We start from the raw sequence: 112,679 nt of genomic DNA on the forward strand, positions 1-112,679 counted from the left end.
CCCAACATTGAGCGGTGAGTTGGTGAACCAGAGACTGGAACCGCTGTTTCTGCGACTCTACGTTCAAAAGTGTGCGATTTCTGGATCTACGTCTTGATTGGGAAGTCCTGCCATCTTGATCAAATCCTGTCGAATGTAATGTTGTAAAGTTCAGGGTAAAAATCTCCAGACTTGATCGAACTTGATTCAGTGTACGCCGTGTAGTCCTCGTGGTGCAGAGCGTTCACCGGCTGACCTTAGACCGTGAACAGTGTAATGACCCTTTCACCTATCCCAGAATGCAATATCACACCGGAATTTGTGCATTACTTTTCATGGGGTATGCATTGTAGCTTCTTTATTTTTATACCATCCTAAAGTTAAAATGGCAATGATAAAAGCCTACACTTACTTTTTTGTTAGGTGTATCTATTTCTGACATAGGTTTCCTAACAAATAAATCTTTTATTTTAGTTCTCGACAAAGCTCATCACCGAAACACCCCTATTAAATAATATCACTTCAGCCGAATCCGGACGTGAGCTCGGCCCGCGAAACCTTCCGAAACACAAATCTGAAAATGGCTGATGACGATGTAGATTTCTCCCATTCGTCCACACTGTTTACAGCCGACGATGGCCAGCCGGTAACATTTTACATGCGACCTTGTGACGCAAGAGCAAGGATCCGCCCGATTGTCGAGGTAAGCTCGAATATTAGTGGTATGCTGCCACGCCATATGCAATGGTACATGTTATTGTTACGTCTAAAAAAAATGAAGTTGCGGTTTCTGCAGTTCCGTAGCCCACCACAGCTCTCCCTCACAAAATCGCCGTTGGAAGCTGTGGACTATGGAACTGCAGCAACAGGCGCCAACACTGTAATTTGTTGAGGGATCGTGATTCACTCTGTAAATAATGAAGGTAGAACCACATGGAACAGAGTAATTTTGATGTGCAATGGTGTTGTTTATGTTGTTGTTGGGTAATAAAAAATTGAAGAACACAAAGTGTGGCCAGGCGGATATATATCCGATATAATATCGTCACTTCGCAAAGCCCCTTTGAGGCGTTGATACAACAATCATGGGGGCTTCGCGAAACCACAATCGAAGCGCCTATGCTTTGAGGTGCCAAGAGGTATCCAGAGGTCTCGGCCAGTAGGGGAGGTCGGAAGGGATATGATTGAATTAGCTTTCCCATGAAATGTAAAATCTTGGCATCATTTTACACGTGGTATAGCCGCAAACTGATGACATACGTACACCGTACCATAATTACTAGGAATCTGTGTTTTGTGTACGGCGATTTGACTCAATCAGTTTGTGGGTATACCACTTGTAAAATGGTGCCAAAATATTTCATCAACATATGCTTTCTACACGTACTAGTTAGAATTTGGTTGCTATTTGGTGGTCAAATAACATTTCGGGAACAGCGCAGGCGTGATGTTTACTGGGTAGTTTCTATAAGTGTAGTTTATGCTACGTTCCGACGTTCTCTTCTGTAGCCTAATCAACAAGGTAAGAAACAGAATTATCCGGCCTGCAAAGAAAACTGCCCGTTCCGGTCAAAAAATAAACACGAATCCTACAGTCAGATACCTCGTTCGACGCGGAAGGCTCTCGACTGTCCAAAAAGCACTCTCATGTCACAGTCAAATGAAAACTTTCGGAAAAATCTGCCGTGTTTTCACCAAATAGGCATTTCTGGCGTCCACCGTTGTAATAACGCAACTCATTATCATTGTTGAGGGATCGTGATTCACTCTAACATTATATCATCATATCACAGTCGAGAGCCTTCCGCGTCGAACGAGGTAACTGACTGTAGGATTCGTGTTTAGTTTTCGACCGGAACGGGCAGTTTTCTTTGCAGGCCGGATAATTCTGTTTCTTACCCTGTTGATTAGGCTACAGAAGAGAGCGTCGGAAAGTAGCATAAACTACACTTATACAAACTATCCAGTAAACATCACGCCTGTGCCTGAACGCATCTAGATCAGCCGTTGTCAATGTCATCATGAAGTTACGTTTACGTGTATGTGTTTAAACTTTGAGGAAGGTGGCAAACATAACGCCAATGCATGACATTGAGATTGCTTCAGCATGAAACCTTTGTGGGAACTAAAATGAAACACATCCAGCGACAGTATACCACGTGATTTTGACCAGTTCACGACATATATGCGCGAGCGATAGCGAATGCACACACGGAATGAACTGGTCGAAACAGAGTGGTATACCAGTGCTGGGTGTGATTTACTGCTATTATATCATAACAGTATATTGAAATTCTGACGTGGAACATCAAAAAAGGATGTTTTATCTAGTCGCAAATTGGTTTCTCTCTCTGCAGTGTTTGTATTATAATGCAAAACTTTAGCCCTTCACCTGCCAGATAGTATGACTTCGCCATTTGCCACGTCAGTAAAAAGTGGTATATGAGTCAAAACTGTATGTATTTTCACCCACTTGGCTTAGTATGTTATAGCAGCTTTAGTCCATAAAAAACATGTTTAAAGTATCACTATCTTCAGGGACCTTCAAATCTTCATGTCTTTATTGAAATGCACCATATGGGACATGTTTTGCTTCACCACTGGTGTCCAGTTTTAACCAACTTGACCTGATGGTGAAATATGAACTTGCCAGGAAAAGGGTTAATTTAGTTTGGAGGCATACCAAAACTGTGGAGAGGTTCTGGACAAAGATTTAGTATATGTTGAGTTCGTATGTACAATTAAACTTCCTACAGTGTCTACTCAGTAACAGTCGCATGTCAATTGATACAAATTACTGGTACAAATGTCATAACTCTTGCCTCAAGCATTTAGTCTGCATGCATAGAGAGAGTAACACCAGAAATTCCATTCTTTCCTAGCATGGCGGTGGGACTATTAGCAGCAAGTATGACAGAAAGTGCATAAAGTGAGTATTGTCTTCCCTATGTAAAAATCTTTTTCTATTTCATCATCATAGAATGTACCTTTACAAATTTATCTGTAACTATTTCCAATTCATTGTGTCATACTGATGGCAGTTAGTACTCACATTTGATCGATTACTTGACGATGTAATGTGGTCAGGGGAAACATATTCTTCAGTAGCTATAGCAAAATACTACATAGTACTCTCAGGCAGGCATCAATATTTCACACTTTTGAACTTTTGTTAAGGGGGAGGGGGAAGGAATTTCAATGTAAACAAAGAAATTTCGATTCATGAACTTATGCGACAATCTGAGACTGAAATAAAATTGGCTTCAACACAACAGTGACAATATTGAAATACCGGTGTAATACTGTTGATTTATTTATTGCCATTATGCATAAAAAATACGATGGAAATTGACTTTTCATGTGCCCTTCTGAATGTGAAAGATTAAACTTATAAAAATTCAATAAATATATGTTCAAAACAATTTCAGAGTAAACAAACTGATATATACATACATGTATTATATTTCCATATAGGAATGTTTATCATATAATGGGAAAGTGCATATATAATCCAGGTCAAGTTCAGGTGAAAGATTACACCATATTGTACATTTTCACCAATTGATAAACTGGCAAAGAATCTCAGGCAACCTGTTGCCCCTGAAATCCTCAACATTAAGGCATATGATATGTGCAACCTATTTATGTAGATGTGATAGCTTCAACTCAAGAAATTACTTCCGTGTTAGACTATCTCACAGCCCCTCATCCGCTATGCAGCTCTATCCTCAACCATATGGTGATGCGCCCTCATCGGTCTTTCTAGCAAGCAAGGCTCACTGAACCAGCTGGGTTTCGCCGGCTTCACCAGCTTGCTGAGCCGAGCTTTGCTCAGCTCAACTGCTGAGGGCGCTATTGTGGTCTGAGGTGAAGCCAGTGAGGGGCTGTGAGAGAGTCTACTTCCAATTCCATGTATGTTTTGCATTGACTTTAGCACCACGAAATACTCTGTGGCAGCTTTGCCACAACCTCTGTGACACTACTTCAACAAATTCATTTAATTAGATTATCCGTTGAAGATGAGATAAGGCATTCAGATGACTATATCTCAATTAAGTACATCGAAGATTGTGCCAAGGAAAACAGGCTGCTGCCGCTGGACTCATACAGGTACAATTTTCATTCATCATGTAGCAAAAATCTGTAAGTAAAGTAAACACACGATAGCATGGCACACTGTGTCAGTCTCTTCAATGATGAAAAGCCAGTGTACATATCAGCAGAGTTTGCACCATCTTCTGTCAAAACAGTAAACAGTAAATGAATTTTGATGTAATTACTGGTACCATCAGAATAGTATTGATGAAGTTGTCCCTTCTCACCAAGGCCGGGATCATCTTGAGTAATAATGGCAATATTGACTGTACTTGACGGTGCATTGATATTAAGATTTGCCTGCTGAAAAGTAGAACAATCCCTAGATAAATTTAAGCATTTTATGAAATACATGAGTTACACCACGCATCAGCCTTTTCAAACGCACGGTAAATTCTAATTATATTTTTATTCTTTCTATACACATACTGAGTCATCTGCATGGTAAAGTTCATTATTTGTATTTTTTCAGATTAAAAAAAAATAAATACCCCTGCATGTATCTACCCTTGCAACATAATATATCCTGCAGCTTCATTCCAGTGATTCATAATCTCCAAATCTGATTTCAAATTCCAGACTGAAAAAGCAAGTAAGGTCACCTTCACCGGTACCATCACTGTCCAGTTCCGTAATCAGCCTATCAGGGTAGGTCAGCCTGAAAATGATATTATTTCATAAGCAAAATTATCAGCTGTAGAACTTTTAAAGCAACGTACATATACCAACAAAGAATGAGATGTAAATTGAGGTGTATGGAGAACGGCATGGTGTAAATTATCGTAAATTATATCATACCAGTATATTGATGGCGCAAATACAGTGATCTGTTGGTTGAGACGCAAAAAGAACCGTAGTATATTGGCAATATACCACGGCTGGCATATGCGCGAGCTCTTAGCTTGAGCAAAGATCTGCTTTTGTCGTTCCTCGCCATAATTTCAATATACTGTTATGATATATATAGCAATAAATCACACCCAGCAACGATATACCTCTCAATTTTGACCAGTTCACTCCGTATATGTACTCGCTATCGCTCCTGCATATATGTCCTGAACTGGTCAAAATCTCGTGGTATATCGTCGCTGTGTGTGCTTTATTACTTGAGTACATTACACCGGCAGCGAGATGAGATCATCAGCAAAATGTTTGATTGTGCCTATTGTACCTTTAAGTTTGTGATGATTTCGGGATGAAATAATATAATAAATAAAATAATACAATAATATAACAGGGTTCGCACTATCAATCGCCACAGTCGCAAACCCTAACCCTAACCGCCCATTTGTTTATTTGTACAGATTTGACTTTAATTTGTCAATATATTATAGCAGAGATGTTGATCTTTACCAAACAGGGTGCACGTATAAAATAGAACCACCTTAAGTACGTAATTAATGGTCGCAAACTTACCTAAAAATCCGGCATTTTTCCCCATAGGTAAACATGGCATAAAAACGAAAGAATCACTTTTACATTGCTTTGCTTGTGCCACTCCTTTTCGCCTATTTGTACAGCGTTGACTTTGGTTCTTTAATATGTTATAGCAGAGATGTTGTTCTTTCTAAAACAGCTTGCACTTTTAAGATCGTAGCACAGCAAGTATATTTAATTCTGCACGGTAATCATGTGATAAAAACCAACACTTTACCATGTAAGTCTATGGGTAACGTAGAGAACAAGTTGAGGTAGCATAGAGGACCTCAAGTGGTCCGCTACATTACCTCTAGTGGTCCTGGACATTACCTCAAGATGTCCTCTACGTTAGTTACCTCAGGAGGTCCACTATGTTACCTTTAGACTTTGCCTGCTAAAAACTTAAGCAAAACAATGCCTTGATCATGCCTCTCTTGTTTGCTTATTTATACAGTTGATTCTCCAATATGTTATAATAGAGATGTTGCTTTATTTAAAACAGGAATCACTTTTAAAATTACACAATGTTAAGTGTGTCAAATAGTCAAGACTTTCTTTGTCAATTCGTATACACTCAGCATAGTTTGTGTTGTTTATGGCAGTGTTGTTTGTTTATTTGTAGAGTTTTGTTATTGATGTTTTAGTATGTTATGAACTTGATACTTGTCTTTCTAAAATTGGTTACAATTTTTAAATCAATGCACTGGAAGTGGGTGCATTTAGCTCCTAAATATAGCATACCCAAACCCAACTTTTTTATTCACTGCGTCTAAGTCACAATTGGTTTAATTACATATTTTGTTACACCACTGTTTCCTTTGTTGCACAGTTTTTAAATTATATTTTCTGCTATTGGCCTATTCAAAACAGGAAGAACTTTTGAAATCGGACCATTGTAAATACGTAAGAACATTGCAAAAAAATGCAAGATTTTTGCAAGAGAAGTCGAAAACACCCTGTTTTCTGGGCTAAGTTTGTGACACCACTGTTTGTTTATTTGTTTATTTCTGAGTTTGAATATTCTGTATGTTATTGTATTGTTTTGATCTTTAGAAAACAGTGAAAATTTTAAAGATTAAGTCATGTTAAGTCTTTCAAACAGTGTGACAAACTTTACATGAAAAACATCATATTATGGAATGTGATGACACTTTAAGTTATACCATGTTGACTGTACTTTGTTTGGGCCACACCAATTTGTTCTGCTGCTATGTGACATGTGCGAGGCAAGAGACCTGGCTAAATCTGACCTGGCTAAATCAGACCTGTTGGTCAGCACCTGAGTAACTGTTGACTTGCGCACGATAGTGGTTGTCAACTTCTTGGGACTCACACCAGCACACTGCAGGGCAGCGGCCAACACTTTTGCAAACGAACTTGAGTTATGTTGCGTACCATCGTATGAACAAAAGAGAGGGGTGTTTTGGTCATTACCCCCTGGCGTCCGGGGCAGCACCTTCTCAACAAAGATCTTCATCTGTTTATGAAGAGTCACCGTAAACACAACTCTGGCAGGGCCAGATGTACTTGCAGTTTTATGTTTGGAGATGGTTACGACAAAATTCTCTTCGATTCTGCAGGCCCTTACAAAGTCCTGGACATGCATGTTAACAAATACTCCAGACCTCTGAGCATTGTCCAGCACCATTTGAACCATAAAATGGCCCGACATGATGCCAAATGGTTCTTTTGGTATGATTGCATCGCCTTCTTTGGTACTGTACTATACCAAGAGCTTTTTTGCATGAATTGCCACCTTACATGTTTCATATTCATAGCGTAGAAACTCGTCAGGAGTCAGCTGCATGTATTGTCATTTCTCCTGGAATATGGCTATTCTTTGCCCTATGGCCTTTTCTCAGGCTTTGGGCCCATGTCTTGCACTGGTCCATCATCAATGAGCAGTTCTTGAGAAGGTTCTTGTGCTCAGTTTCGAGAAACTGATAAAACATCCTTAACGAATAAAGATAAGACCGTAGGGTTCATGCTTCTGGTGGAGGTGGTCCAGATCGTGTTGAACGGCCAGCTAAGAAATGGACCTAAGCCAGTCATCACCCTGCTCTGGGTGAAAGTTCACAAGCATGCTCTACCGCAGCTCTACACCAAGTGCTGCCGCTGCTCACCCCAGCAGCACTTGGGAGAGCAGTGACTCAGTTTCCACTCAACCTGGCTGTAATAGAAGCTACGAAGAGGGTGATGATCTCTAACTAGGTGAGAGGTCACATCCAGGGCAAACAATAACTGTTGCCCTTTCTGGCTCTGGAGCCACTTCTGACGGAGGTGGTCCAGATCGCGTTGAACGGCCAGCTAAGAAATGGACCTCAGCCAGTCATCACCCTGCTCTGGGTGAAAGTTCACAAGCATGCTCTACACCAAGTGCTGCTGCTTCTCACCCCAGCAGCACTTGGGAGAGCAGTGACTCAGTTTCCACTCAGCCTGGCTGTAATAGACGCTATGTAGTGGGTGATGACCAATCCCCAGGGCAAACAATAACGGCCTCCCTTTCTGGCTCTGGTGCCACTTCCGGTGGAAATGGTCCAGAGCGCGTTGAATGGCCAGCTAAGAGACAGAAAGTTAAAGCAACCAAAACAAGGACAAAGATGACATGCCCTGACTGCAAATTTCAGATCTTTAACCTAAAAAGGCATTATGTACAGTGGCATAACCTTTCACTGGGTCAAGCGAAATCAAAACTAAAAGAATACCATAAAAAGAAGACTATCGCCCATGATAGGTCTCTTGACCTGGCATCTCGTTCTTGCCGCTTGTACAAGGAGTGTCCCATGGACTTTTGCATGGCCAAAGTCAAGCAGCTAGACCACCACATGAAAAATGTCCATGGGCTCAACTCATCAAGCCCAAGATACAGTTTAATTCTTGCTAAGGCTCACCGCAAGGCCAGATGGCAGTCCGTGCTCATACGCCAGGCCAGAGAGAGGGGTGATAATTTAGAGATGGACAGGGGAGAGGAAGTGAGTGGTGGAGGAGAAAGAGAGAATAGAGAGAGACATGAAGAGCAGACAGATAGGGAAGAGGAAGTCAGCGGTGGACAGAGAGATGAAGGAAACAGGAGATACATGAAGGGAATAGAGGGGTGACAGACGGAGTAGGGGGCAGTCAGCCGTCTGAGTTATCTGCAAGAAAGAGAAAAACAAGTGGCTGATGGGCATGGACAGGGGCAGAAAATCGCAAAAGAATGCAAGACAACACATGCGGCAAGCTGCTGCTATCGTTAAACATGTACGAGGAATAAAGAATTTAGATGACAGGACAAAAATAAGGCAGTATTGCGAAGAGGGTGCAAAAGACCTTGAGGCAAGTGGCTCCAGAGCCAGAAAGGGCTGCAGTTGTTGTTTGCCCTGGGTGTGACCTCTCCCCTAGTGAGAGGTCATCACCCTCTACATAGCGTCTGTTACGGCCAGGCTGAGTGGAAACTGAGTCACTGCTCTCCCAAGTGCTGCCGAGGCACTTGGTGTAGAGCATGCTTGTGAACTTTCACTCAGTTGAACAAATCCAGGCTCCCACTCACTGTCTGAATAATCAGAGGAACTCTCTATCTCTGAAGGTAGGAAGTCCGAATTGTCCACAGAATCATTACAGTTGTCACTAAAAGACTCACTTTCCTGCGTTTGAAACAGGTCCGTCCAGCTCTCTTCATTAGAAGACATTGTAACTGTACTTTTTTTAAACAGAAGTGAAAAGATTTAATGTCAGAAGTTACTAAACATGCAGTCAATTAATAACAGTGTTCAGTAATTGCATAGATTGCAATGGATGATCACCATTTTGCAAGTCAGGCAAATTTCAATAATAGCCTATATATAAAAGGCAATATTAGAACTCTTCCTACAGTTTTTTCTCTTACCCAGGATGCATTTTGATTTGAATGAGCCGTTTTTGATATGATATGATATGATATATGATATTTTGCAGGTCACTGTAAAAATCAAGAATGACAACTATTTCATTTACATCTTTGCAAACTCTCTCGAAGGTTCTAACTTGAAAACTGCACTTAGAATTAGTATATCTATGGCTTTAGGCGTTTTTGCATATCATTATCTTGAAAAAAGAGCATCAAAACATACAAATGTACTAAGGACTGTTTAACACTACTTTGTTTGTGCCACTCTCGTTTATTTATTTGTACAGTTTCGAGTTCCTGGTTCTTCAGTATGTTGTTGCAGAGGTACTGTTCTTGCCACGCGTGGCAAATGCTCGTGACCGGGTGCCGTATTTGGGATCATTCGATTGACCCAAGACATCATGTTCGAAATTCACGTCAGTCCTGCAGTCCGAGACTGACTGTTTTCCCCGAAGAACCAAGAGTTTTGACATGCGGGTGGTCCTTGTGACCGACCCAAAATATGTACTGGATTATTTCTGTAGCCTACTATTCTCACAAATAGTCTGTTTTATAAATAAATGTACATTATTTTCCGCAATGCAAATTTTCCAGCATAAATGCTGCAAGCATCATGCGAAACATTTAACTGGATTAAGTCAGGGTGCAAGGGTAATTGAGTTCACGCCAGCACAACATATTCCAAATAGCATGATCATCGTTAATAACGCTGGTTCCGTCACTTTTAATGTATCAAAATCATCCTTACATCGGTCAGATTATTGAAATATTCAATCTTGCCTTTGAACAAAATAATTCATTGCTCTGTCGTACATTGGCTGATGATCAATGGAAGAGTTCCTGAGCATGCAACTGACAGAATGGAGTGATGATGTTGGACTTTGACCGGAGGTTAAATGGGTATGCACGAAAAAGTTTCAAGATCCCCAGTGTGAATACTCCCGTCCTTGTATGCTTCGTGCAGTTTCGAGACACCCAAACAATGCAAATGCATTACAAATGCACGGTATGATGCAGCAAGCTACAATTACCAACTACAAATAGTTTATTGATTGTTCTTAGCTGGGAAAGAAACTAGGTTTAAGCTAATTTACAAAAAAAAGAAATAGGAAAACCACTGAGAAGAAACCAAAGACAGGCAAACCACGGTCTAGACCAACATCAAACAAAGTATACAGCAAGATTTTGTCTGTGCATGGAGGTAAATGTGAGACTCCAGAAGATGAGGCTTCATAAAATATGCAAATGAAAAAAAAATGCACATGATATTTTGTGCAGTATTTCTTGATATATGTCATTATCGTCTCCATAGGGAAACCATTGTACGGAAAAAAATGATATTGCATAACTTCATTAATATGCAAGCCACACTAACCAAAATCTAATCAGTTCTTGCAAGTAGCATATTGTACCTGTGTATCAAATCTGACTTGAATCTGTTCAGACGTTTTTGAGTTATCGTGTAAACAAACAGACAGACAGACACAGACAGACAGACATCGCTATGACATTAGCCCACGTGTGTGAACATGTGAGCTAATAATATAATATTGTGCCTTTAAGTTTGTGATGATTTCGGGATGAAATAACAGAGTACTTGAAGATGGATGATAGTTTAGCTTATCTATCCCATGATCACACTTAATCTGATTTATATTCAGTTCATTTTCAAATCTTTCAAAAACGCAGACATCATTGATAGCATACTTAGTTTACACTGGATTTTAAACCCTAAAAAATATCACCAGATTTCGCCAACTTAACTGTCACTCATACGATCAGAACGAGGAGATTTTTGAATCTCACATTGGCTTTGTTTATGAATGGAACGTTTGCTGATACTAGTGATAGCAACGTGTGTAGTAACCAGAATGAAGCTGGTTCTGAAATGCATGTGCTTGCCTATGTTTGGTCAAAGTGTGCCTGGACATGACACTTAGATATTATTCCCTAATATTTTTCTTCATTCAGTGAAGGAAAATACGAGTGCGTAAATGACCGTGTCACCATGAGTCGAAGACTAGTGGTGACACACGGCCATTACGTAACGAGTATTTTCCAAGCTGAATGAAGAAAAATAATAGGGGATAATATACTTATCACATGCACAAGCCAAGAATTTGTTATTTGTTATTAAAACACAAGGACTAGTGGATGTATTTTGTCAAACTCTAATAATCATGATTAATTGTTACAATATTTTCACGTCAGACACATTGTGATCGTGGGAGAAATACCGGCTGCCTGTTTGTTTATATTGACAAGCATACCAAAGATCGACGCAAAAAAAGGTCCAACGCACCAAAATTGATGACATAGACGTGGGTTGTCGTGACGTAGAACGACCAGAGAATAAATCTAGTATTTTGTGTTCGGAGATGACAAACTTGGCTTTTGAATGTGATAAAGTAAATTATTAAACAAAAGTGAGTGTGTTTTTCCCATAGCTTTACACAGGAACGTGGCTTGAGGTATATGATAATGTGTGTAGTGCTGTTGTACACTGACCCTTTTCTGATTCCAGCAGGCGAACTGCTTACACAGAGTCAGAGGACCATGCCATTCTTTCATACTTAGCCAAACATCATTATGAACAGTTGGGTGGAAACAAAATTTGGAAAAAGATGGAGCTGTTGAAAGCAAGTATTGTTTCATTGCACTTTTTTGTGGCTTTCTTGCAATACATTGAATGTGCAAAAGTTACTGTAACCTAATTCATACGTCAGATAGACATGAGCATTACAGCACGGGCATTTAAAGCTCCACAAGCTGCAGCTTTTGATGACTTTCGCATAACTAGTATTTCAGCTTTTTCATGAAATACCTTTTTCTTGATCTACTCCCAAAATTAGTTGACTTTAACTGGTCAATATGACCCATATTAGTACATGTTTCCAGAATAGGTGATCCCCCCCTATTTATACAATGCAGGATTCAGGACAGATGAATATTCCACATTGATAAAGAATCATTAGCATAAAATTTCAATACCGAAACAATGCTCATTAACATAATTTGCATAAATGAATACTAATATGCCCCGTATCTTGCACTAATAGCTGCTATTAGGAAAATGACACTGCAGATTTGCAGATATACGTTGTACCATATGCCCATCATATATCAACATGTTGCTATTGACAAAGTTTATAATGTATTTGATCTCATTAATGCAAGAAAGTTAATTAAACATTAGAAATGGTAAACACTTAAAGACAAACTCCACCAATCGCCTATGAAATCATTTGTTTAAAAATATTGTCCATCATGCCATCTGCAAACTAGATTATTTATTAGTTATATCAGATCAGTAGTTGTAAACAGACCCCATGTACTGTTTATACAAATAAGGAGAGAAACACCATTACCATTACCCAACACCATTAGATGGCACTGCACAGGTGTAAAAAATTCTGGCTCTAAAAAGTGAAATCTTTTCATCAAAAGTGAGTGACATGCAATAAAGCTTTGGCTGTGGTAATATTTGCACCTTGCATTCATTTTCCAGTAAACTTATTTCTCTTGTAGCTGCCATGAACTTCACTAGGTATGACTCTCAGAACTTTCGACAACAGAGGAATCAAATTGTAACCCTTTGAGCGCTGTAATTTTTCCCACCAAAATTTTAGTGCAACATTTTACTAAATTTTATGGATGTTTCAGAATTTGTTTTTATAATTTTTGGACAAATGTATATTACATTTCATTGGCTACACTTTTTTTATCAAAATTTTAGCAAAAGGATATACTTAGTATTCACAACATATGAATATGCAAATAATGCAGTGTTATGCTGAAAATACCAACGTCTTTGATTTTCTAAGCTGTAGGGAACACTCTGGTTAACTAATGTTGCATTATTTGCCTTTGATTTTGCTTTTCTGCAGCTGACGGATCATTCATGGCAGTCAATGCGGGATCGTTTTCGGAAAAAACTCAAACCACAGCTTGATGTTTACATTAAACGGCAGCAAAAGGACAAGAAAGAAATTCCAAAATCACCAGATGAGAAACCTAAACGGAATGATAAAGATGGTAAGTACAGAGTCAGTTTCTCTATATTGGTTCTCTAAATATATTGGTGCAAGTAAAGCGATTGTTTGTGCTCATACCGTGAACAAATATAAAAGTTTGTGTGATTTTGTGAGATTCTGTCATCGGTTGACCAATACAAAATTGAACAAATTAGTTTTATTTCAGCAGACTTGTTTCAGTGGCCTTCTTCAGAATACTGCAGTAAATACAAATGAAAAGACATCTTTTGAAACATCAAAAATGTTGTGAATAGAGGAGTTGTCCTTATTGCAGTGGTAAAGCTTTACTAGCTATTTGTTGATCCAGTGCACAAAGGTTGCATACTTTAGCAAACTTCTGTGTTTAAGGTAGCATGGGCTTCGAAATTGAAAGACGGTTTTCTCTTTTCTGCTCAAACTTTCCTGAAGGAAACTTTCAGCCATTCTCTTTTAAAAGGAAGAAAAAATATCAGGGTCACCCAGTGAATTTTGGGACTATGGAAACAAATGTCCTAAATTTACCGATATTTGAAATTCGAATTGGCGAACAATCCTTGTGTTAAGGTAGCCTTAAAAGTGAAAGACCTAAACTTTTGCTCAAACTTTCCTGAATGAAACTTTCAACCATATACCAAATCAACACCGTGCAAACTTTGAAACTGCGGAAACAAATTACAAAACATTTGCAGTATTTGAAATTCAAAATGGCCGCCATTCATGTGTTAACTCCATGGGGGAAAATAAAAGTTTGGATTTTCGAAAAACTAAGCTGTTGAAAGTTTTTCTTTATCTAAGAGCTTTAAACTGAGCCCCCACAAGTGGTAGATCAGAAAAGAAGTGTAAAAATTTGAGAGTCCAACTATCTGTCCCCGAGGCGCGTTCTACCTTAACTCTATGATAAAAACTTAAAGTTTCTACGTTGGCATAAATAACATGGTCAAACTTTACTTTTTCCAAGAGCTTCAAAATCAGGCCCACATGCAGTAGATCAGAAAAACATTGTTAAAATTTTAGTTTTACTATCTGTCTTCGAGGTGCATTCTGCCTTAAGGTAGAACACTGACACCTCGGAGACAGATATTCAACCTTTCAAATTCTATCAATTCTGTTCTGATCTACCACTTATGGGAGCTAATTTTAATGGTCTTAATGTTAGAAAACTTTTCACCATCTTAGTTTTTCAAAATTCAAATTTTTTTTCCTTACAGAGTTAACTTAGGTATGGTGGCCATTTTGAATTTCAAATATCTCTCTAGAAATAAATTTTGTATGGAGACCCCTGATTTTTATTTTTGATTTGGTAAGAGAATGGTCGAAAGCTTCATTGAGGAAAGTTTGAGCAAAAGTTTAAGTGCTTCACTTTCAAGGCACATACTACCTTAACAGATGTGCCAGGAAAAAATTAATTTTGTTGTAGTTGCAATCAAAATGTAAATGTAACATAAAATTGTTTACTACAGACGACAACATCTTTGACACCTCTGTTGAGATTGAAGAATTTGACAGCTCCTGTGAAAACAGCAATGACACCGAGGAGGATGTCATGAGCAATTCATCCTCCTTTGACGAGCAGCTATACAAAGCAGCTGAATCCAGTGAGGCACAGCAAACGGAGGAGGATGGGAAAGCCAAGATGAGCGATAAAGATGTGTTCAAGAGTCCCATGGATGTGATGCCACAACGTCTGAAGGCCAGGAAAGGCCAGGCCTCCAAAAAGCCTCTAAAGACAAGTACTCCAGTAAAAGCACAAAAGGGATCCACCAGAGAAAGTGAAGAATGTGATTCTTCTGAAGAGGATAATCAGGGGGTTACTCTACGACCGTCAGACTCACCTCACAAGGTCATTGAGGACAGTCATTCTTCAGGTGAGACGATGGGAACTTCTTTGCAAGACAAGTCTGGCAAAGAATTCTGCAGAGTTACCAGACAAACGGCCAGTAAAAGTTCATGCGGTGAACTACCCAGCAAAAGTGACAAGGAGAGGTGGACTGACTGTTCAGATGGGTCAATAGGAGGGAGCAAAAGTTCAAAGATCAGAAAAATCCGCGAGAGTACCCAGGACAAACGAAAAGGGCAAGTTAGAACAAGAAACGAGATGAACACTGAAGGCGATGAGGTGAAGAGTAAGAGGAAAAAGCTGATGCTTCGCCTGCGACCTTTGACTCCAAGGAAATCAAATGCAGTTGATCGGGAATCATGGGAAATAGTAGGAAGGGAGAGTGCTGATGAGGTGGATGGAAGCAAGCAAAGTAGCAGCAGCCAGACCGGACAAGATAACGAGAGTGCTTCCGAAAGTGAGGGGGTTACAGTTGCTAGTAGACAATCACGGAGTCAAAAGAATGAGCAGAATGTGAGAGGCACAGTTTCTAGGAAACAGACAAGTGAAAGAGATGAAGATGCTGGAACGGTTGCTAGGAGACAAACGAGAAGTCAGAAATGCCAAGATGATGAGACAGAAGTAGTTTCTAGGAGACAGACAAGAAGTCGGAAAGATGGAGGCGATGTAAGAGAAACAGTTTCTAGGCGACAGACAGGTAAAAAAGACAAGGATGATGAAAAAGTCACTAAGATACAGACAAGAAGTCAAAGAGGGGAGCCACAAGAGGAGAATAATACAATTCCTCCAGGAGAGGAACAATTGAATGAAAGACGGTCTAAGAGAAGGAAAATAACTTATCAAGATGAAGAACAAAGTATTGATAAAGACAGTGAAGATGACCAAGAACCAGATGCAAAGAAATTAAAAGGTATGACATAATTTTAAAGTGCGGCTGTCGTTGTGCTGTGCATGTGTAACTTTTTCGTTGATAAACATAAATTTTTATAACCATAAGTCTTCTCAACTTCAATCCAAGTGAGATGGAAGCAGTCCCTCACTTTGTAAATGCCTCTGTAAGACTCAAGATCATGCAACAGTAAAATATTAAGAATCGGAAACGAACTTCAGTGTGGTGTTTCTTTTTATGAACTTGTGTAAGGCTATGAACATTGAGACAATGCACTCAGCTCATTATGTTGCTGAGTATACTGCACGTAGTCAAAGTGAACAAATGAGTTTTGATCACGCACGGTCATGTACACAATGCCATGTACAATACAGTAATAAAACATCACTAAAATGATCAACATTGTATATATATTTAGACCAGCAACAAGCACAATGCCTCACACAAAAAGTACACACAAGACCATGATTGGCAAGCCAGAGAAGGACACAGGAGATGCTGAGAACGGTCACTGCGTTGATGTACACAGATGTGGAGAGGCCCCATGACGCAGTCGGCCCCCATGTTGATCACAATTGCCTTTTAGTGCGTGTCTATGACCTTTTATTGCAGTCTAGTAATATGTAGCAAGAAATAGTCAAATGACAGGGTAAAATAGACAAAACGAGCAAGTTTTTGCAGCATTTGACACGAAAATCACACGGCTGCGCATAGGGATGTGTTGATAGATCCTGTGACTACAACGGTCATGCCAGTGATCGAAAGGCCTAGTGTAGGTTTACCGGTGCTACGCAAACTTTGTTGTTGTACCTCCTGATCGCCGGGCAGGTCTGAATTCTGGTTCAAATGAGATAACCCCACAAAAAAATCTATGAAGGAAAGGTCTTTCGCTTGACTTGAGTATTGTGCAATAAAAATGTGCACATACAGTGCCACATGTATTACAATAAAGATACAAATACATGTACATGTGCAAGTCAAGGTTACTACGTACATGTATGTATCACCAAATGGTTGCTGTGTGACTGTACTAATAAATGTAGGCTTACAATTCACAGGGGACGAAGACAGGGCAATTAAAACCACAAACGGTTCTGCTTCACTGAAATCCAGCCATAGACTCCGAGATTTTGTCATGGAAGATGTCGATAAAGAATTTATGGGTGAGAAAGTAATTTCCGTTCATCTTAATAAAAGTGTCATGAAAGTTTGTCTTTTTTTGAACGTATCTGACTGAGACCATGCACGAATTGATTATCCAGTGTAGCTGCTATACATCGTGCAGTGAAGTTCTCTGTGTTTGCAAGACATGTTGACAAGGCAGTAGGGTTTTGGTGAGAATCAAGTATATAATGCATCAGCCAAGGTACATGAATATGATTATGCTCCATTGATGATAAGTCATTGTCATCAGAGTCACATACTTCAACAATGCTCATCAATGTACATGACTGAACAGCAGTATGCCGCGCTTCAAGAATAAATTGAATGAAGTAGCAGAGGAAGATAAAGAAAACCTAGACACTCGTAGTGACTCAACAAAAAGAAATAGTCCCATTGAGAGTACTGAAGACTGAAGTAACGTATGAGTTACCGTAGTTCTATTACTTTTTAGTCCCCACGGACACCGTCCGGGGGGACTTATAGGTTTGGTCATGTCCGTGCGTGTGTGCGTGCGTGTGTGCGTGCGTGCGTGCGTCCGTCTGTGCGTCCGTCCGTCCGTTCACGCAGATATCTCAGAGATGCCTGAAGCGATTTCATTCAAACTTGGTACAAGGATTACTTCATATGTCATACAGATGCACGTCGATTTGTTTTGTGATACGATCCAATATGGCTGCCAGGCGGCCATTTTATTACGATTTTTTCATGTACAGAGCCATAATTCAGGCATGTTTCAACTGATTTTATTCAAAGTTGGTACAAGGACATTGACCAATGTCATAGATATGCATGTCAATTCTTTTTGTGATACGATCCAATATGGCCGCCGTGCGGCCATTTTGTTACGATTTTTTCATGTACAGAGCCATAACTCAGGCATATCTCAACCGATTTTATTCAAAATTGGTACAAGGACGTTGACCTATGTCATACATATGCACGTCAATTTGTTTTGTGATACGATCCAATATGGCCGCCAGGCGGCCATTTTATTACGATTTTTTCATGTACAGAGCCATTACTCAGGCTTGTTTCTACAGATTTTATTCAAAGTTGGTACAAGGACATTGACCAATGTCATAGCTATGCACATCAATTTGTTTTGTGATACGATCCAATATGGCTGCCGTGCGGCCATTTTGTTACGATTTTTTTCATGTACAGAGCCATAACTCAGGCATATCTAAACCAATTTTATTCAAACATGGTACAAGGACATCGACCTATGTCGTACATATGCACATTGACTTGTTTTGTGATACGATCCAATATGGCCGCCGTGTGGCCATTTTATTACGTTTTTTCATGTCCAGAACCATAACTCAGACATGTATCAAGCAAATTTATTCAAAGTTGGTACAAGGAGATTGACAATGTCATACATATGCATGTTAATTTGTTTTGTGATACGATCCAATATGGCTGCTGTGCGGCCATTTTGTTATGATTTTTTCATGTACAAAGCCATAACTCAGGCATATTTCAACCGATTTTAATCAAAGTTGGTACAAGGACATTGACCTATGTCATACATATGCACATTGATTTGTTTTGTGATTCGATCCAATATCGCCACCATGTGGCCATTTTATTACGATTTTTTCATGTCCCGAACTACAACTCAGACATGTATCAAGCGAATTTATTCAAAAGTATTTTTATCACAGACCTAATGAAGAGGACTCTATCCTCTCTGAGGACCTGTAATCAAAGCACCCATTAACAAGTGGGGACTGTGTCATCAACGATGACTTGTTACTTTATAGCATATAGAAGCCTTTGTCTAGTAGAATTTTGCATGACAAGCTAACAACATGTGTCATCTTGGTTTGTCACGCCAGGGTTTAACCTTTTGAACTCTGACCCCCCTGGTAACCTATGACATTCAGAGATTTACATTGTCTCAGGGTTCAAAGCTTATTAAGGAGTATGGGCAGAACATGATGTAAGTGTGTTCCCCTTGCTTGTTACATTGACATGTAAAAGTTAGCAACAGCAACTGTGGTAAAAGAGTTGTGTCGGCTGTGTTTACCTCAGAGGAAAGGCACGTGAAGATTTATTCTCACATCACGTTGACATGCATTCAATGTCTGCTTGTGTTGCAGAAAGCCAGCCACAGTCTAGTCATAATGGTGATCTGCTTGCGTCAATTGACAAAGATGACAAATTGAACTCTGACTTGCATGAGAAGTGTGACGCCATACAGGTAAAGTTTTCAAATATTATTCACGAATGAGTAATCTTAGTGTCCTAATTACCATTTAGACTCATACCATTTTGATGTTGTTTTTGATTTAGTGCCGTTCTCAGACTGCAGATGACAGAAAGACCTAATCGTTGGGCTTTCTGTTTTCTATGATTTCAGGAATACAGTGGTGCACAAATTATGCGTTGAAAATTCAAATTTTTCCAAAAAAATGCAATACAAGGCCTTTTCTTCTAGTCATAATAGCCATATTGCTACCCAAAGTATTCCTGTGTTCCCTATAATATGGTGATGCAATGATTTGCTTTCCATTCTAACTGTCATCAATCTATTCCAATCTTCAATATTTTAATCTTTAAGCTGTAAGTTGTAACTTGTCACAAGAGTCACCCTCAAGTTCAAATGAAGACATTGGGATGACAAGGCATATGATTAACTCATTGTACATACTTTTGTATTCCATACATTTATGCTGGTTACATACCATTACTCAACATAATTGTGCCCAGTTTGAATAAAGATGTCGGCTGTGTGTGGACAGTGCCTGCAGGTACATGAGCAGCATTGTGAAATTTGACATTTTAAAAATTGGCAGCACTGTGGTTGATCTTCTAGCCAAAGTCCATTTTAGTTGCATATTGGGATAGCAAGTAGGGGTATACAATCATTGTATACATGAAAAAGACATTTCTTATATCTCCAACGAGAGATCGGATAGATTAGAGAGCAGACTGATATATTGTGTAAAACATACAGAATCAAATAACCACCCCTCCATGTATTCCACTACCTTGTTCCGTTGATTTCTCTATTTCCCATTTCTTCAACCCAGGCGATAATGACAGACTTTGGTCTGTCCCTGAAAGCCGCGGTTATGGCCATTTTCATGTGCAGTGGTAGTGTGCGTGCGGCCAGGTACTACTTGGTTCATGGGAAAATGCCATCAGGTGAGTTTTTGCAGTGTTGTGTTGACAAAGAGATTTGTCCAATATTTGCTGAAATAACCGTTATACTCTGTCCAAATCATTAAATTCATGGCAAATGAAAAGTTGCAATTATTTCGACGACAACATTGGTGAACAGAGTAGGAGCATTGCTAATCTAGGACCATTCCTCAGTTAATGTATACGCTTCCACTGAAATCTTGGTGAGAGCGTAGTGTGTGCCATGACCAAGGAGAGGTCATAGACTAGAGCATTGCTGAATCAATGAGAGAGATTCAGACTTCCTGCCACAAGTATCTCAACCTATGAAGTCAAATTCTTAAAATTTCACTACATTAAGTTGCCATTTAAAGGCAAACAGTCAGGCAGTTGCACGAACTGAGACATGAGATCTGCACGATTTGCAAATTCTTGTGACCAGCTGATCTACCCCTGTCATGGACATAATATGTGACAGTATGTGGCACTCGCACAGAGGCAAGGCTATAATTAGGCATCAGCTGTTGCACTTTGAGTGCTGTGAAACCACTAAACTCACCGATTATATAGAACTATTTTCGAATTTTTCTGAACACAAAAAATCCTGTGACACTTTTCGTTCCATCTGTCACCATCAACAATATTAAAAGGTTAAGATATTTCATCCAACTTCAATATCCTTCTATTTTGCCGCATTGGAAGGATGTCCAGCGTGGTGCGCAAAAGATGAACAAAAACTGCAGAGCTCCGATCCAGCTGACATCCGGGAACTGCAGTTGAAATACGGAGTCACAGAAGTGTTACGGCACATGACCTTCCTTGATGACGTCACTTCAGAAGAAGAACGCTCTGAGAGTGATAGTTAACGTTGTATAAAGAAGAGCTTCTTGTGAACTGATTCCAGTATCAAGAAGATAAACAGAATTTTGTTAAATGAGGCTACGTGTTCTGTATTTTTTTCATAATCCACTCGTTGTTTATTTCACATTGCTGTCACCTGGAGTGATTAGAGGCTGTGAAAAATTAAAACATGCTTGACAAACATAACTCTTTGCACTTAGTGGCTAGGGGGCTGACCGTTCTAACACTAAGTCACTAACACTATTTCGTTATCATGGGCAAATGTGCACTAGCTATACGCCACATCTATGCCATACATGTATGAGAGACTTAATCAACATTGAAATCTTTTCATTCAGTGTTTTTTGTTCAAAACCCTGTCAACACTTCAAACTTCCAAAATTTAATGTCAGCAATTCGTTGCATTGAGAAAACTTTCTCAACACCATCATATTCAGACTTGTTAGATTTTTGCACTTCAAAAAATTTTTGTTAAGGGCTTTCATGTCAAATTCAATGAGTGTTGTTTGCCCAGCATTGATTTCAAATTTTCAGCGGTCCTCAATGTTTTACTGTATACAGCAATTTACGTACCTTGTTACTTGTACATGTTGGAGGTGTGTGAAAAATACTTTACTATGATAGATTTTTATTCATAGAAGTTCAAAGTTCATCGACAACTTTTCCAATGAGATAGGATATCAGGTTATACAATTGGTCATTGAGTCCAGTGTGCAGTCATTTAAATGGATAAGGTTGCTCATTTTGTGAAAACAATGAACTGAAAACGAACCCTGAAAGCAGTTATTTGTAAATATTACCATTGATTATGAATATTGTCCCTGTGAGACGTCGGTTTCTCTAACTTGCTGGATGTTTTCATAAGTGATATAGGAAGAGAATTTTGACTTATTGTCTCAGACTGTAATTGCTAGCACTCAAAAATTACAAATCATGCAAGAGCGCAGCTACCAGTAGTTTCAGTGTTTCATGATATGATACGTTATGAATAAGCTGGTTGATATTTTTATGAAGTATCAACTGATATATTTTACATAAATTTGTCACTGCCATTGAGTCATTAGTTTGAACTGCAGTGTGAAATGTTGGAATCCAGTCAGGCTGGTTTAAAGTCCTGAAAAGGGACCAAATGTACGTTCAATTTTTTTTAGGGAAAAGGTACCAAATCATCGTTGATATTGTTGGCCAGGGGACTGGTTATGTCAATGGTGTATCATCCTTCATGGGTAAGAACATTTGTGAGGATGAAATGCGTAATAGCAGGTCTCCTAAAACTTCCACATAAGGTGAACCTTTCGTTGACTTGGAAGCAACATCAAACCTATCCATTAGGGACACTGTAGGAAAACAAAGTATGGAATTTCCTTTCCTCTTTTACTGCCGTGGTTTGGCCCAACCCACTCATTATTTATGGTGACCACAAACCTCTTTATTAGGGAATGGGATTGAACTGGGTAAAGGAATTTAGTAATCCCATCATTGCTTTTCACCGGAGATGGCTGAACAAAAAAAGCACCATCAATGCTATTTACTGCCAGCACAGGTATGCTGCTTGCAAAGCTATTTCAGAAGAGAATAGTCTATATAGAGTTGTTTCACTGTATTTATTACTGTAGTCTGTAATATTGCAATGCATTACTACTTGATGATTGTCAGTTTTTGAAATGGAAAAGGAATTTTTTCAGTGATGAATTGAATGAATAAAGAATAGTTGTTGTTACTGTTCATTTGCAACAATAAAGTTTGTCAGTCTGTATATATTGGGATAGTGATTTCTGACGTTTACTTAACTTACCCCAATGCCTTCCATGTCATCTCTAAACCCCATTGAAATTCATGTGGAAATCCTGATCTTTGAAATAATGAGAAAGTGAGCATCAACCATGTTTGTAGATTTCTGCTGTTCCAGGGTATGGCTTTCCTTTCTTCTGACGGGGTCTCCAGGACATGACTGTCAAACCCTTGCGATGTTTACTGGCATATCCACTGCTGTGTTGCATGTCTCCGTGTATCACACTAGCCTACTGATTGTGACAATTCTCACTTGCACCAAAACAAGCTGTTCAAAATTTGAATATGATCCCTGTTACTGAAACTGGAAGATGAATCGGCATTTCTCAAGACCATACATCTGTTCTATGCGCAGTGTATGAGACTTTCCAATGAGAGCGTTTAATACCAATGCTTCTCTTCAAAATAATTTGTGCATCAGTTGTTGTGTGTTTTGTTTGTTTGTTGTTATGATCCACAAGTGTTGGTCAGAGATACTGTTAATTTCCCACCAAATCAATTCTCAATACTGAAAATATTTGATCCTTTGCAGTCAGTCACTACAAACCTCTGTCAATTGACTGCTGTCGATGTGAACATGGGAAAGCTGACAAACTGGAGATAAATACCCCTGATATATGTTTCTGTTTATAAATCCATATTTATTTGGATTGCTATTGTTGAAATGCAAAACAAAATTCTTGGATGCTGTATAACTTCAAAATATAGGGCAAATATTTTCAGAGCGGTTAACTGCCAGGACAGATCTGCCCCTTCAAATGTCTCACCACAGCTACATGTACTTGACTGAAAAGTAGTTCTGAACCAACTTAATATTCAGTATCCATGGATACTTGTTCATTTATTGCGGTTTTCTCGAATAAGGGTCATATTTTGTTGACTTGCCTGAATAAACTACTATGTGGAGTGGGGATGGAAATTACCTGATCCAGACACATCAGTAAACGTAAAATGGTTGTCAAAAGTACCCTAGACAACCCTTTACACAATGGAGTTGCACTTTCAGTTAATTTGAATGACAAACTTGTAGAGTGGTTTGTGTAAACGGTAAGACAGTAGAGTTCCTGTGTTGGTTATGCAAATAATTTGACTGTCACTGACAGCTGCAAGCTGGAGCGAACAACTCTGTGCACGATTTGATTAGACATACAGGAATATACACTGTAGATAGGTACCATCATAGCCAGTCGCCACTGTCTATGGTACCTATGTACAGGTAAGTTAGTCCATGATGTCACTCATTTGGGACCGCTGGTGCTCTAGGTACCAAACCACAGATAGATCTTAAACTGTATGAAATGAAAATAAATGACAAAATTTCAAGTTCTATAGTGTTTATTGGAATCTGTTAATGCAAAATATCAAACACATATATATGTCTGAACCATGCTACAGATTTCTTCTCTAGGCCAAAAACACAGCAATGGTAGTCTATTTAACCTGGCTTCTGTGGAGACAGTACTGTTTACAAACATCCAACAACTTCCAAGTTTCAGTTGGGGCAGAACACTGACCACGGTGATGGACAGATTATACAACAGTACATTGCAAGTGATCACATCTGCCACAAGGTTTTCAGTCAACATCAAATTAACTGGTTTAAACCCTTTCACCACCATGGTTTGTCCCAAATCCATTGTTTTCTATGGTAAAGTTGGACCTGTATACAGGGAACTGGGGGTGAAAGGGTTAAATCATGCACATCACTGAGATTAATGAGTCAAATGAAACTTGTCTTCTGCAGATTCTGTTATAACGCAGCCAGACTGGATTAAATTGCTGGATTATTTCTTTGCTGATGCCACGGTAGTCTCTGTCACAAGTACATGGGATTAACATTCTGGCCGTTTTCAAAGTCTCCATGAAATTAGGATTTTTACAATCACAGATGTCAACATGATTTATGAGTCACACAAAACTATCATCTTCAGCTTGAAAAGCAACAGTTGCTATGCCAACAGTTTCTGTTGCAAGTACAGTAACACAGGTTCATTTCTGGTCATTTTCCAGCTTATCCAAATGTTTAAGAAAGAACTTGATGTCCTGACTGGTCTGAGAGTGTTTGAGCCCCCACTGGGCCGCTTCCATGCCACACTGGCTGATTTGCTTGTGTTGGTTGCTGTCCTTGGTTCCGTGTTTGTAGGTGCAGTAATGTACTAGGACCATTGCAGATTCCACAGGATTTGGAAAATTTAATTCCTGGAAAACATTGGATGGATAATAGCAAATAGACATTCAGTAAGAGATGAATGTAACAAAGTCCAACTAGTGGCAGATCGTTCTTAAAATTCATTGTTCAGAAATGGACTTGCATGGGGTAACATGAAACCACTTTGAACTTTTTCACAAACCCAACTGTCAATCATTTGGCTTTGTTCATTCCATAAAAATTGAACTGGTACATACAGAGATGTGCTTCTATGTGACACAACACACGTAAGTAAACAAATTTCAGAGAAAGATTGTGGATACAAAATACTGGGCAGCAAAAAGATTCCTCTGCGCTACTATGCTATCACCTGTCAGTGTGGAGCTTGTGTTCTGAATGCACTGGTAATAGTGTTGTAAACTAGAACTACACAAATAGGTTTGTTTATAAGGGCTAGAGACACTAGCTAGCATGTTTGCTTTTGATACAAATGCCTAAGGGAGAAGGAAGATTGATGAACAAGACCATGATCCAAATTTACTAGAAAGCAAGGGTTGCATGTGAAATTTGTTGAAAGTGTTTATCTTTAAGCTCAAGATTCTGAAAAGTGCAAACTTGTTTTGATGACTTTGTGCAATTATATCTGAAGGTCAATGTGTTGAAACAGAGGCCCTAATTATGTCTAAAGGTCAATGTGTTGAAACAGGCTCTGAGGAAAAAGTTATCAAAGCCTGTATCAATGTCAAGGGTGTAAATTGACGTGGATTATTGATACGTGAAGCACTCTTGGTTATGAATACTTGTAAGTGATCAAAAAATCATGTATGAATGAAAATTTGAGGTGTGTATCTCAATGCAAAAGCAATATCCAGGGAAGAAAACGAAATGTAAAAATTTACCTTCATAGCTTTTGGCAGTTGTTGCAGTTGACTGATGACTTGAGTTTGTTCATCTGACAACAATGTCATAGACACTGCTGGATGTGAGTATCTTACATCCAGTGGTAGCTCATTCCAGTCAGCTGGCAAGACTAGTTCCTCATCATCTCTGCTGTCATCGTGGCCACCTTCAAATTCTTGCTCTGTTTCAAGGTCAGCCTCAGCTCCTGTGACTGTGGCTTTTCCATCCGCGGGGTCATTCTCTGCCTTTGCAGCGTCTGAATTTCCATCCTCTGGCTGAGTTTCTGGAGTCTGACGATCACATTTGTCCATGCTGTGCATTTCAGATGAGTTGATATTATCACCAACAGTATTCAATGCGCCAGTTTCATCAGATTGGGTATTAGAATTGTCCAAGGTGGCTTCAGACTGCTCATCATTCCCTGTCACCTGTGGATCTTTCTCACATAAATCCGACTCAAGCCTGTCCGCTTGGCTGAGGACAGATTCAGACACTTTCACATCATGCAAAGTTTCATCTCTACTACCAGTACTGTCTGTTTGAAAACTCTTTGGCTCCTTCTCATGCTCTTTCTCCAGTTTCTGGGATTGCTCTTTTTTTCTCAGCGCCCGTTTCTGTCTCAGTTCCTTCCTGGACTGTTTTTTCTGCTGGGCTATGAGACCCTTCACCGCCTTCTGGATGTACTGTAACTTCGTCTGTGATGCAAACTTTGCAGCATGCAAGTCTGACAGAAGGGCTTTGGAGATTGCCTCAAGTTTCGAAATAATATGCTCTAAATTCATTGGTGACATCTCTTGCTGTCAGTGTCTCTGTATTGACAATGGCCTGCCTTGGTACCTGGTACATCGGAGGGAGTTGCGACATCGATAGCATCTCTGTGGCCAAAATCTTGCACTTCATCAATTTTATTGGTACTATTTGTATGATATCCATCCACTAAACTATCAGTATCTAATGTATCTGATGGTGATTTTAGTTCCACACTTTCAGATTTTCCATTTTGATCTGATGTTCTGATGGTACCATCAGTTGATATGCTTGCCTGCTCAAGCATACACGCTGCATCACCAGCAGCTTGCACAATTGACATCGGATCTTCTGTACTGTTGGCACTGTGATCAGATTCAGAGGGTTGAACACGAACTTCATGCTCTCCTCCTCCCTTGGCATCCCCTGATCCTTGATCAAAGTCTGAATCTGTTGTGGTCTTTGCCTCTGACCACCACATTTCGTAGAGTGAGAGCAAGCAGTAGTGCGCCCTCAGACAGTCTAACATGTGCACTCCATCACGACTATCGTCACTGGTTACGTGTTCTTCCAAGTTTTCACTGACTGTTGTAAGAATTTGAAAGTTGCAAACCTGGGGAAAATGAAAACTTTTACCATTATAATAGGTAACACTGATTCGTTGTGAGTCTTGAAATGTGATATCACTGTCTATTACATGGTGGTTTTTAATTGGCCAGTTCAAAAGAGCAGTTACGGCAAAATTGTGTACGGTTGAACTGCCATTTCAGGATTTCAGGATATGAAAATAACCATGGAAGGTTTTACTCTCATAGGCACCCTTCTCTAATTTTAGATTTTACACAAGGAAAGTATTTCAAGCTGTGGCAACCGAAAACTCCCACAAGTCAACAGATTTTCTATTTTTCCGCAATTCAAAGTTGTTGATTTATACACAGATAAAAACTAGCTTATTGCAAATAACATGCAATAGTACTTCGATAAATGAAGTCTACTCTGTAATGTGAAATGACACACAAAAACAAATGGTGTCGACAAGTTGAGTACCCGCCATTCCAGAATTATTTAGTGGTAGAAAAAAAAAACACTCTACTGTAATAATACATGACAAAAATACTTGAAAGTTACAACTCTAGGAGCTTCAAAGAGATTTATTTTCAAATTGTCTGTATCTTCATACAGAGAAATAGGGTGACATGGCTTACATTGAACCAACAAAGTCATAAGTTAGTTCTGCTCAGATCCAGTGTTTCACTCCTTTGGCATTCTTGAATTTTACCTGCTTATTAGTGTTAATATTGTACTGCAGGGTACAGCTCTGGACTCTTGCAGTTTTACATTTCTGGTATACAGCTTATGTGCACCATCTTTGAAAACTAAATTTCATCCAATGGATATTTATTTATCTGAGAGAATGCCTGTCATTTAGAATTTCAAATGCAGGAAACTTTGAGTTGTTTTAGTTCACCGATCACGAATTTGCAGGGTTGCCTCTGATTAATTCTTGCGTGCCAAAAAAATGGATAGCTAAAAGAAAGATTAACGCTTTCATATTCAAGATCCTTGCTTTCTTATTGGGCATACATATTTAGTATGAAAAAGCAAACCTAAAGACTGCTGACTGTATTTCAAATTATGGAGATGTAAGAAGGATATGCGAGTTCTTACCATGAGTGGCTACAATCCTAAACAAGACCTGTTCAATATCATAGAACCCTCTCTCATGACACACTGTTATTGCTTGATGCCAGTGACCCAATGCTGTAGAAATCTGTGATGTCATGATTGACAGCAAAGCTAGTGTCATGTCATAGGATACATGTGACAGTACCTAGAAAAAGTTGGAGATGAGATGATGTGCTGAGAAAGTAATATTAGCATGTCATGCAAAATACAGGGTTCATACACGCTACATTGATTAAAATTCCTGGATTTTCACAAGGCTTTTGAGGTTAAAATTACCAAGTATCATTTCTACTATGTATCATTTCTATATATTGTTTCACATATTGCTTTTTACAATATCATGACAAATCATTGCCATATTTCCAAAAATTGTGGGTGGTTCATCAATTTTCCAGGACTTTCTGGGCCAAATCTCATTTTCAAGGAATTTTAAAGGACTTTCCAGGGAACTTTATTATTAAAGGACTTTCCATGTGCATACGAACCCTGAAAATAGTTCATTGCTTGCACACACTGCAGTGTTTCAGCCTGGACGCATCCTTGCGACAATGTCCCCAAATTGAACCCATTGTCCTGCACTCTTGCATACTGCGGGTCATCTCAGGCGCACTCATGACTAGACTGTGTCGGGCGTAGTCTGCAAGTAATATCTGATACTGACAATGACCTTTGTTTTGCAAGATTATTTTTAGACTTATTTTTGTACTTTAGGGCTGTGATTAGAAGTGGCAGATCAGAAAAGAATTGTAAAAGTTTGGGAGTCCGAATATCTATCCCCGAGGCACATTCTATATACGCTAAACACAGATCGTTTTTGAGTACCACCTGTGTCTCATTCCTGGTATCCGAGATTCTTACCTCTCTCTGATTGAGCTGGCCTCCTTTCATCTGTTTAGTAACTGATAGTGTTCGGTAAAAATCACTGAAGTCTTCCTTTGTAATCTGATGATGATATACATGGCTCCAGATTTTCATAACATGGCTATAGAATGGTTCTTTGACTGTGTGCGCGGCCCACCAACAGTGCCCTTCTTCAGCCGCCATCGGTTGAAGATACTCTGATTAGCAAACGACAGATACAGACATGCTTTGTAATTCAGGCACAGAAAAAGCACAATTTAACGAGCAGTGAATAGGGCTTCTAACTACTGATAACTTTTATATGTCTACATGGGTGAAGATTAGGCGGCACAAATCTTTCGATACGATATACAAGACTTTTCCTGAGGGGTACTTAGCTGTGTACTTCACCCCTAACCCAAATAACTCCCTAGAATAATATTGATGAATACAAAACTCTGTCTGTTTCTGTTTATCATTACCCCTTATCCTGCCAAGTTCGTATGTCACCATCAGGTCAAGTTTGTTAAAATTAGTGAAACACAGTATGTACAATTTGGTGCATTTTAGCAAAAACTTGAAGGCCCCTGAAATCATAGATACATGTACTGTAAACATGATTTTTACAGACAAAGCTGCTAGATATATCAAGCCAATTGAGCGAAAATGAATATGGTTTTGGCTCAATACTGCTTTCTATTGACTTAGCAGATAGAGAAGTGATACTGTCTGGCAGGAAAAGGGGTTACATATGACCTACATACTCTATATGTATAGCTGCAACACTCTCTTATTCTTTTGAAAGTGCTACTGAACTAACTATTTTTTGTTTCAAATTTTCGAAAAAATTCAATCTTATAGTTCCTGTAGTAAATTATCAAATATGAGTGAATGATGGATATTGGAAGAAATTAAATTTTGCCTGAAATGTACAGAACACGTTTCTATGCAAAACATGTATACAACATGTTACAAGCAACAGGTAGCAACCCTTGTCACTGTTACCTCTGACAGACTGGCTTAGTGAAGCCATCCATTCCGGAACAGCGGCATCATCAATCTGCCACTCTGCAAAGTGTGCATCCTGATAGTGACTGGAAGATACAGATTTTGTCTCCAGCAGTGTCTTCACCAACTCTTGGTGTACGATCAGCTGCAGCTGGTAAACCTGGAAAGTTGGAACCATACATCTTGAAGATTTTCTCCGCGTAAATGAGGCACAGACAAGTACGGTACATGGGCATGGGTAGTCATAGATATAGACATACAGTGAGACACTGACACAGACACATGCAAACACAAATGTATACAACTAAGGTAGTGTGCGCCTCGAAAGTGAGGGACTTCAACTTTACTAAACCTTTCTTCCATGAAACTTTCAACCATTTCTTACCAAAAGAATAATAAAAATTGAGGGTTACAGTGGAAATTTTGGTACTGTCTACAGGAACAAATTGGCGATATTTGAAAATTCAAAATGGCCACCACCACTGTGTTAACTCTCTGGAGAAAAATGAAAAACTAAGACTGTGAAAATTTTTCCAACTATGACAGCTTTAAAATTAACTCAAATAAGCAGTAGACCAGAAAACAATTTTAAAAATTTGAGAGTCCAAATATGTCCTTGAGGCACATTCAAAACTTACAATGACAACACAACACAGGTCATTCCTGTACCAGTTTCCATGTCTCATTTGTTGGTAAAATGATAGATTGTAGTGTCTACTGTCTATGGTAAAACTCATGTTCTCTATCTGCATATCTTGACAGTAATGAGGCCACATTTTCAAAACGACAGCTTTGTAATTAAAAGCAAATTTCATATGTTTAATGCAATTGCATGGGCCAAGTCAAGGAAACTTGGAGACATTTTAAAAATTAACTCACCTATTCTACATGTAAAACTGTCATAAATTGAGGTAGGGGAGGGGGCACAACATCACAAGTTTATTTCAAAGTTTATTGCGTTACCAGTAGTAGTGAATTTCATTAACTGGCAACAGAAAGTCTACTGGGTACAGCTTGACACAAACACACTGACAACATATGTCATGTCATTTATCGATGATGAGGTGATAAACCATAGCACTATTATGGCCAATGTAATAATCTTTAAAGGCAATATTTCAACAGACAATTGTAACGTAAAGGAATGTAAAAGAAGCAACTTGCTCTTCTCAGTGGTTTACCTGGACATTCTTTTGAGCAGACAGGACGCTGTGTGCTGTCAGCCAATCAGCATTCTCCTGGCACTGATTGGCACACTGGAGGGCCAATGAGGTAGCCTGCTCCTGTTCATTTGTGTACAAGGCCACCTGGCACGCTGCCCTGAGAGCCGGGATGTCTCCCCTCCTGGACAGTAATCTGACAGCATCGCAGGCTTGGTGAGCAGCCAAATAACTGACAAAACAATAAACAAATTGATAAATCAATAAATGCAGCAAAAATGGCAACTTTTCGGTGACAGTATTGGCGTACCAATTTTCATCTGAACAGAGACAAATTGAAAAAACTTCAGTTTATTCAAGGGAAAGAAACATATACCTATCAAACTTCCAGATGTTAATTCATGAGTGAAGCAGTTGTATCGTCCCAACTTGCATGTCAACAAAATCATTTTTCAGTGATGTAGGGGATGGCACATAAAATCATCGTACACACTAACCATTTGGCTGCGAATTCAAAATTTCCGTCATTTTCCAACTGGCTGGCCCATGTCTGGTACAGTTCTATCAGCACTGGATCACTGGGAGACAGTCTGACCTTGGCAAGGGCCACAGCTTCCCTGTTAAATCATGAAAATAATTCTTGTAGCAGTCATGCAAAAATCTCATGATGGAGCTATGATAGACACATACAATTACCAATGTGATGATACTGAGAAAACAGACAAGAAAGAGCACCACTGCTCTCAACAACAAACAAGAGAACTGACAAGTTTTGTTGGAATCTTACAAAAATCTTATATTTAAGTTTAGAAAAGTGATAACTATGATCACATCACACAGTATTCCCCAACTACACGATAGAAATTTCAACTTCATGACACGAGACAGTGACACAACCAGACTTGACATGATCTCCTAACCAGAAACAAACATTTTAAATAACCCATTCCACTCTGAACAGCAAAAGTAACTTCATTTCCAAGCTAGTTTTGACCAGCACTCACTCACTTTATAAATTTGTGTTCTTTGAGTACTTCTATAGCGTCATAGACTTTGTGACAAGCCACCAAGTAAGACGAGGCTTTCAAATAGAGTTCCTGTGAACAGAGTTGTCTAGCATAGGCCTCTGCTGTCTGCAACCAAAGATCATGGCCACCTAAGATGATGGAAATGATGAAGAGTTTTTACCAATGAAGAGATTTTCAAGTGTACAACTTTTTGAAGACACGTTGAACACCAGCACAGAATTCCTTTTTTGAGTATTTTTGAAAAATGCTAATAATGACAATTAAATACACAGTTCTCTTTTAGCTGGCAAATCGGAGTTTCAGGTATAGAGATGTAACACCTTCATGAATAAACGCTATCATTGATTGTGGCTATACCTTAACATATCACAGATTCCCACTTACCTAGAGGGGCCATTGAAACCAGCCATTCATTGAGCTGTCCCCGTTCCTTGGCAACCTGTATGGCCTTGCCAATGTTTCCTTTCCAAATTTCAAGCTGTAAGTAGTTTTCAAGGTTGCCTTGCTCCATGTGGTATGATCCTGTGTTCATGATATAGACAATGACATCAGCAAATTAACTCTTGTCAGTAAAGATGAAAAGTGTGCAGTCACTCTTTGATCATACAAGTCATCTTAGGAAATAATTTGCTGTGGTCTTCCAATTCTTCAAATCTACAAGTTCAAAGCAATAATGTCTAAAAGTGTTCAGTTAAGTGAACAAAACATTTCTTTGGTGAACTTCCGCCCCGTTTTTTTTTTCACAGAAATATTGGATTTCCATGAGTCCAAGACATCTGAGAAAGAATTTGTGGATAATTTTTGCCTGAAACTCACCTTCTTCATTGAACAAACGGAATGCTGCTTTCCTGTCAGCAAACAGACCCATATTACACTGATCAGCAATGCCTGGCGTAAAACCAGCCACAGTGTCTTCAGCTAAATAAAAAATCAAATCCTCATTTGTAAAATATAATTCTAGTACACATACTTTACATATAGATGTAAGTAAAAAAGCATATGGATTGTTGAATTCTTCCAGCCTTGGAAGGATATAATGACATCACTGCTGACCGAGAATGGCTGCGCTTGTCTCTCTTTAACACCTGGGGCTTTTTATCACCAGTGTGCATAATTTTGCAATTATGCAGATCATGATTACAATCCACACTACCTTCTCAGACACTTTGGGTGTCGTCTTTCTGACTATGCTATCCTGGTTATTACAAATGCGCTGTGTCCAGGGAAACGCAATCGTTATCTATTCCTGCACTTTTCTTGCACATTTTTTTTGGCTGGCGCAATCATACATACTGTGCAATCTAGATATGACCATGTAGATAGTGTTCCTCGCCTCTGTTGATGATATCCTAAACTTAAATTCCAATTTGTGAGGATCAGGTGAGTACTACATGTATTACAGGCAATACCAGTCAATTCATAAGGTCAAGGCCTTTTAAGTAAAATCCCTTGCCTTCAACTAACACAAACTATATACATGCAAAATGTAGGTCGGAAGTAAACAGCGTAACTACAGAACCCATTCCTGTTCAGAGAACTGGACAACAGTGATCTTAACCTTGGCCTGACTGATTTCAAACAAAGTGTACTCACTGTAAAGAGACTGTGCTAACATCTTACAATCTTCCTGCATGAAGTTTCTGCCTCTGTTATCCAAGAAACTAGACTTTGGCAGAAGCGACTTCTGTCTCCTTTTTCTCTTCTCAAAGGCTGCTGTAATTCGACAGTGTATATCTCATAACATTAGTTTCCTAGTTGATGTACTGTACCTTTGACAGATGCATAATCAACAAAACCCGCCTGAAAAATTGTCAGATGTAATCACTGTTGTTACATCTGCAACCATGACTACCAGAGACTATACTTGGTAACATGCTGTAAGGAATTGAATTGTTTTCCTCGAATATTTGCATTATTGCAAATTTCTCAGCCCCGGAAAATGTCAAAACATCAAACTTGTTATGCTAATATATGCTGCAAAGTTCAAAAACTTTCTATTGACATCGGATGTATTTCTTTTGACCAGAGATACATTTAACATTTTTAAAGTAGGCTATAATGATACAAGTGCCAATTATCATTTCAAGGTATCAGCCATAACTTCTCTTGATGCTGAATGTTCTATTAAAGGTATACTGTCACCTGTTCCAATTTTGCCACATTACCATGGAAAGAGAAAATCTAACAAATCACAGATTTTAAGCAGGCAGCCGCTTTTTAAAAACGGTGCCTTCACATTGGCATTTTGAATACAAAGGACCGCCTCTTGACCATATATGGGCATATTTAGATTACAGGTGACTGTATACCTTAACGCTAATGTTTCCTGTCACCTTAACGTAGTATGCAGCTCAAAATCCAAAGACTGAAACTTTGATTCAAACTTTCCTCCATGAAACTTTAAACCATTCTCCTTCACAATCATAAATAAAAATTGAGTGTCACCTTGCTAATTTTAGTAACATAGAAACAAAAGGCCTTAAATTTATCAACACCTAAAATTCAAAATGGCTGCAATCCCTGTGCAAACTACACAACAAAATTAAATTTTTCAATTCTCACAAAAAATAAGCTGACAGAAACTTTAGTAACTCCGTGAGCTTCAGCTCAGACAAGTATTGTTTCAGTTTGAGAGTCTGAATATCTATCCCGATGTGCATTCTATAAACTGAACAAACTGAATTAGAATCTTTATAAAGTAAGTGATCAGGAAGCAACCATGACCTTGTACTTCAAGACATCAGGACATACCTCTTTTTGCCCCTGACCCAGTGGAGCCTGTTTCCATAGCAACATCCACTGTCTTTCTCTCCTTCTCATCTTGCACTTCTTTCAGATCTATCTGTACATCATCCAGTAACTGACTAGTGATCAAGTGACTTTTATCCTGGGGCATGTTCTCTGTTACAGGAATATCAATCTTTTCATTGTCTTGAACTTTGACCTCATGGACATTTGTTTGGGTGCTTTTCAACTCCTCAATTTTCTGTTCCACCAACTCTTCCAGAATTTTCAGTTCATCATTTGATGGCGTCACTGATTGAGGGACGGCAGGGCTTACGCTTTTCTTCACTTCATGTGAATCTTTTGTTTCATTCTTCTGCTTGCTTTTGTTTTTACTTCTTGATTTGCCGCCTTTCTGTAAGAACAGCTGCGTTGTCCTCCTGCCTGGCATTACATGAAAAACAGACTAAAAGTGAGACTTTGCTTCACCATTTAAAACAACGTGTCTAAAAGATTTACAGTAGTGGGACAGGATGCTAAATTGGGTTTTGATTTTTATGGTAGAAAAGATGTAATAAGGTTTCAAGTGAAGGAACATAACACTAAGTGGGGCTTGATTCATTATGCAGAATAAGTACTGGCTCCAGATGAAGGCCTTCAGCATACATGAAGAGGTTTATCCAGTAGATGTCTTCTCCACAAAGACTCAAAGTGAGTCAATAGAATTGCATGGACCACAGTACAAACAAAACCACATGCACAAATGCATGCAGAAATACCTGTATTTCCATGCGCCTTTGTACACATTAATTTGTAAATGTACCACCATTACATGATCTCTTGGGTGTACTGAGTCAGTAGAACACATTGTGTCCTTTAATTCTGGAGTAGAACAATTGACGTAGAAACCTAGTACAAATATCATTCTTTGTACAATGCTACATCACATTTTTTTCACATTTACAGGCAGGCCATAATTAACTGTGGACCTTAGTGGTGATAGGTATCAGAGGTTCTGTGACTCACTTTTGGGTGGTTTTGTGTGCTCCTGCTGTGACACTCTCCATCTTTGCACTGTGAAGTCCTCCCCACCTGTGTAGATTGTCTCATGGCTGGTACCACTCCACACCACACTGAACAATCTACCGTGGTGTCCACGATAGTTTGAAATTGGCTCTCCCTTGCTGACGTCCCATACCTATAAACAGATTATCTCTCCATAAGCATCATACAAAACAGAATCTACAAATCAGTGTGTCGCTACAGTGTTGTTGGGTACCTGTTTCCTGAAAATGGGTTTTGGGAAAGAAGATGATACCCATGTACATTATCAGACACTCATCAATCAGTCAATGGAAAGACATTACATCTACTGTGATAGGATAATGATGCAATGTAAATGTTAATTATAATCGAATAGCAAATGATAGGTTCTGTAAAGGAGTAAACTGTTAAAATTTAATAGCCGAAGTTTAACAAACGGTAACTTAAGACAAAATTCTTGACAGAAATAAAGCCATTCTGGTCGACTCTTCAGAAGAAGTTTGTTATCAAAATGAATCAAGATCTACAATCATGATGTAAAGTGCATTACAGAAGATACTTTAGCAAATACAATAATACAATCCATTGATTAGCAAACAATATCAACAATACACACGCAGTGTGTTTAATACTGATATTCTTTGATATTATTGCTTCGATAAATTCAGATAGATAAAAGAAGAGGCAAAGGCATTCCATGAATCCTATAACATTCTTATGAGAAACATTTTAAAGCACAATATAAATATGTAAATTTTCATAGCTTGAAAGTGATGTTTCAAATGTCTCAAGGAGAAGATTAACTTTTAAAGAGGCTACAGACTTTAAATCTTTAGGTTAATCCAGGACTATGATGCTTTAAAATTTGTCACTAACCTGTGCTGTACCATCATATGAAACTGACACCAGTTTCTGGTCACCATGGGGACTCCATGACAACCCAGTCACTCTCTGGGTATGCCCATTCAGGGTGCAATAGCTGCTTGTGATTGGTGTCCTTACTGGTGACCTGGAAACTGAATAATGTGTTCTCTGTTACATTTATGCAGAATGAAAATGTCAAGAACCCACATGCACATCATTTAGACCTAAGGTAGATTGTGCTTCAGCGGCAGATATTCAAAATCTCAAACTTTGAATACTGCTCGGGTCTGCCACTTGTGGAGGCTCATTTTAAAGCTCTTGGTGTAAGAAAAAGGTTCACTGTCTGAGTTTTTCTGAAACTGAAAATTTTACTTTCCCCATAGAGTTAACATAGGGTGGCAGCCATTTTGAATATAAAGTATAGGTAAATATTAAGTTATTTTTTCTCTAGTACCAAACTTGGTACAGTGACCCATGATTTTATTCTTGATTCTTGGTAAGAGAACGGTCGAAAGTTTCATTGATGAAAGTCTGAGCAAACATTTAAGTCTTACACTTACAAGGCGCATATTCCCTTAATGACTAGCATTGAGCTAAATTTGCAAAGTAATACCTTTGTGGATCTGAAGACTAATTCGCTGAGAGAAAATCAGTCTATGGCTAAGACAACAAAGTCTACAGCACACAAGGGGCTGTGAGAAAGTCTTGGAGATCAAATACTTACCAAAAATATCAGTGAGATCATAGATATGAATGGGTGGATCATTTGAACCGACTGCCAGCCAATTCCTGCGATTTGATTGGTCATGATCGCTGGAGACACTTGTTTGGTGTTTCTGTGATTGGTTGGAGACTTTGACATTTGTCCAGTCAGGGTACCACCTTACACAGTTGATAATCTTGTAATGAACATGGATGGAACACAGCAGCAACAGATTTGGTGCCAGAAAAATCTCCACTGAACTGTAAATTGAAAGCAAATCCAGAAGTTGACACACAATTCAATATCTTTATGTAAGAGCATCAAAAAGATTGACCACTTCATGATGATAGTGTCCACGATTGCAAAACTCATCATGCAGTTAAAGGAATACAGTCACCTGTAATCTAAATATGCCCATATATGGTCAAAGGGGCATTCCTTGGTATTCAAAATGCCCATGTGAGGGCGCTGTTCTTAAAAAGCTGCCACCCCTTAAAATCTGTGATTGGTCAGATTTTCTCTTCCAAGGTAACTGTGGCAAAATTGAACAGGTGACAGTATACCTTTAACTGCACGATGACATAGACTAGTGACAGACTGGTCAAACACGTTACATTCAGAAGTAGTCTTTTGCACTGTTGAATATTCCCTGGTAGGGACTTGAGTTGAAACAATCAAAATGACTGAAACTTGCTAGGTAAATGAACAAGAATGTAATGTTGGAGTAAAACCATACCCATCATCATTGCCAATGGCCAAAACTGACTCATCTGGTTTCCATGCCAACTCTGTCCTCTGAGGTATTTTGTGCTGTTAAAAAGAGGAGGAGGAGAGAAGAAAGCTCATTAGTTTTTTCCCTTACAAAGTATGAATATAACTTAATTGAGAAAATATGCTACAGGTTTCCAGCATATAAAGTGCCCTCAATTTCTCTAGTCAGACAAATACATGTACTTGGTAACAAATCTTTTTTGGGAAGGACAATTACTTATGTCACTAAAGGGGCTGGTAAATTTTTGCTCTTTCGTTTTATCCTTGTTAAAAGAAAATCCATTCATTCATGAGTATTTCATTTAATAGTAGTATTGTGGTGACATTTGACGTTGGAAATCAAAATTCTCTCCTGTCTTTTGTGGAAAGCAACTTGCCACACTTGCTTGCCACATGCTGAGAAATTCTTTGGAGCAATATCTATATTTTTAAAGTTTTATTCCATTTTCTAATGACTTTAAGGGTACAACAAGGGGGTTTGCACTTTCCTGTGGGTACAATAAAGAGGGTTTGTGATAGTTTTCTGAGAGAAAGTTATGGTAGATACTGATTCCCATATGGAATCCAAATAGTTTTGAAGACATTGGTTGTCCCAGACAGCAAACTCTTGGAAAATCTTTTTGTACAACCTTCACATCAATGAAAAATGCATTGAAACCAGCGAAAACACTGCAATCAGTCGATATGTCTACTCTTTGAACTGAAAAGCTCAAAATTCTGCATACCCTGTAATTTTTATCAGCCATGATAATGAACTTCACGCGGCTCTTCTGACATAGCATTGTCAAAATATCCCGACCAATATCAGTGTCATTGTTTTCATTCTTTTTGGTTGAAAAGGGTTTTTTAAGCTGAGAAATCTCTACTCACTCTGATGTCATTGGTTTTCTTTATCAAGTTATTAATATCTTCAGCGTCGTCATAAATTCTGTACGGATTGTGTTGAAGAACGATACCATCACCACCACAACTGTACACGTTCTGATTCACACCTCCACTTTTGCCTCCTATGATAGACATTCATGCAAGAACCAACAAGGCAGTTATTGTAGAGTCCCAATTTCACCAAGTGTTGGATGATTTGGAAAGGTTAATAAACAACATCATAGCAAACTTTGCATATGTTTGCAATCAAATTTTTTTCATGTAACCTAACTCACATCTATAGTACATGACACATAAATACATCAATGACTACGGTAATGGGTGCATGAGCTGTATTTGGTGTGAATGGACATCAACACAGATAAGTACACAGACAGACATAGGTATAGTATGAGGCTAGACACTGTATGTTCCTGTTGCCATGTACTGTAGCTTGTACTACCGGTATATAGGAAATGCACAAATCATTTTTCACATGAATAATGCCCCCGTGAAAAAAAGAGGTAATCAGCTGGTGGCTACTCATGAAACTGACAGATTACACTCACTGTGCTATGTATGTTAAGATACACAGTATCTGTGACGTACCAGTGCCAGGACAAGGTGGACCCCATCCAACGCTGTATACAGTCTTCTTGTGGTACGAACTTGATATGTTCGGAGGCCTGCGCATTAGATCAAAGAATTGCACTTTGTTTCTCAATATGTTCAGAAAAGCAGATGACGCAATGAAGGCCTGGTGGCTTCACTGGCAATGTGAAACTCAAAGGCAAAGACTACCAATACGACAGAAACGCCCTCTATACACTTTTTTCTTGTGACCATGTGACATAGTTGGATCATTTTGTTTTCTTTTGCTTATCTGCGTGACCAGGTGATGATAACTAATGTATTTTTGCCGTTTGTTTGCGTGACCAGGTGTTGTGAATAAATTATTTCTTTTGCCGTATATAAACCTTTACACGTGCCACGTGTGGAGGGTCGTCGGATATCCACGTCCACGGAGCGGAGCCTCTCAGTTTTGAAGACAGAGCCCGGTTTTGACTGGCTTTTGTCTGAGTCGACTTGCTGGTGCTGAAAACTATGACTGCGGTCTGGAAATAACTTTGTGTAGCTGTAGACGTCTAAAGAAGTTCTAGTAACTTGCCTGTTGTGAGTACATTCCTGTAATTAAGAAACGTCTTAGTGGTAAGAGTTTCTTGTTGCGACTTCCACGTGGATTATTGTCTGAACTTGTGCGTCAAGCTGCTGAATATTGTCTGAACTTGTGTGTCCAGCTCTGTGGCTGTTTCCCGTGGACTGACGCGTTGCGGAACGGAGTGGGTTCTGAGAACCAGCGTGACTACAGTGAGGAGAGAGCTCTCGTCGTCGGGTCTGTGAACATTCTGTTAATTTCTAAAGTTTTAAACAAGTTTTTTTGTTCATACCTGGTCACGCTCGTAGTACAAATAATTTCAATATTGTAAATAGTTGTTTCTTTTGCTGTCATTGCGAGACACTCTGTGATTAAATAAGGATAAGATATTTTTAACCATATTATTGTGTATAGTTTCCTTTGTTTTGACCATCTTTTGTTGCAGCCAGCGGGTCTGTTTGGAGTCGTTTTCACTTGTTAAAAAAGCATTAGACGACCACATTCATTTTTTGCCTTGTCGACTGCTCGTGGTCGTAACAGTACCAATACCAAATGTACATGAATATTTTTTCAGTATGATGACTTTACCGATGAAGTATACTTCAAGAAGACATTCAAGCAATGCAATACTATTTTAAGAATCTGTTTGATACGTGTATGTCTCTACCAAAATAGCTGGTTTTAACTCTATGAATGCATCAGCAGTATCTGAGAAGATGTAAACAAACAGACATGGGCACTAGCTGAGATCATACACTCACTACACACATGTACCACTTCCCTTCTTACCTGATATCTTTGATATGAATCTTCATGGATTGCAATTCAACAATCACTTAAAATTTCAGCATCATTATATCACAGGTACAGAAATTTTCTTTCATCATTTATTCATTCTTGGAAGTTGTGAAATAGTGATACGGACAATGCTTGTAATGTTTAATGAACTCAAAAGCACAGTGACAAAAAACAGAAAGTCTTACTTCTGGGCAAACACGTCGTATATACCAACTCTTCCATCATCAGTACCATATGCCAGGTGTCCCTCTTTGAGTGGGTGCCAGCAAAGCTGTATATAGGATATAAATAAAAGAACAGAAAAAACTCACATTACACAAATTGTTAATCCTAGTTGTTATTACTTCTTTTTGGTGGTCTGTGAAAAATCTACACAACCGTACATAGAGTTTCCTTGGTTGCAGCTGTTGGACACACTACTGATATGGTTTGGAACTTCAAACCCCCCCCCCCCCACCTCCCTGTGTAGCTGTGCAACTTGGCCGCAGAAAACAATTTGACTCGGTAAAACCATAGACCCTCGAGAAAAACGAGGGTCTATGGTAAAACCATTGTGGCTAAATGGGTTAACATGCATTGCCCATGTTCCTTCCTAATCAAAACATACACACCTGTTGATTAGTATTGTACAGAACTTTGTAATTTGTAATTTTTGTAATTTTATTACTTCAAGTCAATGCATCCATAAATGGATTTTCATGCATTGAATAAAATACATTGACATATACAGAATAAAAATAAATAAATAAATAAATAACTCATTAAAACACCAGTAGTTAAAAGTTATAAAACTACACATCAAAAGATAAGCATAAAAAGTTGGTGAGCACCGTATATTCAATTAAAACAAGCAGGAAGTTGACATGCAGATCGGTCAAGAAATGGCTCAGAAAAGAATAGACAGGCACAGTAAAGTAGTTTAAATTATAGTATTGGCAATGGTGGATGAACGATATTTGAATGAGCGACTGTGGGCTTTGGAAACATGATATTTACTTCTGGTGTTATACTGGTGAATTGTTGAATTTTTTGTGAGAAGGTCAGACAAGTAGACAGGAACTTTTTTGTTGATACATTTGTGAACTAGATTTTTTAAGTGTTGGTCGTGCCTTTCCTGGATAGTTGGCCATTTAAGTGAATTCTGTAAGATGTAACATGGTCTGACTTTTGAGTCTGACCGAGTCAGACATTTTGTTACCATCAAGGATTTTCTGAACTGTGTCTGAGGTGAACGTGTACACAAAATACTGCACTTTGTAGCAATGATTTCCATGAAACTGACTCTAGACACTTTGTGTCATAGAAAAGAGCAATTACTGTAATAATAGCAAGTAATTTTTCTTTCAGGGGTAATTAATTTCAAAGACAGAAAATACTCATATTTTAAAAACAAAATTCCTCAAGACTGTGGCTGGGTTTTGTTTTTGTTTTCCTTGGCCGATGAAAGTTAATAACTAACACTTTCTCCCTCCCAATTCTTGAAACTTTATAGCATAGTGGTATCCAAAGCATATTAATAGGAGTTGCCTATGTAAGCAAATCAAATTATGATGACTCAATGTCAGGGGCAAATATTTGTATATTGCACATTGTAGTTTCTGTACTCTTGTTCAGTGAACTCACTGCAGTGACTTTAGACCTGGTACCCTGCCACAGCACGGTGACATCGTATGCGTTGACGGGAGATGACGTGTTCCAGATACGGATCATGTTGTCGCCGATGCCGACAGCCAGCCTGCCGGCATCAATGGGTGATGACACCATGCTGTAGACATAGCCACCAAGTGTCGGAACACAGTACACAGCTTTGGATGATGCCAAGTTCCATAGGATAATCTGTCAATGTAAGGATTGAAGGTGTTTGTACCTTAGAAATGTTTATAATTCTACACTGAACTAAATTTTGACATTAATAAATGTGAACTGATACTCAGCTGTACAAAATCACTTGCAAACATGTTTCATCCCTCTCAACCCAAGATTTTGGTTCAATCCCACTGTTTCAAATGGTATGGCTGAACCAATAGACAGGGAATGGGGGTGGAAGAGTTAATCATTCAGACTGGGTAAGTCCACAATAAACCAACGTAATTTCATCAATTCTGGAAACACATTTGGCAGGTTGGAAACTTGTTCATTTTCAACCTGAAGAAATGTGTATAATAAGCAAACTTCCCCATTTTGCAAGAATTTTCATACAGAATATTTTTACTACTAGCAGATTTGAAATAACATAGGTATCTTTGATCTATAGAAAATCGTGCAGCTTTTCTCAGCAAATGACAGAATGGCACTCCATTATTGTACCTGCTATATTGTCATGGGAGAACCAGAAACATAGGCAATGATATTTTGAAGTACCTAGGTGATGTGTCTCTAATCATATGTAATGTGTCTGTTTGCACACACAATGACTATTACTCTTACAACTGCTGAATCAGAAAAAACGATTCAGTGTTTCTTCACCGTGATGGTCGGCATTTTATTGAAACGTATGCATGCTTTCTTTATATTTTAGCAACAAAATCACAACACCTGTCTTCTTACTGCACATTTTTTGGTTTTAAATGTCTAAGCACTTATATCTTTCAAAGCCTACACTGAAAATTCAGCACTTGCTGATACTGTGTTCTGTAAAACCATGGTTGTAACAGTCAAGTGTCAGTACCTGTCTATCCATGGACATCGTGATCACTGAGTTAGAGTTGGTATCTCCGCCGTGCAAAACAGTAAAGATGATTCTATTGTGTCCCCTGCCATCTCCTTGTCCAATCAACCTCCATTTCTGCTTGCCAGGTTTACATATGTCCCAGAACAGTAAGTCACCTCTGAAGGGTATCAAAAGATTTTGAGTGAATATAAACAAATCAAATATATTGGCATTACTCTAGTATTTGTTTCTTATCAGACTATGATATCTCTTATATATCTCTAATGTGGATCATCTTGCAGTGAATGTAAAAGTATATTTACAGTGATATGCAAATTGACATTTGATGAAAAAGAATGATGAGAAAAATGGGATTTATAAATACAAACAACGATGGTAAGTGTAACCGTGGTTCTAAAATTTCTACAATAGAGAGAGTACCATAATATTGAGAAACACGTCAACAATGGGATTTCAATAATCGCATTTGAACAGCACAACCGCCAAGGATACTTTACAATCAATAATGTAAAACTTGTCTGCGTTTTAATCAAGGTAAAAATCAGCCCAAACAGTTGCAGATACCATACAATCCAATGCGAATAACTGTAAACTTTGATATAGGGTTTTTTGGTCAAATTGGTACAGTGAAACAGAGAAATAATTGCCAGTATTTATGCTAACATTTGAAAGGCCTGACTATAATACCAATGATCTCAGTCTTTCTGGGATGCAGTAAACAGAGCAGGAAGTCGCGATCTCACCCATGAGAGCTGGATACTATCTCCCTTGGTTTGTTCTTTGGCCAGTAGAGAGCCACCCACACCCTTGCCTTGCTTGTGTCATCCATCTTTCCTTTGAAACCGCTGGCCTTGCCGGGCAGCTTCAGGGTCAACACAGCCTTGCCCTTGGACACACTCCAGAAACGTATGGTTCTGTCTCTGCTGCCAGAGGCTAGGAGACACCCGGTGCTGGATGCAGAATCACTGGTGTCATCTTCAATCTCTGTCAATTGTGTTTGATGCGGGGAAAAAAGACATCCATCTTGAAATGTGGAAAATATCAACTGTCATATGAATGATGATTGTGCCAGCAGTAATTGTAAAGTAAAACACTGACACCTGACAGAGGAGTATTCATTAATATGGTTGTTGCACCTCTTTTCCACCGCATTTTGGAAAAACCTATTTCTGTCTCCGTGAAAGCAAAATGGGGGTTAAGAGGGTTAATGACTTATTTGACATCAGAAACTTGTCATCTTAGTGTTTAATGGAAGATATGTGACGGATGTTGCCCAACATATGACTTCTACCACAGTCTAAAGAATTAAAATATGCATTTCAATGGCAGCAGTGAAACTATTCATGCCACGATGGCATTCAGCTTTCCCTTACTCACAAAAGAAAAGCAGCATTTTTTTACACAAACAATATAAAGAAGGGTAGGAACATTGCTAAGTACACAAAATGCATCATGAAAGATACAAGTACTGCCTTTCTATATGTAAGTTATACATGCAATGTACGGTATGCTGGCATTGATTCTGACTGCATGTTTGTTTCAATACAGTGCACCATGTGTGCAATACAGGCTATTGCGTGATAAAATGCCAGACACAAGTTCTGTTTTATTCCCGTGTTTATAGCTGTCGTTTGTGGCCAGATCTCCTGGCATGCGATTTGTCCAGTTTTCATCAGAAAATTGGTGTAGCAATGCTACTCTTTCTTTGTTCTTGTACGTGAAATTTCCAAGAGCCTTGTACACAATACAAGACAATCATCATTTTTGCATCTCAATGACAAAAGTGTAATAGCATTTAGAATCAGCCTTTTCAACATATGAAATAACATGTTTACCATCCAACTCATCCGGTTCCAGTTCAGCACCGTCTGTCAGCTTCTCTTTCCGTTTGATGATGTCTTCACCAGTGGTTGGTGACCAGGCCAGTGAGTGGATTTCATCACGTGTCCTCGTAGTTTGTGAATGATGCTGCCACCATTTGAATGTCAATCAAAAGGATATTTCCTTGCTTGTATCTGAGAAAAAACAAATACGTGCAACATCTCCTTCATTGTTTTGTCTTGACAAGGCAGTGTTCTCCCCAGGTTTGTCTGGTAGAATGTGTGACTAATTTGCATAATAATACATGTTATTGTTATGGTAATGAGTTTCTATTGTTTACCAAAAATTACAGAGTGGTAGCCGCTCTGAGGAGAACACTGCAAGGAAAAGAATGATGTAGATGCATAGGGTCAGCAAGTGTGCTGCCCTAGACAATCATCGTTTGTACTACTACAGAGCAACAACATATGATTTAAGTTGACATTATACTGACTTTTAATTCAAAATGGCTTTGCTTTGCTCACCAACATTCACAGAAATAGCAATCTTTATGCTCACTTTGATATATCAAGGTGCTAATTTAATGTACATGATGAGAATGATTTCTCAATATTACAGGTTCACTGATATACATGAACAGCGATCAATCGAGCAATCCACAATATTTTTTATATTCACTAAATGAATAAACAAACAAAAACAAATGATTTTTGCTGAACAAAACAGAAGATTAACTTCGCATAATGTACAGTACCTAACCGTAATTAATATAGATCAGTCAAAGCAAGACTGACCAGAAAAACTCACCCAACAGCACAGTGCTTGACATTATGGGGACTGCATGCGATGCAATATATGTAGCCATAATCTGGAACACTTTGTGTTGATTCATTAGTTGTGTAGTTCCAACAAATGATGGCTCCCTTCTCATCTCCCGATACGACGAGCTCTTGTCCAAAACCGACCAATCAAGACATGTGATCCTGTTCTGCATACAGAAACAACATAGCAAAAAAAAAATACTAAATTATATCTGTTGTTGCTGTGTGATCTATATTTACAGATTGTGAATGGCAGCAGTCATACAAAATGATTAATCAATAAAGTGACTGTGTTTTTGAAAACAAGCTCTGACAGTCTATTAAGCACCAACAGTGCACAATAAAGGATATGTTTCAGATGTCAAGAGAACAGTAGGTTTCAAACTGTGAAGTTATTTTGTAAATAATGCTGCATTACTTGTCTACGCACTATTGTATATTCATGGGTAAAGCCACATTAGCGTAGCCTTCATTGCTATTACCTGGAGTGCCTGTAGGCAACTTTGTACATCATTTCTGAACAGTGTGCCCATACAGTGTGCAAACATACTGGACATATAAATGTGTCAGCAGATGGTGTTGCAACTGGGCACTTTTACCACCTGTAGAGTTGTGATTGTACATGGTTCCACCGACACATTTGCATTGTTTTTTTTTTTAACCATTATGGTTTCTAGGTAAATAAAAGGTTTGTGGTTGCCCAAATGTCTTGATACGGTATCGCATTCAAGTAAAGTGTAAAAACATTACACTGCCAACCAATGGTGGTTTCAGATTAACCGGTATGTTGGGCAAAGAGGTTTTGATGTGAGGTGGTACTTTGGGTGAATTGTTGAAGGAAAAGGCAATGCTTTGGAGGTGGTTTTGGTACAAAACATTGTTTTGAACATTGTAGACATTGTTGTAAAGTGTCTTGACCTCACATGGTTGTGGCAACTCTCAATACAGTTATATTCTGAGTGTGGAAAGGTTACTACTTGGTTAGCCCTATGTCACAAGTGCTTGGCTATTGGCTACTTAGCCTCCCTATGGCGTAGCTAATTGCCGAACACTCGCAGGTTACATGTAGGGCTACTACTGGGTACTGGATACAGCTGCAGTACTGTGCTACGGCTTTTGCCCAGGGTTGTGTCTTGGATGGGGGTTTTGTCGTCCAACCCACAACAATTTGGGCAACTTTTGGCTACTACTGCTAATTCGTGTGGTACCAAAATACTCAGTCTTGACCCTGTCTACCGTTTCTGTATACGGTTACGTTTTGGGCAACCCATGGAGGTAGAAAAACGTCCCTTGTCCTTGTACATTACCATTTGGTTACCGTACACTAAAACTACAGTAGGGTGACCGGACGAGAGGCCCTCCTATTCCCTACAATGGGGCTGACACGAGTTTTCTGAGAGTGAATGCTCGAAATCGAAGGCTTAAAGGGGGACCCAGGTAGTGATAAATTGTACAAATTCACCTTAAGTATGCAGCAGTTGTGCACATTTATGTCTGTGAACAAGGTAATGACGTGAAAATCTTGAAGTTTATGAACACATTTTGTCAACAAACGTCAGAGGGGACGCCATCTTGGAAGTCATCTCCTCGCACCCGAATGGTCGCTATGAGAGATCGCGTGAACGGAAACAGTTGTATTTCACAGTGAATGTTGTGAAGACTAGGAAGTCAAGATGAGTGCAAAAATTTCCTAAAAAGGTCTTTTTTCTTCCGAGAAACTGCTGACGAAATTTTTACTTTGAAACGGCTTTGACTTTTGGCATCATTTTCCAAGAAGGGAAGGAATGGCCATGCGGGCAAATTGTACCTTAGATATTTTTCTACTTGTTTTGTGCTCTAAAAAGGCTCTGCTATGCAGCGCAAATTAGCGCCCACGGTTTTCCCAAAGCAGGAAGTGAGGTTCGCAATAGTGCCGTACTTGAACAACGTGCTTTTTCACCCGTGCGCACCTGTCTCTGACCAGAAACAATGGCTTGTATCCATGATACTTGAAACACAAAGGTCAGCGTGAGGACAATCTTCCATTTTCTTTCACTGGACTTATCAACCTATACAATATTCTCACAGAAATGATTTGGAAACTATCAATGCACCTTTCACCTGACTCATTATTGTACAGTTAGTCATCTTTGAGCCATTTTAACAATATTTGATCCGATTTTTGGTCACACTGTCTCATTATTCCTCATTACAATATTCTCAGGGAAAGAATTTGGAAACTTTGATTTTCCAGAGGCTGCCAAATTGTGATCATGCTAATAAGCCAAATTATTTTTTTCAGATTTGGACTTTGTACTAACACTTTCAACAGGTGCCATCAAGATTTTGGCAAAAAATCCAAGTTTTAAAAATCGTCCGGTCACCCTAACTACAGACGCTAGACAGGTTCCTGAGTACAATATTTATGCTCTGAGATTCCGGATCTTGGTTAAACGACGTATATTGATCTTTGTACCTGATGCAGTCGATGCTCATTCAGTACAACTGCTGCTCTAGAGTCCCAGAGTTTCACGAAGCAGTCGTCTGCTGCAGTGCAGCACAACGTGCCATGGCCGCTGTGCTTGCAGAACACCACACTTGTCACTTTGTCAGTGTGACTCGTCAACGTGCCGACGTAGGTCGGTGGGTTCGCCCGAGTGTTCAGCAGATATACTGCACTCTTGGCTCCAAAGGCTAAGTCACCATGCTCGTTTGTATCTCCGACTTTGCTGCAGTACCAATTTGGCGACGCTGGTAGAATGTTGTCCGTCATTGTCGAGTGTCAATGTGGTAAACGTAGTTTATTCGCACATCTCATGGAGGCAGCCATGTTGTTGCAATATGTCAAATTGATTTGTACCACATAACCTGTAACATATAGCGCCCTCACAGTCCACAGTCTTGGTAGAAAAGTTGCGGTAGGTTGAATTTTTGCCAAAAGTGGAGATTTCACTCAATCAAGTGAAAACACTTCAATGCAATATAGAAAAAATATTGTGACCACTGTTTCGCTAGGATTTAGCGTATACTGATAATTTAAAACTAATTTCAACAGAACAGTGACATAACTAAATTCATTGTATTATTCCTTGGATTAGCACAAACAGTTCTGATGGAATCGTGTGCATTTATTCTTAATCAACATTTTACTAATACTTTTATTTATTTATTTATTTATTTATTTATTTATTTATTTATTTATTTATTTATTTATTTATTTATTGTGTACGAAGCTGCATTCTAGCATGTAGTAGTAATGATCAGAAGACTACACGTACAAAGGGAAAAAGTAAAATGGGGTAAAATTTAAATGTTTTCTTCACCATCAATTTTTTAGATGGAAAATTTTGTACTCTCGGCTTCATTTTTAAACTACATCGCACGACATTACATCTTATTATGTTGACTCTTTGCACTACATGTTATACATCACAAGTTTCAACCTTCAAAGAAATAGAACTGGCTGGGGTAAAGGCCTTTTGCCATTAATTTCTCTATTTCTAGGGTATATCAAATTCTTCAAATCCAAAGGTCACACAGTACTTTCCAGCTATTTTTTCTGCACAGTTTCTCTTTATATCGAGGTTTTTTAAACAACGATATTGTGACGGCATTTTCCACGCATATCGACGTGCAAATGAACTGACCTGTACTTTTCAGGCCAAAGGCAGACAGAGCGAGTGTCGATTGCGGGTTACTGAAAGAGCACAGACGCAACCACGCGTACGCTCTGGCGTACGCTTCGCTCAATATGTTACAAGTTAAATGAAAGCTGTCCCTCCGATTGGCCTGGAATACTTCACGTTTTACGGTAGGTCGCTAAACTGATAGGAAGGCGTAACTTTTTGTATAACGTCGATAATTCGAAAAAATCTTCATCATATTTGATTAAAATGATTTTTCTATCAGATTTTAGCGCTTGTGTTACAAATAGCCAACATATACAATTATGAGGCTTCAATGTTTTGCAACTTTATGCCGTAAAATGTAGGCATACACGCTTGCGCGCATTACACTGAACAGAAAATGGCTGCACCGGCGTTGCGAACAGGCATGTGTTTTCCTACAAAGTTTACATTTGTTGTTCGGCTTTCAGTTTTCAAAGCCTTGCAAGCTGTTAACTGACTTTGCTTTTCTCTTTCGCAGTGTGCCGTGGAATATCCCTCGGCGGGAGTATTTTGTGCAGGTAATTGAAGCTCTCGATCATTCAGCCCCTTCCCACCTTGCCACCTAGCTGCAAAATTGTAGCGCTACGGTGAGGCGGTCGGTGATTTTTGGTTTTTGCGACTTCGCCCACCAGTAGCGCTACAAGGCCGATGGCCCTGGGAGTATCATATAAGCGCACCCTGGCCTAGCTGCAAAATTGTAGCGCTACGGTGAGGCGGTCGGTGATTTTTGGTTTTTGCGACTTCGCTCACCAGTAGCGCTACAAGGCCGATGGCCCTGGGGAGTATCATATAAGCGCACCCCACTCGACCAGGCGTGTTGATGTGGAATGCAACATATTTACTGCATTTGGTCGTACCGATTTATCACTACTGAAGACTAAACAGTATACTGCACCAACTTTGTCATTTATGGGGTTTGAAATTTGTTCAAACACGACGATCGCGTTCCGAAACATTTCTGGGAGCCGTCATTACCAACTTCCGGTAATGGCGGCTCCCACAAACACCGACGCCCCACGCTCAATGTTTTCAGAACGCGATCGTCGTGTTTGAACAAATTCCAAACCCCATAAACGACAAAGTTAGTGCAGTATACTGTTTAGTCTTCAGTAGTGATAAATCGGTACGACCAAATGCAGTAAATATGTTGCATTCCACATCAACACGCCTGGTCGAGTGGGGTGCGCTTATATGATACTCCCCAGGGCCATCGGCCTTGTAGCGCTACTGGTGAGCGAAGTCGCAAAAACCAAAAATCACCGACCGCCTCACCGTAGCGCTACAATTTTGCAGCTACACCCTTGCCATGCCTTGGCGGCTGCCGCAAAGTCCCCGAAATGACAGGACGTGAGAGTCTCTGTCGTACGGTACATACATGTTTTGAACATGAAGAGCTGCATAACAAACCAAAGGAATGGACAACCTTGACATATGTGGCTGAAATAGCTTTAGCGCACCGATCTGCCCTTCCTCAGATTCAAAATGTCTGTGGACAGTTCAATGATACTGATAGCAAAAGTGAAAACGTAAAAGGCAGAGTTCCTCAACTTTCTTTCCTCATTTCTTGTGCAAGTAGCATTAGGGAATCTTATATTCGTGTTTATCTCAAGTATTTTGCTATTTGCTACGCACTGACTCTCTTCTCTGTACAGATGGAGTATAAATATTAGCCAGCCAATCCAAATTTACATTAAAGATTGAGAATAGCGCTGTTCACGGTTACAGGTTTGTTACTAAATATAGCTGTACGCGCGCGACATCAGACACGCAGCTTGAAATGCGGACAAATTTTATCAATGTTGCATGCGTGGCTGTTTTTGCAGCTTGTACTCTGAGTCGTGAATATGTTGTTTAGTATTCACTGTTACACTAGCAGTCACCCACTGAGATGTATTTTCGTCGTTCTTGCATGCGTAATTTTCAAAAGCGTAATCTAAAAATGCGGACAAATATTTATTTTTGCATATTAATGAGAGAACAGTGACGTAAACTGTGAACGGCCCTATTAAAGACATTTCATATCCATCATCAATAACTTTGTATGTTAAGGTTTTTCCATTTACTTTCAGTAGTTAATGTAGTATGATATTGCACAGTGACACACACTCTATTAGAGGTTTCATAAAGGGCTGACATCACTCCTGAACCTATCATGTACAATAATGTTACTTGATGTAGTAATGTTATATGATGTAAATTGGGCCCATGGTATTCTTCAAACATGTGTGAAATAGTGTTTGTTCTATTTAACAAAGTAATGAACTTGCATAACACAGATCAAAGGTCTTACTACATTCTCAGTGAAATAAGGGATGCTGATGATGACTTGTCAACATAAAAATTATAAAATGTAGACAAATAGTAGAGCAAATGGTTGTTGTCAAATATATTAGCTGTAATGCCAAAACAAACCCTGTTTATTCTCATATCATGTTCTCTGTACATGAGGAATCACAAGCTTCCGTCTCATTCACAGGCATTCACTTTCCAAAAAGCCTCAAACGTTTGTACCATGCAGTGCCATACACACTTCAGCAGCTGTTCTCAAAGGACCCAAGATATGGGAAGCAAAGAACAAGCAGGTGTTTCCACCGCAGAAAGAAGGAGAAGAACCAAGGCTAGCGGTGAGTGCAATTAATCAATCAGGCTGGTTTCATGGGTACAGTAAGTACACATATACATAGCATTACTGGATGTACAAACCTTCTGCAGCCAGCCAGTTGGTGGGACCACAACAAGATGAGGTCCAAGTGAAGCATTGAGTTTGATCACTGGACAACAGTTGAATAAAAACGAGAGAAAGCGCAACAGTGCATAAATAACACGACAGGAAGGCCAGCATTCAAGATTGAGGGCAGTCTAACGCAGTTACAGCCACATATAGTGGTGTAGGCAGAAGTTGGGACAATTTTCCCTACCTTGCAACGTGCTTGCTGTTAGTTTGTTATCACAAATATTCACATAGCCATATCTGTCTATCCATAGTGTATAGCTTACTGTTTGTATTCCTTTTATGAGTATTTTTAATCATAACAGTTGTGTTCAGTGTTTATTTTCTAACACTGGATTTTCATGAAAATCAGTATTCCTAACTCAGTTCTCCAGTTTTTTACACCCATGAAAGAAAGCCTGATATATGTATTAGGTTCCTCTGTGATAACATGAAACCTAATGAAGAAATATTCAATGACATGTTACGCTTGTATCTCCTCACAGGAAATTTATCACTGCAGAAGACAGATAAAATACAGCCCCAGGAAAATGTGGTATATAGCAACATTTGTAAGTAATTGTAAAAAACACTGTGCTTAGATTGGAGATAGGAAACTCTCTGAGCTTAGATAGGTTCACAAAATGTGATTAAATTGACAATTACAGGCAGTAGTTTTAGTACTAGCCACCAGTTTGAGTGAAAGAAATGTAGAGCAGTGCTATAGTGAGAGACTTCCAGAACGCTCTTAGAAGGTAGGAAGCTCACGGAGTATGGTTCAGTCATCTAATACTTCTGAATGAAAATCCAAGCTGTGTGTACAATTGTTATGCTCATTAAATCAATTATGCATGCATTTATATATATGTGTGTGGATGTATGTATGTACATATGTATGTCCGGATGGATAGACGGATAGAGGACATATTTGTATTACACCAACAAATTAATTGTGATCCATTGATTCTATGCTCTGTTCAAGATTAAAGATATGTGGATTGATGACGCTTTGGCCCAGCTGCAGTTTGTCAACAAGAAGGGTGCAGGAATAGTAAGGGAGGTAGGTAAATGTTGACTCTTTCACCAGGGAATTGCAATGCACTTTTGAAGCGTGAACAATGTAATTGTGCCCATATTTGGATAAGAGCATGCTCAGGTAATGGTCGAATTCCAAAAATTCAGTGCAAGAAAATAGGTCAAGAAAAATCTGTTTCCTTTCATGTGTACAGCATAATCATATGTGTAGCCTGTTATGCTGTGTATACAGCCTATCATTAAATGGAATGTTGTACATTTGAAGAGTTGCATGTCTTGTACTGGAGGCAATGGGGAGTTTAAAAAATTCCAAGACCAGCCGAGGCTTCATGTATGAACTTTGCTGTATCAGGTGCTATATTTGCTTTCAAAGTCTTGTCCTTATGCTGTTCATTGTTTATGAGAAGGTCTGACCAGATAATATAATATAATGTTGGTAGAACCAGAAAGGGAAAACAATAGCTACACAGCTTCAACTGAGATGCAAGGATGTAATTTATATTTTTGACCTGGCAAATGCAAGTGATGGGTTTTATTACGGTGAAAACATGGCATTTATGTTGCTGTAGGGAAATCAGTTAATGAAATATTTTCTCTTTTTTTTCACCAGGTGCTTCTTGAGGCTCAAGAAAAGGCCATGCAAACTCACAATGTTGAATTCAAGTCAAATCTTCACATAGGTTTGTGTCTTTCAGAACATGTTATTAATGGCTGTAGTCCCAACATGAAATTCTTTAAGAACGTTATTAATAACTGTAGTCCCAACATGAAATTCTTTGAGAACATGTTGTCAGTGGCTATAGTCCAAACTTGAAATTCCTTGAAAATGGTTGTAATACCTCCTAGGTATTGTTGAATTGTGCCACAGCTTGACATGGGCCAAGTGTGTTTGCACTACTGTCGAATGCTTGATTTTATCAATTTGCCTATTTTATTGAATACAGTTCATCAATTCAATCACACCATTGTAATGAAGAAACGTTTCATCAAAAATGTTGTCAACAAATATCTTTTGAGAAGTGCAAAGTTGAAATGAAATTTAATGCCTTTTTATTCTTACCAATATCTTTTTCACAATACTTTCTTACAGCTCGTTCATTTGTCGGAAAAGGTCTGTATGAACACGCAGTCACATATCATGGAAGAGGGGGCTCCGGTATGGCCAGTATTGTTTACTCTCACTACTTTGTTAAACTCAAAGAAGGACCGCCGCCGCCAAAGAAGATTGTGACGGGACACGACAAGGCAAAGGAATATATAGAAGAACTGAAACAGAGGACAATTATACATGGACTATGATCATGAACTTTACCTGTCAGAGACATTTTTTACCAAGTGACTCAGTATTTAGATTGAGTTGCTCGTTCCCCATTTTCACAACTGGCATAACTATTTGAGTTGTGTCTCGTCAAGTAGATGTCACATGATGAAATGCCAGTTGAAATACCTCTGCTGGATGGAAAGTGTTGTTTGTGACTCCTGTGAGTCATTTTGTGCAGTTTCTGGAGACCAACGCATCCCATGATGTGCGGAGGATGGTTGAATAAGAATTGATCGCAGGGATGGAAGTGTTATTGCTGTTTGCCTTGGGTGTTGCTGCAAGAAGTTTCACCTTGCACTAATGTGTAACCGTAAAATGTCATGCATATTTAAGTGACAGTTCAGTTTTCAGATAACCAGTTGGTAGACTTCATTCTTACCCTCCCTAAAACCAAAAGATATGCCTTGTTAATGAGCTCCGCCCGTAACAGAGCAGAAAGACAGAAAACCAACCATGCAACTTATGCACAACAGGAAAAACCATGACTTGCCTAAAAGATCAGTCTAACTCACCAGGGCCAGTAAATGGTCACTCTCAGCAGGTTTCTGTGTATATTTATTTCAAAGAATTGGCCCACACCTTGGGAAGTTGCAAGTTGTAGATCCCCCTCCTTTACATGTAGCTGCCACAGAGGGCGGCAGATATGTAACACAGATTCAATGATAACAATAAATCAAATACAGTTATTGTGAAATGTGTGTGTGTTTGTGTGTGTTGGATGGTCTGACTCTACCAGTGTCTCTACAGGTGTCAGTGTATCTGCAGATGAAAGCGTTCACTCAAGATCAACAATTGTTGACGTGTGAAGAGAAATGTGCAGGGATTACATCGGGATAACGACAAAACAATTTCTATATATTTCTGTAGTGTCTCCCGACAAACAGCAAGACACTGCAGTCACATGTAAATAGTCTGCATTCTTTTATGTGGGTTCAGGTGATGCCATGACAATGTTGTGTTGAGGTTCAAACTTTTTTCAATGTAACTTCCAACAATCAGGGGTTACCGTCCAAAGTTTGGTACTAGAGAAAGAAATTACAATACCGATATTTGAAATTCAAAATGGCCACCATCCCTGTGTTAACTTTATGGAGGAAAATAAAATTTTCGATTTTCGAAAAACCAAGACAGTGAAAATGTTTCTTACATAAAGAGCTTTAAACTGATCCCCCTACAATAGAAGAGCTAGACGAGAAAGAAGTGTAAAAGTTTGGAAGTCTCAATATCTGTCCCCGAGCCGAGGCGCACTCTACTCTGGAAGGTGCCTCGGGGGACAGTTACTCAGATTCAAATTACTACAACACTGTTCTTTCTGGTTTACTGCTTGCGAGGGGGGGACATTTGAAAGTCTTGGGACATTTGAAAGTCTTGGAGTAAATAAAATTGTCACATCTTATTTTGTGAAAATCTCCGGAAAATTTGATTTTTTCAAATAGAGATAACACAGGTATAGCAGCCATTTGGAATTTCAAATATCGGCAAATTTAAGATAATTTTCTCTAGTAACAAAGTTTGCACTGTAACTTGTGATTTGTTATTCTTGATTTTCAAAGGTAATGGTTGAAAATGTCACTGAGAAAAGTTTGGGTGGAAGTTGAAGTCTTTCACCTTCGAGGCACATACTACTCTACAGTGAAGAAAAAAGGCATCTCCAGAACTCGTTCATCTGCATACCGTTGTTCTGGGTTGGAAATTTGAGACCTTGTTGCCATCGTAGAAAAAGAAAGGAATTAAAATTAATATCCAACCATTGTTAAAGCCTCGCATGAATGCAAGCTACATCAGAAACTATGCCTGACCTACACCGTTAGCGCTAGCTGTGGGTCCATAACTGTGGTGTTTGTGGTGGAGGGGTTAAAAGTCGAGTCAAAATCAGTCCAAAAAAGGCAGGAATCCCGTCTGAAAACATCACACCTATGGACCCACAAGCTAGGTTTATAGTGCTAATTAATCATATCGACATCAAATACTGTCATAATTTAGTTTGCTCGCAATGATATGATGGATTACTCTGGCCTTGACCAGCACACAAACCTTTTGAGTCACTCTGGAGCAACAGTGCCAAAATCCATTCTTTTAGAGCAAAATTTATCATAGCTACGATGTCATTTGCGTTTTCTGCCGACCAGCAGCTCGAAAGAGTCAGGGTCCATAACTGCATGGAAAAGGGTGAAGATACTCTATGAGTATAACACATATCACGTGACTGTATATGAACAACTTTCGACAGTGCAGAACACTTCGAAGTAGGGCTGAAAAAAACCCACATCTTGACTGTGCAAGTCATGTTTTCTTTTTTACAAAGGGGCTCTAACACATTTGCAGTCCGCTGTCAAATTTTGACAGAGATCTGTATAAGTTGGGTGACAACGTCTGGACCAGACATTCTTTTCCGTCACATTCATCATTGTGACTTAGGAAAATACTGTCTTTATTTGCATTTCGCAAAGGACTTTGAAGTCAGCAAATACTTCGTGTCTGCCCAATAAGACAAGTTCGATAAGGTTTACGGATAAATGTATCACTTGTTCTGTGGGTATGTGATGAATATAGGTCAGGTATCATTTTGTACGAAAGGTGAACATTTAACAGATCATGCACTCAAAACACACGTGATTGTTGGCCTGTCAATCTACATCATGTTTAATATCTCTGGTATATGGTATACGCTTTGCAAGGTTTTTTTTCAATTTCTATTCGAAACAATCTCTCCCATTGTCCCTCGCAATCTATGCTGAGTGATCCTCTCCTGCTCTGAGTTAGAGCGTAACCGATGTGTGCAGCCTGACTCGGCGAGCAATGTACAAACACAGGGAATGGGGTAATCCGCGTGTTTGATGTTGTTGTTTATGTTGTTATGTGGTAATACAATTGAAGAACAGGTGTTTTCTTTTTGTTGTTGCATTTCTCCGTTAATTTTCTAAATAACTGTAAAAGAAAGCAATAATTATAGAGCTTCAAGGGCTTAGAGATGCCAAGAAGATACAGTACAGCGCCAGGGTCTATTCTTTCCTACACACACATGGGAAAATCAACAAAGTTTACACCATAGCGCCAAAATTCAAAGGAAAAGCAAAGGTTTTACTATTTGACCATATGTACGTCAGCCCTCGTCAGCATATATAGCGCTAAATGACTCAGTCTTAAGTTAGTATGTACTTACATGTCATGTATGTATGTATGCCATGTATGTATGTATGTATGTATGTATGTATGTATGTATGTATGTATGTATGTATGTATGTATGTATGTATGTATGTGCATGTATGTGTTTGTGAGGCAATTTTATATACGCAACACATAGGGCACTAAAACCCACAGTACAGGTGTGATACTCGGAAATGTAAGTAATCTCAAGTGTTTCGGAAAAAATAGCCGCCACTGCACTTGAGACAGCTCTTCATCAAATCACGTTACGAAAGACTTGAAACCCGCTGCGTTTAATGTTCGCCTCAGAGCACAGCCAACACCCTAGCCGTATCCACCCCTCATAGATCTTGCCCAGTGAATTCAAGTAGAGACAAGCTTTCCAAATGAATATCTTTGATCCGTAGTGCTGCATAAGAAATACTTTCTTTCTCCGAGCGTCTGTGGCTAAACACAAAATATACTTTCTGCCCAAACGTACCATGGCCGACATCGAAAAAAAATCACGTTTTGAATACCATGGTAACATTATTTATCAGATCACTCAAAAGTGTGTGAACTAATTTTCATGGCGGATGTACACGGATATTTTAGGTGTTTTTGGAAAGCGCACTAAAAAATATTTACTTTGTCAGCAATCATCTTGATCCATAAGTTTTTTGTTTGTACGACGTCCATCACTTCGCAAAGAAAATTTAGTGTAAATACTGTTTAAAACACATGCAACTGTCCTTGAAGAAAAATGTGATTAATTGTTCAAGTTGATGCCAACTTTATATGCAATAAATCATCCACTTGTTTACAGTCAATCCTTCAAGTTGTTGATTTCAAGTATCCAAGCTACCCCTGCAACCAAACACAACATTTGAAAAGTCTGATTTTACTTCATTTGGAATCAGCCGAGTTACCTAACCAAGAGTCTATTCATCATGAGGGTGTATTTCAAGCTTTGTGTCCTAGCTGTGGTGGTTTCTATGCCGTCTGTGCTTGCCCGACAGTCGGGGCACCGACGTCGGCCTGTACGTCAATGAGACCGGGTCATCGCTTCAATGGCACGCTGATTGAACCTCAAGAGTCAGACCAGAGTCCATATTCGATAGTTTTTAAGTTCGAGCGAATACTCTCCCGGAGAAACGATCACAGGTATGGCTTTGACGTAGGGAAATTATATTTGAAGCGTTACGTTCAAAATATCCGGTCATAATTTACGAATTCAGCCTAGACTCTAAACGGAGTGTTTTGGCCCTGGAGTTCTGTTTGCCGGAGTGTGGCAAAGGCAAACAGAACTCTGAGGCCAAAACACTCCGTTTAGAGTCTAGGCTAATTCGAATTATGTCCCCATTCCATGACTGACTCGATCATTCCATCGCAGTGTAAGCTTATAGTCCATACAGTCAGGCGTAGCCCTACGAGTATGACGAGAGTGTCCGGCTTTGGCTACCGCCTTAGCCAAAGCCGGACACGTCTCTCGCCATACTCGTATAGGGCTAAGTCAGTACTTTTTCTTATCAAGATATTTCATAGTATGGGTTTCTTGAGGAGGTTTGCATTGCTGTTTTATTTGTTTCGTTGGGAGCTTTGGCGTAGCTGAGTTTCTTATACAATTAAGTTTGTATTGGGTGAGGCGGAAGGGCGTATTTCGTATTTCTCTTTGAACGCGGACACAGATGGACAGCTATAGCAACGCATTCTTTAAAAAAAGTATCCCGCGCCCGTCAACATCACGACAGAACATCCAAACAATAATTCTATTGCGCCGGAGACGCAAATACACTGACAAATTACGCAGCCTACTTAGAAGAAACACCCAATTTATAAATGGAAAATAAGATGTTATTCGCACCGCAGCGGTGCGAATAAGGATTCTAAATTTCTTATTCACCCAGCAGCGGTGCGAATAAGGATTCTAAATTTCTTATTCACCCAGCAGTGGTGCGTAAAGGGAATCTAAATTTCTTATTCGCCTCGCAGGGATGCAAATGAGAAAAGAAAATTTCTTATTCGCCCCGCAGCGGTGCGAATAAGAAAAGTAAATTTCTCATTCGCACCGCCCCGCCGCGGGTCGGATAAGGACTGAACGTTTCATTCGCCACGCAGCGGGGCGGATAAGAAAAAAGTCTAGTTATTCGTCCCGCTGCAAATATCTTCATACCGCGACAAGGACCAGGGACGTGTTAAACAAATAACTACATCGGAATTTTTACTTGCCCAGAAAGCTTGGAAACGGAAAGTCCGAAAAAGAAGTTCGGACGGCCTTCGTGGCACTCAAGTGTCGTTTGAGTATCAGAGTTTACACTTAAAGATTTTATGTTTGAAAGCTACAATTTTATTAGGTGCATATAAACTTCTTTTCTGATTGGGTTTTAGCCTGCGCTGTGAATATATAGAATCGCACCGCTGCGGTGCGAATAGCCACTTCCTTGCAACATGTGTTGGAACTTGCATGCCCTATGTAACCCAAGTACCAATATAATAGCATACAGATACACATCATGGCAACTGTCAGCCATCGAGAACAGTAAAGAACCACAACAGCACAGGCGCCTGTATACCAAAGTACGACCAAAGGCCGAAACGTCGGCAATTCAGTATCTGATTTCATTACGTGTGGTCGCCGCCTTCTTCCTTCACAATTTATCGCAATGTCATGGGGCATTCTATTCTGTTAGTTACTATTCAGGGCGGAGACTACAGAGGGGTTCTCCTTCAAGTACGAAAAGTAGGAGAAGACACTCCCACTGGCACTTGGAGTAATCCGCCAAACGACACCAAACTTCTGACATGCACAAATAGCAACGACGCTGTCACCCATGCCAACACAAACTTGAAAGGCGAGGATTCAGTATACACGTGGACTTCGTCAGAAAACGTCGGTGCGGTTCAAATTGTGTGAGTTAACAGTTTGTGTATTTAAAGCCCCAACTCCCGTATAAAGCGCGAGAACCTACGAGAGTGGTCATAATGGTGGGATATTCAAACGTACTCGGTACGCTCTGGACGTCGTCAATAAAACCGTTAATTTAGAAATCTACCGATTAATTTTTTCTTGGAAATTGAGGGATATGTGTATAAGTATTTGGAGCACAATATACTTGGTTTCTGACGAAATTAAATTTGAAATGACGTCTGGAACCAGAAAAGGATAAAATATTTGCCGGTAATATCGCCGGTATAACGTTCGATGTTCAGTTTGAATCTGCATGATTGACATGATATGCAAATTGCAAATGAGTCATGAGCGATACGTTGTTTACTTTTTACGTACGTGGCGTTGATTGTTCAACGCGGGGGAAAGATACCAAATACTCGGAGCGTACCGAAAGATACAAACGCAGACACACTGTGTATAATAAATACATGCAAACACATTTGATTAGGTAGTTCTCTTTTTGGAAAATTTGTTGGTCCTGAAAAGGACCGTTTTCATTTATGTTGGCCTACCTGAGCCGTACATTTTACAGACAGGAAGGCCTATATACTGTCATTTATACCCGACATAAAGTACGTCTGGTATGTTCGGGTTGAAACCACGGACAAGTGGCAGCACAAATTCTGGCATGATCTCTCACTTTGTCTACACTGTCTGTATATCTTCTGTCTTCTTTTCAAATTTCAAGTTTTACCCTCGAGTCAACGTTCTGTTGAAAGCGCGATCATCGCAATGCGATATGCGTAACTATCGCTTACGCTTAGCTGTTTCCAAAAGTGATATACATTTTCTTTCCCGATCTGAAGCCGTGCATGCCTATGTAACACAAACCAAGTAGCCTCCAGAATCCAATGTGCTGACAAAACCGAGATTTTTTTTGACGCCTGCTATCGCCTTCGGCATATTCGGTCGTCACTGCTGGGTCACTTATGCTGATCAGACGTCGAGTTGACAAACGTCGCCGGCGGCAGCTGAGGTCACCGTACCAATCAGTCCCATAAGTTGCACTCAAATGTCCGCGCTCGATCCCCATCACAGCTAGCTCCAATTCATTCCTGGCAAAGAAAATTCCCGAGGCTACCTCTAGTGCTCATCAGTGACCGCTATCTTCATAAAGCCAGTTGACATAGTGTGATTATCAGTCTGACTCTGACTACACACAAAAACACGCGTTTGTAATGAACTAGTACCGCGACTGCGTGGAGAGTGTAGAAGTGCAAGTGCACTCGATTTTGGCGGGAGCATTCAAAGTAGCGAAATACTAGAACTCACCATTTTATAAGGAGGGATGAACATTGAAATGAATACTCCGAGAGATGCGATCACTTTATTCTGATTTTATTTTAGGTGATTAAATATTAACAGGTTTGATTTCTAAAATAAGTATTTTTCAGAAGCTTTTTGAAATAATCATAAGACAACAAATCGACACCACATTTCATTTCGGTCACCATAAAACTTGTAATCTAAGCCGGGGAATAGTCGTCGGTACCCTCCCATCCGCGACAGCGCCGATGAGACAACGAAATTTTGAAAAGGAAATTACAACTACCATCCATGCAAGAACTGTGGAAAACTACGTTTTATAATGGAGACACAGCCCTGCCTCGCTAAACTAAGGTAGAATGAGGAAAGGATTGTTTGTAAGACAAAAGCTCTACAAAATTTGGTAGACGACTCGGCCGTTGAGCATTGTGGTAAATGTCCAACGTCGTCCATTGAAATAACCACACTCGATAAATTTGGACATCTAGTAGGCGAATTTGCTGTTCTTTCAGAACTGTTTTGATTTTTCCCGTTCTTTTCTGAAATGCGGCATTTCTAGGACGGCGTTTGGACAAAACGGTGCTTCATTATCAAGGCAAATACGACTCTGCAATCAAGACTCCCTGCAAGAGTGATGTACACTATGAAACTCCGATAATAGATCCCGTGGCAGAAAAACTACTCGTTGGATTTCTGCATCGTTTACCCGTATACAAAGATGCGGATAGCTATTGCCACTGCCATGATATGCATTATGTTGAATCATTCAAAAACGCGCAGAATACAATGACAAACGCTTCGTTTTCGGACGAGAAACGTATACCATGACGCATGAGATCTAAGGAGTGTCGATCGATCGCCTGGCAACGTCATCACGGTTTGTACAAATCCGAGGCGACGCCGCGCCGAACCTCTGCTCCAGTAAGACTTCGAAAAAGTCTATGTTCAAGACAAACCTATGGGGGAAATGAGTGGATGTATCGTATGGAAAGTAAACCGTAAAATTGGGTGAAAATAGTATACGTAAAGTCACCGTGCAGTCATTGTTTACATTATGTGGCGTGCACGTTCTATTTTTGGAGGTGTTCAACCAGCTGTTTTAAATTGCTACTTTTTGTTCACAAAGAAACCATATAGTTATGTTTTGCTCCGCCCATTTTTATCGATTTTTCTCGGTAGGGCCCTACCGAGAGTTACCCGTTTAAGCTTTTGCAGGAAAGTTCCCTTCCTATTTACTTTGACGATTCTAACAAATTAAGGGAGTCACTGCTTTCTTTACAGGTCAGACAAGTCTGCAAGTAAAAACTCATCGTCAATGACATAGTCCCCACTTGATCAAATATCTTAGAGCCCTGCATTGATTTCATTAGTTCTTGCATTGGTGCAGTCATCGCAGCGAAACAAATTGATGTGCATATTGAAATTCTATTACAATGTCACTGCACAATTAAGTTTGAATGGAATCGGTTGAGACACGTCTAAATAATGGCCGTGGACATAATAAAACTGCCGTAACAAAATGGCCTCCTGGGATCCACATTTGATCGGATCGCGACATACATTGACATGCAAGTGTATGTTATAGCACTTTGTCCTTGTGCCAAGTTTAAATGAGGTTGGTTCCTGTGTACGTCTACGTAGTGACTCTAGACATGGAAAACATAACAAAATGGCCGCCATATCAGATTGTATCATGAAACAAATCCATCTTCATATGTACGACGCAGTATTATGTCATTGTACAAATGTTAAAGCACATCTGTTCATGCATGTCTTTGTGACGGCTTTAGACATAAAAATTGAAACAAAATAGCCGCATACAAATGTAAATACACACACACACACACACACACACTATATATATATATATTATATATATATATATATATATATATATATATATATATATATGTATATACATAATATTGTTATTTTTACATAATATTGTTATTATAATAATAACAATAATATATATATATATATAATATATATATATATATTATATATATATATATATATATATATATATATATAATTGTTATTATTATTTCTATCATTTTTCCTTGGAACTCTCAACAGGGCTACTATTGCCGAGAGTTACAATGTGTTCTGGGTTCAACTTGTGTCGGATCAAGTGAGTGGAGCTGTACAAGGTAATTTAATTTAATCGTTAAATCAGATTATATTCAATTTAATTAAATCAATCTAAAACAGAAGAGACCTTTAATAATAAGCAATATGTAATGACTGTACAATCTAGGCCCTGGAAATCACTTTTCGTTCAGTTTAACGTACAGTTTAGTACACAAAGGTGAACAACACTGAAATTTTAATATCTCAACGAAACGTCCGGGCAAGTCGTTTAAAATCTCAATAAATGAATAGCTGGCGTCTGCGATGTTTAACAAAAAAGACAGCAAAACCACCCCATGGCTAACTAAATCGAAACTGAGTATGTGGTGAGATAGGGAAGATCCGTCGCTCGAGGGCGCTCTCTACGCTCCCTCCCCCCTTACTCGGGCGACGGATCTTTCAGTCTTGTGGTGAGAGAGACATGTCATTGCCGAATGCGACAGTGTTTCAGAATGATAAAGTACAACAGTAAATGTAAATTTAATCTACATTTGGTTCTTTACGCGAACATTTGGAATCTAACTACACACAGTAAGCTTATGTCGTGGTGTTCTTTTTTGTTCATAGTGATGTGCCTATCCAAGCTTCCTTCACTGATTCTAAAATTGACTTATGATGACAGATAATACTCTGTTCCCCTGTGCAATCCTCTTTGCAACGTCTTGTCGATATTATGCTTTTTGTTATTAACGATGTTAGGGCCTACACCTTCTTCTAGGTTTCAATAATTTCCACAACATACGGGCTAGAACTACTGTAATTTTTACGAATAATTTGTCGTCATAACAGTCATAACAAATTATGTTAATATTGTTGGCCTGACTTTTCCATTAGATGATTAGAGTACAAGAATTATCTCACCTGTATGATTTCCGCGAAAAATCCACTTTATTTACTGTCAACGGTTGTTGAAATCAAAAGTTTAAATCAGTTGTCATAGCTTATAATGCATTAAAGAAAAACCCGACTCAAACTTTGACATTCAAACACGGTGATGAGGGGACATTTATGAACCCTTGTGATTAAATTTACTCAATTTGGTTTAATTTCCCGGTTGAACAGAATGTTAACATCTTTGAACGAGGCTTGACGTAAATGCCACGAGTTCTGATATCGTCATCAATACACTTGTTTTTGTCTTCTTTCTTCCAGGTGCATCGCCCAATATACTATTGCTTCTTCTAGTGGCACTATTTGTATTCCTTGGGAAGTAGACGATCTTTGTCAGGATTTTCCAACAACTGTCCAAAGTCGGGTTGTAAATGTAGTTTGGACAACATAATACAGGACGACTTTGCGTTAACTGTATATTTCATTTAGTGTACTGGGACTCTTCATTGCTGCTTTATTTCCGCAAAATCTGTCGATTAAATAAGTTTAAAGTAAACTGTAGATAAATAACATTCATATGCAAACATACAATGATCTCTAGGGTTGTTAAAGTTTAATTACATTTTTTATTCGGGTGCAATTATTACTTTACAATAGAACAGTTCTTGGAGTAGTGAAAAATTACGTACGAACAAATGTTGATCTTAGAGTGATCACGTGACTTTCAATGGAAGTTTTCGGGACAGACTTTGAAATGTAAAAGCTTCAAGTTAAACCGGTAACTCTCGGTAGGGCCCTACCGAGAAAAATCGATAAAAATGGGCGGAGCAAAACATAACTAATATGGTATCTTTGTGAACAAAAAGTAGCAAATTAAAACAGCTGGTTGAACACCTCCAAAAATAGAACGTGTACGCCACATAATGTAAACAATGACTGCACGGTGACTTTACGTATACTATTTTCACCCAATTTTACGGTTTACTTTCCATACGATACATCCACTCATTTCCCCATAGGTTTGTCTTGAACATAGACTTTTTCAAAGTCTTACTGGAGCAGAGGTTCGGCGCGGCGTCGCCTCGGATTTGTACAAACCGTGATGACGTTGCCAGGCGATCGATCGACACTCCTTAGTATCTCATGCGTCATGGTATACGTTTCTCGTCCGAAAACGAAGCGTTTGTCATTGTATTCTGTGCGTTTTTGAATGATTCAACACAATGCATATCATGGCAGTGGCAATAGCTATCCGCATCTTTGTATACGGGTAAACGATGCAGAAATCCAACGAGTATGTTTTCTGCCACGGGATCTATTATCGGAGTTTCATATTGTACTTCACTCTTGCAGGGAGTCTTGATTGCAGAGTCGTATTTGCCTTGATAATGAAGCCACCGTTTTGTCCAAACGCCGTCCTAGAAATGCCGCATTTCAGAAAGAAAGAACGGGAAAAAATCAAAACAGTTCTGAAAGAACAGCAAATTCGCCTACTAGATGTCCAAATTTATCGAGTGTGGTTATTTCAATGGACGACGTTGGACATTTACCACAATGCTCAACGGCCGAGTCGTCTACCAAATTTTGTAGAGCTTTTGTCTTACAAACAATCCTTTCCTCATTCTACCTTAGTTTAGCGAGGCAGGGCTGTGTCTCCATTATAAAACGTAGTTTTCCACAGTTCTTGCATGGATGGTAGTTGTAATTTCCTTTTCAAAATTTCGTTGTCTCATCGGCGCTGTCGCGGATGGGAGGGTACCGACGACTATTCCCCCGGCTTAGATTACAAGTTTTATGGTGACCGAAATGAAATGTGGTGTCGATTTGTTGTCTTATGATATTTCAAAAAGCTTCTGAAAAATACTTATTTTAGAAATCAAACCTGTTAATATTTAATCACCTAAAATAAAATCAGAATAAAGTGATCGCATCTCTCGGAGTATTCATTTCAATGTTCATCCCTCCTTATAAAATGGTGAGTTCTAGTATTTCGCTACTTTGAATGCTCCCGCCAAAATCGAGTGCACTTGCACTTCTACACTCTCCACGCAGTCGCGGTACTAGTTCATTACAAACGCGTGTTTTTTGTGGTAGTCAGAGTCAGACTGATAATCACACTATGTCAACTGGCTTTATGAAGATAGCGGTCATGATGAGCACTAGAGGTAGCCTCGGGAATTTTTTTGCCAGGAATGAATTGGAGCTAGCTGTGATGGGGATCGAGCGCGGACATTTGAGTGCAACTTATGGGACTGATTGGTACGGTGACCTCAGCTGCCGCCGGCGACGTTTGTCAACTCGACGTCTGATCAGCATAAGTGACCCAGCAGTGACGACCGAATATGCCGAAGGCGATAGCAGGCGTCAAAAAAAATCTCGGTTTTGTCAGCACATTGGATTCTGGAGGCTACTTGGTTTGTGTTACATAGGCATGCACGGCTTCAGATCGGGAAAGAAAATGTATATCACTTTTGGAAACAGCTAAGCGTAAGCGATAGTTACGCATATCGCATTGCGATGATCGCGCTTTCAACAGAACGTTGACTCGAGGGTAAAACTTGAAATTTGAAAAGAAGACAGAAGATATACAGACAGTGTAGACAAAGTGAGAGATCATGCCAGAATTTGTGCTGCCACTTGTCCGTGGTTTCAACCCGAACATACCAGACGTACTTTATGTCGGGTATAAATGACAGTATATAGGCCTTCCTGTCTGTAAAATGTACGGCTCAGGTAGGCCAACATAAATGAAAACGGTCCTTTTCAGGACCAACAAATTTTCCAAAAAGAGAACTACCTAATCAAATGTGTTTGCATGTATTTATTATACACAGTGTGTCTGCGTTTGTATCTTTCGGTACGCTCCGAGTATTTGGTATCTTTCCCCCGCGTTGAACAATCAACGCCACGTACGTAAAAAGTAAACAACGTATCGCTCATGACTCATTTGCAATTTGCATATCATGTCAATCATGCAGATTCAAACTGAACATCGAACGTTATACCGGCGATATTACCGGCAAATATTTTATCCTTTTCCTGGTTCCAGACGTCATTTCAAATTTAATTTCGTCAGAAACCAAGTATATTGTGCTCCAAATACTTATACACATATCCCTCAATTTCCAAGAAAAAAATTAATCGGTAGATTTCTAAATTAACGGTTTTTATTGACGACGTCCAGAGCGTACCGAGTACGTTTGAATATCCCACCATTATGACCACTCTCGTAGGTTCTCGCGCTTTTATACGGGAGTTGGGGCTTTAAATCAAACGTTTTAAAATTAACTGCCAGTATTTTTGTACTCAAGAAATGTAAAGTTTAATATTCAAAACATTGCATGAACCTGAGGTAACTGATAAAAGCGTTCATTCCAGCAACCACGCGTGCGTACACTTTCTACTTAACCAAAATTTACTTTCAAAGCAACAACAAAATATGATATTAGCTCTAGGAACACTTTGAATGTTTTGAAACCTTTGCATCTTTCAATCAAGATTTTATTGTACACAGGAAAATTCTTGGTAAGGCTGTGTACGTGTGCCTTCAGTAACTTTGGACTTGAACAAAGCAAAAGTACGGGTCACGGGCATCTCGGACGACAGGACCGTTTTGAGCTGTGAATGGTTATTTCTATTCTCTTAAGTAACAAGTTTACCTAATTGCTGATTCTGCCCCTGATTTTGAATTCAGTTTCACACTCATTGCCCCTTGTAGTTTGAGAGATAGCTCGTCATATAGTGTATCGGATGCATAGGCATGGAACTAAAATGTGCCAAATTCATAAGATGAGCCATACAAGTCGACCTTATTGCGTTACGGAATCTTTGTAGACTATAGTCGGCCGGCAGCTGCCATATGACAAAAAAAAAGTTATACATGTAAATAGAAGTCATCGTTAAAGCTTTGCATACCGTAAGTTGTCAATGTTCTTTTGTGAAACGTATTTGTACCTTACTGATCGTTTTAAATCTACCTCGGGAAGTCAACTATAAACAGGATAACAAAGAGCGTTGTATGATGAACATGTGTTGTATTCACGGAATTATCAAATACGCAAATAGCCTAAATAAAACATGAACCTCTAGTCGCGAGATCTACTTCTTTATGAAGTTCTGTTGTCCACTTACTAAGTAGTTGAACTCTTTGCATGTGTATACATACATACATACATACATACATACATACATACATACATACATAATGCATGCATGCATGCATGCATGCATGCATGCATGCATACAAACATACATATATACATACATACATACATACATACATACATACATACATACATACATACATACATACATACATACATACATACATACATACATACATACATACATACATTCTTTCGTCAATGTATATTGTGTTATGATGACGTTCCAGGGTTGGGCTTTGCGGTAAATATGATTTCCTCGTACATTTGTATTTGCACCGCTTAAAATGTTCCTGTTGGTAAACTTTCATTTGGCACTGGTAGCTAAATATTGATCTTACTTTCCCCCTTCGACTTAAAGGGATATAGTCGTCGGAACTGCGCTCAAAGGTCGTATGGGACCCATACGACCCATGGCAACAATGTATCCAAGGCACAATGGTGATTGATGACAGTTAAAACATGTCTGCCATAATCTATCATCGTATAATTTAAATGTTGCCGCTCTGATGATGAGGTGCATCTTGATATCGTGCACGAAATACATTGTTTGTAAACAAGAAACTCGCACAGGCGCAGTTCCGACGACTATATCCCTTTTTATTGCAATTAGGTTTATAATTTAACGGAAAAGACACCCTATCCTAACCGTAGACAATGTAGAGAAAATTCAAATTAGGGGCATCTTAAATTAACGAGGTGACAGACTTAGCTAAATTCGCTGAAAATAGACTCTAGCTAAAAATACATGGTATACAGTATTCTGTGGGTTGAACTAAAGAGGGCGCGCTGCAATGTCGTTGTTCCAGGGGTACATCAGTCGCGCGAAGACCATGCAATAATTAATAGCATCCATGACAAAACATTGGTGTGCTAAGGGACTGGTCAGTTTCTTCGGCCTGGGGGGGGGGGCGGTGGATTATTTTTTGCCGACGTCAAAAAGTGGCTGACCCCCCCATTCCAAATTTTGAAAACAGGGTGACCCCCCCCACGCACGCGACAACTGTAATATGTAATAATATAATACTGTAATATATATATATATATATATATATATATATATATATATATATATATATATATATATATAATATATATATATATATATAATATATATATTATATATATATGTAAATATATATGTTATATTTTACATACATTTATATTTTAAGTCATTCTGTGTTTTAATGAAATTGTTGGCATGTCAGTTGTAAGATAGGAATTTCAAAGTGTCAATCTTAAAGTTTGAATACAGTACATTTTGAATGAGCTGTGAATGTATTTCACACTTTCTATGCTTAACCAGATGTCCTGAACTGTTGTACAGAAATGGATGTCAATCATTAATATCAAACAGGAAAAAGCAGTAAATCAAAAACTTTGATGATGTTAAGACTTGCCAGCCATCCAATTAAATCTCCTGAGGAACAATAGAGAGGCATTTTAGCCAAATCTGATGTGTGCAGAGTCTGAGATGACCTTTTCTTGTAACATTGATATTTGTAGTGCTATGTTTGCTTTCTCATACTGAATTCCCATAGAGAGAACAGAAAAGTATCAGGAATTTGTCGTGCTTTTCATATGAAATGCAGATTTCATAATAGTACACTTTCACTTAGCGTATCTCTGGCATATATCTCTGATTTATTAAAGTATGGCGCCCGAAGGGCGCGGAGAAAAATATGAAACATCCTGATATCTCTGATATATATGTCTTGTATATTAAAGTAATGCACAGGAAGGGTGTGCTGAAAAATGTCTGATATATTAAAGTAATGCGCTTGAAGAGCACGCTGAAAAATATTGAACATACATATATCTCTGATATATGTATGCCTGATATGTTAAAGTTGGGCGTGCTGAAAAATATGTCTGATTATTAAAGTTATGCGCCCGAAGGGCGCGCCGAAAAATGCAACTGGATGGATGAAATTTGTGGCTGACACGATGCATTTTAGGCAATGATGAGCCTGTGTCGAAATTCAAAAACACACTGACCCCCCCTATTGGGCATTTCAAAAACATGGTGACCCCCCCTATCACCAAAGTCAAAAACAGGGTGACCCCCCCCATGAATCCACCGGCCCCCCCCAGGCCGAAGAAACTGACCAGTCCCTAATGTGGTAACTTGGTTCTTCCCACAGGTTATCGTAACGTTGCTTGGATAGTCGTTCGAGGCGGGCGGCCGCAGGTCGCCGTTTACTTGGAAAATAGTCTTTCCAAGTAAACGGCGACCTCCGGCCGCCCGCCTCGAACGACTAGCCAAGCAACGTTAACATAACCTGTGGTATACTATACATCCTAAGTCTTAGTCTCATAGGTAAAACAGGGTCTCGCGAGCAATATTCGTCTAGAAGTTATGAATATAATCAATAAATGTATTGTATTAAACTTCGTTTCATTATACAAGCCTTACCTGTGTCTAGTGTGTGCCTATTACTTTACCCTAGCTATCTGTGTATAGTATTTCAAAGAAAACAGTCTATATCTGTTAATTGCCCTCCCTAATCCCCTTACGACGCGGGGGCTTATCGCCCTGACCAAATACCTCGTTAGCAGCTCATAAGGTAGTAGGCACACACTAGACACAGGTAAGGCTTGTATAATGTAAAGAAGTTCAAAAGACATTTATTGATCATATTCATAACTTCTGGACGAATATTGCTCGCGAGACCCTGTGGTAGAACCCATCGCAGATGAACGTATGCCCAGTATTTCAAAAGCGACGGTGCATCTAATGGTACAACGACAAAGTTATTTTATGACACACGGAAGAGTATGTTCCATTCCTCGAATCGAAAATCCCGGTTTGAGAGCAAAACGTTATACGTTGAACTTTGACCCAACTTCCGCACTATTTTTTGGTTCTAAAGTTTGCCTAGTTGATTTTCTCAGCCTAATCGGGTCGAAAGGAATCTTTCTGCGTTCTCCTATTTTGTACAATTTCATTCAACTTCTGTTAAATCTGCGAATATCAAGCTACAGTTTGCAACGCTTATAGACTTGACAGCTGAGTACCAATACAATACAATACAATGCAACTGTACTCTTATAAATTGCTCTGGTATACGTGCAATGCGTGCAGTTACGTGTATCAATCTGACAGTCGCTGAAAGTTCAAAGCATTCATATATTATCATGGACCATGTCATTGAAGGAGGATCGTAAAATGACAGATAGACCTTCTGAATTGTGTGCTATTTCTGGACATTGTTGATTTATATAATTTGACCAGCAAAAGTTCATCACAATTCATCAAATATTAAGATTCATCGACCCGTAAAACGCTGTGCCACAGCCTATAAACCCATACTGTAGTAATGCTCTTGCGCAACGTTCTATTGTGTTTGAAAGCCCATTCTACTACCTCCATGGCCCATTCAATAATACAATTTTAAGCACTTACTCGTACACATGATGAATTTATTAAAATGTGTCTGTCCATCCAGACAGCGTTGCCTTGGTCCTTTAACGTCGCTCTTTAGGCCATGGACAACGAGAAAAAACTCCTTGTCTGTGTCTGGGTACAGGTTGAGTGTCTTGTCAAGTTAGGGACTGGTCAGTTTCTCCGGCCTGGGGGGCGGCGAAAAATGCAACTGAATGATGAAATTTGTGGCTGACACGATGCATTTTAGCCAAGTATGAGCCCTGTCGAAATTCAAAAACACACCACAGTCCCTCTATCCACTATATGGATAGAGGGACTGTGAACACACTGACCCCCCCCCCTATTGGGCATTTCAAAAACATGGTGAACCCCCTATTTCAGAAGCAGGTAAAGGGTACCATTTTGCATCATGTATTATGAGGTATCCTGTAGCACCAATGTTGGTCCTTGCCCTTGTGATCAATAAATATATCAGACCTCCAACTCATCCTTTGTCCCCTCAAGACTTGATGGCACCCGAGACACTTTGCATATTCTGGGCAATGGATTGGCGCATGCCTTTCTGTCTGTCATTGCCCACCGGCAAGGAACGACACTGAAAGCAATGTAACGTTACGGTTTAAGTCACGGTGCGCGCACAGATCTTTTGAACGTTGGCGAGAGACAACATACTTCATGCATTAATTTTTAAAGTAATATAACAGTTTAAAGGGTTTCATATGCTTTAAGGGTATGATAGTTTAAAGTGTGATTACAATGTATACAGCGTGAACTTTTAGACCGATGAATGTTCATCGGTGAGAATAAGTCAGTATCGTTTGTTTTGCATACCCGTATATTATGGCTACGTATTATGGTTATTATGGTATAGCGTATAGCTCTTTATTTATTGATTTTCCAGGTTTGTTGGTGTCTACCATCAGAGCACTATGATCAGAGATGGCAATCACGCCAGAGAAATCTTTACACAAGTTAATATTGATCTATTTATACGTGGACAAAGAGCCTAATAGCAGGAAAAACCGGACATGGCTGCAGATTGTTCGGGTGAACACATAGCAGGATTGCTCGCGCCATGAATTCCTAATGAGTTTTAAATCTGGTAGACACAGATTTTGAATTTCCGACGACAAAAGCGTAGTGCTCACAAAAGCGTCACCAAACTGGACAAGATACTGATGAATATACGATAAATTATTCCTATTTTGATGTATACTCGCAAGTGAACATTTTGAAAAATATTTATATTATAAGATGTGGAAGCATTGACCAAAGTTAAGAGTTGTTTTTCACTCTACTTACCGCATAAAAAAATGATATGAGGAATTGTACAGTTATTGCAGGGTTTAATGAAGTCATAAGAGTTTCGACTCCAGAAAGTTTGAAAATTTGACCATTTATAGGTTAACACGGTACAAACGGTATCAGGTTGAAAATAGATATACTGTCGGACCACATTCCCCTTGCCGTGAAATAAAAAAAAATCGTTCTTGTTTTCAAAAAGAGTTTTAGCTTTGCAGAGTAGACAAAAAGGGGGTTAAGTATGTGATCCGTGTCAGTTTCTCTTTTTTTGTTTAACTTCATTTAAAAAGCATGACATGCAAAAGAAACTCTACACGTCATCTATACTTGCCGTGAGTGCTTGACGACCAGAAGTTTGCCTGGCAACCCAAAGCGGGGTTGTTAGGTATTTCTGATCGCGTCATCGTACACGTAACTTGCAAGGTCCTGTCGGACTTCAAGATCTGAGGAGAATAGGAGAAGATGTGTGTTTGGGCGTCTGTAATCTTGGCTGTTGCCTTTTCACCGCTGTGCGTGCTTGCTTACGGATCAGGGGCGCCAACATCGGTATGCACGTCGTTGACGCCAGATCACAAACTGGACGGCACGCCATTGTCAGCCCAGTGCGCAGAGAATGCCAAGTATTCAATAATGCCAAGTTCAGATGAATATGAACCAGGCAAGACCATGACAGGTGGGGGAAAAAAACCATCTACTGATTTCTCAGAGCTACTTTAACAGTATCATCGTCAAAGATAAAGGCAAACGTTAGCAGTATCAATGACTGCACGATCACCCGTTGTCACTGAGGGTTTTGGGGCGTCCAATACAGTAGAAGACTGTAAAAGTATATAAGCAAGTATTTGAAGCCCCAAAGACTGCTTTAACGTTAAGCATAATTCAAATACGTTCAGTGATTCTATCGAGTGTTGCTGAAATGAAACGTGCCCCTATGAAATACTTTAACGATTTTATTGATATCAATATTTCATATCATGATATTATTTTCAAATAATTACGAAAATAATATTATATTTCTTTGACTATTTATACCCTGTTCGCCTGTCGTCTAAGGACTTATTTACCGAAAATCGCATTTTTCTTCGTTGACTCTGAATCGCTTCTAATTCGCACCTTTGCGTGATAATTGTTTTTATAGTCACTGTAGAGGGTGGCGATTATCAAGGAATTTTCCTTCAAGCCAGGATCGTCGGGAAAGATGATCCGGTGGGTACATGGAGCAGTCCGCCGGACAATACTCAGTTGCGTACGTGTACGAAAGCAAGCGACTCTGTCACTCATGCCAATACCAATGTGAAAGGCAACAACTCGGTTTATTCGTGGACTATTGAAGAGGGATCGGAGGCGATTGAGTTTGTGTAAGTCACAGATATTTTGACTTGAAAGACACGACTGGGTAGTGAAGAAGTGGTAGATTCCTGTGAAAAAAACGTTGCCGTCAGTGAGAGAGAATATTGAAATAAGAAAAGGGAGTGTTGACAGTGTTTCTCTACAACATTGGCAGTAGAGGTACTAATGTCTATAGAATAGGCGAAAACTGTAGCCTAATAGAATGACGGACAAATTTTACGATACGTGTACTTTAATCCGACACCCGGCATCAGTTGGCTTGCAATCGCTTGCAGTGATTTGCATCGGTATAGGTTATAATCTGAGTCGCTCCGGCTCGCTGAAAAAAACTTCCAATATAAAAGACGTTTCAATGTATCCGTGCCCTAAGAAACCAAACCTGAGTGCAATGGCTGCAGCGCGGGGTCGGGGGTCGGAGCAGGCGCCTCGACCTTTCTCATGGGTCAGCTAAGGCCATTTAAAGAAAATTCTTTGTTTGCCGTCTTTTTAAGTTGCAGTGGATTTTTGAAAAACTTACCAGCCAGCCAGCCAGGGAAAAAACAAACACAGACAAACACACAAGTGAATTAACATTAGTTCAACTTTTATTTTGTTTTGGAAAATAATATTTTTATCTGTAATAGCTTCAACATTGTGTTTGTTTTATTAATTTTCTCTGAAAATCTAATACTGTAACACAAATACCTCTAACGCCTTCACTGCCGGGAGAGGGCTTGTCAAGCATACCTGGAACAGCGTACTGGCACGAAAAAAGTATAAGGGACTGATCAGTTTCTTCAGCTTTTTTTTTGGGGGGGGGGAATTTGTTGGATCCATTGGGTTACCTGTTTTTTGTACCTTGATGATGGACGGGATCACCGTGTTTTTTAAATGCTCAGTAAGGGGGGGGGGTCATTGTCTTTTTCAAATTAAGCCACGGGGTAACCATTGCCTAAAATGCATCATGGAAGCCACTAATTACACCATTCAGTAACTTTAATATATCGGATATTCAATATATTGGATGTTTAAACAAAAGTCTGTTTTGTAAAACATCATACCAGCTACAAATTGTATCATTAAGTTACAGTTTTCGACGCTCCTCCGGACGGCGTATATATATCAAAATTATCTGAATGTTTGCAAATTGAAAGTTTGCTTTGCAAAGCATCATAACAGCCAGTAATTGCTTAACTTACATATCTTATATTAACTTACATTTTTACAGTTCCGGACATCTGATTATGCACAGAAAGTGAGAAGTACATTCACAGCTCATTCAAAATACTTAAAGTATTTTATTCACAATTTAAGCTATGTTGAAATTCCTATACTATGACTGACATGTCAACAATGTCACTAAAATAGAATTTATAAAATAAAACTTAAAATTTTGTGTATATATATATATATATATATATATATATATATATATATATATATATATATATATATATATATATATATATATATATATATAGTGATGGGCAGAGGCCCTACCACTGGAAATAAAGTATTATTTTTATTTATATATATATATATATATATATATATATATATATATATATATATATATATATATATATATATATATATATATATTGCTACATTTGGCTCGGTTGGAGTCACTCTGTTTTTGAAAGTTGGATTAGCCAGTTGTTGGTTTGTTTTCCATTGGGGCTCAGCCAAGTTTTGATATTCGCAAAAAAATAATGCACCGTTCCCCCTCCGGCTGAAGAAACTGACCAGTCCTTAGTCCAGAATAAATTAGGTTCATATACTTGAATATTCGTCGCACGAGGGCTCTCTTACACTTGCTTCATCGTTACTGTCGAAATAGAACGACTACTTGTGCAAGGCCTTGGGTGACGCATCTTCAGGTCTACCCGGCTCGTTATTCGACCCAACACTTTTAAAGATGTGTACATGAATAATTTTGTTCCTCCCACGACACTTCGACAATATTCCTGTAACAATCACAACATAAGCCAATAACGTGGTCGTCACGATCGGGTTTTCAAGTTTGTTGAAAATGATAATTGCCATCTCATTACTTTAAGCTGCCTTGAATATTAAATTATCAACATTTTTGTCTTGTCGTCAGAGCAACCATCGCCGAAAATCATGACGTTTACTGGGTTAAAGTGAAATCGGCACAGATCTGCGGATGTCCAATGGGTAAGCTATCATTGACCGAATCATGCAAATATATGTTGCAGAATGATAAGCTTATACATTTTCCTTTCGATGTGAAAGTAAACATTTGTCAAGTTGATTCGTCTTGACGTTATTGTTGCCCTTATCAATGATCGATTCTTTTGTTGGAAGGGAGGCAATCAAAATGACTTTGTGTAACCGTAGTTATCTGTAAATCCTTGTCAACGCATAGACAGTAGAAGCTTCTCCTATCTATGATCAAAGACAGGTTTATGTATTGTCCCAAATAAACCAATGACATTCAAAGCATTTATTCAAAAACTCCGTCTTTCCCTCTCGCAGGTACATCTCCAGATATTATTCTGGTCGTCATGGCAGCCGTCCTCTCTATACCTGGGGCAGTAGTGGAATTGTGTTTCCATTTGAATTCGTGTTCAAGGTTAAATGACAAGAAGAATTGAGAATACGACGTCTATTTCCAGGAATATTTAATATAGCCAGTTTCCTAGCGTTGTTTTGCCCTATTTGTCATTTCTCTCGAAACTAAAGCAGAAGCAAGGCAAAGCAAAGTAAACCAAAAAGAAAACAAAAATGATGGACCAAAATGCTTTGGGATATATTATCGTGATTGAATATTGTGACCAGGTGTTATCACTTAAAAAGTATCATATCGACATTGTGATATGCAAGGGGCCGTCGATTATAAAAGCTGGCGCACTGTAAAAACGTAATTCCTTAGTTTAGGGGGAGGGGTAAGACTACAATTTGTTTTGCGTGCGTCAAAATCGCAATAAGGTATCTGCTGTACCAAAAAAAAAAAATAAATAAACTAGTCAGACCGTGGAACCATAACAGAAGAAAAAGAATGACGATACATCAACGGGGCACGTATTCGTGTTCGTATTCGTTTTCGGTTCTAAACGTGCAGACTCAACTACAATGCTTATACGGCTCTGACGCAGTACTGTCTCGGCGCCCATCGAGAAAAATGGGACAAGAATTATGACAACCTAAAAAACAATAACCAAACAAACAAAAATATAACACAATTTGAACTCAGACAAGAGAATATAGACTACTTAGGGCGTTGAAAAAGCGTAAACGTAAAGTTTGTTCATCCATATTTATTTGTAGATTTTCACAACGTATGTGTAAAAGAGATGTCGTGTTTTCCATTTATAATAAACAACACCCGTTTTCCTGAGACCATTTTCGCTTTAAAAACTTTCGTATTGAAAGGGGGCTGTTGACATCAAACTAAGGAATTAGTTTTCTGGTGAGTCAGCTTTTATTATCGACGACCCCTAAATGAGCACAAGGTTCATGACGGGAACGTAGTTCAGGGAATCTAACAAAGTAGATTTCAGTGTGGAAAATGCCGACTGAAGTTCAGCGTGTAGGTGTTTACACCGTAACGTTCCATATTTTTAGTTCCCCTATCAAAAAATACTTTTGATTAGGACATTCATTTGTTTTGCTACAATACTTTCTGATACCTTTAGAGCTTTTATCCCCAAATATTGTAAAATCGGAGTTGCCTTTTCAAATATTGTAAAACTCAGACTCAGTTTCATCGTTCATGCTCTTCAAAGTCATGGTGTACATGTACTCCTATGTTATTCCAGTATTTTAGTAGTTTTTGTTCATTTGGTATGAATTTTATTTTTATGGGTTATATTGGTAAATGTTCCGCAAGGATAATAAATGTTTTATCATAATTATTATTTCTTGATTGCTGACACGATGCTATTACTCCAAAGTGACACACTCACTATGTTGAGTGCTGTGTTTCTTCTGCAAACCAGTTTTTCAACCCTTTATCGCCCGGTGTTCGTTTGGTGCACCGCGCTCTGTGTCCTGTGGAAGGGTTCCCGCCATTGAGGGCGATCAAATCGTCGTCATCATTTTGTGAGACTTAGCTTCAACGTGCAGATATGGAAACAAACCCTGCTTCGTGATCAACGAAACAACCTCTAGTAAGAGCAGACACAAGCACAGTTTGAAATATTCAATCACTGTTTACTATATGACCTTTTGATCAGCAGACCACAATAATCACTGTTAACTAAACGCGCATTCCATGAAAACCCTGTTTGTGCATATTGTTTGCAGATAACTCTTGTTACGACAGAAAAAGACAGTGAAGTCTTTCAAATAAATTTATCAAAGCTAATAACTAAGGCAAGGGGGAATTCACTAGAAGTTACAAAACAGTGCGAAGATTACAGTACTTAGCTTAATAGCTGGGACGGTACAAAATCCAAAATTACAGTCTCCTGGGAGTTGAGTCCAGACAGACCGGACACTGATGAGTGAGAAGTTCATTCTCTGGCAACAGGCCTTTGTAGGTCTGAACCGTGCAGAGCTAAAATTCCAGTGTGAGTCTTGAACTGAACACTGACGTGAAAAAAAAAAAATTCTGTACCGCCCCGTATTTATAGTGAAAAGAAGCTATCTATGGAGACCACCAGAAAATTCTTGAGTTTCAATTGATATGCTAATTACAGTTTTAAAAATATCTTCACTTGAAGTAAAACATTTTTTCCAATTTTTTTCCAGTTTTTTTTCTGTCTGAACGTAACACATTGTTACGTTATTGTTACGTTCAGACAGGAAAAAATTTGAAACGTTTCTGTGACAGTATTTGCGTTTTGCAAACACAGGGGATTAATAGTTTGAGTCTGCTTGTATCCACACACACAAAATTAAGTCTCTTGTGCCGTTCACACACAGGCCATTAAAACGCCTCTACAACGGCTCTGGTCCAATACTGGCACAAAAAGTTATGTGTGGACGCTCCGAAGTGCTTCTGAAACGTTTCAAATTTGAGACGGGTTAGCCGGCTAGACCTGAACCAGTGTAGGGATTAACTCTATCCGCAACTCGCTGTGTGGACGGACTGAGCCGCTTCAGAGCCGTCTTAAACTACATCACGCGACAGGTATTTGTAACATATAACAAACAACAACCAACATTAAATTTCTTTGGCATGGCTGCCGAACCACAGACAAATATAGAACAGACTAGCAATGCGGCATGCCTTTTGTTCCATGGTCGTCTCGGTAGACTATGGCCTTTTCATATTAAAATGAGCTTCAAAGGTGTTAAACTTTTTGGAGACTTTGTTTGTGGTTGATAATTGCACGAGATTATGCGAAAACTACGACGAGATGGCATCGTACTGCCAGTCGCGTAGCAACCAGAATTACTTTGTGAGCTCTCAGGGCAGAAACACTGCTTCACGCAAATCAAAACATAACACGCCAGCAGTTTCATAAACATGTCCTTCCTTGACGAATGTGTAAAAGACGGTATGACTGACCATAAACCATTGAGTAAAATCTGATAGTATCGATAAAAGACTTTCAAATTTGGTTCAAACGCGCTCATTATATATTCATAAAAAGGTGAGAGGAATTTTTAAAATGGTAAAACTCACTTCCCCGACGCTCAAAACTTTCCAGTTTTCGCCAGCACGCCAATTCTGCTCAGCACAACAAGACAACAACAACACGAACTTTGCCGAACATACTTTCGCTTAAAAATTAGCAAAAATCCGGAAACTACCGTGGGGTGCATGGTCGGCACTCTTCGGAAAAGAGAGTCGAGAGCTTCCTGAGGCGAGGCAAACATGGATGGCTTACGTAACCGCTTCACACCTTGAACAATGCCCGTTGCTAGTCTGTTCTATATTTGTCTGTGGCCGAACAGAACATTACATTCCGTGGCAATAATTGGTATGACGTTGAGATCAGTCTACTTATCTCAGTCTGAGCGGACGGAAGTATACAGCGAATACTGAAAGGAACATGTAGAGAGAGCCTAGTTTACAAAAACAAAATACTGAAAGGGCTCCACAAAAGGCCTAAAACAGGATAGCTGATCAGTTCCAGAGCACGATAAAAGTACTGAAACTGAAGTACAAAGTTGTTGACAGCAACAGGCAGTATGAAAGTACATCAGCACTCATGTTAGCCATTTCGTTACAGTGCTGTATGCTTGGTCATATACACTTTTGAACTCGAGGAGGACCAAAACAAAGACTTAATTTTGTGTATGTGGACACAAGCGGACTCAAATTATTAATCTCCTGTGTTTACAAAACGCAAATAGTGTCACAGAAACGTTTCCAATTTTTTCTCGTCTGAACGCAGCACTTGTTGGTGTTTAAGTCGGCTTAATGCGCTCCCTCGAATTCAAAAGTGTATATCACCAAGCATACAGCATTGTAACGAAATGGCTAACATGAGTGCTGACGTACTTTCATACTGCCTTGTGCTGTCAACAACTTTTCAGTCAACAACAGTTTCAGTGCCTTTATCGTGCGCTGGAACTGATCAGCTATCCTGTTTCAGGCCTTTTGTAGAGCCCTTTCAGTATTTTCCTTTCAGCATTCTCTGTATACTTTCGTCCGCTCAGACTGAGATAAGCAGACTGATTTCAACGTTTTAGTAACCTTTCCTATCTTTCGCGATGTTGACCAACCCATAAAATCCCTGTAAGTCCACGGATTAGCATAATTAGTAGTGTTGACTAATTAATTACAAGATGTGTGTATATGAGAGATAAACGTCCTTGTAATGGGGTGTAAAATAAATAAAGATTCAAGAGGCTAGGTTAGGCTACAGGGTCATTTATTTTATTTACTATGATCAGTCAGAGCCTGAAGAAAAGGAGAGGAACTGATAGAGAAAACTGAGAAAAACTCAATAATAAGCTTATTAATAGTGTCTGGGCCGCCTGTGATCACACCTGTACATTAGTTCAAACTCTGTTTGTTATTGATTGATTTAATTTTTGTCCAGAAATTTGTTTCCTTTATCTTTGCGATCATGCCTCCCAATAGATTTTTGGCCAGGCTGTATTATGGAAATTTATGAATCCACGGATGTAAAAAACATCTATAATGAATTCAAGTTCCGGTAGTCCAAATATAGCTTGGGTCGACACAGTGACAGACATTTGGTGTTTGGAGTCATTGGTCGCGATATTTGTGCTTGCTTTTTAATTTCTGTTGACCGGCGTAATGCCAATGCTTTATCGATTTCCTCCAGGTTCCAGTATTATTCTGATGAATGGTGGGGGGGGGGGGGGGGGGGGCTTATTCATCGTTGTCCAAGTCTCCTCAGTTCTCTCATTTCACCGCTAATCATTGTCTTCATTTTGTGGATCCTCAAACCTTCGCCCACACCAACACCTTGGAAGGCATGTGGATGCATGCCAAGCGAACTTGGGTGGGCTTCACATCTTCAGACTTATTTCCATTTATCTTTATGAGTTCATGTGGCGGAGGCGTTTCGGCGATAAAGCTAAGGCATGGATGTCACTTGTTCAACATATTTCAATTCTTTATCCTTTGAGTTCACAGCCCCCTTCATCGATTCAACACTGCACATAACACCATATTGTGCCAAATGTTTTGGGACGATCTAAGAACTAATGTCACGCCTAAGTTTACTGCTCAGGAGGCCACTGCCGCTGATGTGTGACACTGGGAATGTTCAAACCCCAAAATAATTTATCGCCCCTTTAGAACGTAACCTTTGACCTCATTTTGCATAAGTACACACATCTTAGACGTCATCAGTTTGTGGCTATACCGCTTGTAAAATGGTGCCTATTTTTGTATTGGAAAAAAAATTATTCATAGTTTCATCATAGACTAATATGTAATATGTATAGTGAACCAACATTTTAGATGAAATTTCAAAATCAATTTCTTGTACACAAATGCATATTTTACTTCCTTATTCAAGCAAAGTACATTTAAATACATTATCAAACATATATCATATACAGATATAGCATGCTTTGTGGTGGAAAATTATCAATAATTTGCCTGATAGACTCCACGTATCATGATTTGATATTTTTGATGAAGCACTATGTCAGCCACATCTTGCCTTCTTATAATTGCATAAAATATGGTTCTTGCGTGGCATATTGCGACTGTCCCTCAAAAAACACCACCCCTCCCCACCGTAAAACTTACATAACAATTGAACTAATTGTTATGTAAATTAGCTGATACTGTTTCAGTTATTCCCGGGGAGAATACTGCAGTGGTTGGGGAGGATCAAGTTTTAGAATGTCGGACAAGAGGGATGGGGTGACATTTTAGACAGGAGGATTAGGGGAGGATAACATTTTACGGTACAGGTGCGCGCGGAATCCCCCCTCCGTAATTACTGATGGCTCCCTAACTGTGGTAATACTGAACAAAATCAATCGCATATTTTTTGACAAGTTTCTCGCGGATTCAGTCATTGAGTAGTCGCCGTTCTTCATCACAGTGTTATGTTGTTTCGAGGTTTTGGAATTTTCCATTATGATTAAAGGATGTTCTATTAGGTAAAATGTGACCCTCCCTTTATAGCCCCATAAAAATGTGATCCTCCCATCTTTCCACTTCGTAAAACATAACTCTTCCCGTTCGAAAGTTGACACGGGTATGACCATACCAGACTGCTTCAACTCGACAAACCGGAAAGAAAACGCAGAGGGTTTAAGGTCATGTGGGACAGCGTGACTGCCATAAAATGAGCTGTTGTTCACGAGCACAGTTTTGGATGAACGGCATGGTGGAGGTAGCACACAAAAGAAGCCTTAACACGGTACATAGAGACCTTCTAAGCTTCTGTTGGTTCCCACCTCAATGGTAAAACAGGGGAAGACATGTAACAACAATATTTCGAGAAATTTCAGCAAAGGAGTTTTCAGTGTTATTCAGTGTAAACATAGCATTTAAAAAAAATCAGGAAAAAATGGGCAGAGGGAAGTAAAAGCTGTTTGTCAACTGCCCTCCCGCAACGAGTTTAAAAGTATCCCCCTCCCACTAAATACTTCCCCTCTCCCCTCCCCACGACCAAAACTCCTGTGACCCACTCCCCACCTATAGAACTCCCGACTCCCCTTTCGCCCCATAACAAAAGTTCCCCTGCCCTGTCATCAACACATGATTTTGTCCCTTCCACGTAAGTGTGCAAACTTTTAGGTTTGTAAAGACTTCTTTTTATACCCTACAATTCACGTGTAATCTATCAGGGTTTGCCCACTGGATATCGGAGGGGTTGTCATCGCATGATGGACATTTTTTTTCAGAATTCGAGGATCTGAAGAAAGTGATGAAGACCTTTTACAGTATGTCTGTTAACACCACTCAAGGGTTGTGTGTCGCTACCAGGCTAGTTGAGAAAAGGACGGCTCAAGTTTTCTCATGAGAAAATTCGTAATGATTATGATCTCAAAAGAATATTACAAAAGAAGGCGCAAATATGTGTGTTAGCCGTACACTACGGCCACATCCAGTTATGTGAAAGCTATAGGGTAACCAGGCGTGCGACTGAAATGCTTTGCTCATAGGACATACGTAGGACAGTACGTACGACCGACACCCGACTGGGCCGGGAAGACATTTGATTCCCGCCAAAGTATGCATGTCGTCTCATACCGTTGTCGTTGGGTCACAGTGTCGATGGACCTCATCGGATGCAATCGTCCCAATGTGGTGTCTCTCCCCCGTTGTCTCGTACCTTGTAAATGGAAACAATCATAATGATTTATGAAACTTTTAAATTTTTTGTCCGGGGAAACAAGTAACATTTTCTTCCCTCTCCATAGGAATATTGAAATAGAAAATCTCGGTCTTGAAACTTTCTGGGATCGTGTACAGTGTGCAATTTTATATTCTCACAAATGAACTCCAGCCCCGACTAGAATAACACTGTACATATACAGTCAATATCGACTATAGTTAAATCATTACCCCTTCACTTGGTGAAGAGAGACCAACTGGGCACATGATTTGTGGGTGAAACAAAACCGTTGTATTTCGTAAAACGGAACAAAAAAGACTTGAACTCTTATCAAAATTTACAGCTGTTCGGTTCGGCGCAGGATGCATTATTTTTGGGGAAATAACGTCCCATTCACAGTGTTTGCAAATGACGTCGGTTCATGGATTTTCAGATTGTCTTTACTTCATTAAAAGGGTATTTTTAGAATATTCTAACCATGCTTAACAGACGTAAACATATTTCCTGGCAGTGTAAAAGAATATTTTGTTGAAGTGAAAGTTTGACAGGCCGTTCAATAGCGGTGAAATACTTCAATGTGTGCATATACAGAAAGCGCGTATATTACTTTCAACTGTTAAAGCTATACAGTCACCTGTAATCTAAATATGCCCAAATATGGTCAAAGGTGCGTTCCTTGGTATTCAAAATACCCATGTGGGGGCGCTGTTTTTAAAAAGCGGCCACCCGCTTAAAATCTTTGATTGGTTAGATTTTCTCTTTCCATGGTAACTGTGGCATAATTTGAACAGGTGACAGTATACCTTTAACCTGTGTAGGTGAACGGTTGTTTACGGCAGTATAGAATATATTTGGAACGTTAACGCCCGGCACCTTCTTGAGGCCATTTGATCGACTTCTTGGCATAAAATGCATCCACGCCGGTATATTTCGGCCCTTTTGGGAATTCTAATTTTTAGTTTACTGCAGGTCTCGGTCACTGGTTACGGCTCCGGCGCCCCGGATGCTGCTTGTACGACAATGACACCAGGCCACGTTGACAAAAATACGCGCGAAGCCTTATCACCGGAAGACGAAAGCTCAAACATTTATACTCTGGCCGCATCGTCAGATTCCTATACTCCCGGGGGAACTGTATCAGGTGAGTTAGGCTCTCTGTCTGTCTGTCTGTCTGTCTGTCTGTCTTTAACACGCACACATACACATCCGTGTTGCTCTTTAAAGGGCAGTTCTCAATCCCTGGTTCTCGCATTAGTTCTTGTTGACATTGAGTTAATGGTGTCAGTCGGACTCCTTTGTTTTCCATTGCTTTTAGATAGAGCTGACAAAAACCTGCTCCTTTGAGAACACCCATTGTCTTCTGTTAATCATGATTTGGACGACGTTTGCAGTCGATGTTTGGATGGGCAAAGTCTACGAGGCAGAACACGCCTGAACAGAAACACTTTCGTACACAAGTAACAGTACTCGTTAGTGTTTTTCTAATCTATGCCAGTTGTATCAAAGCCTCTTTATCTGCGTACAAAGTCGATTATCATGATGACGTCACGCAAAAGCAGTGCCGAAAGTTCAACGCGCTTTAGAAACAAAGTTTATGTCGTGTTTACTCGATCTAAGAGTACTTTGTCTCTGGAAATTCGGTTTTCAATGAGAAATTGCTTTCTTGCCATGTATAAAATCTGGATTGACCCTGTTACCTTTAAACACCCGGCAATGGGATAGTCTGGTCAAATGCGCCTTTGCTCAATAAAGGCAAACTGTGACTTTTCGTCTAAAACCTGTAATTCAGTTGTAAATAATGGCATCGCCATGTCAAACAGTCAACACGTAAAGGCTGTCTGTGTAGGCTAAAAACCTTGCATTCAGATATTATTTCAAAGACAGGACAAATGTAAAAAGAAAGTTGCTGCTAATGGATATTAAAATTTTTCCCAATGTTCATAGATCGTAAGAATAGATGAGGTTAATATATTTTCCATTTATGGCGAAATGACTGAGCTGGCGAAAATGGGACAACATCAAACAACAACGATGACGACATCAAGAACAAGAACAATAACAAAAACAAAAACAACAACAATCATAATGGTTGTGACTGTTATGATTACCATTACCATCATTTTAAAGCAACAAGCATACATGATTGGCAATTCTAGCAGTTTTCAGTACGATAACTGTATCAAACATTTTTTTCGACCTGTAAATTGAAATTATATTTTCCATTCCCCCACAGTGACAATATCTGGAAGTCCCTTCTCCGGGTTTTTACTTCAAGCGCGTCGACCGGGTCAAACAACACCTATTGGATCTTTCTCCAGTGTCCCTGGCAATACAAAGCTGAAGACGTGTAGCTCTACTGACGACAGTGTAACACACTCGAATACTAACACCAAGCCTGCAGGAACCGCGTTTATTTGGAACGCCCCGAGTAACGGCGTAGGCGACATCGAATTCGTGTGAGTAACACATTGTGAACAGAATTACCGGTTTTTACACCGCCCACATGACCTTATATCCTATTTTCGTTGTTAAATGCATTTATTATTTTGTCTTCTCATATGCCACCTGTATATTTTTTTCAATAACAAATTTGTTCTTTTCCTGCAATGCTTACTGCTTTTCTATGTTGTACTGTCTGCTGCCGCAAAAAAGCAAAACAAAAAACAAAACAAAAACAAACAACAACAAAAAACAAACAAAAAAGTTCTGGGGGTTTAAAGTCATGTAGGACCGGCTGATTGTCAAAAAAGTAGCCCACTGCGATATTTTTAGGATATTGTCTGCATCTGGAAGAGATAGTTTATTGTGTACACACTACTGGTGATAGTAAACAAAATATACATAGGAATAAGCTATATAGTCTCTTGTATGATATGGCAACATTCATAGCTATAGGAACATTAACTAGATATCCGCTTGTCATTTGTCTATAACTAAGCTACGGCGTTAGCAGTAGTTACTTCGGGTTTGCGATCAACCTACCATATCAACACAACAGTGTACTGAAATATCTTCCTTCGATTTAATTTGTAAATATATCGATATTAGTAAGCCTACAGACTTTGGGCAAGCGTATTGAAAAATGAAAGTTTAACTTTCCCATTTTTTTTCAAGTAGCCTACATCTTACAAAATCCATTACTTTACCCACGAAAGTATACAGAAAAATACGATATTCATTCATTCAAGGCCGATATGGGTGTGAAGTGAATTCCCTACATCGATTTTGAATTTCTATGAACTATATTTTCCGCCATATCAATGGTCGTCCTATTCAGCACGGGATATTGTTGACGAGACATACATATACAGGCGAATGTGTCTTGTGGTAAAAAATCCACAGATATATTATGTTGCATAAAGAAGGGATTGCTGGTTGAATATCCATGCCATGCAGGATAAGTTGACAAAATATCAAGGCATCCCCACCTCCTAATTGCCATTTCGGAAACGGTCACGGTTGGCGAGTTGGCTGAATTTATCGGTACTCTTTAAAGCTGTAGCCTTTTTATGCTGATTATGGTACGTCTAGGAAACAAATACATAACAGCAACATTTTACGCAAGTTATTATTTACTTTGCGTATGATTGAAAAGATGCAGTGCTTGGGTTCACGAGAATTGAGTTTTGGATGAAAGCAGTGAAAGAGCACACTGAAGGAGTCACAACATGGCACACGAAAACAATCAGTGTGCTCTTTCCATGATGAAAGTAGGAAGGACCGTTCTAAGGGACCGTTCAGTTTTTACGGCCTGGGGGGGGGGCCGGCAAAATCCAGGGGGGGGGGGTCATCATAATTTTGGAATCCGCAAAGGGGGGTCATCGCTTTTTCACTGGTGGGAAAGGGGGGGTCACCACATTTTCAAAAACATAATACCAACAATAAAGTTCACTTTATGCCATGGCCATGATCGACCCTCTTTACCGGCAGGCCGCCTTCGGCGGCCCACTACAATAAATATACATTATGTAATACCCATGATCCTCTTAACGGCAGACGCCTTTGGCGGCCCACTTCAATTAGGTTTACTTCATGCAATGGCCATGATTGACCCTCTTAACCGGAGGGCCGCCTTCGGCGGCCCACTACAATAAATGTACATTATGTATTACCCATGACTCTCTTAACGGGCAGACGCCTTTGGCGGCCCACTTCAATTAGGTTTACTTTATGCAATGGCCATGATTGACCCTCTTTACCGGCGGGCCGCCTGCGGCGGCCAACTAGAATAAAGTTGACTTTACGTAATGGCCCATGACCCTCTTAACCGGAGGGCTGCCTTTGGCGAACCACTCAATAAAGTTTACTTTATACAATGTCCATGGACATGAGTTGTCTATGGAAATGAAGTTTAAAATTGCCTTACAGTCGTCCTAATTAACAGACGTTTCAATGGATGTGGCTGAGAAGTTTGTGCACTGGCATCGAATAAAGTGCGCCGCGTACCGGAGTTCAAATCCAAACCATGCGGGTAAATTTGACATATGGGTTTTGGTTATTTTTCAGGGGGGGGGGGGGGTCATCAATTTTTTCGTCTGACAAAGGGGGGTCATCTTTTTTTCACAAAAAATGCAAGGGGGGTCTATATTTTTTTGAACACCGGCGACAAGATTTTGCCGGCCCCCCAGGCCGTAAAAACTGAACGCTCCCTAAATGGTGCAGACTCTCCCTTTGTCAATATCTGACCGAACAGTGGATGGCCGTGTCTGAGGAAACGGCAAACCATTCGCCACTGAAATACCAAAGTCACATCGGTGTTAGCTGTGGAAACGCAGCTATCTGTTGACGGGGTAGCGGGGATCGCTATGCGGGTCAAAGGTCAACTCCGGCACGTGGCGGGGTTGACCTTTGACCCACATAGCGATCCCCGCTACCCCGTCAACAGATAGCTGCGTTTCCACAGCTACATCGGTGTACAAGCATTGGTTAATGAATGATTTTGTCACAATAATTTTCGTAGGTTGATCACTTTATGTTTCAGAGCCACGGTAGCAAAGAACCATGACGTGTATTGGGTGAACATAACATCCAGTGTTTTGACGGAGGCTACAGAGCTAGAGATGACCACTCCTGCGCAATCTGGCGCCGTGCAAAGTGACATCAAGCCAGGTAGGTAGGTGGGGAAGTACAACTACAGTAACAATATATATTTTAGCCAATGCAGGGGACCATGTACCCGAGAGTAGGTGACCATTTTTCCAACGTCAGGAGGGCATATTGTCTCCTGCCTCGAGGGTGCACAGTCCCTTGTTTGGGCTATAGTGTTTTATTACACATGCCTCTCTTCATTTTCTTACATATTTTTCACTCCAAACTTTTGGGTTTACATGCAAATGACAGTCCAAATGCTCAATTTCAATTCAATGAAAAACGAAATCCCTTAATAAAATAGAACGATTTTCATCATCGAACGGCGCATTGATTTATTTTCATCACTGTCATTCGATTTATCGATTATTTTAATACACAACTTTAACAGTATTTCCAATCTGAACATATAAATTGGTAATTTTCAAATCAAGTTGAAAATAGTTCCGGGTCGCTTTCAGTCAATGATGACTATGCGGCCCGCTACGTCATCAACATGTTACAATATAATCCTGTAGTGCGACGTTCGGTAAATAGGGCATGCAATAAAAAGTAACATTGCCTTCCCCAAACCATTACGATACTGCAAAATTCTATCCAGGATTTCATGTTAGCGGCAAGTTACAGATCCACTTTAAGAAACCAATAACCCAGAATTTGAAATTCGGGTTCTTTACGGTAGATTTCCTTTGTAATGGAAATGTGACTTTGAAAAAAACCCAAACAATAAGCAAGAGGTAACTGTGTCAAATTCACTGAGAACTGACATATATAGTTCGCTATATTAGTGGGATAATTCTTCATGTGATTTAAACATGCAAAGCCGTCGAACCTTTTACCAATGCATTTGACCCCAGGGCAAGTTTAGGTCAAGTCCCTTCTAGTGGTGGAGGGACTGTAATTGAATGACATATTATTACGTAAAGATGTTGTTCCGGGGTTGGTCTTTGCGGTAAACATAGAGATATCCAAGTTCTAAATACGAGTTCCTCTTTTAATTTTATATTTGGAACCGGTAAAACTTTTTTGTCGACGTCGGTGAACTTTAATTTGACACTTGTAAAGTACGCCATGTAAAGTACTTTGGAGTAATTTCGGCTTTAGAGCAAAGCTTTATATGGAAAACTTGGACCAAATTTCCTCACTAATGTTGGTTCTAAAGTCTTTTAGTGGATTTACTTAGCTTATTCGGGACGATATGAAGAATCTTCGTCTTCCGTAAAATACTAGACAGTCACTTAGTACAAGAATATTTGAGAACATTATATTATGACGTCAACACAGAGATGCAACTCGTCGACCTATAAAGCGTTTGACAATTTATCAAATATACAACGAACTTCATCCTTTTCTTCTTACCTCATTTATTAAGCCAAGAATAATGAAAAGTTTGTTTCTCATCCTAGACATATTTCAAAAATGATGCGGTGACGCGGGTTTTTTTACTCTCAATTTTTTTATTCTTCGATCAACAAGAACGCGGGAAAAAACATGAAAACAGCATAGGAATGCACGCAGAGATAAATGCACAGTAGTGTTGCTTTATTATTTTTGTATAGCAACAGTTCTGCGGTTTGACTTTTAGTACAGCAATGCACAGTTTTAACAGCGTAATATAACAGTGACATATGTGTAAGTTCTGAAAGGAATGTTAGTGTCAATTATTTTTGTTTACGGTTCTGTTTTATACAGCACTGTGTTATGCACTATCGTCGCGTATTTTTGCGCTCATTTTATTTTTTTTTATTTTATCCTCATGAGCAGAAAAAATGTTGACGCGGTGGGTCTAAAATGACGCGCGCGAGGATGAGAACCTTTTTATTAGGGGCCAAAGCCCTATGGGCTTGGCCCCTAATGTATTTACTCTGGATCACTTCTTCTTCAACTTCCTCTTCTTCTTCCGTAAATTCTTTGCAAAGCTAGATCTCCAAAACCGTTGCGCGCAGCCTTTTCAAACTTGCAGGGCATATTAAGCATACTGAGTACTGGTGCACCTGACCCTTCATATTTTGATTGGTCACATGACCTGGCTGTTATTATTTATTAATTTTTTAATTCCATCTAATTTGCATAAAAATTGAAAAATCTAAAATCTATTGAGACATTTTTAGACCATACTATCTAGATGCTACATACCAAATTTCAAGGTTATTGACTATGCCGTTTTTGAGAAGATTTTTAAAGTATTATTTTTCTGATATTTAAATGACCTTTGACCTGCCTATACTTATGCAGCCAGACTATGGCGATCTCTTATTCTGGCCTACTTATTAATAAAAGTACGAGAGGGTTACTTTCTGGTGAACAATGACGGGTACGGGACCAAAATGCACACAAACATTTTGAGGATGAACTTGACCTTTGACCCTGGCATGTTCCTGCACCTTATTAATTATGCACATATCTAATTCCGGCCTTCCAAATAGACTTAGAGTTCTGAATTTTATACAAAGACAAATATTGGAGTAAAATTGTTTTAACATACCTGTCAATTTACATCACCAGAAAAATGAGGCAACAAAAAACCCTCCAAAAGCTGGACGTAACAAAACAAAACAAAGCACTTCCTCATTTCAATCTTGCCAAAGACCTGCAACATTTCAATATATTTTATCAAAGTTTTCAATTTAAAATCAAAAGGACAAAACGAAAATAAAAATGGTACCTAACGTTGTGCTCATCAAATTCTCTTTTTCTCTCTCATTTTCGTTGTCCTGCTCTCTCTCTCTCTCTCTCTCTCTCTCTCTCTCTCTCTCTCTCTCTCTCTCTCTCTCTCTCTCTCTCTCTCTCAGGTTCTTCTCCGAAGGTAATATTGTTGTTCATGGCAGTCGTCGTTGTGCTGTTCGCTTGAAACCGGATGACCCAGTAAAAGATTGTGTGTTATTTATCCTGGTATATTTTGTTGCTATTTGCGCACACAGCAGTTAGTTTACTTACTTTTCATATTTGTGTAAATTTTTCATGATTTATTCTCACGTACGTTTTGACCATTCCACTGTAATTCCGATCAGTCAAAAGAAAAACGAGATATCATACACTTTTCTTAAACATTGTGACTATCACAGCCTACAGATCCTTAAGCGGCGAACGATTAATTAATGTGATGTAAAACCTCCGTGATCGATGTACACCAACACAACGATCTTTGTTTCAGTTCCTCATATTTTAAATATATAATTTATATTTTATATATTATAATATATATATATATATATATATATATATATATATATATATATATATATATATATATATATATATATATATATATATATATATATATATTACACAGTGTATGTATTCTTTCCTCCCCTCTAACAACATGCATTGCACGACGGATGGTAGCTTTGACATTTGATCATATTTTTCTCATTTTTGTTCTAGAAAACAAGCACGTCTCTTTTTTCTTTGTCGAGTATGTTCAAGTTGACTTACGAAGTGTATGTCTTGCCAACATAACGCTCCGTGTACAACATTTGATGTCATTATCAACAAATGAATTCTACTCCGGATTAAACATTGGCAATTTGACAATAATTACATTACATTACATTACATTAAATTACATTTGTATCGACAAGTTGACACTGTACATTTCTACATGATTTTAGTAGAGAACTAGACTTGGTTCAAGTCGGTGGATTTCCATAAAAATATTTTGTAATAGTTTCTCTTGTGTCTTGGACTTTGACAGCCTAGGCCAGGTTTTCCTTGCGATTAATGGAACGCGTTACCTTTGAGTCTGCGCATGCAGTAGTGAGTTAGTTTCTGCCGGATCATAGGAGAAACTCCCCTGTATAGCATTCACCCCACTGATTGCGTTCACCCAACTCACGCGTTTCACATGAAAACAGAACACAAATCATCGCGTTCACCCCACTCAAACATTCACAAATCACAGACTTGAACCAAGCCTATGGCAGAACGAGAAACTAATGTGATACACAGAACAGAATATATGGGAAATACATCGACATTACAATGTAAGGCTCTAACGTGACAGACGATCCTTTTCTTGTAGTAGATCACTCGTTAGAACAATGCACACAGGAGTAAATACTTACACTGTTCGCAGTTTTATATATAAAGCATCAATACCTGCGAGGAAAAAAACGGAAATGTGTTAAATTAATATTTTATACTTGCTTATATTGCTTAAATTTCAAACAGAAAATTTCACAACTGCACTCTTTTTGTTTAACTCACATGGAGTGTAGATCAACCCCCTTGTGCTTAAAATCATCCCAGACTTATAAGTTATGGCCTTTTCTGCTACGAAGTACATTATCTCGTGATAATAGTACCATGCCACAAATTTCCGACAGGTATAAGGGTGGCCAACGGCCACCCTTTTTGTGTTTTCGGTCAGTTGACACTGTGTATTACGGCCAGAAATATCTTGACTGCCTACCCAAAATGCAATGTCGTACTGAAATTTTGAGTTGTTGCAGGGAATTTACATTGTATAGCCCATTATATACATGTGTGTCATGCAGGGGCATCTGAAAAAAAAATTGACATTGCAAAGGGAGGGGGGGGGGGCTTGAAAATTTATTGAATATCAAATTCCTTTTCATATACCTTCTGGCAGTTTCATTTCCTGCCATTTCCGTCTTTGGCGCGCCCTTCGGGCGCAAGTTTTAGGGTATATTAAACAGTTTATCAATCCAAGAAGCCACCTTGAGTCAAAAGATTTAGGTTGTCATGGTTTCTACTTACTTGATCCCTCTGTTGTGCAAAACTGGCCTCTATAATGTCTAAAAGTTTCAACTTAAATTTTTAATTTATCAATTTGGTTGATATCTTCTTTGACAACATTCTCCCATTGACAATACATGGGGTCCAGGTCAGTGTCAAACATTCATGTCAAACATTCATGTGTGTACATTTTTATTTGTTGGGGACTTTGACTGAATACAAAGTATTTAGAGTTATGCACAGTGTCTCCAATAACAGCTAGAAGTTTCAGGTCAAACAACCTTTGAATAACAATTTGGGAGCAGATAACCTATGTGTTATTCGTAGTTTCCTCAGTCATAGCTTACCATTTTCGGCGAAATTCCAAAATCAAATTTCTTGTACATATGCACATGTAACCACCCTCTACCAAGTACAATTATGTCAATTATTCAAAGTCAATACATGCGCAACTTTTAAATTGGGAAAAAAAATTATTCACAGTTTTGTCATAGACTCCAATGTTGGCCTATAGTGGATCAACATTTTCGGTGAAATTCTAAAATCAAATTTCTTGAACACACACGTACTAGTGTAAAAACCCCATGCTAATCAATTACATTTATTGTCAGTTATCAAACGTCTATAGATGAACAGATATTGTTACTTTATTTTGGAAAATACGCGTTCATAGTTTTCTTGTTGTAGTTTTTTGAATATATAATTAGATGTATTCTGCTTTGAGTTCTTGCACGAGACTGTGAGCATACGCAGTACAGTTCAATAAAACAGTGCCTCCCAGGGAGCGTTCTGTTTACCAGAGCATCGTGTCTGTCTAGTAGTTCTTGGATGAACCGATCCCTAGTAATACATCCCAATGTATTTCACTTGTAAACTACATTATTGATGAAATCAAATTTCTTGTACACACATGCACTTTTTTAAGTGGCAGGTAAACAGTTGTTTACGGCAGTAGAATATAAGAATATAGCTAGAACGTTAACGCCCGGCACCTTTTTGATCGACTTCTTGGCACAAAATGCATCCACGCCGGATATCTTTACGATGTTGTCCGCAAGGAAGGTGCTCCTGAAAAAGATAGTTGAAACATGTGGCAAGAAGGGAGAGAACAAGGAAAAAGGCACGTACACAAAACAAGGTTTAACAGCAGTATTCTTCATTCTTTCTCATATTTTCATCGGCAATTCTCGTGTCCACATCCAGCACGACAGTCTGCTGAAATTTCTTCCTCCGATTTTACATGGTAAATATCTCGATATAGTAAGCCTATAGACCTTGGGCAAATGCATCGAGATACGAAAGCTTAACTTTTCCTCCTCAGTTTTTTTTCAAGTAGACTATATCCTAGGATGCGTTCACAAAAAATGGTGCGGTGGGCTGGAGGAATTCAGGGGAGGTGTGAAAATTTTGGGGGTAGTCGAGGAGGTACTTGAAAGTTTTGCTCTGCCTATAGGGGGACCTGAAAATATTTTGGTTCTCAACATTTTGATGTTATCTAATGTTAATAATAATTAAGCAAAATGTAGAACCATTTTGTCGCATTTCATGACTTTAATCTCGAAAAAATCTAAAAATATATGAATGCCGTTGAAGCCTAATAGCTGTATCTGTTAGCATTATTTTTGTGAATTTACTTCCAAACTAAAACAAGTTCGTGGGAATGTACTCGTTGAGGAGTATTTATACAATATAATGAACTGTTCCCTGGGACTGCATGTGCAATTTTGAGATATAAATAATAAACGTTTGCCCAAACATAAAATGGCGCCCTCATGCAAATAAAGCAAAAACACTGTACGTCGTGCATATATGCATTGGAATCTTCACAGAAACAACAGAGTAGTCCAATGTAATGCATAATGCTGAATGTCTTCCACTTGGACATCATATGCTTGTTTTCTTTGTAATGTTACCAGATTTTAAAAATGACGGGAAATCAAATTAACGGTTAAAATTTATATTGTCCAATTTTTCAGTAGTAAAAGTCTATACCCTTTAAATTTGTAGAATCTAAAGAAAGCAGACACAATGAAAGCCTTTTTAGGTCAACAAATTTAAGAGTTACAGCTATAGGGGCTTTAAATTTTCGTAAAAAGAACAAGTTGGCCTTGTCTGCAACTGCTGATAATTTTTTCAATACTTCTATGCAATGTATCAAATACAGATTTTTTGATGTCCCTCTACAGCTGCTGAAAACACACAATATTCAGTTTTTTCAACAAAGCCTTTATATCTAAATATCGGCGATAATTGAATTAGAGTACAGATTAAAGTTGTTGACAATGATACAAATGCACGGTACACTTAGGCTGTGTTGGCAAGCTGTATACTTGACAGCTCAACATGCTTGAGGGAGTAGAACACGAACGCAGCTGTATAAACTGAACAAAAATATTGTCAAAATACAAAGTTAATACAGCTACTGCCTACCGGCAGTGACAGTGATAGCTTCGACTCTGGTATAGTTGAAGAAGAGTTTTGGTCATAGGAACAATTAATGACAGTGAAACGTACATATACTTGCACACAAGATCAGGCAGAGAGCAAAACATGGAAGACCAGGAGACCTAACAATTATCAGGGATTGTTGTTTTCTGGATTATGAGAACAATCAAATATTAGAGAAAAAAGATCGGGTCACCATGCTTGATTTTTTCACAAATGTACGATGAAAAGTCACATTTTTGCTCGAAAACACTTAAATTCAATATATATAAAACCCTTCATTTCAAGTTCATGCATGCAGTGAATTAAATGTTCACATCTCATGGTACAATAATACAAAAGTAAAAATTTGAACAGTAAAGACTCTAATTTAAATGGAATCATTTAAATGGAATCATTTAATTTTTTACTAAATTTGCCATTTTACGCCCCAAATTTCTAAGATTGAAACATTTATTTGCTGGAACATTTTAACTTTCCAGTATTGTCAGTTTTGTTAAAACATTTGTAAGTATCATATAGGTTGTATATGTCTTTTACTTTTGAAAAAAAAATTCGGTAGGCCACTGAGCTCAGTTTTTCACAATTTGTCAAAACTTAGTCAGGAATTCACAATTTGCACACTCTCTCATGATTGTCATTTTGTGTGCTTTTCAGCTGGTGCCATTGATAAACTCAAGTCGGCTTAGACTGATAAATCCAAAACGTCCACCGATGCATTTAAAATGAATCAATTTAAGAACTGCTGATAAGAGGTAGTGTTGAACATCTACGAGCAGAACTACGCAATACATGATTATTTTTACTTTGCGTCCATTCCTAATAAATATGCGGCTATATGATAATTTGGGGGACTTGAAAAATTTTGATCATATAGACGGGGGAGGGGGACTTGAAAATGTTTTAGGGTATTGACGGGGCCCGGGGGTCTGAAAAATATAAAATTTCAATCACGATTCCTTCAGCCCCCTCACCATTTTTTGTGAACGCAGCCTCACAAAATTCATTCACTTACCCACGTATTAGTATGCAGAAAAAACATGACATTCATACGGTCAACACACGGCCGATATGGGTGAGAAGTGTTTTGCCCGCATTGATTTTGAATCTCTGTGCAACTATACCTTCCGCCATATCAATGGTCGTCCTATTCAGCATATTTCAGGATATTTTTGACGAGACATACATATACAGGCGAATGTGTCTTGTGGTAAAAATCCACAGCGATATTGAGTTGCATAAAGAAGAGACTGCATGGTGGGCGAATATCCATGCCATGCAGGATAAGTCGACAAAATATCAAGGCATCCCAATCTCCTTGCCACTTCGGAAACGGTTGGCGAGTTGGCTGAATGTATCGGTACTTTTTAAAGGGACAAAGTCGGCCATTTTTCATGAATTTTGTTGATGCAAGATGATACTTATATTGTTTGACATGTTGAAAGATACTGGGTGACCATGCATATATTCGACCCGGTCGAATTAAATGAAAATAAATGAAAACCATCGCGAAAATGAATTAATGGTCTTGACCATTAATTCATTTTCGCGATGGTTTCATGTATCTTGTCTAAAACCGGGGTTGAATATATGCATGGTCACCCATTCATTCAGTATCTTTCAACATGTCAAACAATATAAGTATTATCTTGCATCAAACAAAATTCATGAAAAAATGGCCGACTTTGTCACTTTATAATAAAGCTCTAGCCCTTTTATTTTGATTTGATAGGTACGTCTTGGAAACGATATCACAGCAACATTTACGCAGGTTTTACGTAAGTTATTAGCCTGAAAATAATTTGATACCTTGCGTATGATTGAACAGATGCAGTGCTTGGGTTCACGAGAATTGAGTTTTGGATGAAAGCAGTAAAAAAGCACACTGAAGGAGTCACAACATGGCACACAAAAACAATCAGTGTGCTCCTTCCGTGATGAACTAGCGATGACCGTTCTTGTGGTGCAGATTTTCTCTTTGGCAATATCTGATCGAACAGTCGATGGCCGTGTCTGTAGAAACGGCAAACCATTCGCTACTGATGTACAAGGATTTGTTACTGATTTTGTCATAATAATGTTCGAGGGTTGATCACTTCATGTTTCAGAGCCACGGTAGCAAAGAGCCATGACGTGTATTGAGTGAACAGAAAATCCACCGTTTTTAACGGAGGCTACAGAGATGACCACTCCTGCGCCCTCTAGCGTCATGCAACCCCGACCTGATGACAGTGACATGATGCAAGGCAGGCGGGGAAGTACAATATATACTTTAGCCCAAGTAGGGGACTATGTACCCTAGGGTAGGTGACCATTTCCAACGTCAGGAGGGCATATTGTCTCCTGCCTCGGGGGTACATAGTCCCTTGTTTTGGCTACAGTGTTTTATTACACTACAGTCAAAACAAGGGACATAGCTAGGGCGCTAGCAGCAGTGTCTCCGGGTTTGCGATCAACCCAACATCAGCACGACAGCCTGCTGAAATTTCTTCCTTCAATTTACTTTGTAAATATTTCTCGATTTAGTAAGCCTATAGATCTTGGGCAAATGCATCGAGATATGAAAGCTTAACTTTCCCTCCTCAGTTTTTTTTCAAGTAGACTATGTCTTAGGATGCGTTCACAAAAAATGGTGGGGGATTCAGGGGAGGGTTTGAAATTTTGGGGGTAGTCGAGGAGGGACTTGAAAGTTTTGCTCTGCCTATAGGGGGGACCTATAGGCAGAAAGACCAGAACACATTTTACTAGACAAATATTGTACACGCTCTAAACATTGACATTAGAATACCCCAACTCTTCAGAGTTGGTATTCGTGACACCAAAGCGCCAAATACTAAGCAAACAAAATATTAAATGTTGTGGTAGAGGTTTGTGGCAACTGACCACTTGACTGCATGCACTACATTGTACGATAAAACATCGAAACTTTCTCCATCAAAAAGCCATTCTTCCATTTCTTGGACTTTTAAGATAGCAACCGCCTTTATCTACAATGACTTTTGTCCTATTCAGGTTTAGCCTGTTACAACGTATGACCTCGTGAAAGTTTCTTGATGGTCAGTACTTACAGAGGGCGCTGTAAGCCAACGCAATGACAGTACCAGCAAAGAGTGCTCATTATCTGGAATCAATAAACATATAATTTCAACTGGATCAGGGTAAGTTGTATAACCATCGTGAATAGAAACTGAGTAGATAACTACACGTAGATACAATTTGCAGAATTTATTTTGTGAAAGTAATGGATTGAATTGACCTTTTACTGATACTGTAAGAAGTGGGTAGTTACCATCTTTTTATTTCCCTCCTCCCGAAAGAAACTCTGTATTCTTGATGTCTTCAAATGACATTGAAGAACTTACTACATGTACAGGTAAGCTTATCTTTTACTTCTTGTGCTATGGCTTTGAGGAAGGATACCGAAATGAAAATAATTTTTACAAAAAGTATGCTTCCTGTCTTCATACATGAGTATTGTTAGTATCTTCGGTCGATGACCTTATACTGAATAAAGACCATTGAACGTAAAGGAAGCGCGCCAGCAGTGTTTACCTACAGAATGTCAGCGGCATCCCATAAAGTTTCGGTAGACCTTTTTTGTTTCCCTAATGAACATCGTTCATCAATTACTATAGACACAAATGGCCAATTTATGTCAGTCATTGACATATCGAGTTTATGTCTTGAAATCTTCCCCTGTGGGCTCTATGACCTTGTAGCATGTAGTTGACGTGACATGTTGCTAAGCAACACATTCAGCGTAGCAGATGTCTCTGAACCATTACAATACTTAAAGCCACCCTTCTCACGTGAAGTAGTTTGTTACCCTACTGCAGTGTAATTTGTCAGAAGGAACCTATTAAACCTTGGAAGGTGGCTAGGATGAGATAATATTGAATAGTCATTGAATAGTTCATCACAGTATTGTTTCGAGGTTTTGGAATTTTCCGTTAACATTCTGGGGGTGGACCGGTGGGGCAATTCAAGGATGTTCTATTAGGTAAAATGTGACTCCCCCTTTATAGTCCAATAAAAATGTGATCCTCCCATCTTTTCCAATTCGTAAAACATGACTCTCCCCGTCCAAAGTTGACACAGCTCATCCCGACACACTTCCATGTTTACCGACCGGAAAGAAAACGCAGAGGGTTTAAGGTCACGTGAGACAGCGTGACTGCCATAAAATGAGTTATGGTTCACGAGAACAGTTTTGGACGAAGGGCGTGGTGGAGGTAGCACAGAGAAGGAGTCTGAACACGGTACATAGAGGCCTTCTGTGGGCTCCCAACTCAATGATGATACAGGGCAAGACAACCAACATGTTTCGAGAAATTTCAGCAAAGGAGTTTTAGTGTGTTTTCAGAGTAAACATAGCATTTAAAAGAATTTAGGACAAGAAAAGTTGGAGGGGAAAGTAAAAACTGTTCGTCAACTGCCCTCCGCAACGAGTTTAAAAAGCTTCCCCTCCCACTAAATACTTCCCTCTCCCCTCCCCACAACCAAAACTCTCCAGTGACCCTCTCCCCACCTATAGAAGTCCTTACTTCCCTTTCGCCTAACGACAAAAGTTCCCGGCCCTCTCATCAACATATGATTTTGTCCCTTCCATCTAAGTGTGCAAACTTTTAGGTTAGTGAAGACGTCTTCTTATACCCTACAATACAGGTTTAATTTATCAGGGTTTGCCCTCTGGATATCGGAGGGGGTTGTCATCGCATGGTGGACATATCTTTTTTCAGAATTCGAGGATCTGAAGAAAGTGATGAAGACCTTTACAGTATGTCTGTTAACACCTCTCAGGGGTTGTGTGTCGCTACCAGGCTAATTGAGAAAAGGACGGCTCAAGTTTTCTCATGAGAAAACTCGTTATAATGTTCTTGAAATAATGTTACATAAGAAGGCGCCAATATTTGTGTCACCCGTACACTACAGCCACATCCAGTTATGTGAAAGCTACAGGGTAACCAGGCGTGCGACTTAAATGCTTTGCTCATAGCAATTTAGGACAGGATCCAATACATGCAGGTTGTGACCCACAGTTCGTTCATTGAAAATTACAGTACGTACGACCGACACCCGACTGGGCCGGGAAGACATTTGATTCCCGCCAATGTATGCATGTCGTCTCATCACCGTTGTCGTTGGGTCACAGTGTCGATCGACCTCATCCGATGCAATCGTCCAAATATAGTGTCTCTCCCCGTTGTCCCGTACCCTGTAAATGGAAACAATCATAATGATTTATGAAACTTTTAAAAATATAGTGTCGCAAACAAGTAACATTTTCTTCCCTCTCCATAGGAATATTGAAATAGAAAAATCTCGGTCTTGAAACTTTCTGGGTCGTGTGCAATGTGCAATTTTATATTCTCACAAATGAACTCTAGCCCGACTAGAATAACACTGCACACATACAGTCTATGTTGACTATTGTTAAATCACTGTCCCTTCATTTGGTGAAAAGAGACCCACTTGGTACATCAGGCGTGTCAATACATGATTTGTGGGTGAAACAAAGACGTGTTTCGTAAAACGGAACAAAAAAGAGTTGAACACATCAAAATTTACAGCTTTTCGGTCTCGGTGCAGGATGCATTAGTTTGAGGAAATGACGTGCCGTTCACAGTTTCTGCAAATGACGTCGCATCAAGGATTTTCGGGAATAATTTGTGTTCTTTTCTTTATTGAGTAAATTTCAACCTTTAACTTACTAAAACATCAATGGCGCCATCGAAGGCAAGTATTGTATATTGCTTTAAGCAATTAAGTTGATCTTTACACAGGGAATAGAGTAATCTTGTTGTTGTTGTTGTTGTTGTTGTTGTTGTTATTGTTGTTGTTGTTGATGATGATGATGATGATGATGATGATGACGATAATAAAAAATATTAAAAAACAATGTGTCATTCCTTGCTGTTGTTTGTCGATGTTGTAGATAGGCCCTAATTGTAAAAGAAAACTGTAATCGTGACCAAAAAACGACGTAGGTCGCCCAACGTCACTCCCGTCCTATTAATAACAACAACAACAACAACAACAACAACAACAACAACAACAAGATTACTCTATTCCCTGTGATCTTCATTGATGTTGCATGTTTACAACAGTTGCTATAGTGTCAAATTCCGCTTATTGTTTCAATACTGTGTGCTCCAAACTATGTTTGTCATAGAATATGACACATGACAGATACAATCTGTAGAAATGCCATCTACATGAACATACTCTACGGCAGAATTGTCTTTAGGCGTACTTCATTACTGTAAAAGGGTATTTTTAGAATATTCTAATCCAGTCGTAATCATATTACCTAGCAGTATCAAAGAATATTTTTGTTGAAAGTGAAAGTTTCACAGGCCATTCAATAGCAGTGAAATGCTTCAACAATAGGTATAAGGCTAGTTGTGTGCATATACAGAAAGCGCGTATATTACAGTTCTTAACAACAGTTCCTCCACCCACGGACTGTGTGTGACCTTTGTAGGTGAACAGTTGTTTACGGCAGTAGAATATATTTGGAACGTTAACGCCCGGCACTTTCTTGAGGCCGTTTGATCGACTTCTTGGCACAAAATGCATCCACGCCGGTATATTTCGGCCCTTTTGGGAATTCTAATTTTTAGTTTACTGCAGGTCTCGGTCACTGGTTACGGCTCCGGCGCCCCGGATTCTGCTTGTACGACAATGACACCAGGCCACGTTAACGGACAGACGGGCGTAGCCTTATCACCACAAGACGGAAGCTCAAACATTTACACTCTGGCCGCATCGTCAAATTCCTATACTCCCGGGGGAACTGTATCAGGTGAGTTGGGCTCTCTGTCTGTCTGTCTGTCTGTCTGTCTGTCTGACTGTCTTTATAACGCACAGATACACATCCATAGACTGTTGCTCTTTAAAGGGCAGTTCTCAATCCCTGGTTCTCGCATTAGTACTTGTTGACATTGAGTTACAATGGTGTCAGTCCTTTGTTTTCCATTGCTTTTAGATAGAGCTGACAAAAACCTGCTCCTTTGAGAACACCCATTGTCTTCTGTTAATCATGATTTGGACGACGTTTGCAGTCGATGTTTGGATGGGCAAAGTCTACGAGGCAGAACACGCCTGAACAGAAACACTTTCGTACACAAGTAAAAGTACTCGTTAGTGCTTTTCTATTCTAGGTCAGTTGTATCAAAGCCTCTTGGTCTGTGTACAATGTCGGTTATCATGATGACGTCACGCAACAGCCGTATCGAAAGTTCAACGCGCTTTAGAAAAATGTTTATGTCGTTATGACTAGATCTATGAGTACTTTATCTCTTGAAATTCAGTTTTCAATGAGAAATTCCTTTCTTGTCATGCATAAAATCTGGATTGACCCTGTTACCTTTAAGCAGCCGGCAATGGAATAGTCTGGTAAAAGTGCGCCTTTGTTCCATAAAGGCAACCTGCGACCTTTCGTCTAAAACCTGTAATTGAGTTGTGAATAACGGCATCGCCATGTCAAACAGTCAACACTTAAAGGCTGTCTGTATAGGCTAAAAACAAAAGTATAAAGAAAGTTACTGCTGATGGACATTCAACTTTTTCCAATGTTCATAGATCGTCAGAATAGGTGAGGTTAATAAATTTTTCATTTATTGCGAAATGAGCTGGCAAAAATGTAACAACATCAAACAACAACGAAGACGACATCAAAAACAACAACAACAACAATCATAATGGTTGTGACTGTCATGATTACCATTTTAAAGCAACAAGCATACCTGCTTAGTTATTCTAGCAGTATTCTGTACGATAACTGTGTCATACAATTTTTTCGACAAGTAAATTGAAATTATAGTCTCCATTCCCCACAGTGACAATATCTGGAAGTCCCTTCTCCGGAGTTTTACTTCAAGCGCGCCGACCGGGTCAAACAACACCTATTGGATCTTTCTCCAGCGTCCCTGTAAATACAAAGTTGAAGACGTGTAGCGCTACTGACGACAGTGTAACACACTCGAATACTAACACTAAGCCTGCAGGAACCGCGTTTATTTGGAACGCCCCGAGTAACGGCGTAGGCGACATCGAATTCGTGTGAGTAACACATTGTGAACGGAATTACCAGTTTTCATACCACCTACATGACCTTATATCCTGTTTTCGTTGTTAAATACATTCATTTTCCTTTCTCATATGCCACCTGTATATTTTTTCAATAACAAATTGCTCTTTTCTTGCAACGCTTAGTGCTTTTGCATGTACTACTCTCTGCTACAGGCAAAAACTAGTTCTGCAGGTTCAAAGTCATTTAGGACCGGCTGATCGTCAAAAAAGTAGCCCACTGCGATATTTTTTAGAATATTGTCAGCAAGGAAGATGTTCCTGAAAAAGATAGCTTATTGTGTACAGACTACTGGCGATAGTAAACAAAATATACCTAGTAATAAGCTATAGTCTCTTGTATGTTATGGTAACATTAACTATAGATATCCGCTTGTCATCCGTCTATAAAATAGCTAGGGCGCTAGCAGCAGTGTCTCCGGGTTTACGATCAACCCAACATCAGCACGACAGCCTGCTGAAATTTCTTCTTCAATTTACTTTGTAAATATTTCTCGATTTAGTAAGCCTATAGACCTTGGGCAAATGCATCGAGATATGAAAGCTTAACTTTCCCTCCTCAGTTTTTTATCAAGTAGACTATGTCTTAGGATGCGTTCACAAAAAATGGTGGGGGGATTCAGGGGAGGGTTTGAAAATTTTGGGGGTAGTCGAGGAGGGACTTGAAAGTTTTGCTCTGCCTATAGAAGGGGGACCTGAAAATATTTTGGCCCCGAAAATTTTGATGTCACTCAATGGTTCTAATGTTAATAATAATTAAACAAAATCTAGAACCATTTTGTCGCATTTCATGACTTCAATCTCGAAAAAATCTAAAAATTTATGAATGCCATTAAATTTTCGTAGAAAGAACAAGTTGGCCTTGTAACGGGGCAGAAGCTGCAACTGTTGAAAATTTTTTTAAATATTTCTATGCAATGTATCAAATACAGTTTCTTGGTATCCCTCTGCAGCATGCTTAAACACACAATATTCAGTTTTTCACCAAAGCCTATATATCTAAATATTGGTGATAATTGAATTAGAGTACAGACTAATCAATGATACAAATGCACGGTACACGTATACAGGCTGTGTTGGCAAGCTGAATACTGGACAGCTCAACATGCTGTAGGTAGTAGAACAAGAACGCAGTTGTAAAACTGAACAAAAATATTGTCAAAATACAAAGTTAATACAGCTACTGCCTACCGGCAGTGACAGTGATAGCTCCGACTCTGATGTAGTTGAAGAAGAGTTTGGGTCATATGAACACTCAATTGACAGTGAAACATACATGTACTTGTAAACAACATCAGGCCAGAGAGCAAGACATGGAGGACTACTCAACAATTACCAGCGATTCTGGAATATGAGAACAATCAAATATTAGAGAAAAAAGATCACTATGCTTGATTTTCTACAAATATACGATGAAAAGTCAGAGTTTTTCTCGGAAATCACTTAAAATCAATTTGTCAAACCATTCAAGTTCATGCAGTGAATGAAATTTTCACATCTCATCGTACAATAACACAAAAGTAAAACTTTGAACAGTAAAGACTCTAAGCTCAGTTTTTCACAATTTGGTAAAATGTAGCCAGGAATTCACAATTTGCATACACTCTCATGATCGTCATTTTGTGTGCTCTTCAGCTGGTGCCATTAAAGAACTGCTGATAAGAGGTAGTGTTGAACATCTGTGACCAGAACTGTGCGATAAATTATTAGTTTGACTTTGCGACCATTCCTAATAAATCTGCGGCTATATGATATGTTTTTTTTGGGGGGGGACTTGAAAATTTTTTAGGTTATTGAGGGGGGATCTGAAAAAAAAGATTTCAATCATGACTCCTCCAGCTCCCCCTCACCATTTTTTGTGAACGCAGCCTTACAAAATTCATTTCTTTACCCACATATAAGTATACAGAAAAACATGATATTCATACGGTCAACACGAGGCCGATATTGGTCCTTGCCACTTCGCAAAAGATTACCAAGTTAACTGAGTGTATCGGTCATACTCTTTAAAGCTCTGGCCTTTGTATGCTGATTATGGGTACGTCTAGTAAGCAGTGATATAACAGCAACATTTACGCAGGTTTTACACAAGTTATTATTCTTAAAATAATTTAATACCTTGCGTATGATTGAACAGATGCAGTGCTTGGGTTCACGAGAATTGAGTTTTGGATGAAGTGAAAAAGCACACTGAAGTAGTCACAACAACATGGCACACAAAAATCGTCAGTGTTCTCCTTCCTTGACGAAAGTAGCGAGGACCGTTCTTGTGGTGCAGATTTGCCCTTTGGCAATATCTGACCGAGCAGTCGATGACCCTGTCTGCAGAAACGGCAAACCATTCGCAACTGATGTGCAAGCATTGGTTAAATGATTTTGTCATAATAATGTTCGTAGGTTGATCACTCTATGTTTCAGAGCCACGGTAGCAAAGAACCATGACTTGTATTGGGTGAACATAAAATCCAGTGTTTTGACAGAGGCTACAGAGTTGACCACTCCTGCGCCCTCTAGCGACGTACCACCCCGACCTGTCGACAGTGACACGACGCCAGGTAGGAGGGGAAGTAGAATATATATTTTAGCTCAAGCAGGGGACTAAGTATCCGAGGGTAGGTGACCATTTTATCAACGTCAGGAGGGCATATTGTCTCCTGCCTCTAGGGTACATAGTCCCTTGTTTTGGCTGCAGTGTTTTATTACACGCCTCTGTTCAGTCTATTAATAGTTTTCACTCCGAACTTTTGGCTTCACAATGAGCTTATACAATTTAACTGTCGAAATGCTCTATTTCAATGAAAGACGAAATCCGTTAACCTTTATAATCGAACTGCGCATTGATTTATTTTCATCACTGTTATTCGATTTATCGATTTTTATACACAACTTTAACAGTATTTCCTATGTAAAACATGTAATTTGATCATTTTCAAATCAAAAAGTTGAAAATAGTTCCGCGTCGCTTTCAGTCAAATGATGACTATGCCGCCGGTCATCACCAAGTTACAATTTAATCCTGTGGAGCATGCGACGTTCGATAAATGAGGCATGTAATAAAGAGTAACATTGACTTCCCCAAACCCATTACGATACTTCAAAATTCACACATTATATTTTGTGTATTGGGTGCTTTGTATCTGAAGGATTTCACTTTAGCGGCAAGTCACAGTTACGACATAAAGAAACAAATAGCCCAGAATTTGAAATTTAGGTTATTTACGGTAGAATTCCCTTTGTAATTGAAAGTTTACTTTGAAAAATAAACAATAAACGAGACACACGATTGGAACTAATTTGGGATAATTGGATGGAGAATTAATGTCGGTTTAATCTGCAAATGTAAGCTCACCTGCTTTTCATTTTAAGTTATACCTTCGTTTTTATGACTACTTTGTAATATTGTAACTATCAGCTATAGGGCACTAAACACTTTTGAGAAATTTGAAAAATTTGAAGATCCAATTGTCCCAAATTAGTTCCAATCGTGTTGAGAGGTAAGTACGTCAAATTCACTGAGAATTGACATAAATAGTTCGCTATATTAGTGGGATAATTCTTCAATGTGATTTAAACATGCAAAGCCGTCGAACCTTTTACAATGCATTTGACCCCTAAGGCAAGTTTAGGTCACGGCCCCTCTAGTTGTGGAGGGACTGTGTTCCGGTATAAGGGATGGACCATTAGACCTTGGGAGGGGGGGGGGGGTCACAATGAAATTGTGAAATTTTTTTACTATTGTAAATTTCTGAATTTTTTTTTTCCAATTGAGATTAGCTGTGCAATTTTTTTTTTCAGAGTAAATTTTCAGATTTATAATTTTTTTTCTCGTTCGTCGCTGTTTGAACATAAAAAGAGGGCAAACATGTGGTGCCAAGCACCACAAGCGGCCATGCTAGCGGTCACTGGGAAGAGGTCAGGAGAGGGGTGTCCCCCTGCTGCTGTTGGAGCTTTTGAAAAATAGAGATTAAAATGGTGTTATTTGGTGGCACTTGGGGAGTATTTTGCGGGGGAGGTCAGGAGGGGGTGTCCCCCTCCTGCCGTTGGAGCTTTTGAAAAATAGAGATTAAAATGGTGTTATTTGGTGGCACTTGGGGAGTATTTTTGCTGGGGGTGGTCAGGAGGGGGTGTCCCCCTCCTGCCGTTGGAGCTTTTGAAAAATAGAGATTAAAATGGTGTTATTTGGTGGCACTTGGGGAGTATTTTTGCGGGGGGGAGGTCAGGAGGGGGTGTCCCCCCTCCTGCTGTTGGAGCTTTTGAAAAATAGAGATTAAAATGGTGTTATTTGGTGGCACTTGGGGAGTATTTTTGCGGGGGAGGTCAGGAGGGGGTGTCCCCCTCCTGCTGTTGGAGCTTTTGAAAAATAGAGATTAAAATGGTGTTATTGGTGGCACTTGGGGATATTTTTGCGGGGGGAGGTCAGGAGGGGGTGTCCCCCTCCTGCCGTTGGAGCTTTTGAAAAATAGAGATTAAAATGTGTTATTTGGTGGCACTTGGGGAGTATTTTTGCGGGGGGAGGTCAGGAGGGGGTGTCCCCCTCCTGCTGTTGGAGCTTTTGAAAAATAGAGATAAAAATGGTGTTATTTGGTGGCACTTTGGGAGCATTTTTTTCGGATTACACATCTTCCTCTGAAACATGGTCTTCTTGCTCCTCAGTAGCTTCGTATAGTTTTGAAAATTGACTATTTTGGTTTCCTGGCTTCCCTTTCTACTGCGTGGTGAAATGCCTACATTCACCCCACCAAACATCATGCATATCTCATGATTTACAATTGATTTTGACAAGCTGAGAAGCTAAAATAAGCTAAATAATATAGTGAAATTTGCATATTTGTGTTTTTAGAGCAATTGTTGCCCTTTTTTTGATCAAAACATCTATTTCTCTGTAGCAGCATGTCCAAATTGATTGGATGTGTATAGATGTGTTGAAATTTCAATATTTGTCTTTTTGGGCAATTTATGCCATTCATGGTCAAAAAATCTGTATTCTCTGAAAGGGCTTGTCCAATTTCTTTGAAATTTGCTACACAAAAACGATTAACCATGCAGATTTATTCAGTATTTGCTATCGAGAAACTTTCAAAGTTCAACCCTTTTATGTGTTTTTGTGTTGGGATTTGTTGGATAGATGGCATTCTACGTAGTGTATTGTTGAATGTTAAACATGTAAAACAAGGTTGCTGTTGTTATTTGAGGCTGTTTTTTGAGAAAAAAGAATTGAAAATGCCTTTTTAAAAGCAAAATAATACATAATGACTTGATATGTTGTTTTATCATTATTGACGTGTTCTACTTGTTCACCAATTCTTGCATTCATCATTGTAATAAAATGCTGTGAAAAAAATGAAACTGATGTGGCCTGCATCTGTTTACCTTGATCTTAAAAGGCAAATACAACTTTCTGTCTTGACAACCATACCATAGTTTCAATGTTTTACCTAGTGTACCTGCTTGGTTTGTACGCAGGAAACAAGTAGAAAACAGGCTCTATAATTTCATAATTTCAGGTGATCAGAATACAAAAGTTCTGAAAAGATAAGATAATCACAACTTCCAGTATAAGGGATACAGTCACTCTAAATGTATAAATTAAAATTAAAAATGTGCCGGGAGGATGTATTAAAAATACAGAAAGTTGCTTACTGTCGGTAAAATCTAAAAAAAATTCAAAATTTTAAAGACTTTTGCAGATTTTTTTTTTACGCCTTTGTCTTCTATTTATTTTTTTTTTATTTTGCAAACTAGTTTGAAGATTTTTTTTTCCTAACTTTCTGCTCTGAAATTTTTTTTTTCTGTTTTTGACCACCCCCCTCCCAAGATCTAATGGTCCGTCCCTAAGTTTGATGTAGCAAGTATGGGCAACGGTGACACCATCATTTAATCACTTGTTGGCCCGTGATATTGTGTCATAAGAAGACTAATCTTAGAGCACTGCTACCATAAGGGTGCTTGGCGTATTATGACATGTACGATGCACTAAAACAAACAAACAAACAAAAAAACAAAACAAAGCAACAAAAACAGGAAAAAAACCAAAATTGTGCAATTTCTCAAACCGACGCCCAAGAGGCTGACTAGCGGCATTTAACCATATTCACATACCCGTGGTCAACCTGATCCACTTGGTTGGCTCGGTAGGTTTTTGATAGGTTATTTCTGATTGCGATGCCTGGAAAAGCTGGACCCCCACGCCACGTTCAATTAGACGCAAAAGACGCTAAATCACGAAAATGAGCATACTATATTCTTTTTTATTTCCCTGCAAGTACAAAATTACTGCTTTTTCGTTCAACAGGCGCAGTGGGTAACGGGAAACGACTAAAGCAGACACTGGCTGGTGTCACGGCCGCCGTAATGACAGTTGCTCTTCTCACTGTATAATTGAGCGTGCAGAGCATTCCATCAACAGAATGCAAGAAGACCTGCAACCCATCCGCCCTCAACGGAAGGAAGTCATTTACAAATGTTGTAAATGTTAGAGCGATATTGAAAACATATATAGTACTTTTCAGAGATATGAGTGATATTTGCCTACACCTGCCTTCCATTTGAAATTGTCTTCAATTTCAAATGGAAGCGCACTGGAAGAAATGATTACTGAACTAACGTCAAAAAGGCTTTGCTTTACATAATCACTTGTGCTACGATGTTTACAAAGTTTACTTTATC

At 39.1% G+C, this 112,679-nt stretch overlaps 6 protein-coding genes and 2 long non-coding RNA genes across 11 annotated transcripts in view; 6 read left to right on the forward strand and 2 right to left on the reverse strand.

The window, feature by feature from the left end:
• The first annotated feature begins 504 nt into the window (after window positions 1-504).
• On the forward strand, window positions 505-22,992 carry LOC139131385 (telomeric repeat-binding factor 2-interacting protein 1-like). 3 transcript variants are annotated; one of them, XM_070697409.1, is made up of 11 exons: window positions 505-682; window positions 2,862-2,908; window positions 3,985-4,089; window positions 4,654-4,722; window positions 11,883-11,997; window positions 13,246-13,393; window positions 14,832-16,118; window positions 17,141-17,260; window positions 19,367-19,467; window positions 20,300-20,414; window positions 21,093-22,992. In XM_070697409.1, the coding sequence occupies exons 1-11, from the start codon at window positions 560-562 to the stop codon at window positions 21,254-21,256; spliced, it is 2,394 nt and encodes a 797-aa protein (XP_070553510.1). In that variant the 5' UTR covers window positions 505-559; the 3' UTR covers window positions 21,257-22,992. The 3 variants fall into 3 exon arrangements, with proteins under 3 accessions (XP_070553510.1, XP_070553513.1, XP_070553511.1); XM_070697412.1 differs by having other exon boundaries at window positions 17,156-17,260; XM_070697410.1 differs by having other exon boundaries at window positions 11,886-11,997.
• A 1,367-nt stretch (window positions 22,993-24,359) lies between these two features.
• Window positions 24,360-27,240, reverse strand: LOC139131386 (uncharacterized). The gene is made up of 2 exons (XM_070697413.1): window positions 26,091-27,240; window positions 24,360-25,241 (listed from the first exon to the last, which is right to left on the reverse strand). Exons 1-2 carry the CDS (start codon window positions 26,880-26,882, stop codon window positions 25,032-25,034), a joined length of 1,002 nt encoding a protein of 333 aa, XP_070553514.1. The 5' UTR covers window positions 26,883-27,240; the 3' UTR covers window positions 24,360-25,031.
• Window positions 27,241-28,471: 1,231 nt separating this feature from the next.
• Window positions 28,472-49,627, reverse strand: LOC139132210 (gem-associated protein 5-like). Its single transcript, XM_070698599.1, has 23 exons — window positions 49,253-49,627; window positions 46,784-46,964; window positions 45,991-46,170; window positions 44,899-45,139; window positions 44,153-44,312; window positions 43,108-43,320; window positions 41,670-41,755; window positions 40,140-40,216; window positions 39,537-39,673; window positions 38,632-38,705; window positions 37,917-38,155; window positions 37,205-37,344; window positions 36,311-36,482; window positions 35,312-35,728; window positions 34,154-34,273; window positions 33,377-33,478; window positions 32,945-33,082; window positions 32,541-32,688; window positions 32,030-32,149; window positions 31,554-31,764; window positions 30,370-30,532; window positions 29,383-29,582; window positions 28,472-28,669 (listed from the first exon to the last, which is right to left on the reverse strand). The coding sequence occupies exons 4-23, from the start codon at window positions 44,982-44,984 to the stop codon at window positions 28,472-28,474; spliced, it is 3,201 nt and encodes a 1,066-aa protein (XP_070554700.1). The 5' UTR covers window positions 44,985-45,139; window positions 45,991-46,170; window positions 46,784-46,964; window positions 49,253-49,627.
• Window positions 49,628-50,779: 1,152 nt separating this feature from the next.
• Window positions 50,780-56,194, forward strand: LOC139131387 (large ribosomal subunit protein uL22m-like). Its single transcript, XM_070697414.1, has 7 exons — window positions 50,780-50,827; window positions 50,923-50,962; window positions 52,921-53,068; window positions 53,661-53,726; window positions 54,137-54,214; window positions 54,800-54,869; window positions 55,280-56,194. The coding sequence occupies exons 1-7, from the start codon at window positions 50,803-50,805 to the stop codon at window positions 55,486-55,488; spliced, it is 636 nt and encodes a 211-aa protein (XP_070553515.1). The 5' UTR covers window positions 50,780-50,802; the 3' UTR covers window positions 55,489-56,194.
• A 1,377-nt stretch (window positions 56,195-57,571) lies between these two features.
• LOC139131388 (uncharacterized) lies at window positions 57,572-66,393 on the forward strand. 2 transcript variants are annotated; one of them, XR_011552118.1, is made up of 5 exons: window positions 57,572-57,679; window positions 59,464-59,801; window positions 61,328-61,547; window positions 64,933-65,006; window positions 66,139-66,393. It is a non-coding gene; the product is annotated as an uncharacterized lncRNA (long non-coding RNA). The 2 variants fall into 2 exon arrangements; XR_011552117.1 differs by lacking the exon at window positions 57,572-57,679 and adding an exon at window positions 57,711-58,331.
• An 8,610-nt stretch (window positions 66,394-75,003) lies between these two features.
• LOC139131389 (putative defense protein 3) lies at window positions 75,004-79,880 on the forward strand. Its single transcript, XM_070697415.1, has 4 exons — window positions 75,004-75,343; window positions 75,809-76,028; window positions 78,104-78,177; window positions 78,499-79,880. The coding sequence occupies exons 1-4, from the start codon at window positions 75,133-75,135 to the stop codon at window positions 78,615-78,617; spliced, it is 624 nt and encodes a 207-aa protein (XP_070553516.1). The 5' UTR covers window positions 75,004-75,132; the 3' UTR covers window positions 78,618-79,880.
• Window positions 79,881-86,495: 6,615 nt separating this feature from the next.
• LOC139130485 (uncharacterized) lies at window positions 86,496-93,944 on the forward strand. Its single transcript, XR_011551875.1, has 4 exons — window positions 86,496-86,832; window positions 87,925-88,147; window positions 90,673-90,800; window positions 93,572-93,944. It is a non-coding gene; the product is annotated as an uncharacterized lncRNA (long non-coding RNA).
• A 10,420-nt stretch (window positions 93,945-104,364) lies between these two features.
• The window catches only part of LOC139131390 (putative defense protein 3), a 9,878-nt gene continuing 1,563 nt past the window's right edge, over window positions 104,365-112,679 (forward strand). Inside the window, exons 1-4 of the mRNA XM_070697416.1 lie at window positions 104,365-104,727; window positions 105,764-105,986; window positions 108,432-108,568; window positions 112,306-112,679. The exon at window positions 112,306-112,679 is cut by the window's right edge and continues 1,563 nt beyond it. Coding sequence (XP_070553517.1) covers window positions 104,496-104,727; window positions 105,764-105,986; window positions 108,432-108,568; window positions 112,306-112,391 — 678 coding nt within the window. The 5' untranslated portion in view covers window positions 104,365-104,495 and the 3' untranslated portion in view covers window positions 112,392-112,679. The remainder of the gene's footprint in view (window positions 104,728-105,763; window positions 105,987-108,431; window positions 108,569-112,305) is intronic.

The sequence above is a fragment of the Ptychodera flava genome, chromosome 4, assembly GCF_041260155.1.
Source record: "Ptychodera flava strain L36383 chromosome 4, AS_Pfla_20210202, whole genome shotgun sequence".
In the NCBI taxonomy this organism is placed as follows: Eukaryota; Metazoa; Hemichordata; class Enteropneusta; family Ptychoderidae; genus Ptychodera; species Ptychodera flava.

What these genes read in the sequence shown, in the direction of transcription:
- LOC139131385 (XM_070697409.1), top strand. Translation starts at nt 560, where the DNA reads ATGGCTGATGACGATGTAGATTTCTCCCATTCGTCCACACTGTTTACA. An exon ending in TATGACAGAAAGTGCATAAA is followed by an intron (nt 2,909 to 3,984) that starts GTGAGTATTGTC and finishes TCATTTAATTAG; the next exon opens with ATTATCCGTTGAAGATGAGA. An exon ending in AGAAGTGTGACGCCATACAG is followed by an intron (nt 19,468 to 20,299) that starts GTAAAGTTTTCA and finishes TCTTCAACCCAG; the next exon opens with GCGATAATGACAGACTTTGG.
- LOC139131386 (XM_070697413.1), bottom strand. Translation starts at nt 26,882, where the DNA reads ATGTCACCAATGAATTTAGAGCATATTATTTCGAAACTTGAGGCAATC. An exon ending in AACTGCCAAAAGCTATGAAG is followed by an intron (nt 25,242 to 26,090) that starts GTAAATTTTTAC and finishes AATGTTTTCCAG; the next exon opens with GAATTAAATTTTCCAAATCC.
- LOC139132210 (XM_070698599.1), bottom strand. Translation starts at nt 44,984, where the DNA reads ATGGATGACACAAGCAAGGCAAGGGTGTGGGTGGCTCTCTACTGGCCA. An exon ending in TCCACCTTGTCCTGGCACTG is followed by an intron (nt 39,674 to 40,139) that starts GTACGTCACAGA and finishes TGTCTATCATAG; the next exon opens with GAGGCAAAAGTGGAGGTGTG. An exon ending in TGATCTCACTGATATTTTTG is followed by an intron (nt 37,345 to 37,916) that starts GTAAGTATTTGA and finishes CACATTATTCAG; the next exon opens with TTTCCAGGTCACCAGTAAGG.
- LOC139131387 (XM_070697414.1), top strand. Translation starts at nt 50,803, where the DNA reads ATGGCTGCACCGGCGTTGCGAACAG. An exon ending in TGCACCGGCGTTGCGAACAG is followed by an intron (nt 50,828 to 50,922) that starts GCATGTGTTTTC and finishes TCTCTTTCGCAG; the next exon opens with TGTGCCGTGGAATATCCCTC. An exon ending in GTGCAGGAATAGTAAGGGAG is followed by an intron (nt 54,215 to 54,799) that starts GTAGGTAAATGT and finishes TTTTTTCACCAG; the next exon opens with GTGCTTCTTGAGGCTCAAGA.
- LOC139131389 (XM_070697415.1), top strand. Translation starts at nt 75,133, where the DNA reads ATGTGTGTTTGGGCGTCTGTAATCTTGGCTGTTGCCTTTTCACCGCTG. An exon ending in ACCAGGCAAGACCATGACAG is followed by an intron (nt 75,344 to 75,808) that starts GTGGGGGAAAAA and finishes TTGTTTTTATAG; the next exon opens with TCACTGTAGAGGGTGGCGAT. An exon ending in GATCTGCGGATGTCCAATGG is followed by an intron (nt 78,178 to 78,498) that starts GTAAGCTATCAT and finishes TCCCTCTCGCAG; the next exon opens with GTACATCTCCAGATATTATT.